The sequence below is a fragment of the Eucalyptus grandis genome, chromosome 4 (genome assembly GCF_016545825.1).
Source record: "Eucalyptus grandis isolate ANBG69807.140 chromosome 4, ASM1654582v1, whole genome shotgun sequence".
NCBI lineage: Eukaryota > Viridiplantae > Streptophyta > Magnoliopsida > Myrtales > Myrtaceae > Eucalyptus > Eucalyptus grandis.
Window position 1 is genome coordinate 13,122,788 of NC_052615.1, and position 118,168 is coordinate 13,240,955.

Below are 118,168 nucleotides of genomic sequence, written 5' to 3' on the forward strand. Positions count from 1 at the left end.
TAGATAAAGACTTTTCTAGTTTGACCAACATGCTCCTACTATGTACTTTGTGTTTTCAGTGCTAGAGGGACATCATAGATTCTAATCTGCAGGCAATGTCATGTAAAATTGCATTTTCACAGTAAAAGAAAGCATAAGTTTCACACATTATAGACGTCCAACTTCATGCCAAATCTTATTTGAATCTGCTACGAGTAATTCAAACAGAAAAAAAGTTGATATTGTTGTCAAATTTGCTAACTATTGAAAATTTTACACAATGTAGGATATCACGACAAATTAAGAATCATCTGGCCAAATGGTTGTTTAGGCTTGAATAATTGCACAAAAGTCCTTTTGCCCAGCGTGCAAATAAAAAAAAAGGACTTTAGAATGAATAAAGATCAACATACAAAACTAAGAAATAATCCAGGTGCTTTTTGTTTATATTCTTGGGTTTTTAGTTTTCGATGATTTTCAATTAATCAAATTTATAAGTTGGGTGATATTTTCCGTTGATTAGATGGCCATGCGTGCACACGAGCATACGCTTTATCCTTGAATATTTGACATAATTTTTTTTCCTTAAAATTTAGTGTAATCAAACATAGAAAGAAATAGCACTTTCTTTTTTCGTCATTTTCCATCGATTTCTTGTCTTCTTTATCTCTCTTACTGCTATAATCTGATTTTTTTTTGTCAGAGCTATAACCTGAGTTAACAAACCAAAATCCAAGCGCAGTTGAATTAGCCAAACAAGCTTTGAAGACCCAACAAGTTATAACGTTAAAGAAACAAATGCTTTGCTATTCACGTCATCACCTCAACTGGGTTTGAATTGCTAATGTCTATTGTCTAATACATTAGAATAAGAAGCTTAGCATTAGACTTTTGGATCCTTTTTCTTAGAACACTCGCAATTTTCAAAAATTCAGATTATTTTACCAGCAGATGTTCACCTAGGAGTCGAACTTCCTCAAAAATTTTGACAAATCTTACTTAATGCAATAACACTAAACACGTCGAATGATCATGTTTTTGAGAATAGGTGCTTGAGCAGCGAAGAAAAGCGTATCTTCAAAAGTAGAAAGGAAGGATCGAGGTAAAGATCTTCTCAAGTAAAGAAAGATGAAAGAATCACCCTACAATGAAGGAACCTGACATAGTTTGTTTAGATGTCAGAATATATTTCACGACATCATACCGAAATTAATCTCTTAGTTAAGATGGTAGACAGTCCATGTGAAAGGTCATACACCGAGAGCGTTACTTTTTGCCATCAGATTTCTCCCAGACTAAACTAAAGTTTTATAATGTAAGAAAGATCCGATTAAGAAACCCCAGACTATCCTAAGTGCACAGTATACAAGCGTTAATTTATGTAAATTCATCAGTCCCTTCAGGCTGTGTACTTGCACGTGAAAGCAGCTGTTCTGTCCCTACCAGATTCTCCTGTCAAAGCAGGAAAATGGATGATCGCTTGTGTTTGTGTTTTGCAACTACAGCAATAAATCTTTGTTCATGAACACATCGTCTGCACTGCGTCTCGGTCTATGGTGAGGCCGCGTAACAGGCTGCATCGGATCACCAATCATTAGATGGATCTGGATTCTTGCTCCCAAGAATTCATTCTCACTAAATAACCAAAAACAGTGAAAAAAACAAAAACAATAGCATGCTCATGTTCGAACAGAAAAAAAGAAAAAATCATCTTATGCACTGAAGATCGGATTGGTTAGTTCAGAATTATTTGGTGTTTGCTAATATGAACGTACAGAGCTGAATGAGAGTTAAAATGAACAAAGTAGTCAGCTCATTAAATGAAAGATATCAAGCCTGTGCAATATCTATTTAAATCTGTCCGCGCTTGAGATATGCAGGGCCAACGTGTGTACTCCCTAAAACATGTCTAGCTAAGCTCTTCTTTTGCTTGCTTAATTCTTGCCTCTTCCTTTGGTCGAACATTTTAGTTTATCCAAAAGGTTGCTAAGGCGGTGTTAGCCTTGATTCACCAAACAGTCAAGATCGATCATTACCCATTTTATATTTACTTCCTCACTTCAGCATTTTACTGATTTTACCCATTTATCATACTTCACCTGCAGTGGCTACAACTCTCTACTCACCCTTCTTCGAAATCAACTCGCTTTCACATTTTCCTCTAAGAAGTCTCTAGTAAATGGATGCATCTCTTAAGCAAGGACTTGGCTTGTTCATTTTTTTCCACCTCACGTAGATGAACCAGCAAACCCTTCGAACCTGCATCTGTCCAGAACGTTGAAGGAAGCTCCCTACAAAGGGTGATCATCCCCAAAAGGTACTCTAAAGCACTGACAAGAACCTAAATTTGAAAAGGTATCAAATAGATTATTGGTCCACAGTGCAAGATGAACATCTAAAATGCATCTGCAAGAATGATCTAAGACGATTGATAACTCTTAAGTGGTCCACTTTCCATGTCAACTATAATCCCTGCAAAATATTAAATTACTCTTGCTCGCACATACGAGAAATGGCTATGTTGATTAATATATAAATATCCTTGGGGTGCTGTGCTATCAACTGATCTCTCTGGTTTGGCTGATCTACTTAGTAAGGAATTATCATAAAAAATGTAAGACAATTAAAAAGTAATGCCTCTAGTGCCTTGAGTCAGAATGGAATTGAATCCAAGAAAAACATCAGCTGAATGCAGCAGTCTGATTGATACAGAGCCGACATCAGAAGAACCATTGAAACTTGAAAAATTAAAGACAAGGAAAAATTCTGCTTCTTCACATTGCGAAGGCACTGTATGCTATCTAGACTCCAGAACTCTTGAAGGATAACTTAATGGAACTTTTATTTACAGAAGTAATGTCACCTATATATGCATGGGACTTAATAATGCTACAATCCTACATCTAGGTGAAAGCCACACAAGATCAGATGGTTTTGACAAAGATGAAGGCAAAGGCAATTTCCACCACAAAGGGGAAAGTGAAGACATACCTGTGCTATCTTAACTGTGGCTATGCAGTCTGCCACTTTGGGTAACATCGAAGAAAACAGCTTAAACTTGTGTAGGAAAAACAGATTAACAGAATCCAGACAAGGAATTTGGAGAACAGAATGACAACTAATTCTAAAGCCGGTAAGTGCAACATGTCCGTCATAATAAAGGAAAGCTATTTTCCTTAACCAAAGTTAAGATATCATCGCTTAGTTACCCTGTTCCTCAGCAATATTGTTAGAAAGTGGATACTAATTATGTCACGAAACAAAGATGCTGCATTTGCATGTTGAGAAGCTTGCTGAGAATCAAGCAAAATGTCATGAATCCTTGAGCAGAGTCCCTTTATTGATAGAAAAGCCGATATTTTGACTGCATGATGAAACGGTTAATAGAAACACTTTCCATGCTGCATTTCCCTAAGAAAAATTTGGTTATGAAGGTACCAGTCCATGACAACTCAGGTGAGAGAGAGGCAATCCAGAGGTGCTCCGAGTTATTTTTCTTTTCAAGAATATCATCAATTTGTGCCACATGGATACATGATGGGATACAGTCCAGTACTTTTTCTAGTGGAACAGAAGAATCTTCTTTTCCATCATAGTCTGCACATATCAACCATGCCATGTAAAATGCACAGTTTAACAACGAGAGAAAGTTATGATATGGAATTCAAACGTTGCAATGATAGGACAACTCAAAATCCTGAAAGCTGGACAGTTACAAGCCCGAAATATGGATGAACCTGATTAAGCAGAATCATTTACTGAATGTGCTTGTCCAGATTTGTCAGAAGTGCCTAAACTGCACGTCAAACAATTTTGGAAGAACCATGTTGAAGAACTCATGATTGCCAAATGCTTTTATAATCTGAAAAACCATAAAAATCCCAATGCGTGGTACATGGCCTGTACCACGCATTGGGATTTTTATTTTGTGCTATTCTTGTGAGCTAAATGCGAAATAAAAATAATTTTATTGACACCATTTGCGTTCTTAAAAACATTCATTTGTAACTTGCATTGTCAGAGGTTACATGCTCTTTTTACTTCTCACATGGCCGGTGAAAAAATCCTATGAACCTTTGTTCCCAAGGTTTATGGACGTTTTCTTTTATTTCATGTTCTTTGACTTGTAAAGTATTCAATCTCGACAATTGTATGACTCATATATTCAATCAAGCATTTATGGATGACAATACCATGATTTTTAGGACGTCGATCCGTTCCAAATGCATTCGCATCATAATAGTCCAAAATTTTTTAGACAAAATGGCTCAATTTAAAAAAGCTATGGGTACTTTTATCTATAAAAAAAATCCAGTTCAACATAAGTATTCAGAGATATTATTTGAGAATTAATACACAATATCAAGTTGCCTTATTGAACTCTCAACGCAAGACAAGTGGTTCTGTAATTCACAATTAAGCTCAACTCGTTGATCACTCGAGTTCAATTACATTTTGTTAAAATTTGAACAAGTTGCATGTTAGATCAATTCGATGATGAATATGAAAACACTTTAACTCGAGAAGCATGTGGCCATAATGGACCAATTGCATTTTCGCGTATCTCCATGGTTATATATAAAATGATAAATAATATTAACTTTAATTTAGCATGATCTTTAAAATTTAGTGTGGACCAACTAAATTGAACCCAGCGCAGTCAAAATGCTGATGTGGAGACGTCAAAGGGAGGGAAATCTCCAAAGGAGGGAAGATCGAACCCGACGGAGGACGTCGCTGTGCGAGTCTTCGTCAAACGTCCCGATTTTAGCAGAACTTCCTTCAGTGCCCTCTCGCAAACGACGAAATCACGGAACGCGACGCCGAATATGGCCGCCAACGGAAGAAGATCCCGGGGCAAATCGGGAAAGATTGTAAAGAATATAAAGCAGAACGGGTCGCGGTTGAGGGCGACGGTGGTTTTGACATGCTTGATTGCTGCAAGTGGGGCGAGAGGTGATCGCTATTCACGTTCATGTAATCAGTTTGGATTGGGAGTTTTGATAGTGATAAGGTGCGAATAGACAGGCTCTAGCGTTGAGTACGTCAGTTTTGAGGTTAGACATTGAGATTTGTATTGTGAATTTGGCAGATTAGGTGTTTCATGGTTGGGGGGAATTGTTGACTCTGTTGTGGAGTTGTAGGACCTGATTGAATGGGGCAAACTATAGCTATGTGATCCCTCTGGTGTACAATTGGCAGCTTTCAATTCATGTGACTGATGAGTGTCGAGTTGTACTTGGTTGCTTCTGTTAATCCCTTAGATTACTGAGTTTGGATCAATGCTACAATTGGAATGTGGTCAGATTGATCGAATTTCCTCATATTTGTTCGGTACAGATCACACTCTGCTGTTTCTACTTTGGGGAAAAAAATTGTTGAGTGTCTTACGGTGATTGAATAACAGCTGTTCAGCTTTTGTTCAGTTGAGTTATGGCTGTAGCCTGTAGGTTTTAGTGGAGTAACTTTGTGGGAAAGTGGAGCCTTACGTTGTTTACTTATTCCTCCTTCATTGCATTGGATTGTGTAAATACTTCTTTCGGTTCACAAAGGACTGCAAAAATATACTGAATGTTGTTTTGAGTTGATGTTGACTTAAAGCGTTCCCCTCACTTGATTTGTCATTATAGCTTGCTAGAGACATAAGAAACTTGATTCATTGCTTGTGATTGAATGAGCTTGAGACTGCATTTCAATCTGAAATTTTATGTACTGGTAAATGCAGAATTAAAAGTGAGGTCCAAGGCTCATAAAGCTGTTTACAATCACACTCTTGCCACGATATTGGTGGGGTATGCATCAGCCATAAGTGTTCTTTAAAAAAAATTCACATTTACATAGAGCTTGTTGTTGTTACGCATCAGGTTTTACCATTTCAATACAATAAAAATGTAATTTAACGCAAAGCTCTTTATTGCAGGTTTACATGTCAGATTTGACAGAACTTTTTAGCTGGACATGCCCTAGATGTGATGGAAAGAACAAGGTAATTTGACTCCTTTTTAATATAGCATTGTTGCTAAGGTTGCGTGAAGAATGGATCTTTAGTGCTAAATACCCAATTTTTAAGATGAGATTTTTTGGGCATATGCAGCCTCATCTTATGAGCTTCCGAACTGGTTATTAATGCCTTTTCGAGATGAAAGCAGGGGTTCGAAGTCATTAAACTGATAGTTGACCTTCAGCACTGCTTACAGGTATATGAATTGTTTTACAGTGGCCTATCAGTTTGCATGCTTGTGATGCCTCTATGTTTGAATTGCATCTTATTATCTGTCTCTATTTTTAAACTATTTAATATATAGGCACATGTTGGGGTGGCCAAGGACCTTAATGCTACGGTTATTGCTTTCAAAGGTTTCCAAGAACATAGGTATGCATGTTACCTTTTGCGATTCCTCCTCTTACAATTGACATGCAAAGGATTTGATGAAAATTAAGATAAGAAGAGCAGCCTCATTGAATGCATACACAAGGCACATGGGACTGCTGTCCATACGAGCAGAAAAGGGGTGAATCATTTCCACCAAGACAAGGAAGTTACTTGTAATTTTAGATGGAGTCATGAGGAGATCACATACTTCACTAATTTTGTTCTGTGAAAAATTCTGTCACTTCTCTTTATCATTTGAGCTTTTCAGTTAGTGATTACTTCTATTTAATGTCTATAGCATACAAAATTGAGTTGAAGATCTCTATTGGAAACAGCTTGACATATTACCCCGGCATGCCTAGTGCCATGGTGAGTTCTAGTGATGATAAGGCTCTCACACCTGTGGATACTTCTGATTCGGATTGAGTTACAGTCCTACTCTATTGATCTTTGCTTAGGTTCATTATGGATTTAATCATGCTTATCACAATAAACAATTCAACCTAGATTTTTGGATGCTGTTATGAGAGCCAAGGATTTATAGAGAGAGACATCAACGTCATGGTGACAGGGCATTCTATTGGAGGGGCTATGACATCCTTTTGGGGACTCGATCTTGTGGTAAGATAAATTGAAAATTTGTTATGCCTGGGACTTCTGAATTTTATTGGTTTCTTTTCTATTGTGTTCTTCCAACTGTTCAATTTTGGGCTGTTAGGACTTATCCGGAATTCTCTGCCAACTCTACATTGAAGAGTCTAGACTCTTTATGTGGATCTTGAACTTTCTACGGCTCTCGTATTCATATTTACAATCATCATGCATAGCATCTTGTTTTCTTACATTTTTGACAAAACACAAGCAGAATGGGGTGCAAACAGCCCTTTATGCGGACCACCAATTATTGAAGTCTCTAGTTGTGTAAATTGAGTCATACATTTTAAGCTTTATAGCTTCGAGTTGGTCGCATACTAAAAGGTAGTGGGTAAAGACATCCAACCATTCATTACAAATTTTTTTCTTTCTTTTTTTGGTCTGTTTTCATTGCAAAATTTGCTTGCTCGAAATTTTATGGGGTTGTTAATAATGGTCCGGACATATATCATTTTTAGGCACTTGAAGCTCAAATTTTATGTCTGATAATCTTAAAGTGCTAATGCATTTTAAGATAGGTTATATATCGATCCTAAATTTGTGTTTTGTACGCTGTTTCTGTCTGTCTGTCTCTAATCAAATGAAGCAGCTCCTCTTCAGTCAGACTACTGGGCTAGATAAACGTATGTATTTGCAAACATTTTTTTGTTCATGTGAAGTCCTCAGAGAGGTACTAACCGAGGTATACTTGTTTCATCATAACTTTTTTCTAGCTTTTCCTGCTTCCATACTGCACTAGTTATCGTTCTTATGACAGAGAACCTCATCTTCAATACTTTCAAATACTTCATGTTCCCGACCAAACCAGGCAGCTTCTCTATGTTCATGTTCAGTAGTGTCTTTATTGACTTGCAGTTTCTGGAAGACTAGTGTTTAAGGCTTACAAGGGATCCAATCGGGCCGGATAGCTTCTTGTGATCCCAGCTCCTTGCAGAGAAAGCTCAATGGGGAAGTCAGGTGACTGATTGAAGGCTTTGCAGTCAGTAGGAACGATGGCAAGCACAGAGAATTTGTGCACTCTTCAATCCTGGACATTCAGGCATATGCTTTGTTGGTGTCCCATCGATCAAGGGTTCTCTCAAACGTTCCATTTTACCAGGCTCCTTTGGGAGGTGGTGGAGATCACTCTTTCTAAATTCATGTGTACCTGGAATCTAGCATCTAACAGCACCATTTCATCATCGAAAGGTCCACCTGACCGAACTGAATTGAGGTCCTACAGCAATCCCTTTGAAGGCAGAAGTCCATGTCAATCTTTCCCTTCCATCTGGGAATTCTCCTTTGAGATAGAGATTGTTGACGTTTGTCCGCTAAAACCAGCATACAAATCGAATGAAGTCAATGTCTAGCAAGTTAGTCGACATGACTTTTTCCCCCAAAAATCATGCATCCCTTGCTAATTGGTGGGGGGTTCACACCGGATAGCTCTTGCAAACATTTTTATGTTCATGTGAAAGTCCTCCGAGAGGTACTAACCGAGGTATACCTGTTTCATCATTTTATTCAGTCAGTTCACCGTTCACGCTACTCAATGGTTTATAGCAGCATCATTATTTGGACTGCCCTCTTTCATTGATCTTACTCATGCTTAGTCTTGTCTGGAAGAAATCTTTGAAAAGAACAGCAGAAACAACAATGATAGCAACTGTCACCACATAGGGCAACCTCAAGTGGTCAATCGTTTTGCACTAGCACAAGTGGTCAACTTAGCGGAAACAACAATCGTTGAGATGCACGAGGATTGGGGATGGTCCGACTCAGCCTTCCCGCCCGAGCCATGATGGATTGCGATTTTTTTCCTCTGATAAATTAAAAAAAAAAAATGCGGGAAGTTGATGTTCAATACAATTATTCATTCTTATCATTATATAAAAATATTGTATCCGTTACAGAATATCTCGTTTGAATCATAACCACTCGTTCTATCCGTAAGTATGCAACCCCATTATTGTAACTAATATAGTAAAAACTTGAAAAAAATTTCCCATAACATCGTGAATGCTTGAAATATTGATTGGTGAAATGTTCGCTTGCGACATAATTTGAACTCGTAAATTAGTGAAAGATGGCGTGATCCCTCAATCAGTGGGTCATTGTGCTTGGATTGCGACTGCAACTTTTTCATGTTCAATTTTATTATGTTCTCCTTTGAAAGTGAATGAGTGGTGCATCAACCTGATAAAAAAAAAAGGAGTGATCTATGAATTTGCTTTGTGCTTGTAAAATGTGACTTGAGTTGAATGAGGGATTGATGTGTTTACGTCACCAATAAGGAAGAGATTTGAAGATTGGTTTCTATAAAATTTGATTTTTCAAAAATCATTCATGCTTTTTGATATCTTTAGAATGACATTTTGTGACTTTTGCTGTGCTCAATTGAAAGACATCAAAGGAAGCGCCATACGAGGGGAGCCAGAGGGAACGGGAATTTGCCCTGGAGCGCGTCTCATTTTAGCGAAACTTCCTTCATTGCCCTCACGGAAACGACAAAATCACCGAACTTACCGAATATGGCCGCCAACAGAGCAAGAGCCCGAGGGCAGATAAGGACAATTTGTAAAATCCATCATCCCCCTCCTTCCTTTCTCCCCAAGTTGCCGGAGGTTTCGATCGCCATCCGTCGCGAAAATCGCTACGGAGTCCACGAACGCTGCGAAGACCAGGATTCGAGGTTTGAATTCGAGCAATACGGACAAAAGACCGCAATCGACCTCTCCATCTCGCCGGGCGATTGCGCCATTTGATCGCGCGCGATCGTTTTGCGTATATGGAAAGGTTGCGGAGATTGGAATTTCTCTTGCAGGATGTGGAGCGGAACAGGTGGCGGTTCATGTAATCAGTTACGGTTGTGATCCTCTGACTTGATTCGGACGGGAGTCTGGATCGTGATAAGGTTGGTATAGACAGGCTCTAGTATCGAGTACGTCGGTTTTGAGCCTGGGGAAGTGAGGTTGGTGTAGTGAATTTGGCGGATTAGGCATTTCAGGGTTGGGGGAAATCGTTTGACTGTGTTGCGGAGCTGTAGTGCCTAATTGAGTCGGGCATACTATAGCTGAATGATTCCTCTGGTGTAGATCTGGATGTTTTCAAAGCGTATGATTGAGAGTGTTGTGTTGTATCTGGTTGGTTTTGTTGAGCTCTTGGATTACCGAGTTTGGATCGATGCTATCACTGGAATAGGGTCAGATCGATCGAGATTCCTTATATTTGTTCGACAAAAAAAATTTCACCCTGCCATCTCTACTTTGGGGATAAAATTTGTCGAGTATCTCAGTGTTTGACTATTTTCTCCAGTCGAGTAATGGACTGTAGCTTGTAGGTTTCAGAGAAGTAGCTTATGGGAAAGGGGAGCCTTATGTTGTTTACTTATTCCCCTTTCATCACATTGCATTGAAGATATAGTTCTTTAAGTTCATGAACAAGGATGGCATAAATATACTGAAATATTTTTTTGAATTGGTGTTTCCTTAAAGTGTTCCGCTCACTTGATTCATTGAAATAGCTTGCTAGAGACATAAGAGACTTGCTTCGCTGCTTGTAATTGAATGAGCTTGTGAGTGCATTTTCAATCTGAACTTTTTTTACTGGTAAATGCAAAACTTAGAGTGAGTCCCAAGGCTCATAAAGCTGTTTAAAATCACACTTGCAATGATGGTGGGGGATTATGCATCTGCTGTTAAGTGTTCCTTATAAAGACTTTCCCATTAACCTAGAGCTTGTTGTTATTATTATTTGGCAGGTTTACATGTCTGATTTGACAGAACTTTCTAGTTGGACATGTCCTAGTTGAGATGGAAAGATAGGTAATTTGACTACATTTTAAAATGCCATCTTTGCTAAAGTTGCATAAAGAATAGGTCCTCAGTACAATATTAAATGGCCAATTCTTGAGATGAGATTTTGTTGGCACATGCTGCCTTCTCTTTTTAGCTTCTGATTGGTTATGAATGCCCTGTTATCTGAAAGCAGGGGTTCAAAATCACGTTGACATCCAGCACTGCTTATAGGTATATAATTCATGTTGTAGTGGCTGACCAATTTGCAATGCTTGTGATGCCTCTATGTTCGAATTGCATCTAATTGTTTGTCTTTATTTCTATCCAAAATATATTACCTGTAGGCATATATTGGAGAGGCCGGGACCTTAATGCTGCAGTTATAGCTCTGAAAGGTTCTCAAGAACAAAGGTATGCATGTTAACTTTGGCAATTCTTCCTCTCACATTTGACATGCGAAGGATTTGCTGAAAATTTAAGCTAAGAAGGTTAGCCTATGGTGAATACGTAGACAAAGCACATGGGTCTGCTGTCAATAAGAAGGGAAAAAGTGAATCATTTCCACCGAGACAAGAAAGTTATGTGCTTGTAATTTTAGATGGAGTCATGAGGAGATCACATACTTCACTAATTTTGTTCTTGAAAAGTTTTTGAGCTTTTCAGTTAGTGATTACTTCTATTTATTTCTACAGGATACAGAATTGGGTTGAAGATCTCTACTGGAAACAGCTCGACATAAACTACCCTGGCATTTCTGTTGCCATGGTGAGTTCTAGAGATGATAAGCCTCTTGCAAGTTGTGGATACTTCTGATTTGGAATGAGTTACAGTCTTTTTCTACTGTCTTTGCTTAGGTTCATCAGTGGATTTATTATGCTTATCACAACACGAAAATGCAACTTGGTACTATGGATGCTGTTAAAAGAGCCAAGGATTTATATGGAGACATCAACATCATGGTGACAGGGCATTCTATTGATGGGCTATGGCATCCTTTTGGGGACTTGATCTTGTGGTAAGTTAGTTAAAAAATTGTTATGGTTCGGATATTGGTTCTTTTCTATTGTGTCCTTCCATTTATTCAGTTTTGGTCTGTTAATAGTTATCTGGCAATTTCTGTCAATTTCATATATTGATGTCTTGAACTTTCTATGGCTTCATATTTATATTTGCAATTGGTCAGCATCTTCTTCTATTCTTTTTTCCCTCTTTTTTTTCTTTTTTGGCAAATCAACCTATAGACAAAACACAAGCAGGATGGGTTGCAAACAACCCTTTACCTGAGTCTCCTATGGTCTATGTATCTAGTTGTTTGAATTGAGTCTTACATGTTGAGCCATGGAGCTTCAAATTGGTCGAATACCTAAATATAGCGGATAAAGACTTCCAACTAATCATTACAAAGTTTACTTGCTGGAAACTTAATGGGATTATTGATATGTTCGACATATAACATTTGCAAGCTCTTGAAGCTCAAATTCTATGTCATGTAATCTTGAAGTGCTAAGGTATTTTAAACTAGAATATATTGATCCTAAATCTGTGTTCTGTGCTGTTTCTGTCTGTCTCTTGCTAACCAAAACCAAAAGAAGCAGCTCTTTTCAGTCGGACTACGGGGCCAAATATGTTATAGGCTGGACCCAATTCTAAAATGTCTAAATTATGCTTTTTGTCTCAGCTTTATTGGACAGAGTGGTCCAGAGTCTTTCAAGCACCTGTTGCAGAACTGGGACCAGAATTGGTACCCACCCCTACGTCATGTCCCGTTAATTCTCTCCTCCATGACAAGTTGTGATTTTTTAGGGTCAAACTTTGTCTTGGACTCAGATTATACAGACATTCACTTGGCCTACAATGGGATCATAGATTGCATGAACTTTAAACTAAACCTTTTCGCGAAGTATTAGTAGCAATTGTAGCATCTTGTCCGAACACTTGGATGATTTAAAATGTCATTTTTGTTTGCTGATATCTTGCTGAAAATTGTTCAGAGCCATCATACCCATGTGTTGTGGCCTTTTTTAAGATTTAGTTTCTCCTTCACTATTAATGACTCTAAGTTTTGGGGTTCAAGGGGCAATTTCACCATGAACCTGGAATGTTTTGTTTACGTCATGGCCCTTTCCATGCATTTTGGCCCTTTTAGGATTTAGTTTCTCCTTCACTATTAATGATGTAAGTTTTGGGGTTCAAGGGGCAATTTCACCATGAACCTGGAATGTTCTGTTTATGTCATTAGCAGGATGTGACTGACCCCACCAGCATCCAAGTGCTTCCTGGAGGAGCATTTAAATGCACCTTGGTTGTAAATTTACTTGGGGGTGAGGGTGGGGTGGTTGGTTTTGTTGTGGCTGTGGGGTTTGGTTTTGGGAAAATTATGGATGGGATCTAGACAGAGTAATGCTAGACCTCCAACCCTCATGGAGATAAGGGCTGTTCTATTCATTCACCTTCGTATGTGAAATGCAATTTATGGTTATTGATGCATAGTAGTTTTCCCCTCGTGAAAGTATTAACGTTCAAGTAATTTGGTTGTCTAATTGTGTGTGCTGAAGCTGTTTTTTCCAGACCAGCACTCGCTTGATTTACTTGACATTTGGACAACCTCATATTGGCAATGCAATGTTTGTGTCTTACTACAGCATGCCAAATACAATAACATATAACTAATGGACACGATATTGTGCCTCATTTGCCTCTGTACTATTCTCGGTTCCACAGAAGACATACCATCACTTCCCTAGGGTGGTATAACTTTGATCTTGACGGAATATCAGGTAAATTATGAGGAATTTTCGATGACTGCATTTGATGTTTGCTTTGCATTTATTTCAACCTATTTAACTGGAGAAGTCTTATTTTTTCCAGCAATGTTTGCACTCACTTTATTCAGCACATTAATTTTAATAGTTTTGTTTGTTTATCTTCTTACAAAGCAGGGCAGTTCATACTCATGACCTCTTTGACAATACATAAGGAACCCTTCTCATTCCTGTAAAGCTATCATAGTTTCCCGTACCAATTCCAAAATTTAATAATATGTATTACTCTCTCTTTCTCTCTCTCCCTCCCTCCTCTCCTCCCTCTGCCTCCCTGTCCCATCTCTCTTTCTCTCTCTCTCTCTCTCTCTCTCTCTCTCTCTCTCTCTCTCTCTATCTCTATGATGGCTGATGACCTAGCTGATGACCTAGTCTTAAGCTCTGTGCAGTTATAAGGTATTACTCATTTAAATTATGTATGTCTACTAGTGCCTATATTATTGGCAACTAGCTCAATGACAGCCACAGATAAACATATTGATGTGAGATAATCTTACTAATTCCTATGTCGGTGTTCACATGTAATTGGAATCCTCTTTTTTTGTAGGTAAGGCTGTATGATATTGGATTTGGTAGTCTGGTTTATGAGGTCAAGAAAGTTTGTGATGGCTCTGGAGAAGATCCAATGTGCAGCAGGTAAGGAGGTAGTTTCAGTCGTAGCTACCTGTCACAAGCAATTATTTTGTGGATTTATCATGGCTAGGTGCAATAAGTCATCATGTGACAGACCAGCCTGTTCAAGAGAATGCCAGTCCTTGATTACCAGAAACACCTACGGACGACTAATCAAAGTGTGTTTCTGCATCTTGGTAACTGGTAACAGCATCACGGACCATTTACTCTACTATGGTGTGGAATTAATGGCGGAGACATGGGGATTGTGCAAAATCATCATGGACCCACGATTGAAGGAATATGGAAGTGAAAACAAAGGAAACCTTATGCTTTTGAGGAATCCTTCTGCTTCTGCATTGAGGCTGTGTTAAGACTCTGATGCCAAGAGTAACTTAACATAAAATGCTCCTAAGTCAGCACCTAATTTCTTGAGGATCATTAGGCAGCTCCGGATGAAGTTTGTTCATGTAATGCATTCCATCAATCTGTTTCCATGTCCCTCACAAGATGAATAGGATTTCTACTGAAATTCACTTGGAATGTTAATAGCATGAAATTGAATGTATATCCTCATAAACACAACTCTGTGATACCTATTGAATGAATGCGCTCACAAGTTTACCTGCCAATTTAATCTTAGGCCTATGGCTTTGTTTACCAGACTCGATAAAACCTTAAAGGGATGTGTGGATGCTGTGCTGAGCTATGAAGAGCTGAATCATGCTGCCTTTTTCCTTCATTTATATTTTTCTATTTTTGCGGGTTGAACCTGTGTTGAACTTCACAAATTTGGTAGACGTGTGTGAATTCTGGAACTGTAAGACTTGCAAGGTCTTGCAATTAACCAGTTTTGTAAGGTGAAACAAAGACTGTCTACCAAAAAAAAAAAAAAAAAAAAACAAAGACTGAGAGAACACTTTTCAATCAGTGACCTTACCTTCTACTACTAGCTCATTGGCACATAAAATATTTCTCGGTGCAACCAAGTACTGCAACTGTTAACCAATTTATATCATCTTGGCTTAGAGATGTAGGAATGATCTGATTGGCCTTTGGAAAGAGAGCTGTAAGTTTTTACCTTCTATTTCTGATATGCCGGACTAAATATTAGTGGAAATCGGAAAAAACAAAAATTCCTTCATCATTTTAAAGCATAAATTGCCAATTGTGACCATTCAAAGCACATTGTGCAAGAAACCAGTTAAGTCCTTGACATTGCATGATATATTGGAGTTTGTACATTACAGTAAAAGTCGAAGTATTGCACCAAAACGTTAGGAAAGATATACGGTCATCGAATATACTAGTAACTATGCTGGGGGTAGTTTGCCTTTACAGAAAGAACCCTTAAGTTTTTCTTACTTATTACCGAGAGGAAGAGCTCAAGCCGTCATATAGGACTCTTTTGTCGTTTAATGATTCTCCTTACCAAAACCTAAAGCTCCATTCCTAGGTAACCAAAAGTGAATGAAAGAGCTTTAGTCACATATTAAAACCTATACATTTGACTATATTCTTCATGGTTTAAGGAATAACAAAGTTGAGTTTTACAAGACAGGGTTACAAGGTTCAAATTTAAAGTACAAACCAGCAAGCTCCATGGCTCTCGCATAAATGACCAATGCATAAATTGATGAAAGTACTGCACTTGAATGTAGTAACACTCTATCGCCGACCAAAAGAAATTTGTAGTAACACTATAATGCATTTGAATGTAGTAACACTAGCATCAATTTGACTCGTCTTTTCCTGGTAACTCAATTAGCCAACCAAAAATGTCAAAAAGTAATATATCTAAACCAAATCAAACTCACAGAAATAGATCAAAAGAAATCATTGTCCCATTTCATAAGCAGGTTACAACGATCCATCTTAAAGGCAGGAAACGGTTGCAAAATCAGCCACGAATAACTATACCTACAAGAACAATATATTTCAAGTCAACTTGCCAAGGTGTGGTTGTAATTTATGTATAACTGATAACGATCCCAAGAAAGACAACAATGAAGTTCTGCTGAGATGACATAGGGCAATAACCAATTAAGTTTCAAATCTTCCTTGACAGCAGACTTAGTTGTGGATGCAGGACCTTCAAGTACCACATGCACTTCTTATTGGAAAATGAACTCCTCTGCTGAAATTTTCTTCTAAATTTTTCAGGAAATGGCTGAATCTTTTAAGGATGGTAGTGCCTTTGATCAACAAAAAGCACCGATATTACAAACAAAAAGCACTGAGAATTTCAAGATCCTTCAGCGCTTGATATTCCCCATTGAAGAATTCAGAATGCTCGAATATCACAAATGTTACCCATGAGTGCATTCAATTGATTCTTCTGGTCAACAACATAAAAAAGGACGAGAACTCTATTACTGAAAAGCCTATATTTAATTGTCTTGATCCCTTCATGAACATTACTTATTTTTGTCAACTTCCTTTTGAGGATATTGGAGATGAGTAATTCCGCAAGAACTGAATGCCCTTGAGCTCTGAAGTTTCACAGATGTTAGAAAAAATGCAGCAGTGCTCACAACCATGTGCAAGATGATTGTAGATGAGCTAGGCAAGAGTCGTCTCTCCAGCATGGCCCATTCCATGACTTCCAACAATCCATGTTTCTTGTGTTGTGAGTGCCTACAACTCATGACTAAGACTACATTGAGCACCATTTTCACATCGAGAGGTCCATGAACTGGATTTGGCATGAGCAACTAAGACTACCTTGAGCACCACTCTAAGAACACAACTTTTCTCCCGGTCCAGACATGGCCTTCAAGTGTTTTCTCATAGAAGAACATCTGGGTACTGATAAGCAAGTTCTATCGCATAACAATGAACAGAACACACATTAGATGAAATGTAATAATCATTTTTGTGGGCCCACAATAAAGGAAAAAACACAATCAGATTTGCCTAAACAGCCCTTTTACCCCCTAAAACAGACGAATACAGGGTTTACCACCCCAAGATTATGAGAGGGACTACGGTCAGCTTCAAGTTTCATCCATCATCTGCCTTTTGCATGGGTCTCCATCTATACAACTGCCCAAAAACGCCACAGCTCCCTGCATAGAAAGATTTTTGTAAGTTTCTTAGACTTCAATATCTCTCAGCAACATTAGAAACCAGCAAAAAGCCAGTCGTTTGAGATGTCTCCCTTAGCACTTCTTGTCGATCCTTAAACCAAAAAGAGTCATCTAGTATAACTTGAGGTGAATAAAAGGGCTTCCATTACTGATAGCCACCTAGGCATAACCATTTTGAGAAAATGGAGGCAGTGATGGAGATCACACAAGGGTCGATTTACATGATTTCAGACCCCAAGTGAGACTTATCATATGCGCTGATAATACCGAAATTTAGCCTAACATTATGACAACTTATTATACCTTGGAGAAGCTAGATAGGTCTGTTCTCTTGTCACAGATGGAACCTTTGCTGCACTAACATTGATGCCGCTACCCAAGTGAAGTTCCTCTTTCTTCATTTTATAACTTCTCCGTAACATTTGCAAATCCTTCCAAGAAGCACACCTTGCTTGGAAAATAAACTGAACATAAGCATATCAATACAGAGTTTGGCTTATTCACAATTGCAACAATGAGTTGATTATGTTGTAAAATTCTAGGATGAGAACCATAGTGCTATGACCTTTGAAGACACATTCCATCTAATTGTTTACAGTATAGCAAAGTTATCTCCAATGCAAAGGTGAGGTATCAACTTCTAAATATGTGAAGCAGCAAATCAACCAGGATCTCTAATGAATTGTCATAAATCAAATAAAAAAGGACACAATCAACATGCATACCTCCAGCTGGGAAACATGAAAGCAAGGAGAAACCATCCAAAGAGAATATAGCTAAAAAAGCCAAACAAAACTAAGAAAATAAAGCATATTTTCACACATAATTAAGAACCCTCTAGTTGTACGGAGGTACATAAATTCAATACCTTTTTCAGATTCCCAGGCATCAACTCCCAAAGTAATTATAAAGTGGACGTAAATTGCACTTTGAATGTCATCTTCATTTTCCTCCATTCCGTCTTCATCTGTATAGCTGCCCAATTAGCCACAGCTCCCTGCACAGAAAGATTTTTGTAAGTTTCTCAAACTCCGAAACCTCTCAGCAACATTAGAAACAAGCAAAAAGCTAGTCATTTGAGATGTCTCCCTTAGCAATTCTTGTCAAACTTAAAACCTAAAAGAGTCCTCTAGTATAGCTTGAGATGAATGGAAGGGCTTCTATTACAGATAGTCACTGAGGCATAACCATTTCTAGAAGATGTAAGCAATAATGGAGACCACACAAGAGTCCATTTACATGATTTTTGACCTGAGTGAGACTTATCAGATGTCCTATGCACCAGGAATACTGAAATATTAGCCTTTGACTATAGGATGATTTATGATACATTGGAGAAGCTAAGTAGGTCCTCCCTCCTGTCACAAATGGAAGTTTGCTGCGCCAACTATTGATGCCACTACCCAAGTGAAATTAGTCTCTCTTCATTTTATAGCTTCTCCATAACATTTGCAAAACCCAGTAAGGACACCTTTCCTAGAAAATAAACTGAACAACATATCGATACAGAGTGTCTTGTCTTCTTCACGATTGCATTGATGAGTTGATTATGCTGTAAATTTCCAGGATGGGAACCACAGTTATATGACCTTCCAACAAACATTCCATCGAATTGTTTACTGCATAACAAAGTTATCTCCAATGCGAAGCTAGGTTAATAACTTTGAAATATGTGAAGCAGCAAATTGACTGGCATCTCTAATAATTTGTTCGTATCAAATGAAAAACGATGTAATCGAGATGCATACCTCCAGCTAGGAAACATAAAAGCAAGTAGAAACCATCCAAAGAGAACATTGCTAAAAAAGCCAAACCAAACCAGGAAAAGAGAACGGATGGTTGCAAATAATTAAGAACACTCTGGTTGTACGAATGAAGGTAACATAATTTCAATATCTTCATCAGATTTTCAAGCATGAACAAAAGGTCATTAAAGAGTGCATGTAAAAGTTCTCCATTCATATCTGTGAAAGAATTTTATTGCCAAAAAAAAAGGAAAACATTGGTTATCAGAGATAATAACTCACCTCAATTCGTTTAAAGTCTGGACCCAAGGGAACAATTTGTGGTCGTGGATCAAGAAGCTTTCAAAAGCAATGTGCACTCATTCATCGTCTTCTCCCTCAGATTCATGTTCATATTTGCTGTCTTCTCCCTCAGATTTAGATTCAGATTCGTTGTCTTCTTGCTGAGATCCAGATTCGTCGCCTTCTTGTCCAAAAAGAAAAAGATTCGTTTTCTCCCTCCAATTCGTCGTCTTCTCCCACAAATTCGACTGACCTCTCCAAGCAAAGACGATAAATTGCCTCCACATTCAACCGCATGCAACCTTTCATTACCACCTTTTGCAGTCCTTCAAGCCGGGAGATGGGCAACCTCTGAAGATCCACAAGAAGAAATCTCCAATTCTTCGAAAGATTGTGGTAGTTCGCCTTGAATCTCAACCAAACTAGGACACTTTTCTACTCGAAGACATCTTAGTTTGTTTAAATTACGAAGATCAGGTAGTGCCTTCACCTGTTCAAAGCCACGAATCTGCAAATATCGTAGGTTCTCCAACAAGTTGGCCTGACTTTTCCGAGCAAAGCCAAGAATTGCCTCCACATTTAATTTTGGACAACGTACAATGACAACAATTTGCGGCCCAAAAAAGCTTGACAGATCATCCAAATTCTCTAAAGATCTGCGGGAAGAAATCTTCATTATTTCCACCTTCAAGCTTGACAGATCAGGCAACTTTTGCAAAGATTTACAGGAAGAAATCTCCAATTGTTCTAAAGATTGTGGTAGTTCGCTTTGAATCTCAAGCAGCTTGCCACAGCTTGATACTGAAGACATCTTAGTTTGTTTAGAGCACTTAGATCAGGTAGTATTTTCACCTGTCGAAGGCCACAAATCCCCAAATATAGTAGGTTCTCCCACAAATTCGCCTGACTTCTCTGAGCAGAGCCGAGAATTGCCTTACCCTTTAATGTCATGCAACGTCTTATGTAAACATGTTCCAGATTCTTCAAACTTGACAAATCAGGCAACTTTTGTAAAGATTCACAATCAGAAATCTTCAATTTTTCCAAAGATAGTGGTAGTTCACCTTGAATCTCAGCTAGATTACGACAAGAGTCTACTTCGAGACTCCTTAGTTTGCTTAAATAACTTAGATCAGGTAGTATCTCCACCTGTTCAAGGTCACCAATACGCAAATATCGTAGGTTCTCCCACAAATCCGCCTGACTTCTCCGTGCAAAGCCCAAAATTGCCTCCACAATTAATTTCGTGCAATTTCGCACTTCAATCGTTTGCAGTTCCTTCAAGCCTGATAGATCAGGCAACTTCTCTAACGAACCACAATAAGAAATACTCAACCTATCCAAATACTTTGGTAGTTCGCCTTGAATCTCAACCAGATTATCACAATTATATACTCTAAGACCACTTAGTTTGTTTAAATTGCTCAGATCGGGTAGTATCTTCACTTGTCGAAGACAATGAAGCTCCAAACTTCTTAGGTTCTCCAAACAACCAAGGCCTTGAATCTCTGTAATTGCAGTGCCCATAATCCAGAGAGATGACAGCTTGTTCAAATTCGATAGATCCTCTATCGAGGAAAGTGAGCGGCAACCGTGCAACTTTAAGGAGGACAAACTTGAGGGAAGCCTCGGGAGGCGACACAGATTAGAGAAGGTGAGGCCAAGTGACTCGAGTTGAGGAGGGAGGCTAGGGTCGTCTATTGTGGAGGCGGTCGGACAATCAAAGCGCAGATCCAGAGACCTCAGTTTGGTTAAATTCCCCAACCACCGCGGCATTAGATTATCTACCTGCACAGGATCTTCCAGAGGCCCATCGGTACAAACGCGGCCAAACCCCAGCTCCAATTCTCGTAGATTAGTGAGGTTTGAGAGATCCGGAAACGCATCCATGTACAACCTATACAAATATAGATAGATAAGACTTTAGGAAGCCTGGGCAGTGCCGGTATAACCACATCCATCAAACGCAATGTCCTTAGCGATTGATTCCTGTGGATGCAATCACCAATTTTCACACGTGCGGAGTCAAAATAGCCTCCTATATCTTCAAGCTTCTCAATAGTCCAAAAGGCATCGGGTATTTTGCTTATTTCACCATTCCACATCCTAACTACTTTCAAATTTTTCAATTTTCCGATAGAATCAGGTAGTTCTTTGATTGTCATATAGCTTAACTTCAACTCAATCAATGATTCCAAATTCCCAATTGTGTATCCGGAAGGCTCTTCAATGATTTGCAACATTCCAGAGATAGGTATTCAAGGCGCGCAAGATCTCCTAGTTTGTCCGGCAGCCTCTGAAGATTTCGACAATTGCCTAACCCTAAGAAAGCTAGACGTTCCAACTTACCAATCGACCTATCTATTTCGGTCAATGATTCACAGTGGTGTAGGATCAAACGTTCTAAATTTGGATGAGTAGAGAAGATGGGAGTTCTCTTCAAGCGTTGGCAATAGGACAAATTCAAAACTTTCAAATTCTTCGCCATCTATAAAAGAAGAATCATGCAAAGATTACTTTTGAATCTAATAAGACGAAATAATAAGTGTTGTCTACTATAAAACGTACCTTCATGTAACTCCACCCCTTCCAAGTCATGCCTAATTCTACTCTTAGATAGATCAAGAATAACCAGATCCTCCATGGAGAAATTTGTTATGTTAAACATTGGGGAAATATTATGCCAAGAAAGCCACCGTAATTGTGGAAGAAGATCTAAATTCTCTTGGAAAACATTTGTTGGAAGAACATTTGATGGCAATTCATGCCAGTGCCAAAGAAGTGTCTCCTCTGCACCAAAATTTCCCTTCGAATCATCAACTTCAAGGAACCTTAGATTTGATAGGCTCTTAAAGTCCTCATAGGTAAAATGATACCGTCGCTCATGGTCAAATTTGAGACAAAGAGCTTCAACTTCCTTTTGTCCCTGCCCAAAGGAAACATTTAAAAACCCATTTATTCAAATCTACTACATTAAATGGTTGGGTTGAGTATTATCATTACTTTAATAAAGTATTGGTTGAGTAAGTTGTAATGGTGCTAGACAACACAAAAAGCAATTGGCTTATCTTCTGAAAAACAAATCCATAAATACTAAGAATTTATATGAGGGGATTTTACCTTATGTCGCCTCAATAAATCCAATCCTTCCTTATAATCCCACACCCTACTTTGCTTTTCTATTTTCATGTTACTTTCTCGACGAACTATCTCTCTTCCAAGATCTCTGAGTTGGTCATGCATCCACACTTCATTATCATCTTTAATCTTTATCAAAGACATGTTCAGTAGAACTTCCATGGCTCTTTCCGGAAAAGAATTAGATTCATCCCAAAAATGAATCACATTGTCTTTTTCATATCCAATGAGAAAACAAGCTATATCGAGGAACATATGCTTTTCTCGAAGATCTAATGCATTATAGCTTATTTCAGCTTTCTTTGAACATTCTTAGGAGGAATATTTTCCAACTCGTTCAATTTGCCATCCCACTTTTTCTTGTCAAGTGCGAGACAAAAGTGAACCTATGACCTCAAGAGCTAGCGGAAGACCTCCAGCAATGCCTATCGCCCTTTTGGATTGGTTGACATGATCATCTAAAGGAGAATCTCTTCTGAAGGCATGTTTGCTAAAAAGTTGAAGAGATTGATCGGGATCCATGATATCAACCTCATAACGAGTCATCCACTTCAGAACATTGAGAACATCTTTGTTTCTAGTAGTAATAATAAGTTTGCTCCCTTTATCAAACCAATCATGCTTACCTACAAGTGCATCAATGTGATCCTTTTCTTCCACATCGTCGAGAAGAAGAAGGACTCTTTTATTAGGCAACCTGTCTTTAATTATCCAAGTCCCTTCATCTATGTATTTTATATTTATTCACTTTCATTTTGAGGATGTCAGAGATGAGTTGATTTTGCAAGCATTCAATGCTCTATTTTTTGATGTTTCTACGAATGTTCACTAAAAAGCAACAATGCTCAAAGTGTTTGAAAGTTGATTGTAGATGATTTTGGCAATAGTCGTCTTTCCAACGCCACCCATCCCATGGATTCCTATAATCCGTGTTTCACTTGTCTGAGCACCTATCATTTCCATGATTGCATTTACATGGTGGTCGACACTAACCAAGGGCTTCGATATGGCCAAATAACGCTTTTTTTCAAAACCTCTGGGTATTGAAAACCTTTCCTAGAGTTTGTAGGATGCAAAAGACAATGAGTTAGAAAATTGCATGAACTTAAACTAAGTTTTGACAAGCCAAAGTGTGAGATGGTCAAAAGGATTTATTCCATTGTAGATGAACCAAAAGGGTTAGAAAATTGTGCTGAACCAAATTATGTTTTGACAAGACCAAATTGAAACTAGAGACATATTCGTAATGCATTCTTCAAGGATTTATTTCATTGTAGATCAATTGGTGTTGTTATAGACCGTAATAATGAAGGACCTAAACCGAAGAAAATTTTGTTTGGAATAAACAAGGACAACATCGGGATTGTCCCATTATTTAACGTGATTTCTGTGTAATCACTTTTATAGCATAAAATTCAATTTGAACAAGACTAACACAAATCTTAAAAAGAAAATGATTAAAATGAAAGTTTTAATGATGCACATAAGATGGAATGCTAAAAGCAATCACCTGTTCTCCTTCTTTCCATGCAAGTCCCATCCTTTTATGTTCCCAATTGCATTGAGAGCAAGCCTCCCATTGACTTATAGTCTCTTTGTCATATCGTTGCTTCTTTTTATGTAAATCAAGGGCCTCTCCATAACCCCCAGTTTGGTGTCGAACCTCTGAAGGTGCCACATCATAAAAAATGGGCATGATCTTTTGTCTTCCAGCTTTTTGGCACGAGACCATTTGGACTAGCTCCTTGAGACACCACACGCTAGAGGCGTAACCTTTCGAAAAGATAGGTATTGAGATCTTCGATTGATTAATTGCTTGGAGAAGTTCTGGGGCAAACTCTTCCCCAACGCGGAGCTCTTCGTCGTCCCTAAATGTACAGATTCCCACATCTTTAAGATTAGTATAAAGGAAGTCAGTAAAACCTGCTCGAGAATCAGGTCCTCTAAAGCTTAAGAATACTTCATAATCATATTCTGATGAAGTAGCCATTTCATGATCTTCTGTTGAAGTGTGAGTAGAAGAAGTGCCTCTTGCTATTCCCTCATTTTCACAGATGCGTATTTTTTTTTTTTTTGGCCCTCCCCTCCATTGATCTCACTTGATCTTCTCTTTGAGAAAAAAATTGAAAAGTATAGCAGCAGAAGCAGTGACAGCTAGAGATGGAAAAGTTTAGAAGCCAGAACATAAATGAAAATCTCTGTAGGTCATTAAACTCAGAAGACAGGATTGGCTAAATATGCAGAGGTCTAGGGCCAGTTTGCTAGAATTGTTCAATAAGAACGGTTCATTACAGCCTGTCAAAGTTGACGAATGCAGGTTTTTTTAAAACCAAAGTGACCCCTCCCCACTCAATTCTTCTCTTTTATCGACCGTCATAACGCAATTGAAAAAGGAAAGACACGACAGCGGGGTTGGATAGATTAGTGGAACTCTAAAAAGATGGGAGCAATCGAGTGCTTTCGGTGGCTAAAATAAAATATTAAAAAGATGGGAGCAATCACTATCAGAGTGCTTTCGGTTATTATTCTTTTGAATTTTAATAATCCTTGTCTTTGTGGAGTTTCTGACCCCAATTGCGTCGCTATGGAGTGAGTGGCCCACGCACTTGCCCGCAGCGCGTCCTTGCTCGTACATAATTGTAGCGTCGCTTTTGGGGTTTGGGTGTCGAGTCGGGGCTATTTTAGGAAAACAGCCTCCCGTCGGGTCGTACGAGTTGTTCCTGTGCCTGATCCGCGCACGAAAATTAATCTCATTCTCGCACCTTAAATGGCCAAAACCGCGTTATTTTCTGGAATCCGTTGATCATCTGGATGCGTATTTTGCTGCACTTCAGCCAAAGTCCTGCCAAAAGGGCAGTGTGTGAAACACAATTTCTTCTGGCATTATATGAAAAATCTCCATAGCCAGATCAGTAGACAACAAAAACGCACGATTACAGACAGATATGGAACCAATGCCCTCGTGGAAACTTAAAATCCAGAAGCGAAGTTTTAATCTTAACCACCCGCTCATGTCGGCTGCAAAGTTCATGTAACAAATCCACTTCCCAATGCTGTGAACATCTTCTTTTTAACGGTAAGTCGGTTGAACATGTAATTTATGGCATAAATTTTGATTGATTTCCATGTTACTTGGTGTAGTTGCTTTTTAACACGTAATGCATAAAATAGGTTTAGTGAAATAATATGGACGGATTCTTCCAAGTTTCTCAACATCATAAAATAAGGTTCATAGCTGATTCCAAGATATTTCCATGATTTCTTTTGCTATTCTAATCGTGGTGATTGAGAGCCCCATGTCATAAATCAAAATATTAGAACAGTCCTTGATCAACATTGTTTGGCATTTTTCTCAAACGTTTGTTCACATTGCATGAAATCCTAGTTATAAAAAGTACAAGATACATTCAAGTAGGCAGTTCACACTCTTGCTACACCAAGCAAACCCATGCACAAAAACACAATAGCTATGTGGCATGCCCCGTTGCAACTGTTTTCTCTACTTTAACTATGATCATTCAGATATATAGATCCGATTATGCTGATTTAATTGCTAGTGTAGTTACTGAAATAAGCTATATTAAATATCCTCCTTTTTATCTTATTTGATGTCAACTATTTATTCAATTGCTTATAGAGAACATTAAATTGAATATATATAGTTTCAAACAAAAGCACAAAATGTAAGTCATTGAAGACGTATGGACCTTTGCTTTCTCTTATTGACATAAATTCTCTAAAAGATTGTCTATTACTAGTTTAAGGACAAATTTCTAATTTTCAAATTAGACTATCGTTTTACTCTATCTTAATAACAGAGATTATTTTAATTTGAGTTTTTCTATAGCATCCAAATTCCACCGATGCGAATTTCAAATTCCAACTTTAATTATTAATCAAACCTGATTTTATAAGTATAGTAAATTTAATATAGGTTTTACGAATGTATTTCCTTAAACATTATATTTTGAAAACGTAACAAAGGCTACCCCGACTTTCTTTATGAGTAATGGAGTTTTCATTTAACTTCCATCTCCCAGTTCTATTTCCGCTGACCAATAAAATTGCCTCTTGGTTGAGATTATAATTTATATTCAAATTTTAATTTAGTTTTCAAGCTTTCAATGGTTTCACTGGAAACGTGCTCTTGTGCAATTCTAACAAATGTTGATGGACGAGACTTTTCGAAATAAGCCTTGGTACTGCATATACATCGAGCAACTTCCATTTGGTACTTCCACTTCCAAATATATGTTCTTCGACCTTCTGCATCATCCAAACAAGCACGGGACTCCGATTTATCCTCACCAATCAAACTCGGATTCCGCTTCAATGACTCGCAAAAGTTCGGTGAAACCTCTTCAATGACTAGGATAATTAACAAAACATTGACATCTCTTGGATCTCAACTAATAAGTGTTTCAGATGATGTTTTTAAAGGTGCAGATCGCTCTTCACACTTTTGTGCAAATCCTTGCCTAACTCTAAACCTTTTCGCCATATAACATTAAAAAAAAAAAAAAAACATGTAGAATTTGACAAAGGGGGTTGCACGAGCGAAATACACTAGAGCATAACTTAACTTTGGTATAATATCAACTCTACTATCATATCAATTCAGAAAACTAAGCCAATAGGTGGATAAAACCAGATGTATTTAAAGAGTACACAAATTCCATAAACAAGAGATGTGGGATACATGAACATGTCATAAAAAACTTAGGTTGTTTCTCGTATTACAAGATAGAATATTAATCAATTTACCATTGAGAGTCCATAATGAAATTTTTCCAAACTTAAGGTGTGTTTGTTTCAAGAAAAATGAGTGATTTGTAAAATATTTTTCAAAAAATGATCACTTATATGATTCAGAAAAATAAATGGATGGAAAAATTTTCATCGCCCACGAAAATAATTAGCCATAAATTGTTATTGACAATAGAAATATTTTTCATTGACTAATTTTTCCAAACGGTATAAACGATCATCTTTCAAAACTTATATTTCAAATCACTTATTTTTCGTGAAATGAACGCATCCTTAACTTGAATTTCAAATTCTAATTGTGGCAATGATGGTAGTTATTTTCTTAGGTACGTGGTTTTCAAAAATTCCGCATATGATGCCCCAAATTGCAAAATGAATCCTTGTATCTAGTTCCAATAATTTCTTTGAGAGAGAAAAAAAAAAAAAAAAAGGCAAACCATTCTACTAAAACTTCACATCGAGTTCCAATAGATTTAACTATTCCATCAAAAGGCAATGACTTCCCTCACTAGTCTTTCAAGTTTCTGGCTCCCAGCAGATGATTACACGGTCAGCCAATAGAAGTTGAAGAGTTTGATTGGGATTAATGCCGTTAAGTTAATACTGCAATCAATTTCGGAAGCATGGAGAACATCTTTGTTTCTAGGAGTAATAATAAGCTCCCCGTACCTCATCACAAATGCATCCTCTCCAGAGATGAGAAGGAGAACTTTATTATTAGCAGCCTGGCTTCGCTACTGCACACGATCTCATCCCTTCCTGCCTTCATTGAGATGTACCACGCCCTGCAGTCGTCGAGAGGCAGGGGAAGGCATCGCGTCCCTCGGGCCCCCGGACCTTGGCCAAATGGTTTCAATCCGGGGCGGTTGGTGAATAAATCTTTCTCGACCCTATTCACCTGGGTCTACCTTGTCTTTCCAAGGTGCCAAAGCCTTTTAAGGACATGCTTAGGTCCATCCTCTCCAGAGATGAGAAGGAGAACTTTATTATTAGCAGCCTGGCTTCGCTACTGCACACGATCTCATCCCTTCCCCTATGTGCAGCTGACAGAACACGCACCATGATCAAGACACGTCCTTTTCCTCTGCTCCCCTCTCTCCCCTATCAGTTGCATTCTGTCTTCTTGCTGCCGCCAAAATACCCAAATGCCCCCCTTGGCGAGGAATTTATTTATCCTTTTCTTTTTCTGGTATTGATTTTAATGATAAACGGGGCTGAGGGGCTCTCTCCGTTTCTAAAAAAATCAAGCGAATTAATTAAGTCAAGCCCCAATGCCGCGACCATGCAGCCAGACATGTGTACCCGTGCGAGGCTGGCGATCTCTGTCGGTCGCGAATTCCTTGGACATGGGATATGAGCTCTACGCGGAAAGAAAAAAGAGACGAAAGCGTAGAGGACAGACTCAAGCGGGTAAGGCGTTAACTTGCCGATGGATTGACACGCAAAGTAGAGGGCTTGTGATAGCAATGGGCGCACGGCAAGTGGGCAGTTCCGTCCCAACCTTTATATTTACCACAATATCAATTATTCCTACTGTATTTATATCATCTCCAAGCCTGATAAAAGAAATTTCAAGATTGAAGTTATTACTCACATAACTTGATGAATTAAAAAGAAGACTCGCAAGAAGTATCAAATTCCTTGAATTGAGACCAATCAAAGATCATATTGGTTCTCTGATAGCTTTAGGTTTGATTATACCCCCTAAAATATTATTTTGTAAAACGAATATCCAAAAGTCTCATTGTAGATGTTTTTTTTTTAATTTTAAAATTAGAGTCCTTCAATTCGAATTGAAATTAGGCTTCCTCCCATTCTAGCTCAAAAGCTTAGGGAAGAAGAGAAAATCGGTGGGATCGATTGCCTAACTCCTGCTCTTTTTAAATGAAAAGAAAGACTTTTCGAATTAGATGCGAGCCTTAACTATCAAAGGCATTTGCTTGTTCACCACGGAAATATTAAGGAACTAAAAGGGAAAGATCTTTTTGAATGAGTCTTGGGTAGGTCATTGAACTTAGAAGCCAAAGGATTGGGTGAATATGCAAAAGAGTCGGTTTTGCTGCAAAATTTGGTCAATAAGGATGATTCCTTGAAGGATTGCTCCAGCCTGCCGAAGTTGACAATTATTTACGTTTCTTAATGGGAAAAATCAATGGACTATATGGTGCAGAAATTTTGAGAATAGTATAGACTTTTGCCTCCCAAATAAATGGTGAATTCATTCAAAGTCAAATTCAACAAAAGCATATATCAAATTTGGCAATTGACGAGTGTATCAGTTTGAGGTTTTACCCTCTATTTGACATATGTATACTAGTTTGTGCTTTTCAATAGTATTAATCCAATTTATGGGAAATTAATGGAGATTAAATTTATTACAAATATGCTAGTTTAAGGTTTTGTAGTCAAAAAATTAATTTTGAGTAAAATTATCATGGGTATATCAGTTTGGGATTTTTGTATCATTAACCCTAAAAACAATAAGCTTAGAGAAAAACGACTTGGTAAGAAGGAATCGTTACACTTATTTTCTTGCTGCCCTTTGAAGTGAGAAGAATATACTTTATTAATGCTCAATTTTTCTACATTCCCAAAGTACGATCATATCTATATTTTACAATATATGGTTTCATAATTTCTATCTTAATTTCTTTATAATCATTGATATTTTGATGGATTATAAAATAAGCAAAGACGATCTCAATTCCAGTTTATTAGTCATCCCACGTTACTTTTAATGATACAAGCCACATTTAGTGGATTCACTTATTACCAATTATGATAAAATCGGTGTTTTTTTTTTTTAAACTTGTTTTCATCGTAACCAAATTCTTTTAATTCCTTTTCTCTGAAATTGAATTTCCTAAAAGCATTTTCCGCGGCAAAAAAATTCTCAGTGAGATAAAGACATCCTAAGAGTTTTTTTTTTTTTTTTTCAATTTTCATATAATGGCATATGATTGATGAAATGGTGCGATGAAATTATGAATGAGTATGAGAATTGGAGATCGATTTGTTACCATGTAAATTTTGCAGGTGAATGGGAGAACGATGAGTCATTGTTGGATTTTATAGAGCGATCTAGCGACATTTTGTTTTTCTTATTTTTGATAAAATCCCTACCTTTATGGAACTATGACTGTGAGGGACAAAGTTACCAAATGAATTAATAATTGGTGTGATTCCTTCTTGGAGCAAAGCTGGTTCATCATGGACTGATGGTAGTCCAATTCGTAGACTTTTGCCTTTGCTCCTCTAATCTTGCGATGTTTGTCTTCTGGCACCAACCATACGCTGTTCCGTCTTATTTTTCTCTCTCTTTCATTCCGCGAAAGGCAGCTAATGTTAATGCCACGTTAAAATGAGGCATAGGGAGCTTAGGTTTTAGATTGTTGGCGTCTGTATCAAGATCACATCAACCAATCTCTCATGTAATTCATAATATAATGATTGTATTTCGATGCAACGCAAAAATCACATGTATGTGGCACTTTATTATTTTCCATTTAATTAAATTAGATGGTATCAACTTTTCTATTGATTGATGATGTGATTTGCTAGACTATTTAAAAATCAAAGTATTTATGAACATATGGTGTTTGTTTGCAAGTATTTCTTTATTTTCTAAAACTATTTTGTGGTAATTAAACATTCCATCTTTCACAGTAGAAAATAAAATCTCGCCAAATCTGGAGGTGTAAAGATGTTCCATTCCGAAATTCATAAGTTCTTAAGTCTTTTCAGGCATAAATATGAGTGTGACCAAAAACAACATTTAAGATTGAGGTTATTAATCATGATGACTTGATGAGTCAAAACACACTCTTGGAAAGTATTGAATTCTCATTTGAGTAGTATCTATTTTCACAAATCTATTTATTCACTTAATGTATCGATTTCAGTATATTTATTTAAATTACTTGTAAATAATCTAGATTTATTGGTTAAACTTCGAATGATGAAGAGCTGGTGCTTATTGAGTAAAAGTGCACATATTTTTAACAATATTAAAAAAAATCCACATATTGCTTGCAGTTGTAATTAAAATGTCATATGTTATGTGAACCGTTGAATGCATATTATTTCACAAAATTCTCATGGTAAGTAACCCACTGGGAACTCAATAGTCATTCACGGCGAAACTGCCTCGAAGAATCCGAGGGAAATTCTTGTTAAAAAGCAAAGTGATAATGAAAAGAAACAATGCAATGAAAGCAAAGGAAAAAGAAGATGGGGTCATCCTAATGTGGAAAAGAAGTCCCGCCCATGCTGTAGCGTGTGCCTATGGTAGTCCAAGTCTTCGTAGACTTTGACTTGGGTCAATTATTAGTTTCAGCCTTCTTGCACCGCCCCCACACACTATTCTGTCTGATTCTTTTCCCTCTTTTTTAGGGTGGTAGCTAATGCTAATACCCCATTAAGACGAGGCACAGGAAGCTTAGGTTTTAGATTGTTGGTGTCCTCATCAAAATTATATCGATCAATCGCATGCAATTCTTAATCTAGTGATTGTATTTTGATGTAACACAAAACTATATGTATGCTGTATATTCCATTTCTATTTGGTTAAATTAGACAGTTCCAACATTTTTATTGATTGATGACATGATTAGCTGGTGTTTGTTTGCAAGTATTTTTCTATTTTCCAAATCGATTTTGTGATAACTAAACATTCCATATTTCACAATAGAAAATAAAATCTCACTAGATCTAGAGGTGTAAAATTGTTCAATTCCAAAATTCATAAGTTGGTAAGTCTTTCCAAGCATATATCTAAGTCTGACCAAAAAAAATTAAGATTAAAGTTATTAATCACAATGACTCGATGAGTTAAAAAAAAAAAAACTCTTGGGAAGTATCAAATTTGTTTTCCAATAACTTTAGCTTTAATTATATGCCACTAAACTTTTGTTTTAGTAAAAACGAAACTCCAAAAGTCTTGTTGCAGATTCTTTTAAAATTAGACTCCTTCCATCCAAATTGAAATTGAGTTTCCTCCGTTAGCTCAAAAGCTTAGGGAAGAAGAGAATATAGGTGGGGATCCATTGCCTAAACTCTTCTTATTCTGAAAGGAAAATAAAGACTTTTCATACAGAGACGGGCCTTATCTATCAAGACCTTTGTTCATTCACCACAAAAATATCAAGGAACTAAAATTGGAAGATTTTTTTGAATGACTTTTCAAGAGGTCATTGAACTCAGAAGCAAAAGGTTTGGGTGAATATGCAGAGAGTGCGATTTGGGTGAATAAGCAGAGAGTCGTTTGGGTCAATTTTGCTACAAAATGGCTAGTAAGGATATTCCATGAAGCATCACTGCGGCCTATCAAAGTTGACAAATTATTTAAGTTTCTTAACGCGGAAAATCACCGGAACATATGGTGCAGAAATTTCGGATTGAGAATCGACTTTTGCCCCCAAATAAATGTGACCACCAACAGCTGACAAACCCGCTTCATATCCATAATCACAACCCCCTTTTCCTTTGTTTCACACTCGAGATCAATTGCATTTGTCTTTTTGCTGCTGCCAAAATACCCAAATGCCCTCATGGCGAGGAATTTATTTATCTCTTTCTTTTTGGGTATTGATTTAAACGATAAACAGAGTTGAGGGCTTCTCTCCGTTGCTTAGAAAATCGAGCGAGCTCACTAAGTCAAGCCCCGACACCCGTGGCCACGCAACCCTAGATCTGTCGTTGTGCGAGGCCGGCGACCTCTATCAGTCACGAATTCCATGGACCTAGGTTATGAGCTTTGCGCAAAAAGAAAAAGAGATGAAGGTGTAGATGACATACTTGAGCAGGCGAGGAGTTAAGTCGCCAATGAATTGATGCGTGAAGTTGAGAGCTCATGATGGCGATGGGTGGGCGGCAATTCGACGACAGTGAGCTATAGTTCCGAAAAAATTTCTAACCTTTATATCCATTGCAATGCCAATTATCCAATCTGTTTTGATATCATCAAATCCAAAACTTGTATGATAACCAAAAAATACGTTCCATCAAAGTTTGGTCCAAGCCAACATCGAAAATCTGACATGGAGGTTTGCTTGATCAATGACAAGCTTAAAACTGCACATTTTTTCCTTGCTCCAAATCCCTCGATATTCCAAAACCCTAACCTAACTCCATGCCCCTCAAAGTTGATGAGCTGACCCCCTCAAAGCTGCGGGCCAGTGCATGAGGGATGTGAATGCGCCAACACCAGCAAAACCTTTAGATCTTGATAGGGTGCGAGCTGTTGATTAAGCGAACCGATTGATATTTTGATAAGGACAACATGGAGGAAGTACATGGTGGTGGAGTCAGGGAAGAAAAATAAAGTCTCGCTAGATCTGAACGCGTAAATATTTCTCATTTCGGAATTCATAAGTTCTCAAATCTTTTTGCACATAGATTCGAGCATGACAAAATAAATTAAGATTGAAGTTATTAATCATGTCATGAGTCAAAGAAAACTCCTGAAAAGTATCAAATTCCTTGAATTGAGATCAATGGAAGATCGAATTTGTTTCCGATAACTTTAGCTTTTGATTATACTTTCTTAGACTTTTGTTTTAGTAAAACAAAACTCCAAAAGTCTCATTGTAGGTTTTTTTGAAATAAGACTTGTTTCGTTCTAATCGAAATTGAGCTTTCTCCATTATAGCTCAAAAGCTCCAAGAAGAAGCGAAATCATGTGGGAACCCACTGCCAAACTCCTACTCTTTTTAAAGAAAAAGAAAGACTTTTGTATAGATGTGGGCCTTAACTATCAAGACCTTTGTTCCTATACCACAGAATCTTAAGATACTAAAAATGAAGTTTTTTTGAATGACTTTTGATAGGTCATTGAACTTAAAAGAAGCCACAAGAATGGCTGAATATGTTGAGAGAGTTGTGAGCCAAATTTGCTGCCAAATCAGTCGGTAGGGATGCTTCCAGGAAGCATCACTCCAGCCCATCAAAGTTGACAATTATTTCCGTTTCGTTGACACGGAAATCACTTATGGTGCAGAAATTTTGGGGATGAGAATCCACTTTTGCCCTCAAATAAATGGGCAGATTCATTCAAAGTCAAAGTCAACAAAGCAGACATGGAACTTCCAAACAAGTTCGTTGCAAATTTTTGAAATCAAACTTGTTCCATTCAAATCGAAATTGAGCTTTCTCCATTATAGCTTAAAAGCTTTAGGAAGAAGAGAAAACAGGTGGGATCCCCTTACCAAACTCCTACTCCATTTAAAGGAAAAGAAAGACTTTTTATATAGATGTGGGCATTAACTATCAAGACCTTTATTCCTACACCACATAATCTTAAGGTACTAAAAATGAATATTTTTTGAATGACTTTTCGATAGGTCATTGCACTTAGAAGAAGCCACAGCATTGACTGAATATGCAAAGAGAGTCGTGGGCCAATTTTGCTTCCAAATCGATCAGTAGGGATGCTTCTTGGAAGCATAACTCCAGCCCATCAAAGTTGACAATTATTTACGTTTCTTTGATGTGGAAATCACTTAATATGGGGTATAAAAATTTTGGGGATGAGAATCCACTTTTGCCCCCAAACATATGGGCAGATTCATTCAAAGTCAAAGCTAACAAAGCAAACGTGGAACTTCCAAACAAGTTCGTCCCCCCTTCAAAGAGAAAACATGTGGGATCCCATTACCAAATTCCTACTCGTTTTAAAGGAAAAGAAAGACTTTTTATATAGATGTGAGCCTTAACTATCAAGACCTTTATTCTTAAACCACATAATCTTAAGGTACTAAAAATGAAGATTTTTTGAATGACTTTTCGATAGGTCCTTGAACCTAGAAGAAGCCCCAGCATAATGAATATGCAGAGAGTCATGGGCCAGTTTTGCTGCCCAAATCGATCCTTCCATCACTCCAGCCCATCAAAGTTGACAATTATTTACGTTTCTTTGATATGGAAATCACTTAATATGTGGTGTAAAAATTTTGGGGATGAGAATCCACTTTTGCCCCCAAATATATGGGCAGATTCATTCAAAGTCAAAGTCAACAAAGCAAACATGGAACTTCCAAACAAGTTCGTCCGCCCCCCGCCCCCTTAAAAGAAAACAGATGGGATCCCATTACCAAACTCCTACTCCATTTAAAGGAAAAGAAAGACTTTTTATATAGATGTGGGCCTTAACTATCAAAACCTTTATTCTTACACCACATAATCTTAAGGTACTAAAAATGAAGATTTTTTGAATGACTTTTCGACAGGTCATTGAACTTAGAAACATCCCTAGCATTGACTGAATATGCAGAAAGTCGTGGGCCAGTTTGCTGCCCAAATTGATCCTTCCATCACTCCAGCCCATCAAAGTTGACAATTATTTACGTTTCTTTGATGTGGAAATCACTTAATATGTGGTGTAAAAATTTTGGGGATGAGAATCCACTTTTGCACCCAAATATATTGGCAGATTCATTCAAAGTCAAAGTCAACAAAGCAAACATGGAACTTCCAAACAAGTTCATCCCCCCCTCCCTTCAAAGAGAAAACAGGTGGGATCCCATTACCAAACTCCTACTCCTTTTAAAGGAAAAGAAAGACTTTTTATATAGATTTGGGCCTTAACTATCAAGACCTTTATTTTTACACCACATAATCTTAAGGTACTAAAAATGAAGATTTTTTGAATGACTTTTCGATAGGTCATTGAACTTAGAAGAAGCTACGGCATTGAGTGAATATGCAGAGAGTTGTGGGCCAATTTTGCTGCCCAAATCGATCCTTCCATCACTCCAGCCCATCAAAGTTGACAATTATTTACGTTTATTTGATGTGGAAATCACTTAATATGTGGTGTAAAAATTTTAGGGATGAGAATCCACTTTTGCCCCCAAATATATGGGCAGATTCATTCAAACTCAAAGTCAACAAAGCAAACATGGAACTTTCAAACAAGTTCGTCCCCCCTTTTCAAAGAGAAAACAGGTGGGATCCCATTACCAAACTCCTACCCCTTTTAAAGGAAAAGAAAGACTTTTTATATAGATGTTGGCCTTAACTATCAAAACCTTTATTCCTACACCACATAATCTTAAGGTACTAAAATGAATATTTTTGAATGACTTTTCGATAGGTTATTGAACTTAGAAGAAGCCACATCATTGACTGAATATGCAGAGAGAGTTGTGGGCCAGTTTTGCTTCCAAATCGCTCAGTAGGGATGCTTCTTGGAAGCATAACTCCAGCCTATCAAAGTTGACAATTATTTACGTTTCTTTGATGTGGAAATCACTTAATATGTGGTGTAAAAATTTTGGAGATGAGAATTCACTTTTGCCCCCAAATATATGGGCAGATTCATTCAAACTCAAAGTCAACAAAGCAAACATGGAACTTCCAAACAAGTTCGTCCGCCCCCCCTTAAAAGAAAACAGACGGGATCCCATTACCAAACTCCTACTCCATTTAAAGGAAAAGAAAGACTTTTTATATAGATGTGGGACTTAACTATCAAGACCTTTATTCCTACACCACATAATCTTAAGGTACTAAAAATGAAGATTTTTTAAATGACTTTTCAATAGTTCATTGAACTTAGAAGAAGCCACATCATTGACTGAATATGCAGAGAGAGTTGTGGGCTAGTTTTGCTTCCAAATCGATCCGTAGGGATGCTTCTTGGAAGCATCACTCGAGCCCATCAAAGTTGACAATTATTTACGTTTTTTGATGTGGAAATCACTTAATATGTGGTGTAAAAATTTTGGGGATGGGAATCCACTTTTGCCCCCAAATATATGGGCAGATTCATTCAAAGTCAAAGTCAACAAAGCAAACATGGAACTTCCAAACAAGTTCGTCCCCCTCCCCACCCCCACCCAAAAAAAAAAAAAAGAGAAAATAGGTGGGATCCCATTACCAAACTCCTACTCCTTTTAAAGGAAAAGAAAGACTTTTTATATAGATGTGGGCCTTAACTATCAAGACCTTTATTCTTATACCACATAATCTTAAGGTACTAAAAATGAAGATTTTTTGAATGACTTTTCGACAGGTCATTGAACTTAGAAACATCCCTAGCATTGACTGAATATGCATAGAGAGTCGTGGGCCAGTTTTGCTGCCAAATCGATCCTTCCATCACTCCATCCCATCAAAGTTGACAATTATTTACGTTTCTTTGATGTGGAAATCACTTAATATGTGGTGTAAATATTTTGGGGATAAGAATTCACTTTTGCCCCCAAATATATGGGCAGATTCATTCAAAGTCAAAGTCAACAAATCAAACATGAAACTTCCAAACAAGTTCAATCCCTCCCCCCCAAAAATCCCGAGTGAACTGCCTAACTCCTACTTTTTAAAGGAAAAGAAAGACTTTTTGCATACATGTTGGTTTTTACTATCAAGATCTTTGTTCTTATACTACATAATCTTAAGGTATTAAAAATGAAGATTTTTTGAATGACTTTTCGGTTGGTCATTGAACTTAGAAGAAGCCATAGGATTGGCTGAATATGCAGAGAGAGTTGTTGGCCAGTTTTGCTATCAAATCAGTCAATAGGGATGCTTCCTGGAAGCATCACTCCAACTTGTTAAAGTTGACATTTATTTAGGCCCTGTTTGGTAACCATCCAAACAGGGGCCAAATTCCCGATTCTTTGTTCCCGAGAATCGTTTCGGCCCGAAATCGCGTTTGGTAACTTTTTTTATTCCGGAACAAATTTGTTCCCAAAATCGATTTTGGACAAGAATTTAGAACCAAAAAAAAGTTGATTCTTGTTTGGGAACGAATTTGAGAATCAAAATTAACAAATTTTCTTCTTCCCTTTGGCCATCTCGCGACCGCCGTCCACCACCGCCCACCACCGTCCGCCATCCGCCACCGCCGCCCACCGCCGCCCCGCCGCTGCCGTCCGCCGCCGGCCGCCGCCGTCCACCGCCGCCGGTCGCCGGTCGCCCGCCGGTCCCGGCGAGCTCGCCGGAGGCAAGCCCGGCCCACCGACGAGGCTCGGCCTCCCAGATCCGGGCGAGGCCGAGCCTCCCAAAGGGCGGGCCTCGCCGGGCCGGGTGAGGCCTCGCCGAGGTCGGCGAGGCCCGCCGCCACCGGTGAGGCTCGGCCTCGCCAGATCGGGCGAGGCCGAGCCTCGCCGGACCGGGCGGCCGGGCGAGCTCGCGACGCCCAACCCCACCGATGGCCGGGCGAGGCTCGCCGGCCACCGGCGAGGCTCGCCCGCCCCCGCCGGTGGCACTGGGCAGCCTCGTCCAACCCCGACGAGGTCGGCCCGGCCACCGGCGGGGCTCGGCCTTGCGCAGATCCGGCTCGGCCGAGCCTCGGCGGGCTAGGCGAGCCTCGCCCGCCGCCGGCGAGGCTCGGCCGACGAGGGTCGGCCTCGGCGAGGGCCGGCGACGCTCGGTGAGGTCGCCGACCCTCGTCGGCTGATCGTCCGGTCCGGCGACCGGCAGAAGAAGAAGAAGAAGAAGATGAGAAAAGAAAAGAAAAAAAGGAAAAAAAAAAAGAAAAAAAAAAAAAAGTAAAATGAAAAGGAAAATGAAAGAAAAAAAATGAAAAGAAAACAAAGGAAAAAAGTAAAAAATTATTTAAAAATTAAAAGAAATTGATTTGGAACAGAATTAATGAACACGGTACAAACGCAATTCTATTCTAGAATCAAAAATTTTGGACGATTACCAAACGGCTTAAAATGCTTAGAATCGTTCAGGAATGTAATCAAAAAGAATCGGTTACGATCGGAATCGGCTCCCGGGAAAGAATTGTTACCAAACGCGCCCTTACATTTCTTTGATGCGAAAATCACTGGTGCAAAATTTTGTGGATGAGAATCCACTTTTGCCTCCAAATAAATGGGCGGATTCATTCAAAGTTAAACAAAGCAGACATGGAACTTCCAAACAAGTTAGTTGCCCGCCAACCCCCCCCAAAAAAATTCTAATCAAGGTGAACTCATGTTGGTCCAGTTTAATGGGCTAAGGGGGCCAGGCCTAAATTGACATCAAACCATAAAGCCAGGTGGAATTATCGGGCTTGATCTTCATCCAAGACACTCCCTTAGTGATGAATCAAATTATAAAAATCACATCTATTTAGAGGTAAACCAACCTTCGCATTTAACCCCTATATATCCATGCTTTGTGCCGATCATTATACAAAATACTACTAAAATAGAGTACACAAAACCAATGTATAAGCACAATTTTGTGTAAATGTAGATGGGAAAATCATTCATGAGTGTTGTATTAGAACTTTGGGCCACTAACAAGTCCGGTAAATAAGCTCACAAACTTGATGTGGCCAATTAGATCCCATTTGGAAACCAACTAAATTAGCCTTTCCAAATTCTCAATCAAACTCAGAAGCCTTTTCAGTGATTGGCCAAAGTTTTGCGACACCTCTCCAATGACTATAATGATTAAAAAAAAATAAAAATTGACTCCTCCTTATCTCAAGTACGAAAGTTCTCTATTTCAAATAGTGTTTTCGAAGGTGTGGCTCTTCATTGTCTTGGTTAATGCTTGTGGATTATCTATTACGAAAGATATAAAAAAGAGGCAAAATGATAAGAACTTGTAGACGGTGCGAGATTATTCCATGTTAAATTTTTAGACTTGGAAAAAGTTTTGCCACACTTCTATTCATTTGAAATTTGACGATTTGGGTCATTATTTCATATTTACTTCAACATTAGATAATGTCGGACCAAGTTGCAACTGGAAACATTTATTTAATTTATTTAAGAATCGTTACCACTTCTCTTCATCTTGTGTGAATCCAATTAAGGAACGTGCTTTACCCAAAAACCAAACTAAACATGGGTTTACCTATGTAGATCGTCCATCTTCTTCATGTCGCAATTTTGTGTTAGTTATTGCTGTAGAGGTAATGCCACAAGTGCTCAGATACTTTCATACACATTGTAACAACTACTTTAAAGTTCTCTTATGTGAAGCATGGGCATCGACCAATTTCAAATTCAGTAAAACGAAGCAGCAATTTATAAGATACCTCAAATAAATCATCACATGGTAAATTGACAAAATAATGCACTTGGAGTTCATATAATTTGACCTGACCTCGTTAGGTAAGTTAGTTAGCAATTCAAAGCCATTAAAATATCTAAACAAAACCAAATCAAAATAGAGTCAACATGCAAAGTGAACTGAAAAAGAAGATTTACATAAACCTCTTTGTTACACATATGTACAACAAAGTACTTGACAGAGCAGGTGTCCATTCAATTTTCTTTTGCAGAAATTTGCCAAATTTGATCAAGCAACTCTATAATGTGTTGAATTTTCAAATCTCCGGGGGGGCGGATGCCTATCATTTTAATTTCTTCCACTTTGAAACATTAGAAACTTCGGGATAAAGTTGCTAGAGAAGATAGAAAAATTGTCCGGTGATTCCGATCAACCAGATCACTGCGATGATGTAAATGAAAAGCCATTAGTTTCTTCAAGCCACTCAGTCAGCCAATTTGTCCAGTCAGTGGTATTCGTTCAACTCCAAAGTTCAAAGATTCTCCAGACTTTCAAGGCTTTGAATCTCTGGAAGTGCGCAATACTCAAAGTTCTCATAATTTCTTCAAGTTTGATAGGTCTATCAATGTACGCATTGATAGGAAATGTCTAATATATATGGACGGTAAACTTGAGGGAAGCCTCGGGAGGCACTGAGACATTCCCAACAAAGTTCAATCTCCTGTGTTGGTGATGGCCTATTGCATACAAAAACGAGCTCTTTACCACTAAATGATGTATTGATAGTCCCTGAAATAAAGAAAAATCTACTTTCTATTTCGAAGTCAACAGATGATTATCCCCATTCTTTTATTTTTGACAAACATGGGGTATATCTGAAGGACAACTACAACAATACAACAGTGAGGCTAGGAAGGAAAGTCAAGGGACTGTATCAAGTCGACCCTAAAGTCACAGAAGTTTTCTTCACTCAAATTCAAAAAGAAGTAGGAGAAGACTTGTGGCATCAGAGGCTGGCACATACCAGTTTAAAAACAGTGAAGTATTTGCAGAGTCAACACCTAATTCAATGTAATTCAAGAACTCAAAGCATATGTAGTAGTTGCCAGATTGCTAAGAGTTCAGCTTTACCCTTTCCTATGCCAGACTATACATCTAATACTCCCCTAGAAAAGATAAATTGTGATGTTTGGGGACCTTCACCAGTTCAATCTTTCCAAAAATTTCGATACTATGTCATTTTTCTAGATAATTTCTCTCGATACAGTTGGTTGTATCCAATGAAACAGAAGTCAGAATTTTATGACATCTTTGTCATGTTTCAAAAGCAAGTCGAGAATCAGTTTGATCATAAGATCAAAATCTTTCAGTGTGATGGAGGAGCTGAGTTCACCAGCAACAAAGTTCAGAATTATCTACAACAATGTGGAATTAAACAGAACATTTCCTGTCCTTATACACCAGAACAGAATGGACTATCTGAAAGAAAACATTGACATGTGGTCGAGTTAGGACTAGCAATGCTATATCATGCCAAAGTACCCTTAAAATACTGGGTAGATGCCTTCATGACAACAAATTACATCATTAATCTACTTCCTACTTCAAAGCTCCATATGAATTCACCCTACAGTAAATTGTAAAAAACAGAAACCAAGCTATACACATTTAAGGGTCTTTGGATGTGCTTGTTATCCTTGCCTCAGACCATATGCACAACATAAGCTTGATCCAAGATCTCTTATATGCATATTTTTGGGATATAGTGAAAGACATAAAGGATATCGATGTCTTCTACCCACTAATGGGCATGTCTATGTAAGTCGTCATGTGGTATTTGATGAATCAGTTTTTCCTTTCACCAATTGACTACCAACTGAATATCATCAAGGTACAAACTTGTACAAACAATGGATAAATGGAGTAACCTTTCTAGACTCTATAACTACAGAACAAGTTCAGCCTAAGTCTAATGAACATATGGGACATCTGCAAGATACTGGGTTGATACAGAATATCCACACTCATGCATCATATTCTACTGAATTACCACAAATGCATACTGAGGAACTAGTATGTTCTATGCCAGCACTGCCAGAGATCAATATTGATCAAGCACAAAGCAGTTCTCCAAACAACACACAAGGTATATTGTCTGTTCATCCTATGCAAACCAGATTAAAATCTGGAATAGTCAAATTTAATCCTAAATATGCATGCTTGGCTGAATATAAAGTTCCTCTCGAACCAAAACAGTCAAATCTGCACTGGCAGACAAAGGATGGTATCAAGCAATGCAAGATGAAATGGATGCCTTATACACAAACCAGACATGGGAATTAGTGCCTCGAACTGATCACATGAATATCATAGGGTGCAAGTGGGAGTTTAAAACTAAACTTACTACAGATGGTTAGCTTGACAAACTCAAAGCAATACTAGTAGCTAAGGGGTTTCATCAAGAAGAAGGTATTGATTTCACAAAGACCTTCAGTCCTGTCATTAAACATGCTACTATTCGAATTGTTCTTTCTGTGGCAATGACAAGGCATTGGCCAATCCATCAGCTTGATGTTAAGAATGCCTTCCTACATGGCACTTTGAATGAAACAATGTATATGCAACAGCCACTAGGTTTTATACATCCTAAGAAGCCTCATCATGTATGTCTACTTAAGAAATCCTTGCATGGTCTTCGTCAAGCACCACAAGCCTGGTTTGATAAATTCAGTAACTTCCTCCTTGAGAATGGGTTCTCTTGCAGCACCACTGATCCCTCATTATTTGTGTTTCATCATGGCTCAGACACCATACTGTTATTGCTCTATGTAGATGATATTGTGCTCACCAAAGAGCTCACTCACTTACTTTCCCACTTGATTCACCTACTGAGCCTTCAATTTCATATGAAGGATCTTGGTCTTCTGCATTACTTTCTGGGAATTGAGGCTAAACAAACTTCACAAGACTTATTTCTTTCTCAAACCAAATATGCTCTTGATCTACTTACTCGAGCTAATATGAAAGACTGCAAACCTATTTCTACTCCTCTCTCATTACGGTCTGCAACCATGACAATTGATGACACATTATTGCAGCATCCTCTTGAGTATCGAAGTCTTGTGGGTGGACTACAGTATCTCACTATAACTTGTCTAGATATTGCTTATGCCACTAATCTTCTCTGTCAAAAGATGCAGCAGCCAACATTAGGTGATTTTCGCAAGTTCAAACGGGTTCTTCGATATGTGAAAGGCACTGTTGCTCTTGGACTAACCATTCATTCCAACAGCTTCATGCATTTGTATGGTTTTGTTGATGCTGATTGGGCAGGGTGTAGTACTACCAGGCGATCTACCACTGGTTTTTGTACATACCTTGGCTCCAACCTTTTTTCTTGGTCAACAAAACGACAATCTACAGTCTCTCGTTCCTCAACAAAGGCTGAATATCGAGCTTTAGCCTCAGCTACAACTGATCTTACATGGGTCAGTTTTGTACTTCGAGACATTGGCATCGGTTTATCTGCTCCAACATCTCTCTTTTGTGACAACAAGTCAGCTATTGCTCTCTCACTTAACCTTGTTTTACATGCTCGCACAAAGCATATTGAAGTAGACTTTCATTTTGTTCGTGAAAAGGTTGCTTAAGGATCCTTAATTGTCTCTTGTACTCCCAGTACTCGCCAAATTGCAGACATCTTTACAAAATCTTTACCTCGCTTCTTGCATTTTACTCTTCGCACCAAATTGGGCTTGGGGTGTTTACCCCCTCCCAATTTGCGGGGGGATGTTAAAGATAGTGCATTGAAGACAGCATCTGTGGCAATGAATAAGGAAAAAGAAGCTGAAAAAGAAGTTCGTGACTGATTGATGCTATGCTCGTGGCTATAAGGAAGAAGCATTGAAGATGGTGAATCCAAGACCGACATGAAGAGAGAGTCTGTTTCTTTTTCATCACACGTGTTTGTAGAGCTTGAAGACTTCAAAAGTAAACACACGTGTTCTAATAATTAGGGCGGTTATTCCGTTAGATATAAAACCAAAGTTGTTAAGCCGGTATTGAGTCGGTTCATTTTTTGATCGTCTTCTTCCTCAAGTCTCTTGTAAGGTACTCTGTTTTTAAGGAGTAAAGATTGAAAACAGAGGAAAGCATAGAAAGAGAGAGAGACAAAGAGAGTAATTGTAGAGCAGAAGTTAAAGCTCTCAGTTGAACGTATGCTTTGCTCTTTGATTCAAGAAATACAGAAATCTTCCGTCTACATCTTGTGTTTTTTTTTTTGTTCTTCGTTTCTTCACATAGACCACTGGACCATAGGCACCTTTCCTCTAAAGAATTCCAGCATTAGGCAATTATTGATATATAGCAAAAGGTCCGCCAAGGATCAAACAAAGCTTTCAGTCCCAAATAAGCAACTATGAAGTATGAAGAAAGTTAGGACCAATGCAGAAATTGCCCAGCAAGTTGTCAAAAGGAACATATGTACGGGAGATTGTATCTGCAATGCACAAAATACAGAGAGAATTGTCATTGGTAATGGTAGCTTCCTTTGATTTTCTGTGAAGCGGACTGGTTCCCTTTGGCAAAATGAGCAAAAATGTCAGTTTGCTGCAGGAGATACTTCAACTGCCCTTTTCCCCTATTATTCTTGAAAAATTATTTCAAAAACGAGAAAATTTTACTGTCATAATCAATATATGAACTCAAAATAATGCAAGAAAGGGTCATTTTTAGAATGGAAAGGCACCATACCAGCATCAATAGCGGCATTTTACTGATCCAATATTTCCTGAATCTTCTGCTTCTTCAACTTTTGCATTTCACGAAGCCTGGCCTTCTCACGCTTGCTAACTTCTGTTTCACCATTATCTTCCTGTGGAATGAATGGGAAAAAGAATGCAAAAATAAATTAGTGGCAACGATTCTGATCCTCACTGAGTCATACTTACAAGTATCTAACAACATTTCAGACGGATGAAAGCACTGGCCCAACTTAAGAAGTCATGTGTATGTAAAGAGAGAAGCAGAGCAAGATTAACGAGCTCTGTTTTCCATTGTTTCCCACTTAGCATATGGTGAGAAGTGATTGATGAAGCTTTCAATCACAAGGAAATGTTGAAATAAAAAAAAAAAAAAAAAACCCGAGTCATCAGTTTCGAATATAAGAAACATGAAAAGTTGCAGCTCTGCTCGAGTGTTCTAGCCATGGAGATGCAAAACCAACCAACCAACCAGGAAAAAAAAAACAGAAAGCCCTCCCAAAGGCATAGTTTTTGGCATGCACTATTGAACAACATGCCTACACTACGAGCGAGAGACACTCTCAACTTCGGCTCTTCTTCATCCAATCGAGAGTACGCCAGAAAATAGTAAACCCCGAACGAAGAGCAAGAAACAAGTTCACCTCGAAAATGCTTTTAACTCTAGTGCTATTTGAACTAAGGGTGCCGATGGGTCGGGCTGGGTCGGATTTTGATGTTACCCAACCCAACCCAAATTGTAATGGTCGCACATTATGACCCACCCGACCCAACCCGAAACACATAAGACCCCAATCGAAATTTCGGGTGTGGTTTCTGGGTTTTCATTATACTCAAACAACCTATCAAATTACGGACCTGTGTTTTGCAATAAATAATAATTATGGATTATTGTATTTAGTGACAATTAGTGTGACAAAGCATACAATCTATCTTTGGGAAGAGAAAAGGCAGATTGCTTTTTCCAAAAATAGAAGGAAAAAATAAAAGAAAGAAAAGGACAGCTAGATGATTATTTTTTGTTCAAAGACAGCTGGATAATTAGTAGTAGACATTCTGTGGACGGTTTGCATTTTCACTCATGTCACGTGTCTGCTAATTCCATGTCGATGTAGAATTTGAGGAAAAAAAATTAAAAATCTTCTCTTCAGCCCTCTCTTCCCCCTCCGTCTACAGCCGCCCGACCTCCGTCCCTCCTCCGCTGTTGCCAATGGCGGGGTCACCAGCGCCGAGCATGGCTGGCTTCTTCTATTTTGTCCGTCTCATCGTTCTACAGATGTTAAAATCTGGCCGTCCATAACAGCGGAATTGCAGATCTGGAAGTCGACCACCGTTGCTCGCAGCCATGGACGAGCCACTTTCGTTAGAGCCATGGTTGCTGATCTAGAAGTCCCGTCACGAGCAACGACGGCCTATGGACTACCATTGTCCCCTCCGTCGTCGCGGGCGGTCGGCTCGTGGTTGGCCCCCACCATGGCCGAGCCACCCCTCCATCGTCACAGCTGCTCGTGGTTGTTGCCCGTCCAGATCTGGACTGGAGTCGTGCCTCCAGATCTGGTATCGTCCATGGATGCAAGCCTAGCTCGTCCATTGCTCGCGAGGAGGCTTCTCCACAGATCTGGCGACCGCAACTCGTCCATGGCCATGAGCCTTGACGGCGAGTTTGAGATGTCAACGGCCATGGACTGGGAGGTCAAACAGCGAAAGAAAAAACAGAGGAATTGATGTCAGGGAAGAGCGGCCGTGGATGAGATGGCCGGAGCTTGAACGCGGCCATGAACGAGCGGCGTCAAGAACGGGCAGACCACAAAGACGACGGAGAGGGTTAGATGCCCGGCAATGATCGCCTTGGACATGGCATCGGCAACTCCGCCGGTGGCGACAACGGAGGAGGCGGCTCTGAAGTTTCACTTTCAATCTCTTTTTTATAAAGGGAAATTGTGTTTTGCTTGTTTGGGCGTTCCTTTAATGTAAGTAAAGTGTTTGGTTTGGGTCGAATAATGTTTGGACCCTAACGCCTGCTGCTTCGAGGGCCTCGCCATGGCGATCGGTGCCGAAGACCTGCTCACAGCGGAGATCGGCGGGATCGGCCGATCGATGAGTTCGTCGCTGCTCTTTCTAGAGAGAGAGAGAGAAGGAGGGAGAAGCCGAATCGAAATCCGAAGCGACGATCGGAATTAAAAAGGGGGCGGAGGCCGATGAGTGGTTCGTTCGATCGGAGTCGGTGTCCGAAAATGGAGGAAGCGAGGAGGGGGAGGAGGGTTTGCGCTTTTTCGTAATTTTGTTTTAAATAGTCCCTTCGCTTTTATTATGATTTTCTAATTATCCATTGGGTTTTTTTTATTCCCCCTTATTCGGTTTCGTTATGTACGACTGGGTGCGAAAATTTCCCGCCAGTTAGGGGGAGAAATGTAATTTCGTTTCCCGCCACGGGAATTAAAGCCAGCGCTGGCCAGAGCGCGAGATGGACCCGCGGCTCGAGGATCAGGGGGTGGTCCGGCCTGGCCTCGCCGCCCACGCCGTGATGGGTTGCGAAATTTTTCTGATAAATAAAGAAGTACGAAAATATGATTACTATGGCTATTCACTCTTGATATCATCATAAGATTCCTTAATCATTATAGTGCATTTAGTTTGAAACACAACTAATATTTTTGTTAATACGTGTATGAGTCCGTCGTTATAAATTCTATCAACATGCTATAAGTTTGGAAGGATATTGTAAATGCTCAAGATTCTAACTAGTTGGAAATTCATTCTTGATATGGCTTGAATTTATGAACCCGCGAAGGACCATGTGGCCTCTTTAACATTGAGCTAACATGTTCGGGTGGGGTTTGCTATTTTTTCATGTCCATGTTTTCTTTTTATAAAGCAAACGAATAGTGTATAGGCCTAGCAACAAAAAATGAGCAGTGTATTAAATTATTAATCAGTTTTGTGCTTGTAAAGTTTGACCTAAGTCACACCAATTCATTTATCTCTACTACATATAAAGGAAAAGATTGAGTGTCTATGAAATTGATTATTTTGCTCTTCATGATAATTTTTCTTGAACATCACCTTTTTCTTAACTCCCACCTATTGTTTTTTTTTTTTGCTATGAAACATTAACACTTTTTGGAAATTTTTGTGTCGTGTTGATACTTCGATACATGTCCAACACTTTTGGTCAACACATGTCGAAAAATCTAACACATAATCAATTTTTTCGACACTCTTTGATACTCGAGTCGAATTTTGGCATATGAGTTTTCGACACGCAATTCCAATATGCGAGGTCAATTTTAAAAATTTTTAATAATTGAATGGTTAAAATATAAATTTAAAAAAATAACAATCAATAATAAAAATTAAAAATTAAGAAAGAAGAAAAACCTAATATTTTCTCATCTTCTCTTTTGACTCTCGCTTTTCATGATACACAATCTACCTTCAACTTTTTTTCTTCTTTCTTTCGACACATCGACATGCGTGTCTATAATGTGAATTACTTGTTTTTTCTTTCAAAGTTTTATGGATTTATTGAAATAGAGTTGAATTTGTCAAATTGAAACAATAAAGGATATTAATAAATTATGAATTAATGTTTTTAGTGTAAATTTATTATATGATTTTATTATTATTTATTTATTTGTGAATTTGAATCGATTAATTGATTGAAATAATCATAAAAATAATAATTTATTAACTATATATAAAATATGAGTATAATATACAATATGTCACAACATATCGGAATTCTTTATTTTTTGAGAGATGACATGTTTGGGTGTTGTTTTGTATCGCATCGCGTGTTGGTGTCAGTGCTACTTAGGTTTTCTATAGTGATTTCACAGTAGTTTTCTATAGTGATTTCACTGTAGCTTTCTTGACAACATATCTGGCTGTAAATGTTTCACCTTTCAAGAACTGCATGCACTTCTTATTGGAATATGTACTCCTTTGTAGAGCATGTCTTCGAAAGTTTTCAAGAAGTGGACGAATCTCCTAAGCAATGCTAGACATTGCATCATTTGAACCTCTTCAAGTTGAAAGTCGGGCAAAGCACACATGTTATCCCTCTCTCGCAAAGCATTTAGACACGATCAACTTAGATCAGGTATGGTAGGGCCTCCAATCAACAATTCTTCCAGAGATTCTGGTAGTTTGCAATGAGCAAAATCCACATTACTCCAATAATCTAGTTCAAGTGACTTCAACTTCTTCAAATGAGTCGGGTTAAAGAAACTCTCCCTTTTCAAGATTGAAGAGTTCCGCAATTCATAGATTTTTCAAACAGTCAATGGCTTGAATCTTTGTTATTGCAGATTTTACCATTCTTAGTTTCGATAGTCTATTCATATTTGAGAGATCCATCGCTGTTCTCCTCCACCAGCAAGATTCAATAGATAAATAAGACAAACTTGAGGGAAGCCTTTGGAGGCGCAGCCAATTAGGACACCAAAGTTCTAGTCTTTTGAGTAGAGAAAGCTGACCAATATCGGTTGATCGGTGGTTACAATGCTGACGACAAGGTCAAAGACTCCACTTTATTTAATCTCACAATGCACCATGGCATAGGATTTTCCACAAGTGGACAATTGTCAACGAGTAAACATCTTGTCAAATTTTCGACCAAAAAAAAAAAACCTCTCATCAAATGGCCAAATACAAATCATTTAAGCTAGTCAGGTTTAAGAAATCCGAAATGTGTCATCATCAATGAATCAATGTGTAAGCAGACGAGAAAGCCTTAGTATCGTCATGTTTAAATCAGTGTCAATTTCAAGATTCTCAAAGAAGAATATCTACAAGTGTCATTTATAGTTTCCAGTTGCAAGCTTTCACCTTTGCTGCATCTATTTCTTCAAGCTTTTAAGCAACCATAAGGCACTAGGTACCTTTTCAATGGAACAATTATACTTCCTCACAACGTTCAAACTTTTCACGTTTCCCATCGAGAAGGTGCCTCTTTAATGCAGGTGTAGGAGATATCGAACTCAAGTAGCCATTGTAGATTGCCACTCGAGTCTGGAAGCCTCTGTTTACATCTACATTCTTTCAAAGACGAGTATTCAAGGCTTGTAAGAGCTCCAATTGACAGGGGAAGTTGTGTAATTGTGGTGGTTCCGAAAGATGGCCTCGATAGAGATGTCAAGTGACCAATGGAAGAGATTATCTTTAGTTATAAATAATGTGAAGCACTAAGAATCTCGAGATCCATCAGCACTCGATACTTAGTGTCAAAGAATTCAGTAATGCCTGAATATCATAGATATTTCCCCCAAGCGCATTCAATTGTTTCTTCTTGTAAACATCATAAAAAAGGAAGAGAACTCTTTCACTAGATAGCCTATCTTTAATTATCTTGATCCTTTCATCAACATTACTTATTTCAGTCAATTTCCACTTATGGACACAAAAGATGAGTTAATTCTTTAAGTACTGAATGCCCTTGAGCTCTGAAGTATCACGATCGTTAGAAAGAAAGCAATAGTACTCAAAACCATGTGAAAACTATTGTAGATAATTTTGGTGAGACTCAATTGACATCACCGCTCATTTCATGAATTCCAACAATTCCTGTTTCTTGTGCTGTGAGTGCCTATCATACTCATGAGGAAAACTACCTTGAGCACCATTGTCACATCAAGAAGTCCATGAACTGATTTTGGCAGGCACTACCGTGAACACTTCTTTAAGCACACACAATTTTTCACCCTGTCCAGACAAGCTCTTCGAGTGTTTCCTCGCAAACTAACATTTGTGTACTGATAAGCAAGTTCTATTGCATGTCAATGAAGAGAACACATATCCAGATGAAGTGCAATATTCATTCTGTGGCCCCACAAAAAAGATTAATAAACAACCAGGTTTGCTTAAATAGCCCTTTTACCCCCAAAAACATTATATATGATGCTACAAATTTCATAATGAATACCCCGCCCTTCTGGAAAAAAAAATGCCAAACATTCAACTGAAACTTAACATCGAGTTCAACAGATTTGACAATTTCATCATTAGGCAACGACTTTCCTCCCTGATCTTCAAGTTTCTGTCTCTCGACAGATGGATGCACAGTTTGCTGCCCCAAGATTGTGAAAGGGAATTGAGGCGACATTAAATGTCATCTTCATTTTCCTTCATTCAGTCTTCATTTGTACGAGATGCCTAATTAGCCACGGCTCCCGCACGTAAAACATTTCCGTAAGTTTCTCAAACTCTAAAACCTCAAAGAACACTAGAAACCGGTAAAAAGCTGGTTGTTTGAGATGTCTCCCTTCACAGTTCTTGTCAAACTTAAAACCTAAGAGTCCTCTAGTACAACTTGAGGTGAATGAATGGGCTTCTATTACAGATAATCACATAGGCATAACCATTTCTAAAAGATGTAGGCGATAATGGAGATCACATAAGAGTCCATTTACATGATTTTTGACCCCAAATGAGACTTATCATATGTCCTTCGCACCAGAATACTTGAAATATTAGCCTTTGACTATAAGATGCTTTATGATGCATCGAGAAGCTAAGGGCTGTTTGGCAACGTGCCAAATGTCAAAGGGATTCTGATTTTTTGTTGGGAGAATCGGTTTGGGACGAGAATCGCGTTTGGTAAAATTTTTGTTCCAGGGAACAAATTTGTTCCTGGGAATGATTTTGGACAAGATTTGAGAATAAAAAAATTTGATTCTACATCCGAGAATCAGAAAAAGAATCAAAACGATAAAACCTTGTTCTTTCTTTCATCATCTCGGTTGCCGCCCGCCATTGCCCGCCGCCGTCCGCCACTCCGCCGTCCGCCACGCCCTTGCCGCCCGCCGGTCCGCCACCGGTTGCCGGTCCGGCGAGGTCGCCGAAGGCTCACCAGGCCAGGGTGAGGTCCGGCGAGCTCGCCGGTGGCCAGCCGCCTCGCCCAGCCTCGCGAGGCCGGCTTGGCCACCGGCGGGCCGGGCGAGCCCGCCGGTGGCCATGCCGGGCCTCGCCGAGGCCGAGCGAGGCCAACCTGGCCATCCGAGGCTCGGCCTCGCTAGATCCGGGCGAGGCCGAGCCTCGGCGAGGCCGGGCGAGCCTCGCTCACCGCCGGCGAGGCTCGGCGACGCCGGTGAGCATTGCCGGCCCTCCTCGGCCGGTCGCCGGTCCGACGACCGGCCAAATGAAGAAGAAGAAGAATAGGAAAAAAAGGAAAAAAAAAAAAAAAGAAAAAAAAGGAAAAAAAGAGAAGAAAAAGTAAAAAAGTAAAGAAATTATTTAAAATTTATTTTAAAATAAAAAAATTAATTTGGAACAGAATCAATTAATACGGTACCAAACGCAATTCTATTCGAATAAAAAATTTTGAACAAGTTACCAAACGCGCTTTTTTACTCGAATCGCCTCCAGGAACAGAATAAAAAAATAATCATTTCTAGTTAGAATCAGCTCCCAGGAACGGGAGTAATCGTTGCCAAACGCGCTCTAAGTAGCTCCTCTCTCTCCCGTCGCGAGATGGAAGTTTCTTTGTGCGAACTGTTGATGCCACTACCCAAGTGAAATCCATCTTTCTTCATTGTATAACTTCTCCATAACATTTGCAAATCCCACTAAGAAGCACACCTTTCTTGGAAGATAAACTTTAACATAAGCATATCAATACAGAGTGTCTATTTCACAATTGCATCGATAAGTTGACTATGCTGTAAAGTTCCAGGATGAAAACCATAGTTATATGACCTTCCAACACACATTCCACCTAATTGTTTACAGCATAACAAAGTTATCTCCAATGCGAGGCAAGGATTAAACTTCGAAATATGTGAAGCAGCAAATCAACAAGGATTTCTAATAATTTGTTACATATCAAATAAAAACGATGCAATCGACATACATACCTCTAGCTGGGAAACATAAAAGCAAGGAGAAACCATCCAAGAAAAAATACAGCTAAAAAGCAAAACCAAACTAGGAAAAGAGAACGAATATTTGTACATAATTAACAACCCTTTGGTTGTACGGAGGTTTCATAACTTCAATGCCTTTATTAGATTTGCAGCCATCAACTCGTGAAAAGGTAATTAAAAAGTGCATGTGAAACTTCACTATTCATATCCGAGAAAGAATTACGTTGCTGAAAAGGGAAAACATTGGCTGTCAGATGAATTAACTTACCTCAATCCGTTTAAAGCTTGAACACGAGGGAACAATTTGTGGACGTGGATCAAGAAGCTTTCAAAAGATCGTGCACTCATTCGTCGTCTTCTTCATCATATTCAGATTCGTTTGTCTTCTTCATCGTACTTGTCGCCTTCTCCCTCGGATTCAGATTCGTTGTTTCTTCCTGGCACTCGTTGCCTTCTCCCTCAATCAAATTCAAATTAGTCGTCTCCTTCCCCAAATTCGTAGTCTTCTTCCCCAAATTCGACTAACTTCTCCCAGCAAAGCGAAGAAATTGCCTCCACGTCTAAATTCCCGCAACACTTTATTTTAACCCTTTTCAGTCCCTTCAAGGGTGACAGATCAGGCAACTCCTTTAAAGATCCACATTTACAAATCTTCAATACTTCAAAAGATTGTGGTAGTTCGCCTTGAATCTCAACCAGATTACCACATTCTTTTACAATAAGAGATTCTAGTTTGTTGAAATTACCTAGAGAAGGTAAAGTCTCCAACTGATGAAGATTCCAAAGATACAATCGATGTAGGTTCTCCAAAGGATCACGGCATCGAATCTCTGAGATTGCACAATCACCGATGTAAAGAGATGATAGTTCCTTCAAATACGATAGATCCCCCAGGGAAGATAATGACTTGCAATAGAACAACCGCAGATCTGATAAACTGGAGGGAAGGCTCGGGAGGCAACGCAGATTAGGGCACTTCCGAAGTGTAAGATCCTCGAGTCGAGGAAGGAGACTACTCATATCCGTGGGTAAAGTGGTCACGGCGGATTCTAATCATAAGGATGATAAACGGGAGGAAAGGCTCGGGGGCAACGCAAATTAGGGCAATCGAGTGCAAGATCCCGGAGTTGGGGAGAAGACTTATAATATCTGGTAAGGTGGTCACGTATTCAGATCCCAAGTAGAACCTTGATAAACTGGAGGGAAGGCTCAGGGGGCAATGCAGATGATCACCCTCGAGTTCAAGTAACTTGAGTCGGGGAAGGATACTACTGAGATCCGTGGGTAAGGTGGTCACGTAATCGGACGTCAGGCGCAGGGATTCCAGTTTGCTTAAATTCTCAATCCACCGTGGCATTGGATATGCTTGCACAGGCCCACCAGATTCCCCACCATCATTGCGTCGGCCAAACCCCAGCTTCAATTCCTTTAAATTAACGAGGTTTGAGAGATCTGAAATGTATCCATACGTATTTCATTCAAGCTTAGAATCTCGAGACTTTCAGAAGTCTCGGTACTGAAAGTCTCGGTACTTTGTTTATTCTAACAAACGTCACCTGCAAGCTCCTCAGGCATCGATTTTCGTAAATGCAATCGCCAATTTCCACATCGATAGAAGACCGAACACCGACTTTTATTTCTTCAAGGCTCTTAATCATCCAGAGGGCATCGGGTACTTTGCGTATGGCCCAACCAATCTTCACTACTTTCATATTTTTCCACTTTCCGATAGATTCGGGTAGTTCTTCGATCTCCGTACAAAATGCATCCAACTCAATCAACGATTCCAAATTTCCGATTGTATCCGAAAGCCTCTCCGATGAATTGCAATGTTGTAGAGTTGCAAGATCTCTAAGCAGCACTTGTGGTAGCCTTCAAGTTTCTTACATCCATCTACTATTAAGGAAACTAAGCGTTTCAATTGACAAATTGACTCGTCAATTTCGACTAAATTCTCACACCAGCTTAGGATCGAGTGTTCTAAATTTAATTGAGCAGAGAAGTTAGGAGTTCTCTCCAATCTATGACAATGGTCTAGATTCAAAACTTTCAAATTCTTCATCACCCGTCAAAAGAAAAATCATGCAAAGATTACTTTCGAATATGATAAGACAAATAATGAGTTTTTGCTACCATAAAAGATACCTTCATGTGACATTTTCTTTTTTAAAATAGAGAAATTTGTAATTTTAAATGTTGGGGGAATACAATGCCAAGAAAGCCATCGTAATTGTGGAAGGAGATTTGAATTCTCCAGAAAACATTAGTTGGAAGAACATTTAATGGCAGCAATTCAACCCAAAAAATCCTCATTTCTGCATCAAAATATTTCGCCAAACTGTCAACTTGAAGAAACCTTAGATTTGAAAGGCTCTTAAAGCCCTCATAGGTAAAACCGAACTGCTCCTTGTGGTCAAACCAGAGACGAAGAGCTTCAACTTCTTTTTTCCCCGCCCAAAGGAAAATTTAAGAATAAAAAGTTGAAGGGAAACACTTCAAGATCACAATTTTAAGGGGTTGTGTATTACCATTCATCTAATATTAAAAGAGAAAAAATATTAATTGAGTGGGTCACAATGGTGCTAGAGAACACAAAAAGTAACTCATTTTAAAAAAAGAAAATGTCCATAAGTTACTTGGAGATTTATTGCATGGGGGATTTTACCTTAGGTCTCCTTAGCAAATCCAACGCTTCTTTGGGATCCCACACCCTACTTTGCTTCTCTATTTTCATTTTACTTTCTTGACGAACTATTTCTCTTCCGAGGTCTCTGAGTTGGTCATGCATCCACACTCTATTTCTTTTGATAAAAGGTAACAAATCATTCCCCACTCTATCATCCTCTTCAATCTTTATCAAAGACATGTTCTGTAGAACTTCCATGGCTTCTTCTGGAAATTTATTTTCATCCCAGAAATGAACCACAATATCTTTGTTATATCCAATGAAAAAACAAGCTATATCGAGGAATATATGCTTCTGCCGATCATCTAATGCATCATAGCTTATTTTCAGCTTTTTTTGAACGTCATGATGAGGAACACTTTCTAGCATCTTCAATGTGGCATCCCACATTTTCTTATCTTTGCGGGATAAAAATGAACCCATGACTTCAAGGGCTAGCGGAAGACCCCCAGCAATGCCTATCGCCCTCTTGGATTGGTCGATATACTCATCTAAAGGGGAATCTCTTCTAAAGGCATGTTTGCTAAAAAGTTTAAGAGATTGATTGGGATCCATGCATTTAAGCTCATCACTGCAATCCACTTTAGAAACACTGAGAATATCTTTCTTTCTTGTAGTAATGATAATTTTGCTCCCTTTACCAAACCAATCATGGTTTCCTATAAGTGCATTCATATGATCCTGTCCTTCCACATCATCGAGAAGGAGGAGGACTCTTTTAGTAGACAACTTGTTTTTTATTGTCTCGATCCCTTCATCTACATTGTTTATATCCATCCGTTTCAATTTAAGGATGCCAGAGATGAGTTGATTCTGCAAGCATTCAATGCCCTTGTGTTCTGACGTTTCACGGATGTTGGATAGAAAGCAACAATCCTTGAAATTGCTTGAAAGTCGATTGTAGATGATTTTGGCAATAGTTGTCTTTCCGATGCCACCCATCCCATAAATTCCAATAATCCGTGTTTCACTTGTCTGAGCACCTATCATTTCCATGAATTTCTCTACCTGGTCGTCAACACTAACCAAGCAATCCGATACCACCAAATAAGCCTTTTTCAATTCTCTAAAACCTTCTCGGTGACTTCTCTTGCAAACTCACCTTCTTGCCTAGTGTTTGTTGAAGGTCAAAAGGCAACGAGTTAGAAAATTGCGTTGAATCTAACAAAAGCAAAATTGAAAACTACAAACCCATCCGGCATGGGTTTTTAGAGGATCTATTTTATTGTGCATGAACTAATGTTGGTACTAAGAGTTAATGAATGGCCTAAAATAAAAATATGTTTTATTAAATGAAAAAATGACAAATTTGGGACTGTGCCATTATGTGATTTTTGCAGCATAAACTTCAACAATTTCAACCAGACTGATAGAAATCTACAAACGAAACCAAATCAAATTCATTGAGTTTTATTGATACAAGGCACTTGAGATGGAATGCTAACAGAAGTCACCTATTGGTCTCCGTTTATTGCCCCAACTGCACTGAGAGCAGCCTTCCACTCACGGATAGTATCTTTGCCATATCGTTGCTTCTCTTCATGTGAAAGAAAGGCCTCGGCATAAATCCCAATTTGGTATCGAACCACTGAAGGGGCCACATCATAAAAAATGGGCATGATCTTTTGTCTTCCATTTTTCTGGCACTCGACCATCTGGACCAGCTCCTTGAGACACCATACGCTGGAGGCATAACCTTTCGAAAATATAGGTATTGAGATCTTCGACTGCTTAATTGCTTGGAGAAGTTTTGGGGCAAACTCTTCCCCAATGCGGAGCTCTTCGTCATCCTTAAATGTGCGGATTCCCGCATCATCGAGCCTAGTGTAAAGATAGTCGGTAAAAGCATCTCGAGTATCTGGTCCTCTGAAGCTCAAAAATACTTCATAGTCATATCCCGATGAAGTAGCCACCTCTTGACCTTCTGTTGACGTGTGAGTAGAAGAAGCACCTCCTGCTGTTCCATCATTTCCACTTGCACTCTCCTCCATTGATCTCGCTTGATCTCCTCCTCGAGAACAAAGTCGAAACAGGATAGCAGCAAAAGCAGCGGCAGCCAGATATGGTAAATCCTTACAAGCCATGAGATCTCTGTACTAAAAATGATTCATTGCGGCCAATCAAAGTTGACAAAATGCCAGGGTTCTTTCTAAACACCAAAAAGTGGGGCCCTTGGAGACTCACCTCAGATCTGGCTCCGATTGCGGCGAGGAGCTATCGAGGTGAAATATCGTCCTTCGCCAGGGGCTCGACGGAGGGAACGATTCGCCGCGCGTGCCGAGACTGCGGTGTTGTTTCGGCGGACGGGTTTGCGATGTCCACGCGCGCAACTTCAGCAGCAGCTCCGGCGGAAGCGAAAGCCCCGGCAGAAAGACTCTTTACCCGAGTAAATGAGAAGGACTCTTTTTTCTGAAAAGAAAGAAAACCAAATGCTTCTCTTATCCCACCACCGAGTCACCGACACAACGCAATAGACGAAAGAACAGTGTAATTGCGGGATAAATAAAATTAGTGGAATTCGATTTCTGAAAAATGAGAAAAAAAATTAGTAAAATTCTAAAGGGATGGGGGAGCAATTGAGTCACTTTCTGTGACTAAAACAAAATATTAAAAGAAACCCTTCTTCTTCTTTTTGGCATTGTTAAATTTTAATTTATGCTCTGTCTGTGGATTAATTCACACTTAATCGATGATAAACTATAAATATATCTTTTATTGAAGTTTTTACAACATGTGTCTCGATAAATGACCGCACGCTTGTCCGCAGATTATGGAAATGGGACCGCGTGTGGCACTTGCGCCTTGGTCCCTTGGGTCTTCGACTCTTTGCCCAACTGGCTCAAACTCGAGCTAGAATCACGACTCATCTGTCCTACTCCTCTACTCCTCTCTCCCTTGTCAATTACATCATGTCTTCTGCCGTTGCCGAAATACCCAAATGCCCCGTGGTATGGAATTTTTTTCTTTTTCTTTTTTGATATTAATTTTAATGATAAAATAGGCGGAGGGCCTCTCTCCGTTGCTCTAACAATCGAGGGAATTAACTTATTCGAGCCCCAACACCGTGGCCATGCAACCACAGATCGTGGCCGCACGAGGCTAGTGACCTCTGTTGGTCGCGACTTCCATGGACATAGATCGTGAGCTTTGCACAAATATAAAAAGAGACGAGGGCGTAAAAGACAACTTGGGTGGGCAAAGAGTTAACTCGCCCATGGATTGACACCATGAAGGTAAGGAATCAAGATGGCAATGGGTGGCCGGCAATACAATGATGGCAATTGGCAGTTCCGTAAAAAATCCTAACCTATATGTCCACTGTAATACCAATTATCAAAAAAAAAAAAATACCAATTATCAAAACCACACACAAAATGGTTTTATGCTTATTATTATGGATTTTTTTTTAGTCGATTTTGTTAAGAAAGATGTGCACTTCTTACTTAGTAAGAACTCACTCTCTATCAATTGAAGTTTGACAAATAAATTCAGGTTTTTTATGAGTAAGGTTAATAAGTATGCTAAAATTGATATAATAATTAATATGACCAAATCCCAATCTAACATTTAGCAAGTGAATATACAGATTTATGAAAATAGATATTATACGAACGTGAAAATCTAGATAGTTTTCATCTTCTTTTTAAAGAAATCACTTTTGGAAAAAGTGAAAGTTCTTCGGATTTCATTAGCCAAATATTCAAGAGAATTTAAAATTTTCACTTGCTTTAAAAAATGTCATAAAAATTCAACTTTATCATAGAGGATATAAAATTTTAGTTCAATATTAAGATGTGATGAAATCTTAATTATTTTTTTATGTGATGAAATCTTAATTATTTTTTTATGATGTCCTAATCTTTCAACTTTATCAAGTTAATTAGGTGTTGAGAAATAAACTAGACAGTAAATTGACAACACATCTTGAGATTCCTTATGATTATGGTAGAAAAAGAATTCAATCCAGTCCTGAACCTTCAATTTAATTGCTCTTCTAATTAATTCACATGCAGAATGAACCACAGCCTCCTGCACATCGACATAGTTCTGTTAACTATATGTGGAGTTGCTTCTACAATTTACAGCCTGTCAAAGTTGACGAATGGAGGTTTTTAAAACCAAAGTGGCCCCTCCCACAACTCAATTCTTCTCTTTTAGCCACCGTCGTAACGCAATTGAAAAGGAGAGACACAACAGCGGGGAAGATAAACTAGTGGAATTCTAAAAAGATGGGAGCAATCAGAGTGCTTTCGGTGGCTAAAATAAAATATTAAAAAGATGGGAGCAATCAATCAGAGTGCTTTCGGTTATTATTCTTTTGAATTTTAATAATCCTTGTCTTTGTGGAGTTTCTGACCCCAGTTGCGTCGCCATGAGTGGCCCACGCTCTTGCCCGCAGCGCGTCCTTGCTCGTGCATAATTGTAGCGTCGCTTTTGCGGGTTTGGGGGTCGAGTCGGGGCTATTTTAGGGAAAACAGCCTCCCGTCGGGTCGTATGAGTTGTTCCTGTGCCTGATCCGCGCACGCGCACGCGCACCTTAAACGGCCAAAACCGCGTTATTTTCTGGAATCCGTTGATCATCTGGATGCGTATTTTGCTGCTGCCAAATTACTCCAATGCCCTCGTGGCCAGAACCTAATTCTTCTATTTAACGGTAAGTCGGTTGAGACTGTAATTTATGGCATAAATTTTGATTGATTTCCATGTTACTTGGTGTAGTTGCCTTTTAACACGTAATGCATAAATAGGTTTAGTGAAATAATATGGAGGGATTCTTCCAAATTTCTCAATAGCGTCAAATAAGGTTTATCAACCGATTCCAAGATGCTTCCCAAATTTCTTTTGCTATCCTAATCGTGGTTGTTGAGAGCCCCCATGTCATCAATCAAAATATTAGAACAGTCCTTGATCAACATTGTTTGGCATTTTCTTAAACGTTTGTTCCCATTGCATGAAATCCTAGTCATAAAAAATGCAAGATACATTCAAGTAGACAGTTCACACTCTCACTACACCAAGCAAACCCATACACAAACACAATAGCTACGTGGCATGCCCCATTGCAACCGTTTTCTCTACTTTAACTATGATCATTCAGATATATAGATCTGATTATGCTGATTTAATTGCCAGTGTAGTTACTGAAATAAGCTATATCAAATATCCTCCTTTTTATCTTATTTAATGTCGACTATTTATCCAATTGCTTATAGAGAACATTGAATTGTATATATATAGTTTCAAACAAAAGCACAAAGCGTGCAAATTATATCATCACATTGCATTTGGTCAATGTAAGTCATTGAAGACGGACAGACCTTTGCTTTCTCTTATTGACATAAATTCTCGAAAAGATTGTCCATTACTAGTTTGAGGACAAATTTCTAATTTTCAAATTAGACTATTGTTTTACTTTATCTTAACTCATTTTATACTTTGCTCGCCATTTCTAACAGAGATTATTTTAATTTGAGTTTTTCTATAGCATCCGAATTCCACCGATGCGAATTTCAAATTTGAACTTTAATTATTGGTTAAATCTGATTTTATATCTATAGCAAATTTAATATAATTTTTACGAAATTATTTCCTTAAACATTATATTTTGAAAACGTATCACAGGCTACCCCCACTTTCTTTATGCGTAATGGAGTTTTCATTTAACTTCCATCTCCCAGTTCTATTTCCGCTGACCAATAAAATTGCCTCTTGGTTGAGATTGTAATTTATATTCAAATTTTAATATAGTTTTCAAGCTTTCAATCGTTTCATTGGAAACGTGCTCTTGCGCAATTCTAACAAATGTTGATGGACGAGACTTTTCGAAATAAGCCTTGGTACTGCATATACATCGAGCAACTTCCATTTGGTACTTCCACTTCCAAATATATGTTCTTCGAGCTTCTTCATCATCCAAAAAAGCACGGGACTCCGATTTTTCCTCACCAATCAAACTCGGATTCCGCTTCAATGACTCGCAAAAGTTCGGCGAAACCTCTTCAATAACTGGGATGATTAATAAAATATTGACATCTCTTGGATCTCAACTAATAAGTGTTTCAGATGATGTTTTTGGAGGCGCAGCTCGCTCTTCACACTTTTGTCCAAATCCTTGCCTACTTTAAACCTTTTCGCCATATAACATTAACATAAAATAAAAAGGATGCATGTAGAATTTGACAAAGGGGGTTGCACAAGCGAAATACACTAGAGCAGAACTTAACTCTGGTATAATATCAACTCTAGTATCATATCAATTAGAAGATTAAGCCAATAAGCGGATAAAAACCAGATGTATATAAAGTGTATATGAATTCCATAAACAATGGATGTGGGGCACATGAACATCATAAGTGATGTCATAAAAATTGGGTTGTTTCTCATATTACAAGACAGAATATTAATCAATTTACAATTGAGAGTCCGTATCAATATCACAGGGATTGTTGGCGTCCATGATATGAGAAATTTTTTCCAAACTTAGGGTCCGTATCAATATCACACTTTATTATGCAATTCGAGGAATGCTAAGGACTAGATCGCCAGCAATTAAGATGAGGCACAGGGAGCTTAGGTTTTAGATTGTTGGCGTTCGTATCAATATCACATCGACTAATCTCATGCAATTCGTAATTTAATGATTGTATTTTGATGCAATGCAAAAACTACATGTAGACAACACTTTCGTACTTTCCATTTAGTTGATTAAACGGTATCAATTTTTCCATTGATTGATGATACGATTGGCTAGACTATTTAAAAATCAAAGTATTTATGCACAGATGGTGTTTGTTTGCAAGTATTTGTTTAATTTCTAAATCAATTTTATGGTAATTAAACATTCCATGTTTCACTATAGAAAACAACATCTCACTAGATTTGGAAGTGTAAAGATGTTCCATTCCGAAATTCATAATTTCTTAAGTCTTTTCAGGCATAAATCCGAGTTTGACTAAAAACAATATTTAAGATTGAAGTTATTAACCACAATGACTCGATGAGTCCAAAAACACTCTTGGGAAGTATCAGATTCCCATTTGAGTAGTATCTAGTTTCACAAATCTATTTATTCACTTGCTAAAAATTAAATCATGATTTGATCATGTCACTTAATATATCGATTTTAGTATACTTATTTAAATTACTTGCAAATAATCTAGATTTATTAGTTAAACTTCAAATGATGAAGAGCTCGTGCTCATTGAGTATAAGTGCACATATTTTTAACAACATTAATAAAAAAAATCCACATATTGCTAGCAGTTGTAATTAAAATGTCATATGTTTTGTGAAAAGTTGAATGCGTGTTATTTTACAAAATTCTCATAGTAATTAACCCACCGGGGACCTCAATAGTCATTCACGGCGAAATTGCCTCGAAGAATCTGAGGGAAATTCTTGTTAAAAAGCAAAGTGAATAATGAAAAGAAATAAAGCAACACAACAAAGAAAAAAGAAGATTGGGCCATCTTGACGTGGAAAAGAAGTCCCGTCAATGCTTTAGTGTGTGCCTTTGGTAGTCCCAAGTCTTCGTAGACTTGGGCCAATCAATGGTGAATCGAAGACTTGGGCCAATCAACGGTGTGATTCCTTTTTGAGCAAGCTGGCTTATCATGGACTGTTGGTAGTCAAAGACTTCGTAGACTTTGACTTGGGTCAATCATTGGTTTTCAGTCTTCTTGCACCGCCCGCACCCTGTTGTCTTTGGCAGCTAATGCTAACACCTTCGGAATTATGGTATCCGGTCGGGCATATTTTGGAGAAAACTGCTCCCCGTCTGGCCATACGAGCTGTTCCCGTGATTTTCTGGAATCTTGTAGATCATCAAGTGCATCACTGCATTTCTCTTTGGCCGCTGCGAAAATACCCAAATGCATATCTCGAGGCGAAGAAGCCTATTTGTTTTTTGTATTGATCGTAATGATAAGTAGGGCCGAGGGTTTCTCTCTCAATTGCCCCAAGAATCAAGCAAATCGACCGAGATGAGGTCCGACACCTCGGTCATGGAGGTGGCTTGCCTCACCTAACCTCGAATCTGTGGTCGTATGAGGCTAGCGACCTCCATTGGAGTGAATCGACGGTGGTTGCGACTTCCATCGACATAAGTGGTGAGCCCACGAGGAGATGTAAAGAGATGGAGGTGTAGTGGACGACTACGGGCGAGGAATTAACGTCGCTATGGTGGATTGACGCACGAAGGTGAGGCCTCCTGATGGCGATGGGTTGCGTTATCAAAATCCCTATTTGTATCAGTACCTCCATTAAAATTCATTGCTCATTAAAATTTGGATGTGTCCGTTTATGTGGACATCGATTGGCAAATGAAGCTAACCTAGCTTGAGAAAATTCTATCCAAAAGCGTAAATTTTATCCAGTGTGACACCAATACCTCAATTTTTCGTGTTATCAATTTCTCTAAACTTGTATCAGTGACCCAAAAATACCTACTTGTCCCTACGCAGCAGCTTCCATATACGACGATAGGTGAATGAAGCTGAAGTGAATCTGATGTGACTTTAGGATTGCTATCATTGAAAACTCCAAAATTAAGATATTTATGCCATATTTTTACAAAAACTCTCAAATTAATATATTTGTACCATATTTATTCCAAACTGGTACACATGTGGTACATTTACCTCAAATTGTGGTAAAATTTGGGCAAAGAGCTATGGTCTTTTGTACATAGGAACGTCTTGGTTTGTAGAGACTTTGCATTGACTTGACATGAATTATGAAATGTGTTCATTCATTGACGATCACCTAGGCATGGTGCATTTCTTTGGAGAAACAGGAATTGATGAAGACTATAGCATAAGCAATCCCTATTACAATGGTCTTGAGCCCTTGCCATTTCTATTCGGCCTCGCAAACATTTTCGCAAACACAATTACCTCTTCAGGATCAGCAATGCTATTGGCTCCCGCCGCTTCCACCATCGATCGGAGAAGCCTCTTTTTACTTTTCGTGCAATTTCTCGTCCTTCACGGCAACCGTCCTCGCCTGCATATTTAGAAACTTTAGATTAAGGACCGCATTTTTAATAAAACCGGACATGTCTTTTTATCCAGAGCGGCTAATGGTTCTATACTCTGAAGGCACAACTACTTTGGTTCAATGGAGCTCTCCTCTTCCACTGCTTATTAAGCCGAATTGAGAAAAAGTAGGCATATATAACCGAAAACAGTTGCCTTTTAAAGTCGAACATGCCTTTGCGGTGCTTCCAGAAGTGATTACATTTTCATATACCTTGAAAAAAATATAAATAAACAAATAAAGGATATTAAAACTAATTGAACTAAAGCTGAACCGAAGTGCTAATGTCGAGACATCAAGGGGAGAGAAGCTCCAAAAGAGAGAAGACAGAACCCCAAATTTGAATTTCTAGCTGATCTTCCTTCAGTGGCCTCACGCAAACGACGGAATCACTGAAAGTGACCGCCAACAGAATAAGATCCGGAGGGCAAATCAGGAAAAAAATCTGTAAATTCATCATCCTTTCCTTCCTTTGCCCCAGGTTGCCGTAGCTTTCAGTCGCCATCCGTCGCGAAAATTGCCATAGAATTCACGAACCTGCGAGACCGGAATCGAGGTTTGCATTTGAACAGCAACAGAAAAAGATCGCAATCGATCTCTCTATCTCGCTGCACGATCGGCCCATTCTATTGCACATAATTATTTGCGTTATGTGAAACGTATTGAGATTAAACTTTTTCTTGTGGTGCGTATTCGTTTTCTCGAGGACGCTGTTCGATACGTTTTTCTTGTAGAATATAGAGTAGGAACGGGTCGTGGTTGGGAGTGATGGTTCTGATATGCTTGATCGCCGCAAGTGGGGAGAGAGGTAATTGCAATTTGTGTTCATGCAATTTACTTCTTTTATTGAAATGTTGGTAAAATACTGACACTGTTGGTAATTTACTATGGATTTACTCGACAAGCTATTTATCGCTTGTCTTTATTACCAACAAAATTGAAAAAATCCAAATTTTCAGCCGACGGACAGCAGAATATCGCCCTGCACAAAGCATGGGTATAGGCTTCGGGTTATAGAAAGGAAGCAACAATTCACAAGTATATTGGATAAAGCACCATTTAGTAAAATTGAAAAAACGATAGTGCCCTTGAAATTTATTTGACTAGTCTTTACGGGGTAAATTGGCGAACGCAAAACTAAGGATGCAAATTTGACAAAACAAAACGGCTGATAGAACAAAAGATAACACACATTCCGTCTCATGAGCATTCATGTGGCCCTTAAAAATTTTACAATTCAAAACAGTGTATAAGACTAGCACTGTCTAAGGCTATGCAAATAAAACTCATAAGTAGAATTATTAAGACCTTTGCAAGTCTATCAGTACTGTAAATTAACGGTGCAATTCATATCACATTTTGAGAGAGTATTGGTTTATATTTTAATAAACAAATCTACTCGTATCATTTAAGGTGAATAACTAAAGGTGGGGAAACCACCGTTCCAATTAGAAAATTTACGGCACCGTCATCTCATCATTTGCCAATTGTTAACTTACGCAATTGATCGTAGGTTCAATCATGGACATCCCCTAAAAATAGGATATTCTCTTTACTTTTTTTACTAGTATGAATAATGTCAGCTCAAAAAAACTGATAGTAGCTATATGTTGACTAAACAATTGACAATGTGAAATTCAAAAGCATTCTGACAGCACGCTGCCACCAATTTATCTAGATTCCCAAAATGGGGCCAATTTGATCATCCTCAATTTTTCTAGTTCTTTTCCTAATTAAAATAATTCAAATGACTTTCATTTCTATCAAAATGTATTTTTGTTACATGTGTGTGCCTTTATTTTGCTAGTAAATGAATAAAATGCATGGATCTAGTAGATTGATTCCTCAAATATCTATCAAAACCTGGACAAGAAACGTTAGATCATACTTTTACATGCCTTGCGTCCATTGTTTAATTTATATTTCTTTCACTCTGAGGGAGATACTAACGTAGACTAAGAAGCAATGAGCACATGCTGAAACATTGATTCTTTTTTTATAAATCCATGACAGATCCTTCCTTGACCTTTTGCCCATTTCTTCCTTGCTCTAGATCCCTGGTCTTCCCTCGTTGTCACTGCTCTGCTCACGCGTCTCCAAAAGCCAACCCCATGCCCATGGTCATTCCTGGTGATTGATGAGCCGATTTCCTCAAAGTTGCCGGCGAGTGTATGAGTGATGAATGCGCCAACAAACGGGACCTTCAAATTTTAATCGGTAAAGATGTTGATTAATCTGAACCTCTTGATACTTGATAAGGAAGGACTACATGGAAGAAGCACATGGACCTAGGGAGGAAAAATAAAATTTCCCTAGATCTGGAGGTGCAAAAATATTTCATTATGAAACTCATAAATCCATAGATCTTTACATACACTAATCTGAGTGTGACGGAAAAAATTTACAATTGAAATTATTATTCAAGACGACTGAGTGGATGAATAGAACAAATTCCTTAAATTGAGATCGATGAAAGGTCAAATTTATTTTTTGATAGCTTTAGCTTGATTTTACTGCACTAGACGTTTGTTTTAGTAATTTATATTCCAACAGTCTCATTGCAGATTTTTGAAATTAGAATTCTTCCATTTTAATTGAAATTGAGTTTCCTCCAATAGCTCAAGACCTAAGAGAAGAAGAGAAATAGGTAGTCACTGAGGATTGCCTCAGTGAAGACTCAAATGTGGGGAATTCAATTTCAAACCTTCTCAAAGGGTTTGGGGTAGAGACGTTTAATTTTATGTATGAGATTTGACCCCAACGTTCTATAAGAAGGCAAAGAATTAGAGTAAGATAGGAAAAAAGAAAAGAAAAAGAAAGAGAAATATGTGGGATTCACTGCCTAACTCTCACCTTATCAAAGGAAAAGAAAGTCTTCTTGTCCAGCTGCGGATCCGCTGTCAAGACCTTTCATTCCTTTCCCACTGTAAATTAAGGAACTAGAATGCCTCTTATTCAGACCAAGAAAAAAAAAGAATAGGCATGTTATTAAGGAATCTGCTTTTGCTTTTGCAGCTAATGGGTGGCTAGTTGCAAGCTCTGATTCACAAATCCACTTCCCCGTTTAGAGGTGTTGTCAGTAGTTTCTTCCATTCCTCATTCAATGATATTGGTGCATTGACCTGGAAAAAACAATGCTTTCCATCTCTACCCATTAGACAACAATTTTACCTCATCTTACTCATTAGTTATTAAAGAGAATAATATCTGTCAAAGTTACAATGAATATTTTGAGGGGAAGACACCAAATTCAGGTTTTCGGCTTTACATTAGAATAAATAAATAATGTTTGGAACTTGAATAAGACTTCTTTCAACCATAGAAATTTAGGAATTCTACTTCCACAACATTTGCAAAAGCAACTTCCTTATCTATATAGTACCGATAAAAACCTAATTAATCTTTTAGATTAATATGATTCTAGAAACTACTCTTACACCCAATATATTGTGCTTATCTTTATAATTTAGGTTCAGAATTTTAATATTTATTTTTACTATATTCTATAGGATGAGGAGCAATAGTAAGGGTTCTGGTACGAGGGGAAGTCTCGCCTCTTCAACGAAAATCTTGTCGTGGGAACAATTTTGGCTGCAAAAATAGCAGTTTCCCAGGTATTCAGCAAAGTGGCTTTTGTTCCTATGGGCCACAAAAGAGAAAAAAAGGTCTTGCTAGTGTTGATTAGAAGACCTCGTTATCTAAGTCTTTCTTTAATGGTTTGATTTATAAAATTGAAGTAGTTGGTAACTGTACTCACACCAATAATTCAAACTCAGCAAGCTAAATATAAATTGGTAATTCATTGACTAGGAACAGTATCCACGTCGCAGAAGTAATGAAAAAAAACCCAAAAAAACAAAGACAAGTGTTGTTATACGTCAATAGGGGGCCAAGATAGAAACTCTAGTTGGTCTTTTGAACTTATTTATCAAATCTACGATATGGACATCCTCCTATAATGACTAAATTAACTTGATAAAGTTGAAAGGTCAGGACATTTCATATTAAATTGAAAGCTCACATTATCGTGATAAAGTCGAATGTTCAAGACATTTTTTTTTTATAGCAAGTGGAAAGTTCATGATTCTCTAGAATATCAAGCTAATGAGAACCAGAAAACTTTCACTTTTTCAAAAAGTGATTTTCTTGAAAAGAAAATGAGAATTATCCAGATTTTCATGCTTGTAAGTATCATTTTTATAAATCTATATATTCACTTACTAAATATTAAATAAAATTTGATCTATCAATTAATATATCAATTTTAGCAAACCTCTGGACTTATTTGTCGAACTTCAATTGATGGAGGACGAATGCTTCCCGAGTAAAAGTGCAGATCTTTTTTTTTTTTTTTAAATCCATAATTGTTAGCATAAAGCCATTCCCTAGAGACGTAAACCGTCATTCACGGCGAAACTGCTGGCAAGATTATACTCAAAAGAAGCGCGCAAGGGGGAAAGGTATAAAGCAAAGTGATAATGGAGAGGTTGAACCAAACCCACCCTAAAGCAATAAAGCAAAAAAGAAGAAGATGGGGCATTGCTAATGTGGAAAAGAAAAGCTGCCAATGCTTTTAGAGTGCCTTTTGGGCTGTTGGCAAGATTTTAGTCAAAAGAAGCATGCTAGGATTATTAAAAAAAAAAAAAATGAGGATGCATTTCGGTGGCAAAAAAAGTTCGTAATTGTTGCATCCTGTCTTGCCCCTTCTTTTCCCATGCTACGAAGAATTTCTTATTTTATGAAATTCATGAAAGATGATTACTATCGCTATCTTCACTTTTTGTTCTGAGTACAATCACCCTTGAAAGAAAAAAAGGTTTTGGGCCGGTGCCCGGGCATTGGCACTGCCCCTTGTTGCTAACAGGCCTTGCCTAGTAGGGCCCCTCACGGGCTCAGGCCCAAGAGGGCCAGTCTGTGTTGGGTCTGGGCCCGCATGGCCCAGTTACCATTCCGAGGGTAGGGATTTGTTGAAGTCTATTGCAAACTTTGCTCAAAGCTAGAGAAGGGTAATGGGAAAAAAAATCCTAAACCTACCAGCATCAAAACCATCCCTAAACTTTTTAATCAACCAATTCAATCCTAAACCTTTTATTATTGGTACCAATTCATCCATTTGGCCAATTTTGGGGTCGGCCGACGCCGATGTGGACGTCATTTGGATGCTAACGTGGCAATTTTTATGATTTTTTAATTATTTTTTTGAAATTTTTATTAATTTTTAATTAATTTCTTTCTTTTTTCTTTTCTTTTTCCTTTTTTTTTTCCCCTTCTTCCTTGCGTTGGCCGACGAGCCTCCGATGAGGCTCGCCCGGCCCTCCTAGGCCGCGGCAAGGCCGGCCTCACCAGATCGGCCGTCGGCGAGGCGGCTTCGCCCGGATCTCGGGCGGCCAACCTCGCCCACGCGGCCCCGGGCGAGGCCGAGCAGCCCTCGCCAACCGCCGGCGAGGGTTGCGGCCCTCGCCTAGCTCGCCCTGGGCCACGGGTGAGGCGGCTTAGCCAGATCTCGGGCGAGGCCAACCTCGGCCACGGCCCTAGGTGAGGCCGACCAAGGGCCGCTACCCTCGCCGGCGGCTGGCGAGGGCTGCTCGGCCTCGCCTGGGGCTGCGGCCGAGGCTAGCCTCGCCTAGATTCGAGCGAAGCCTCCGCATCGGCGGCCTTGGAAGAGGCCGAGCGAGGGCCGCGACCCTCGCCGGCGGAAGCGAGGGCTTCGTGGCCCTCGCCGGCCACCGCTAGGAAGAAGACAGAAAAAAATAATTAAAAAACGGAAAAAATAATTAAAAAATCATAAAAATTTCCACGTCAGCATCCGACCACCGGCCGACGTCCACATCGGCGTCGGCCGGCCAAAATTGATCGGATGGACTGAATTGGTACTAATAGTAAAATGTTTAGAACTGAATTGGTTCAATTGAAAAGTTTATGACTGAATTGGTACCAATGCAATAGGTTTAGGACTTTTTTGGTACTTTTCCCAAGTGTAATGTGCGAGTATAATTGACTCAAATTCACATTTTGAGGAGAAAGAAACTTTCAATGTGCAATTGCTGTAGTATATATACCGATAAGTCATGGTCTTGGTAATGAACCAAGAATATGTCATGTGGCGTAAATAAATAAATAAAGAAAAGAAAAAGATGTCTTAGAATTTGGAGTAGAATTAAGGATGTTAATTTTTCTTTTTTGGCAAGAGAATATCAAAAATAGAGTGAGTGATCAAAAGTATTATTCCTCGAAGCTCATAAAAGTATCAAAAACTCGCTCAGCAACAACACAACCTTCGTAAGACCAAAAAAAAGAAAAACAACATGACTTTTAGGCTCGAGAACTCGTCAACTCATGATTCAATGGCTTCGAAGCCATGCACGCTGTCTCGAGAGCTCGCAAACTCTACTGCATTTCAAGCCTCCGATTCATCTCAGCTCAACTGGATTCATCTCTTCTTATGATAACCAAGTCGTGGAATGTGCGCAAATTTGAGTCCAGGCATATCAAAATCGTAGCTCCTCCTCCTCTACTGCTTAGTTCCTTGGTTTCGCAGGTAGTGTGCTTGTTGTCCATTAGGCTTTTCCTTTTGGCTACTGAGGAATTTCGAGTGTATTATGGATGCCAAGTTAATGGTTCTTTGTTAATAGGGGCCTTTTTTCAGATTGAGTTAAATGTCTAGATATGGGGGCCAAAAGGAATTTGATGATCGATGAAGAAGTCTGAGTTACTCATTCGAGGAATGTGTAGGGAAAATTGTTCAAAATAGTCCTAAATCTATTGCACTTTTGCCAATTTAGTCATAAACTTTTTAACTTTGCCAATTCAGTCCTAAACCTTTTCACTTCTTGCCGATTCAGTCCATCGGCCAAGTTTGGCCGGGAAATGCTAATGTGGACACCGGGGTGCCATGTGGGACCGCCAGCTCTAACGTTGATAATTTTTAATAATATTTTGATATTTTTTGAATTTTTTTTTAATTTTTTTCCTTTTTTTTTTTCTTTCTTTTCTTTTTGGCTATTTTCTTTCCTTTTCCAATGGCCCCATCTGGCCTCGCCCGCCATAGGTGAGGCCCTAGGGCAAGGAAGAGCCCCGGTGAGGGGAGACCTCGCCAGCGCAGCCGGCAAGGGGCGACGGCGAGGCCGCCTAGCCGGGCGAGGGTCGACCTCGCCCGGGCGACCCTTGTCGAGGCTCCTCCTCGCTCGGCCGGGCCTCGCGCGTGGCGGGCGAGGCCAATCAGCCGGCCGTCGCCCGTGGCCGGGTCGTCGCCTGTGGCCGATGGCTGGCCACCAAAAAGGAAAGAAAATAGCCAAAAAGAAAAGAAAGAAAAAAAAACAAAAAAAAAAAGGGAAAAAACAAAAAAATCAAAAAAATCAAAATATTATTAAAATATTATTAAAAATTGTCACGTCGATGCGAGGCGGTCCTATGTGGCACCACCGGCGTCCATGTCAGCATTTTCCAACCAAAATTACCCGGATGGACTGAATCAGCAAGAAGTAAAAATATTTAGGACTGAATTGGCAAAGTTAAAAGATTTATGACTAAATTGGCATAAGTGTAATATTTTTAGGACTTTTTGGACAATTCTCCCGGAATGTGTACCTAGTGTAGTCAAGTTGAAGCGGAGAGTCTATATAGATCAGGAATGATTGTGCTTTTTAGGTATTGTACCTGTGAATATAGAGATGTCATCTTTTTATTGTTTTCATTGCGTTTGCTTCGTACAACTCTGATGTTGGAGACATGATTCTGTAATAGAATGAATCATGTCGAATTGTTTCTTCTAGTCTAGCGCTTCATATTCTTTAATATCAGTTCTGGGTTGAATTATTTCGTCTCCTTGTTGAGACAAAACGGAGACGCATTTTTCATTGGCAGTAAGAGGTTTTTGATGTGATGACGTCGAAATTCACGGGGCCAGTTCATGGCAATAGATTGGCTGCAGCCCCTTATTAAATAATGTCAAGTTTACCATATTGTTCTGGAGCAAGTGTTGGAAAGAAGGAACCCGCCGATTTTTTCTTCTTTCAGTTAATAGTGTGGTGAGCTCTCTTGACGATTTGTGTCATTCTCTGATATTTAATTCTTATTATATAATGCAGAGATTATGAAGGAGATGTATTGCGAAATTCTTGAATCAATTAATACGAAAAAAATAATGGCTCCAAATGCATGGATGCGGTGCGTGATTGAAATATTGCAAGAAGAGAGGATATTAAGCTTCTCTTTGTTGTCTTGCAGAGCCTATGCAGATCTTTCAGTTGACTTCTTGCTCCATTTGAAAAGTAAAGTTATGATCTTTAAACAGTTGATAACCACAATCTTCTTTTTTTTTTCACTGCACAAATTGTCAAATCTTTGAATTCATGGGAGTTTTTAATTGCAACATGGATATAGTAGTAACGCGACACATATAACATGCTCAGGAAAGAGTTTTTCATATATAATTTTATGAAATCACATTTTATTTAAAGTACATACAACACTGTTACATGTGTATAAGCGTGTCCTATGGGAGAAACACGTTAACTTGCTCGACGTGCTTCAATGTGTTTAAATTGGTTAAAAGTGTCTTCATTTTTCATGTGCAAACTTGTTATATCGTTTATGATTGAGACACTACTATTAAGCTTGATCCAACTTAACATATGTCACACACTTGTTATGTAAATTGATCTTTTGACAAATTGTTAGCTCTACAAGCTTCTAATTTCTTGAATAACACCTCCACTTCAAGTTATTTAATTTCATTACACTAGAGCTCACCAAAGAGCATCCACTTAGGACAAAAAAAATGTGTTTTTACGAGCTGATAGTTTCAGTGGTTATCTGTTCGAGCTGATTCTAGTAATTAAGCTCTTCATTAATTCCAAGCAAAATAAATCAAATCAAACTACATTTCCATTGCGCATCTCATGTCAAGAGATTACAGCAAATAATTGTCACTTGGAGTACATAATCTAATCCTCATTTATATCTCTTTATCCTTATTTGCCTAAGAAGTTAAATCACCATGGCGCACCTAGCCCTTGACGATAGAAACTCAGGGCTGACAAAATTGTAGGTAAGAAAGCCTTGCGGAAGCATAATATCCATGGATAGAACCTTACAATTGGCTCTACAAACCATATATCTATAATGATGATATGTACTTATATCAAGTGATTTTCTTTCGTTTCATTTCGTTTTTTTTTTTCTTACACATTTCTTCTGTTAACTTGGGGTATCGAATTGTGGCATTATGTTAAAATGCACAAAGATGCTACACTCGTCAAGAAAGTTATGAAGGTCTTGAAAGAGAATAACTTGCCATTGCAACCCGGCTCGGCCGACAAAGTCTTTAGGTTCACCTTCACGCCAATTGTCCTGCTTCCAAGCTGTTTATCCTTTAAAAGGATGTTATTATCATCATGGAGTACACCATTAAAGCACTTAACTGTTAACCATGTGAAAAATACTCTTATATGAATAAAATCAACTTGTTCTTTATCATTATCATTTTGTCTGCGTTGCTACTCTGAATTTATCGGTTTACTCTTTCTATTTGACATCCCTTTTCCTATGGAAAAGTTTTGAAGCCATTTGTTATGATCCAGAAGACATTTGGGGTTTCCTCGCAGAGCATTCCAAGAGACTTGTCAAGGATGGAGTGCAACTGCAGTATTCAACTAATCCAGCAAGAACGGCGCAGGCGAACATCGAACCTCATCGCCGTCCTCCTCGGCCACTACATTCTCGTCGGCGCCTGCGGCCGCGGCGGCGTCATCCTCTTCAGGCAGAGCAGTCTGACAGGCCTCGAGCTCCTCCTCCTCGACCGGGCTCGTTGAGCTGCTGCCGCTGCTCCTCCGAGCTTTCGGACGACGCTTGCTGCTTCGAGGGTTTTGCCACGGCGGTGCTGAAAGCCTGTTACGGCGGCGATTGGTCGATCGATCGGTCGAACGAGGTCGTCGGCGCTGGTTCTAGAGAGAGCGAGCGAGAGTGAGGTCGCATTTTGCGTATTTCTGTTTCGAATTGTTTTTCGCTTTTCATTTTCGATTTTGCTTTGGTTTCAATTTCTTTTTCTTTTTATTGGATTTTGGTTTTATGCCAGCGGTGCCAAAATTTCCTGCCAGGCAGTGCGCGGGAAATGTATTTTTCATTTCCCTCCGTGGGAATTGAAGCCACCGCCCGGTTCACGGCGAGATGGACACCTAGCTCAAGGTGGGGGTGGATCCGACTTGGCCTCGCCGCCGGAGTCACGATGGGTTATGAATTTTTGTTTCGATAGATAAAAGGAATAAGAGAGGATGATTATCCATCATAAAAAATATTCTATTTGAGTTATTGTTAATTAGTTCGATCTTAAGTGTATGGATTTGTTATCGTGACCCCATCGATGTGCTAAAAGTCTAAAAAATCTTTCTACATGAGGCAATAGACACCTAAAATGAGTAGCATATGAGCTTGGTAAGAAAAGTTAAACCGTGTATAAATTTGTTCCGTGCTTATAAAATTTGACTTTATCCAGATGAGGGATTGATTTATCTATATCGCCTATAAAGGAACAAATCTAAAGATTGGATAATTTCTCTTGGATTTCAATTTTTTTTTTTTTTTTGGTGTATTAACATCTTTTTACTTTTTAAAATATCCCACTACAAATATAAATTAAACAGATAAAATGATATTGGCCTTAATGTACGTGCATTTCTCAGAATCCTGGTTTTTTTTTCCCCGAATTTCAGAATCCTAGTTGGAACTCAACTAATTGAACTAAGCTCGATAGACAGACCACCAAAAAAAAAAAGCTCGAGTCAAAGTGCTAATGTTGAGACATCGAAGGGAAGCTCGGAGAGAGAGAAAGAGAGAACTCCAAATTTAAAATGTTACCCGAACTTACTTCTGTGCCCTCACGCAAACGATGCAATCACCGAATGTGGCCGCCAACAGAAGAAGATGCCGAGGGCAAAACAAGAAACTTCGTAAATTCCATCTCCCTCTCTCCTTTGCCCCAAGTCGCCAAAGCTTTCAATTGCCATGAAATCCACGAACTTGCGAGACCGGAAGTCGAGCAATGCGGACAAAGATCCCGACCGACCCCTCTGTCTCGCTGCGCGATCGCACCGTAGTTTTATCGACGACACGGTTCGATCAGTTTCTCTTGTAGAATATGGAGCGGAACGGGTCGTGGTTGGGAGTGACGGTTCGGACGTGCTTGAAGGGACTTGATCTTGTGGTAAGATTGTTAAAAGATTGTTATGGTTCAGATATTGGTTCTTCTCTATTGTGTTCTTCCATTTATTTCAGTTTTGGTCTGTTTAGAGTTACCTGGCAATTTATGCCAACTTTGCCTTGAAGAGTCCAGACTCTGGATATCTTGAACATTCTATGGCTTCATATTTATATTTACAATTGGTCAGCATCTTGTTTTTTTTCTCTTTTTCTTCTTTTTTGGCAAATCAACCATTAGACAAAACACAAGCAGAATTGGTTGCAAACCTTTACCTGAATCACCTAAGGTCGATGTATTTAGTTGTGTGAATTGAGTCTTACGTGTTAAGCTGTGGAGCTTCAAGTTGGAGGAATACCTAAATATAGTGGATAAAGACTTCCAACTAATCATTACAAAGTTTACTTGATGGAAACTTAACGGGATTATTGATATGTTTGACATATAACTTTTGCAAGCACTTGAAGCTCAAATTCTATGTCATGTAATCTTGAAGTACTAATGCATTTTAAATTAGAACATGTTGATCCTAAGTCTGTGTTCTGTGCGCTTTTTCTATCTGTCTCTCTCTAACCAAAAGAAGCAGCTCCTTTTCAGTCGGACTACGGGACTAGATATGTTATAGGCTGGAGCCAATTCTATCTAAATTTTGCTTTTTGTCTCAGCTTTATTGGACAGAGTGGTCCAGAGTTTTCTAGGCACCTGTTGCGGAACTGGTACCAGAAATGGTATCCGCCCCAAAGTCATGTCCCATTAATTCTCTTCTCCATGACAAATTGTGATTTTTGAGGGTCAAACTTCATCTTCAGATTATACAGACGTTCACATGGCCTACGATATGATCATAGGTTGTGTGAACTTTAGACTAAACATTTTCTCGAATTATTAGTAGCAATGGTAACATCTTGTCCAAATACTTGGATGATTTAAAATGTCATTTTTATTTGCCAATTTCTGGTGGAAAATTGTTCTAAGCCATCATGCCCATTCATCGTGGCCCTTTTTAAGATCTAGTTTCTCCTTTGCTATTAATGACTGTAAGTTTTGGGGTTCAAGGGGCAATTTCACCATGAACCTGGAATGTTTTGTTTACGTCGTGGCCCTTTCCGTGCATTGTGGCCCTTTTTAAGATTTAGTTCTCCTTCGCTATTAATGACTGTAAGTTTTGGGGTTCAAGGAATAATTTCACCATGAACCTGGAATGTTTTGTTTATGTCATTAGCAAGATGTGACTGACCCCACCAGCATCCAAGTGCTTCTCGTAGGAGCATTTAAATGCGCCTTGGTTGTAAATTTACCCCCAACCCACTATTCCATATTATGGACACCTTTTCTTGGGGGTTAAAAGGGGGAGAGAAGGGGGTTGGTTTTGTTGGGGTGGGGTTTGGTTTTGGGAAAATTATGGATGGGGTCTAGACAGAGTAACGCAAGACCTCCAACCATCATGGAGATAAGGGCTGTTCTATTGTTCACCTTCATATGTGAAATGCAATATATGGTTATTGATGCACAGTAGTTTTTCCCCTCGCGAAAGTGTTAACATTCAAGTTATTTGGCTGTCTAATTGTGTGTGCTGAAGCTGTTTTTTTCCAGACCAGCACTCACTTGATTTACTTGACATTTGGACGACCTTTTATTGGCAATGCAATGTTTGTGTCTTACTACAGCATGCCAAATAAAATAACATATAGCTAATGGACATGATTTTGTGCCTCGTCTGCCTTTGTACTATTCTCAGTTCCCATTGAATATCAGATAATTTTGGAGAATTGTCGTTGACTGCATTTGATGTTTGCTTTGCATTTATTTTAACCTATCTAACTGGAGAAGTCTTATTTTTTTTCCAACAATGTTCGTACTCACTTTATTTAGCGTATAAATTTTAATAGTTTTGTCTGTTTTATCTTCTTAACAAAGCAGGGCAGTTCATAGTACTTATGACCTTTTTGACAATATATAAGGAGCCCTTCTCATTCCCGTAAAGCTATCATGAGTTTCCCATACCAATTCCAAAATTTAAGATGCATAATAATATATCTCTCTCTCTCTCTCTCTCTCTCTATGACAGCTGATGACCTAGTCTTAAGCTCTGTGCAATTTTAAGGTATTACTCATTTAAATAATGTATGTCTACTAATGCCTATATTATTGGCAACTAGCTCAATGACAGCCACAGATAAGCATATTGATGTGAGATAATCTTACTCTTTTCTATGTCAGTGTTCACATGTAATTGGAATCCTACTTTTTTTGTAGGTATGGCTGTGTGATATTGGATTTGAAAGTCTGGTTTATCTGGTCGAGAAAGTTTGTGATGGCTCTGGAGAAGATCCAATGTGCAGCAGGTAAGGAGGTAGTCTCAGTTGTAGTTACATGTTACAAGCAATTATTTTGTGGATTTGTCATGCTAGGTGCAATAAGTCATGTGACAGAACAGCTTGTTCCAGAGAATGCCAGTCCTTTATTACTGGAAATATTTACGGACGACGTATCAAAGTGTGTACTAATAACAGCCTTGTGGACCATTTAGTCTACTATGGTGTGGAATTAATGGCGGAGACATTGGGATCGTGCAAAATCGTCATGGACCCATGATTGAAGGAATATGCAAAATCCTCATGTACCCACGATTGAAGGAATATGGGAGCGAAGACAAAGGAAACCTTATGCTTTCCAGGATTACTTCTGCTTCCGCATTGAGGTTGCGTTAAGACTCCGATGCCATGAGTCAATTAAAGTAAAAATGCTCCTAAGTCAGCACCTAATTTCTCGAAGATCACTAGGTAGCTCTAGATGAAGTTTGTTCATGTAATGCATTCCATCAATCTGTTTCCATGTCCATCACAAGATGCACAGGATCTCTACTGAAATTTACTTGGAATGTAAATAGCATGTAACTGAATGTATCATCCTTGTAAATACAACTCTGTGATGCCTATTGAATGAATGTGCTCGCAAGTTTACTTGTTAATCTAATTTACCTGACTCGATAAAACCTAATGAGGATATGTGGATGCTGAGCTGAGCTATCCATAGTTGAATCACCCTGCTCTTTTCCATCTTTTTTTTTTTTTTTTTAATTTCCTTTTTTGGGGTTTGAACTCATGTTGAACTTCACAAAATAGTCAGGATGTGACTTTTGGATTTGTAAGACTTGCACGGTTTGGCAATCAATCGGGTTTAATAAGGTGAAACAAAGATTGTTTAGGGAGAACACTTTTCAATCAATGACCTTACCTTCTACCACTGGCTCATTGGCACATAAAAGATTTCTTGGCGTAACCAAGTACTTCAACTGTTCCATGGCAATAAATTATGCAGATTAACAGTTAAATCAAGCCATCTTGGAAACAAATGATGATCTCGTCTGAAGTTTGCGTCATTTTAATTGGCAACCCCTACTGAATTTCAAATTTTAGGAGGTAAACAATTTATATCATCTTGGCTTAGACATGTAAGAATGATCTGATCAGCCTTTGGAACGAGAGATATAAGCTTTTACCTTCTATTTTTGATATGCCGGAATTAACATTAGCAGAAACTAGCAAAACTGAAATTCCTTCTTCATTTCAAAGCATAAATTGTCAATTGTGACCATTCAAAGCGCATTTGCAAAAGAGACCAGTCAAGTCCTTGACACTCCATGATAAGTTGGAGTTTGTACATTACAGTAGAAGCGAAGTATAGCACCAAAATGTTAGGAAAGATACACAGTGGTCAAATCTACTAGTTATTGTACTAGGGGTAGCTTACCTTTACAGAAAGACCCCGTTAAGTTTTTCTTTCTTATTACCGAGAGGAAGAGCTCAGGCCGTCATATAGGACTCTTTTGTCGTTTATTCCATTCTAGGTAACCAAAAAGTGAATGAAAGAGCTTTTGTCACGGATTAAAACCATTTGTGTCACACGTTTGACTAGATTCTTCATTGTTTAAGGAATAACAAAGTTAAGTTTTACAAGGCAGGGTTATAAGGTTCAAATTTAAAGTACAAACCAGCAAGCTCCAAGGATCTCACATAAAAGACTAACGTGTAAATTGACAAAAGTAATGCACTTGAATGTAGTAACATTATAATGCACTCCAATGGAGTAACACTAGCATCAATTTCACTTGTCTTTTACTGGTAACTCAATTAGCCAACCAAAACCATCACAAAGTAATATATCTAAACCAAATCAAACTCATGAAATAGATCAAAAGAAACCATGGTCCCTTTTCATGAGCAGTTTACAGCAATCCATCTTAAAGATAGGAAACGGTTGCAAAAACAGCTAGTGATAACTCTAGGTACAAGAACAATAGATTTCAAGTCAACTTGCCAAAGTGTGATTGTAATTTATGTATAACAGATAACGATCCCAAGAAAGACAACAATCAATATCTGTGAGATGACATAGGGCAATGAGAAATTTGTTTAAGTTTCAAATCTTCCTTGACAATAGACTTGGTTGTGGATGCAGGACCTTTCAAGTACTACATGCACTTCTTATTGGAAAATGAACTCCTATGCTGAGCATGTCTTCTAAATTTTTCAAGAACTGGTTGAATCTTCTAAGCAATGCCAGACATTGCATCATTTGGACCAGATAAGAGGGCTCACACATGTCCCTTTTTGTGAACTATTTCAACCCGATCAACTCACATTAAGGATGGCAGTGCCTTCTATCAACAAAAAGCACTAATATTCAATGACAAACAAAAAGCACTGAGAATTTCGAGATCCTTCAGCGCTTGATATTCAGCATTGAAGAATTCAGTAATGCTTGAATATCACTGATGTTACCCATGAGTGCATTCAATTAATTCTTCTGGTCAACATCATCAAAAGGATGAGAACTCCTTTACTAAAAAGCCTACCTTTAATTGTCTCGATCCCTTCATCAACATTACTTATTTATGTCAATTTCCTTTTGAGGACATTGGAGATGAATTATTCTGCAAGAATTGAATACCCTTTAGCTCTGAAGTTTCATGGATGTTAGAAAAAAAGCAACAGTGCTCAAAGCCATGTGAAAGCTCATTTTAGATAAGTTTGGCTGAGAGTTGTCTCTCCAACACAGCCCATTCCATGAATACTAGCAATTCGTGGTTCTTGTGTTGTGAGTGCCTATCATACACATGACAAATACTACTTTGAACACCATTTTCACATCAAGAGGTCCATGAACTGGTTTTGGCAGGAGCAACTAAGACTACCTGAGCACCACTCTAAGCACACACAATGTTTCTCTCGGTCCAGACAAGCCCTTCAAGTGTTTCCTTGTAAAAGAAGATTTGGGTTCTGATGAGCAAGTTCTATTACATAACAATGAAGAGAACACACATTCAGATGAAATGTAATAAGCATTTTTGTGGGCCTACAATAAAGAAAAAAAACACAATCAGGTTTGCCTAAATAGCCCTTTTACCACCCCCCGGTCAACATCAAATTTCATCCATCAAGAGGGTCTCCATCCATTAGCCATAAGCATAGAAAGATTTTTGCAAGTTTCTCAAACATTTAAGTCCCTCAGCAACTTAGAAACCAGCAAAAAGTTGGTTGTTCGAGATGTCTCCCTTAGCACTTCTTGTCAATCTTTAAACCTAAAAGAGTCATCTAGTATAGCTTGAGGTGAATGGAAGGGTTTCTATTACAGATAACCACCTAGGCATAACCATTTCAAGTAAATGGAGGCAATTATGAAGACACAAGGGTCGATTTACATGATTTCAGACCCCAAGTGAGACTTATCACATGTCCTATGCACCAATAGTACCGAAATTTAGCCTCAACTATAAGATGATTTATAATACCTTGGAGAAGCTGGATAGTTCTCTCCTATCACAGATGGAAGCTTTGCTGCCCAAGTGCAAATTCCTCACTCTTCATTTTATAGCATCTCCATAACATTTGCAAATCCCACTAAGAAGCACACCCTTTCCAGGAAAATAAACTGAACATAAGCATATCAATACAAAAGTTCTTCTTCACAATTGCAACAATGAGTTGATTATGCTGCAAAATTCTAGGATGAGAACCATAATGCTATGACCTTCCAACACACATTCCATCTAATTGTCTACAGTATAGCAAAGCTATCTCCAATGCAAAGTAGAAGGTATCAACTTCGAAATATGTGAAGCAGCAAATCGATGAGGATCTCCAATGAATTGTCATAAATCAAATAATAATGACGCAATTGACATGCATACCTCCAGCTGGGAAACATAAAAGCAAGGAGAAACCATCCAAAGAGAATTTCGCTAAAAAAGCCAAACCAAATTAGGAAAAGAAAACATACATTTGTACATAATTAAGAACCCTCTAGCCGTACGGAGGTACCCTAATTTCAATACCTTCTTCAGATTTCCAAGCATCAACTCCCAAAGTAACTGTAAAGTGGATGAAAAACTTCACTTTGAATGTCATCCATTTTCCTCTATCTAGTATTCATTTGCATAGCTACCCAATTAGCCACAGCTCCCTGCACAAAAAGATTTTTGTAAGTTTTTCTAACTTTAATTCCTCTCAACAACATTAGAAACCGGCAATAAGGCAGTCATTTGAGATGTCTCCCTTAGCACTTCTTGTCAATCTTAAAACCTAAAAGAATCCTCTAGTATAACTTGAGGTGAATGGAAGGGCTTCTATTACAAATAATCACCTAAGCATAACCATTTCTAGAAAATATAGGCAATAATGGAGATCACACAAAAGTCCATTTACATGATTTCTAACCCTAGCGAGACTTATCATTTGTCCTAGGCAGTAGGCATTGATATTACTGAAATTTAGCCTTAACTACAAGATGATCTATGATACCTTGGAGAAGCTAAATAGTTCTCTCCTCGTCCAGATGGAAGTTGTGCTGCACCAACTATTAACGCCGCTACCCAAGTGAAATTTGTCTTTCTTCATTTTATAACTTCTCCCTAGCATTTGCAAATCCCAGTAAGAAGCATACCTTTCCAGGAAAATATATTGAACATAAGCATATCAACACAGAGGGTCTGTCTACTTCACAGTTGCAACAAGTTGGTTATACTGTAAATTTACAGGATGAGAATCATACTTATATGACATTCCACCACACATTCGATCTAATTGTTTACAACATAACGAAGTCATCTCAAATGTGAAGCGAGGTTATCAACTTCGATATATGTGAAACAAGCAAATCGACAAGGATCTCTAATAATTTGTTAGATATCCAATAAAAACAATGCAATCGAGATGCATACGTCCAGCTGGGAAACATAAAACCAAGGAGAAACCATCCCTCGAGAATATAGCTGAAAAAAATCAAACCAAAATGGAGGTACCATAATTTCAATGCCTCCATCAGATTTATAGACGTCAGCTCACGAAAAGGTCATTAAAAAGTGCATGTGAGGCTTCTCTGTTCATATCCGTGAAAGAGATTGATTGTAGAAAAGGGAAATATAGTCGTCAGATGAAATGACTTACCTCAATTTGTTTGAAGTTTGCACACAAGAGACGATCTGCGGTCGAGGATCAAGAAGCTTTCAAGAGCGACGTGCACTTACCCATCGTCTTCCCTTAGATCCATATTCAAATTCGCATCTAGATTCGTCATCTTCTCCCTCCGATTCGTCATCAAATTCGCATCCAGCTTCGTCATCTTCTCCCTGTGATTCGTTGTCTAATTTGCATCCAGGTTCGCTGTCATCTCCCTTAAATTCGACCCCCTTCTTCGAGCAAAGCAAAGGAATTTCCTTCACATTTAATTTCCCGCAATCCTCTATTTCAACCTGCAGTCCCTTCAACCTTGACAGATCAGGCAACTTCTGTAGAGATCCACATCTCAAAATCCTCAATTGTCGCAAAGATGATGGGAGTTCACCTTGAATCTCAACCAGATTTTCAAAACCGGATACTGTAAGACTCTCTAGTTTGTTGAGATTACTTAGATCAGGTAATATCTCCACTTGTCGAATATTCCAAAGCGCCAGTTGTTGTATGTTCTCCAAACGATCAAGGCCTCGAATTTCCGAGATTGCACAGCCATTTATGTAAAGATATGATAGTGTCTTCAAATTTGATAGATCCTCACCCTCCATGGAACCACCCGACTTGCATTCTCCAACCAAATAAAGCGGAGGGAATAAATTGGAGGGAAGGTTGAGGAAGAAGGCAATGGGTAAGGGGCACATTTGAGTGAAAGTAACTCGAGTCGAGGAAGGAGACTACTGTAGTCCGTGGGTAAGGCAGCCACACATTTAGAATGCAAATCCAATTCTGATAAACTGGAGGGAAGGCTCGGGAGGCAACGCAAATTAGGGCACCAGAGCCTAAGTGACTTGAGCTGGGGAAGGAGTCTTATATCTGTTGGTAAGGCGGTCACGTATGGAGACCACAGGAATAGAGACTCTAGTTTGCTTAAATTCCCAATCCACCATGGCAGATCTTTTTTCACAGGCCCATCGGATTCACCATTAGATTCTCCATGCAAACTCCCAATCCGTAGTGGCATCCGATCTTCCTCCACAAGCCCATCAGATTCTCCCTTGGATTCTCCATCAGAATCACGTAGCTCAAACCGCAGCTTTAATTTTTTAAATTAGTTAGGTTTGAGAGATCTGGAAACATATCCATGTACAATTTAGACAAATCTAGAATGATAAGACTTTCAGGAAGCCTCGGTATATTCCAGCAATCCCCAATATCAAGATCCTCAAGGATCGATTTCTATAAACGCCATTGCCAATTTTCACATCAAATTGATCCGAAGCTTGGGCTTCTATTACTTCGAGCTTCTCAATCGTCCAGAGGGCATTGGGAATTTTGCTTATGGGACAATAATTCATCTTCACTACTTTCAAATTTTTCAACTGTCCAATAGAATGAGGTAGTTCTTTGATCTTTGTTTCAGATATATCCAACTTAATTAGCGATTCTAAATTTCCGATGGAATCAGGTAGTTCTTTGATCACCGTACTTTAATCTCACTTAGATATATCCAACTTAATCAGGATTCCAAACCTCCGATGGAATCGTGGAGTTCTTTGATCTCACTTCCAGATATATTCAATTTATTTAGCGATTTCAAATTTCCAATGGAATCAGGTAGTTTTTCAATCTTACTTTTAGATATATCCAACTCAATCAGCGATTCTAAATTTCCGATGGAATCAGGTAGTTCTTTGATCCCTATTTTAGATATATTCAACTTATTTAGCAATTTCAAATTTTCAATGGAATGAGGTATTTCTTTGATCCCCGTTTGGGATATTCAACTTATTTAGCAATTCCGATGGAATCAGGTAGTTCTTTGATCCCTTTTATTAAATATATCCAATTTATCCGATCCAAATTTTCGATTGTATTACAATTTCCAATGAATTCCAATTGATCATATATAGGTATTTGAGACTTTTAAGAGCTACCCATCTCGTCAAGCAACCTCGAAGATTCATACAATGGCTTACATCTAAGAAAACTAAGCTTTTCAATTGACAAATTGACTTGTCAATTTCAACTAATCCCCAACAAACCTTTAGGATCAAACGTTCTAATTTTGAATGTGCAAGAAAGTCGGGGGTTCTATCCAATAAATTGCAATTGGTCAGATCCATAACCTTCAAATTTTCATCACCTATGAAAAGAAAAATCATGCAAAGATTACTTTTGAATATGATAAGACGGAATAATGAGTGTTTTCTACCATAAAATATACCTTCATGTGGCTCCACCCCTTCCAATCGTGTGTAATTCTACTCCCAGACAAATCAAGAATAACCACATCCTCCATAGAGAAATTTGTAATCTTAAATGTTGGGGGAATGTCATGCCAAGCAAACCATCGTAATTGTTGAAGCAGATCTGGATTCTCCTGGAAAACATTAGTTGGAAGAACACTTGATGACGATTCGTGCCAAAAAAGCCTCTCTTCTGCACGAAAATTTTCCTCTGAATTGCAAACTTCAAGGAACCTTAGATTTGGTAGTCTTTTAAAGTCTTCATAGGTAAAACGGTGCTGATGGTCCAAGTCGAGACAAAGAGCTTCAAGTTTTTTCTTTTTCTGCCCAAAGGAAAAATTTTAAAAAACAAAGGAGTTCAAGGGAAACACTTTATCCAAATTCACTATTTCAAGGGATTGAGTTGAGTACCAATGTTCCTTTAATCTTAAAAGAGCAAAAATATTGGTTAAGTAGGTCACAATAGAGAACACAAAAAGTAACTATCTTTTTTTTAAAAGAAAATGTCCATAAGTAACTTGGAGATTTATTGTACAAGGAATTTTACCTCTTGTCTCTTGAGCAAATTCCAATGCTTCCTGGGATTCCACACCCTAGTTTTCTCCTTTTCATTTATTTGTTGAACTATTTGTCTTCCGAGGTCTCCGAGTTGGTCATGCATCCAAACTTTATTATCCTCTTTAATCTTTATCAAAGACATGCTCTCCAAAACATCCATGGCATATTCCGGATCCAATTTAGATTTCCAGAAATGAACAATAATGTCTTTATCATATCCAATCAAAAGACAAGCTATATCGAGGAATATATGCTTTTCCTCATCTTCTAAAACATCGTAACTTATTTTCAACTTACTCCGAACATCCTTATGAGGAACACTTTCCCACTTAGCCAATTTGGAATTCCACTTTTTCCTTTCAGTGCAAAAGAAAAAAGAACCCATGACTTCGAGAGCCAACGGAAGACCTCCAGCAATTTTTATCGCCCTCATGGATTGGTTGATATCATCATCTAAAGGATAATCTCTTCCAAAGGCATGTTTGCTAAAGAGTTGAAGAGATTGATCAGTATCCATGATATTAACCTCATAAATTTTGTCCACTTTTTTAACAAGAACCTCTTTATTTCTAGTTGTGATAATAAGTTTGCTTCCTTTACCAAACCAATCACGGCTTCCTACAAGTGCATCCATATGTTTTTTTTCATCCACATCATCGAGAAAACCAAGACTTTTTATTAGACAACTCTTTTCTAATTGTTTGAAGTCCCTTCATCTAATCTCTTATGTTGGTCCATTTCTTTTGAGGACCTCAAAATGAGTTGATTTTGCAAGCATTCAATGCCCTTTTCCGACATTTCACGGATGTTGGAAAGAAAGCAATAATTGTTGAATTTTTCTAAAAGCTTATTGTAGATGATTTTGGCAATAGTCGTCTTTCCGATGCCACCCATCCCAGTGATTCCTATAATCTGTGTTTCACTCGTCCAAGCACCTATCATTTCCATGATTTCATCCACATGGTGGTCGATACCAACCAAGTAGTTTGATACTTTCAAAGAAGCCTTTTTCAACTCATTGACAACCTTCCATGTGATTGTTCGCACGGACTCACCTTCACGCCTAGTGTTTGTTAGAGGTCAAAAGGCAAAGAGTTAGAAAACTGAGTTGAACCGAACTATATTATGACAAGACCAAATTGAAAACTACAGACCTATTCTATATGTGTTCTTCAACTATATATATTCCATTTAGATGAATTAGCGGTGGAACTTAGGGTCAATGAATGACTTAAATTGACAAAAAATGTTGCTAGGAATGAAATTGGGACAAAATTGGTATTGTGCCATCATTTAGCGTGATTTTGCTAAAACAAATAAAAAAAATTGCAATCGGGTTTAATGATACAAGGCACATGAGATAGAATGTTAAAAGCGATTACCTGGTAGGATCCCTTGGCAGTTCCCATCCGTTTATATCCGCAACTGCACGAAGAGCTTTTTTCCACTCTCCGATAGTCTTTTGGTCATACCTCCCCGTGCTTTCATGTAAAAGAAAGGACTCTCCATAATTCTTTTTTTGGTATCGAACCTCTGAAGGGGCCACATCATAAAAAATGGGCATGATCTTTTTCCCCCCATTTTTCTTGCACTCGACCATCTGAACTACTTCCTTGAGACACCAAACACTAGAGGCATAATCTTTCGAAAAGATAGGTATTAAGATCTTTGACTGCTCAATTGCTTGGAGAAGTTCTGGGGCAAACTCTACACCTTTGCGAAGATCTTCATCGTCCTTAAATGTGCGGATACCCGCACCTTTAAGACTAGTGTAAAGAAAGTCAGTAAAACCTGCTCGAGTATCTGGTCCTCTGAAACTCAAGAATACTTCATAGTCATATCCCAATGAAGTAGCCACCTTGATCGTGTGATTTTCCATCATTTCCACCCGTGCGCCGTCTCTCTCCTCTCCGCTCTCCTTGATCTAGCTTGATCTCCTCCTCGAGAAAAAAGTCGAAATAGGATAGCAGCAAAAGCAGCGGCAGCCAGATGTGGTAAAAACTTCCAAGCCATGAGATCTCTGTACCAAAAATGATTCATTGCGGCCAATCAAAGTTGCCAAAATGCCAGGGTTCTTTTTAAACACCAAAAAGTGGGGCCCTTGGAGACTCACCTCAGATCTGGCTTCGATTGCGGCAAGGAACTATCGAGGTGAAATATCGACGGGTCCTTCGGCGGGGGCTCGACGGAGGGAGCGATTTGCCGCCCGTGCCGAGACTGCGGTGGTTTTTCGGGGGACGGGTTTGCGATGTCCACGCGCGCAACTTCAGCAGCAGCTCCGGCGGAAGCGAAGGCTCTAGTAGAAAACCCTGGATTTTATTAAAGAGATGGGGGAGCAATTGAGTTGCTTCCGGTGACTAAAACGAAGTATTGAAAGAAACTCTTTCTCTCGTTCTGGTTCTTTTTGTATTATTGAATTTTAAGTCATCCTGCCTGTGCGGGTTACTTCACACTCGCGTCTTTGCCCGGACATTTATATAGCGCGCGAAAAAAATACCAAAAACTCCAAACTCCAAAGTAATAAATTTCTAAACTTTTTTTCTCTCTCTCCTCTCTATTCATCGAGTGGGTATTGTCTAAATAATAGGGATATTTTGATGCATCGATGCATGTAAACCGGGCAAACTTGTGCACCGATAGATCGGTGAATTCTCCATAGGGCCCACCTTATCCATCGGTATCAGCAGAGGAAGAGAGAAGGAAGAAAAAAACAGAAAGAATAAAACGAAAATGCCTAATTGGGTAAATGTGTGCATTTCAAAATTTGGGGTTTTCGTATCAAAAAAAAAAAAAGTTTTGAATAAATTTGTCACTTTAGGCAAAGTTTAGGATTTTTGTGACATTTTCAATTCTTTTTTTGGTAGAAAGAATTTTTTTTTTTTACTTGTCGTAATCAAATATGGGAAGAAGATAGAAAACTTCCAAGCAAACAAATCCCAAAACAACTGCAAAACAAGACAAACCTATAAATTAAAATATTACAATTTGTAATTGTAAGTATATTCTTATATCAAAAGACTAGATCTATCACTGCTTTACTCACACCTGTCCAAAACAGTAAAAACCTCCTCAAAGTTCCTCACAATTGCATGAGTGATCTATATGCACTAGCACTGACAAGACTTTTGGATTTCAATCGGTACAAATGTTGATTGATTTGAGGCTATTGATACTTGATAAGGACAAATGATGTAGAGCCACGGAGGAAATATAAAATCTCACTAGATTTGGTGGTGTAAAATTATTCTATTCCGAACCTAACAAAAACAAATTTCAAGATTGAAGTTATTAATCAAAACAAGTTAAAAAAAAGACTCAAAAGGTATCAAATTCCTCAAATGAGACTAACGAAAGAGTAAATTTTTTCTCCAATAGTTTTAGCTTTGATTATATGCTCTAAAAGTTTGTTTTAGTTAAACAAAAGTCCAAATATCTCATTGCACGTTTTCTTAAATCAGACTCATTCCGTTTGAATCGAAATTGTGCTTCCTCCATCACCTCGAAAGCTCAGGGAAGAAGAGAGAATGGGTGGGATCCATTGCCTAACTTATACTCTCTCTTTTTTTTTCAAAAGAGACTTCTCATATTAGATGCGGGCCTTAACTATTAAAGGCCTTTGTTCCTTCACCACATAAATATTAAGGAACTAAAAAGGAAAGATATTTTTGAATGACTTTTGGGTGGGTCATTGAACCTAGAAGCCACGAGATTGGATGAATATGTAAAGAGAGTCATGGGCCAATTCTTTTGCAAAATTTGGTCAATAAGGTTGATTCCTTGAAGCGTCGCTCAACCTTCCAAAGTCGACAATTATTCACGTTTCTTAATGCGGAAAATCATTGGACTATGTGATGCAGAAATTTTGGGATTACAATCTACTTTTGCCCCTCGAATAAATGGCAAATCCATTCAAAGTAAAAGTGAACAAAAGTAGACATCAAATTTTGGCAATTGATGGGTGTGTTAGTTTAGGGTTTTACCTTCTATTTATCACATGTGTATTAATTTGTGTTTTTCATAGTATCAATCTAATTTAACAAAAATGAATGGAAATTAAATTTGTGACAAACATGCCAGTTTAGGTTTTTTGTGGTCAAAAAATTAATTTAGAATAAATTTAGCATAAGTGTATCGGTTTGAAATTTTTTGCGATATTAACTCTAAAACCAATAAGCTTAGACAAAAACAACTTGGCCAGAAAGAATTGGTACACTTATTTTCTCACTACCCTTCAAAGTTAATATACTTTATTAATGCTCAATTTTTCTACATTCCCAAAAGCACAATCATATCTATAATTTACAAATATGGTTTCATAATTTCTATCTTAATTTCTTTGTAATTTTTGTTATTTTGATGGATTATAGAATAAACGAAGACAATATCAATTCAAATTTATTCATCATTCCATGTCACTTTTAACGATACAAGCTGTATTTAGTGGATGTGCTTATTACCAATTACGATAAAATCAGTTTTTTTTTTTTTTAACTTGCTTTAACTGTAATTAAATTCTTCCAATTCTCTTTATCTGAAATTGAATTTCCTAAATTTTCCCTTGACAGAAAAATTCCCAGTGAGATAAAGACACCCTAAAAGTTTTTTTTTTTTCCAATTTTGTTGTGACGGTATATGACCAGAGGAAATGGTGTGATGAATATGAGAATTCGAGATCGATTTGTTATCATGTAAATTTTGTGGGTGCATGGGAGAACGATGAGTCGTTGTTGGATTCTACATAATATCCTTCTTTTTAATAAAATCCATGCGTTTTTTGAAGTATGACTGTGAGGGACAAAGTTACCAAATGAATGAATCATTGGTGTGATTCATTCTTAGAGCAAAGCTAGTTCGTCATGGATTGTTGGTAGTCCAAGTCTTAGTAGACTTTTGACTTTGCCCCTTTGATTTCGTGATGTTTCAGTCTTCTTGCACCAACCGTACATTGTTCTGTCTTTTTCTTTTTTTCTAAGAAAGATAGCTAATGTTAATGCTACGTTAAAATGAGGCACGGAGCTTAGGTTTTACATTTTTGTGTTAAGATCACATTGACCAATCTCATGCAATTCATAATCTAATGATCGTATTCCGCTGCAACACAAAAATCACATGTATGTAGCACTTTCATACTTTTCATTTAATTAAATTAGACGGTATCAACTTTTATATTGATTGATGATACGGTTGGTTAGACTATTTAAAGATGAAAGTATTTTTGAACAAATGGTGTTTGTTTGCAATTTTTTTTTTTTTTTAATTTTCTAAATCAATTTTGTGGTAATTAAACATTTCATATTTCACAATAGAAAATTAAATCTTGCTAGATCCGGAGGTGTAAAGATGTTCCTTTCGAAATTCGTAAATTCTTAAGTTTTTCAAGCATAAATCGAGTGTGACCAAAAACAACATTTAAAATTGAAGTTATTAATCACGATAACTCGATGAGTCAAAAAACACTCTTAAAAGATCGAATTCCAAATTGAGTAGTATCTATTTTTTTCTTTTTTTGGTAAAGAGTAGTATCTTTTTCCACAAATCTCTTTATTCACTTAATGTATCGACTTTAGTTTATTTATTTAAATTACTTGTAAATAACCTAGATTTATTGGTTAAACTTCAAATGATGAAGAGCTTGTGCTTATTGAGTAAAAGTGCACATATTTTTGACAAAAAAAAATACACATATTGCTACCAGTGTAGTTAAAATGCCATCTATTATGTGAAACGTTGAATAAAATTCTCATAGTAAAAGGGATGTCAATAATCATTTACAGCGAAACTACCTCGAAGAATCCGAGGGAAATTATCGTTAAAAAGCAAAGTGAATGATGAATAGAAATAAAGCAATACAACAAAGAAAAAAGAAGGTGGGTCATCCTAACGTGGAAAAGGAGTCCCGCCAATGCTTTGGCATGTGCTTTGGTAGTCCAATTCTTCGTAGACTTGAGTCAATCATTGGTGTGATTCCTTCTTGAGCAAGCTAGTCCATCATGGACTGTTGGTAGTCCATGTCTTCGTGGACTTTGACTTGGGTCAATCGTTGATGTTGGTCTTCTTGCACCGCCCTGCACGCTGATCTATCTTATTCTTTTCTCTCTTTCCCAAAGTGGTAGCTAATGCTAATACCCCGTTAAGATGAGGCACAGGGAGCTTAGGCTTTAGGTTGTTGGCCTCCCCATCAAAATCATATCAACCAGTCTCATGCAATTTTTAATTTAGTGATTGTATTTTGATGCGACGCAAAATTATACGTATGGGGGCATATTCCATTTTCATTTCCATTTAGTTAAATTAGACAATTCTAACTTTTTATTTATTGATTTTCATGACATGATTGGCTGGTGTTTATTTACAAATATTTTTTTATTTTCTAAATTGATTTTGTGGTGCTAAACATTCCATATTTCACGATGAAAAACAAAATTTCGCTAGATTTAGAGGTGTACAATTATTCCATTCCAAAGTTCATAAGTTCTTAAGTCTTTTCAAGCATAAATCCTAACGTGACAACAAAAAAATAAAGATTAAAGTCATTTATAACAATGACTCAATGAGTTAAAAAAGACTCTTGGAAGTATCAAGTTAGTTTTCAATAACTTTAGCTTTGATTATACTCCACTAAACTTTTGTTTTAGCAAAAACAAAATTCCAAAATTCAGACTCTTTTCATTTAAATTAAAATTGAGTTTCCTCGCCGGCTCAAAAGCTCAGGGAAGAAGAGAACATAGGTGAGATCTATTCCCTAAACTCCTCTCCTTTTGAAAGAAAAAGAAAGATTTTTCGTAAAGAGATGGGTCTTAATTATCAAGACCTTTGGTCCTTTGCTATAGAAATATTAAAAGGCTAGATTTTTTTGAATGAATTTCGGGAGGTCGCTGAACTCGGAAGCCAAAAGTTTGGATGAATATGCATCTGTAAAATTGGTCAGTAAAGGTACTTCCTTGAAGCACTGTTGCAGCTGGCTAAAAGTAAATTATTTACATTTTTTAAACGTGGAAAATCACTGAATCATATGGTATAGAAATTTCGGATAGAGAATCGATTTTGCCCCCTAATAATTCACTCAAAGTCAACTCAACAAAAGCTGAAAGCACCCCATGTGACCACCGACAACTGACAGCACTTGCTCCATCCATCCATAATCACAACCCTCTTTTTCCACTGTTTCACTGCACACACACACACGATATCAGGTGCATTTGTCTTTTTGTGTGCTGCCAAAATACCCAAATGCCCTCATAATGAAAAATTTATTTATCTTTTCTTTATGGGTATTGATTTTAATGACAATGAGGCTGAGGGCTGAGGGGCTCTCTTCATTGCTTAGAAAATCGAGTAAACTCACTAAGTAGAGCCCCAACACTCGCGGCCATGTAGCCCCAAATCCGTGGCCGTGCGAGACTAGCGAACTTTGTCAGTTGCGAATTCTATGGATATAGGTTATGAGCTCTGCATGGAAAAAAAAAAGAGATGATGACATAGAAGATAGACTTGAGCGAGCGACATGTTAGCTCGCCAACAGATTGAACCATGTTGAACAAAAAAAAAAAAAAAAAAACAGATTGAACCATGAAGTTGAGGGCTTATGATGCCAAAGTGGGGCGGCAACTTCGATGGTAAAAGCAGTGAATGATGGCGAGCGGTGATTCCCTAAAAATTCATAACCTTTATATTCATTGCAATGCCAATTATCCAAACCGTTTCTCATATCATGAAAATCCGAAACTTCTATGGTAACCAAAAAAATACGTTCCATCAAAGTTTGCTCCAAGATGGATGTTGAAAATCCGACATGACGGTTTGCTTGATCGATAATGAGCTTAAAACTGCAAATTTCTTCCTCATCTCCAAATCCCTTACCTTCAAAAACCTTAACCCAACTCCATGCCCTCAAAATTGATGAGCTACCCTCCTCAAAGTTGCAGGCCAATGCATGAGCAATGTGAATGCGCCAACACTAGCAAGATCTTCGGATCTCGATAGGATACAAATGTTGACTAAACGAACTAATTGAAATGTATAATATCATAAGCTTTTCATGGTCTTGATAATGATCAATCCAATGGTGAATAAATCAAGCATTGTCTCATCTCCATTGATCTTTCTCGATTGAACTGCATAACAGCAAAATTAGTACAACGCATTGCGAAATTTAAATCACTGGGAGATATCTGTGGGTCATTTATATTTTAATTATATTGTCTTCGTAGAGTTTACTTTCACCCTAAAATGGACCGCTCGGTGTCAAATGCATCTTTCTTCTTCAATTGAATTCTCTAACAACAACACTATGTCGTGATAAATGCCCGGGCACTTGCCCGCAAATTTACAGGAATGACAGGGCACGGGACACACTCGCGGCTTTGCTCGTACCTAATTGTAGCGTCACTTCCGGGACAGGGTGTCCCACTCGGGGAAAAAGTTTAGTGTGGCTGCCAACACTTTGACAAAAAAAAAAAGCCTGGAAAACACAGTAGAATTTTGGGAAAGATATGATAAATTTCAATCGGGACGCGTGGGCTGAAAAACCATTCTTTTGGGGTTACTGCATTTACAGCTCTCTTCACTTCCGAGAAAATATCCTTCGAGCAGGTCTTTGTCGCCCGTACACCGGCACATGTGAACCCAATTGATGCAGGGATGAATCATTTATTGGTACGCGTGACCCCACACTGATTTAGCTTCCTTTTCTTTATTAATTGGCTCCTGCTTCACTGCACACGATATCATCACTCCCCCCCCCCATATTGGGTACGTCTTATGTATCAACGTGGCAAACAAGAAGGCGCTCGCAGCGCGACACGTGTCGCGCAGGACCCACGATTTCAGGCGCCATTTTGAAAATGTTTCTGCACTGTAACTAGGGTTTTCAGTTCTTTCCTTTCGTCTCTCTCTACACTCACTCTCTCTCCCCGAACGAACTCCCGACGAACTCTCTCTCTGTGCCCTAGCTTTTTCCGACCGGCGAACCACCGCGAGCAACCGACAAACCAGGAGTATCCGGCGAGACGACCACAAGCGGCCGACCGGCGTGCGACCTTCCTCTCTCGCCCTCCCTCTTTCCGGCCGGCGAACCACTGCGAGCAACCGACGAACGAGGAGGATACCGGCGAGACGACCGCGAGCAACCGGCCGGCGTGCAACCTCCTCTCTCTGCCCTCCCTCGCTTTTTCCGACCGGCGAACCACGCGCCACCCCTCCGGCTCCGGATCGGCCCCGACTCGTCCGTCCCCCTGCTCTTCACTGTCGCCCTCCTTCTCTTCGCGGCGGACCACCGCGTGACCAGCGAACCACCGCGCCCCCAGCTCCGGATCCGACACCGGCTTGTCTTGTACGCTGGAACTTGGTGCCCGATCGCCTCACACCCGCCGGCCTGTTGATCTCCAGTTCCGCTCGCATCACGATCCTGCTCTTCTCTGTCTGCCCTCCCTCTCTTCGCGATGAACCACCACGTGACCGGCGAACTACCGCGCCCCCCTCCAGCTCCAGATCCGACACCGGCTTGTCTTGTACGCTGGAACGTTGGTGCCCGACCACCTCACACCCGCCGGCCTGTTGATCTCCAGTTCTGCTCGCATCACGATCCCGCCAGTGCTTTGGTTCAGGTAAAAGTCACAGGGGAAGGAATCAGTGACATATCAGATTGCGAGCTGAAGGGAGAGAGGGAGCTCGAAGGGCAGCTTTGCCGTCGCCAGTCGTCCGCCCGAGAGCCGCCGTTCGCTGAAGCGCTCCCGTCCGAACCAGGTAGGTCATTCCCGAGTACGTCTACCCTTTTTTTTGTGGGGCGTCTGGCCAGAGCTCGTGGTTGACCAGTTCGCACGATCTTCGGTCTCGGTCCTCACCCAAAATTCCGTCGTGCTCGTGTTCATTCCTCGCACAGTGTATGTGTGCTTATTGTACTGCTTTTTGCAAATATTTGTTTGTGTTACAAACGCAGTTTGATATGCTCCTTCTCGGTCTCATTGGCCATGTATTGATGCAAAATGCTTAGACGCCTGGTATAATTGCTTTCTTCTCGGTGCATGTGAAACCTATCAACTAATGAACTAGTGGACCCAAATCGAGGTGTCCCAAGACCACTTGACACTTGTTCTGTTCCGTAAGAATGGCCTTCAAGTTAATATTTCCCATTTGATCAAAAGCGATTACCATTCAAAGAGTCACTAGTATGTCAATCACTTGTTTTTAGTTTTCACTTAAAAACAGTTAAAGTGAAATATGCTCCCTATAGATGGGCGAATGACGTGAAATATGTATAAACTTGATGAATAAGGGATGGCATTATTCTATTTATTATATGTAGATGCGACCACCATATGTTATGCCATCAGGGATTATGAATAGTTTTTCCCCATTTAGTAATCAGGTACTAATTCTGAAATCATGTTATATCCTAAGGTTATTTCATCTTATTATTACTACTGTAATATTCATTATTTATGGTTTATCTTGGATAGATGTATAATCATGGAACTCATGGAACCATTTTGAGTCAGGTACAACTTTTGTTATCTCTTGTGGGATTATTTGAGACATTTTTGTCTTGGCATTTATTTAGTTTAATGTAAATAAATTGATTTTTCCTTTATACAGGGATCATCAAATTCTTTTCAGTATCCTAGGGTAAATGAATTGAACAATTCTGATGGAACACAAACAAATGCTCCAAAGTAACGGCACATAACTCTTATCTATTGCATTGCGATGCTTCTTGTGGTAAGATCAGCGTCATTGATGTTGGGAGCGGCACTGGGCTTGCTGGTTTGCCTTTACATTGTGTGATTTTTCTCCATTGCAGTTGTTGATTCATTTGTCCTTGTAAGCTCTTTCCTTCCCAATGGTGGTCCAACTTTTTCCATGGCTGTTTACCCATCTGAGTTCGGGATCCAGCGCATGAAAGATGAGGATGATAGGAATGAAGATTATTTGGACGAGAAACAGGACACTCTTGGTGAGATATTGAATGGAGATCGCCTAGTAACTGCTCCATATGAAGTAAAATTTCTACAGGGGAAGGATCAAGAGGTTGCGTGTGCAAAGAAGTTGACAAGTGAAGAAGTCTCTCAAATCCAAGCTACAATCAAGCAGTTTTATATATTTCAGATGTACTATGATGACTTGCCAATCTGGGGATATATAGGAAAGGTGGAAGAATCACCTACAAATATTTGAGCACAAATATCTCCTTTACCAGCATTTCGAAATTGAAATCTTTTTCAATAAGGATCAAATAATAGAGGCTCATTTGTTGATGCACCCTAATGAGGTAGTGGAGTTGGCTGAAGGCAGGAATATGGACATAGAGCTACAGTTCAGCGTGCATTGGATGGTCCTGGCAGGTTTCTTGTGAGACCTCAAAGTGCCCTAGAGAGGTCTCGTCACTCCAATGGTACAGGGGCACATTTCAACCGATGGTCCTGGCTGGTTTCTTGCCTTTTTTGTACAATCTACATGCAGCTGCATTACATGTTAATGAGCATGCGGGGTAATAGGGTCTAAAAGTTTCACTTTTGTTGTTGAAAACAGAAAACTAAAAGTTTTATTCGATAAACTAAAGGGTTTATTTGCTAGCATTCTTATTCTAAATTTCGTCTTGCTGCATGTGTCATATGCGGGTGAAGGAAAAGATCTAAAATTGGTGGACGCCCCCTGTTTGGTCATGTTAAAAGAGCTGCTGAGGGAAGTCGATGACTTCTTATATGGATGTGGACAGGCTTTAAAGAGTTACGGACTTATTAATGTGCAAGAAGAAGAATCTTATTGTCATTAAGGTTTTCCCTACCTGATGTTCATGTGCTACGAAGCGTGCAAGAGGATTATGGTTGAGGATGATGAAGAGGCGTAACCACATATTTGACAAGAAGAAATGTGAGGTCTTTTGCTATGGGTCATCTATAGAAAGAGTGGATAAAGATCACTATTTTGCATACTACGATTTTTTGTTTTGGTCAGATGTATCTTTGTGATTGAATGGTTTAGTTTATGTTTTTTCTTTTGCTCATACGATTTCTTCAAAAGAATTCTTCAAGGAAGTTCTTGTTACCAAGGTTGGTTCTACATGCACTCGCAAAGATATTCGAGGGGTCTACTTTTCTTTGGGGTTCAATGTGTTTCTGAAGAAGGTACTGGCATGTTTTGATAATGTGAGTATTGCCTTTCATGAGAAGATGAGTTGGCAACAGTCGAACCAAGAAAGATGGCCAATTTGTCCAATAACATGCTGATTGAGATGCAATGTTTTTCACAGGGGCTACTTTGTGTGCATAAATCTCTTGGAGTACCTAACATAGGGAAAGCTTTTTTGCTTACTGGATTGTCGATTTGAATGAATAACAGTTTTATGTTTGGAGTTTGCTATTTCAATTTTACGTTTGAGTAGCTTCAGCTTTCTTTGACAGAACAAAGCTTTGTATTAAATGATCTTGTCAGATGTTGATTTTATTTTTGATCCAAACTGTGGCTAGTTACCTTGCAAGGCAAAGCTCTCGTTGCCCTACTAATCTTGGAAAACCTGCGAGTCCAAGGGATTGCTACTTAGTATGAAATCGAAAAGTGGCAATAATTCAACCGTCGAGTTTGAATTTGACAATATACAAAGAACACAACAACATCATGTTTCAATTATTAGTAGTGAGAGAGAATTATTTGACGTGCGGGAAATGCTTTCCGTAGAGCCTTGCATTGATAAGAGACCTGTTGACAATTTACAAGAGAATTGTGGGAACATTAATAAAGCCATAATTTACAAGATAATTGTGGGAACATTAATTGATAAGAGACCTGTTGACAATTTACAAGAGAATTGTGGGAACATTAATAAAGCCATAATTTACAAGAGAATTGTGGGAACATTAATAAAGGCATCGACTTAAGCTTGACCAATGAACTTGTTCTGTATTCGCCCTTTTAAGTGTTGAATTAAGTTCGAAAGTGTTACATTCTTGTGATCAAACAATAAAATACTGCACAATAAATAACAACAGACGAATCAATGGTTCGGGCCAACCAGTGGACCCCATGACTGATACCCACTGTTAATCGCATATGACACCTGCTACAATGCCAATGATGTTCACGATAAAAACTGTGGTCGGAGGAATGAGAAGCGATGTCCATTTGAACACAAAGCTCAGCAAAGTCTCCTTCCTCATCGGCTACTTTCGAAGTGACTGAAGTTGGTATCAATGCCAGCAAGCACTTTAAGAAGCCCTTGGAACACAGCAAAAAGGTGAGCAGATGTACCACCGATGACCCGTAATTGCTCATTCCTCCACGAATCCTCAATGCTGAAACCACTCCAACGGAGCTCAAGAATACCGATTGCGAAAATTGAGATGAAAAGGAGAATGAACCACATGCTAGCAAAGTTGCTTATCTGCAATTTTTTTTTTTTAACATCAGATCAGTCATCAAATGAAAGAAAAGAGGAAACAATCTCTAATTACGCTGAAATTACTAACATGTAGCTCTAGATAGTCTAGCGTAGAGACAACTATATTTAGTTTATGAAATTAGTAGTATAGCATGATAAGGAGAAGCACCAACAGCTAAAGCCGGTTGCTGCCCTAGAATTGAAGGTTGAGGATTCATCATCAGGGTGTTGGGGATTGTGTAGTCTCTGCTCCGATCATTGTTAACCTGGAAAAATAGTTAGCATATCAGTCAATTAACAATCTCCCACCTACTTTCTTCGAAAGTAAAAATGTAAGAGAACAATATCAGCAAATTAATGTTCGCATATATTCAAAGGCAAGACAAAATTATTATGACACGCCGTATATATCTAACATAGAAACTGAAATGCAGCACAAAATACTAAGACAATTATTTCCAGCCAGTCATAACAATTCACCAAGCTAATAAATCATAACCTCCCCCACAGAATAATCAATGAATAACAGATGAATAAACAGCAGATTCTAGAACTGTCTAAACGAAAATGACCAGGCTTCCGTACTATTTTATCTTAAAATAACATTAGTACATTCTCACAAAAGGAAGCGCTCACAACACTTGCTTCGGTTTTCAAATTCCCACCAATTCATGATATAAGAACAAATTACACAAAATGCCTCATGTTAAAGGGACCAAGTTTAAATCATGCTAGCACCTAAGTTTATCTTTCAAAGCAAGGGAAACAAGAGAGTTCAGATTCCCTGAATGATGACCTGAAAACACAACTGCAAATGGGTGTGACTTATATACGGTCACGTTGAAAATGGTAACACCAGATCCAAGGAGATGAGCGGAACCTTGAACGTGTGGCATATTTGAAGTCAACAGCCAATGAAAGTTCTTGTTGCAGAGACATCAATGAATGTTTCACCACTTTTCTCAAAGTGAAACAGCTTATACTGGCGAAATAGAATAATGCCATCCCTTATTCATCAGGTTTATACATATTTCACGTCATTCGCCCTTCTACGAGGAACAGATTTCACTTTAACTGTTTTTAAGTGAAAACTAAAAACAAGTGATTGACATACTAGTGACTCTTTGAATGGTAATCGCTCTTGATCAAATGGTCAATTGGAAGTGGCATCTTTCAAAATTCAACTGGAAAACTTGATATAGGAGAGGGAGTTTTTCCTTTTGTATCAAAAGCAAGGAAGTGTACATCCACGGTGTAGGATAGTCACAACTTGCTGAGATAAACGTAATACCAGGAGGCAGCAGATGTAATTACCTTTATGCTAAGATCTGTATGGCGCAAATACGAGATATGGGTTTGCAAAACCCCGTCATATATGCAATGCCCTTCCAAAGCTTCCTTTGCAACTCCAGCTGTCTAAACATCTGCATGGACAGCAATGCGACAACCAACATGCACTTCATTAAATGCATGCATATTTTTCACCCTAATACAAGAAAGATATTCTTCATCCAGAAAAATTCACTGCTCTTACTAACCAGGGTACTGAATCAATGCTTGGACCCCTCCATTCTTGTCAAACATGGCAATCTTCTGTACGGGTCCAAAAGCTGAAAAGACCTGAACCAGGAAAAATTGGTGACAAACTTTTAAAACACATGCTTACCCAAGAATGCAGATGAGAGAATTAAAAATAAAATAAAATAAAATAAATACCATGTGAAGAACATCCAATGTTACTGCATACTGCATATTCTCTATTGATGCGAGAAGGACATTGCTCTCGGGTTCTAATTTTTCCCATCCAAGCCAACACTCAAGCGCAGCATACAATGCAATGTTTGATCAAATCAATCAAATCATAAGGCAGGCAAAATAATAAGCCCACCTCATTCTAACGGCGGATGTGATTACAACAAAGCAAATGTTGATTTTTGATTCCTTACGACCACTGCCATCTATAGCGAGATGGAGCAACAGGGAAGGTATGGATTAGTGTAGTCCACGATAAACAAAAAAATGTCCATGGTCAAATACACAGTCGATCAATCAAGAAACGGACATCAAACGAAGGCTTGGTATAAAAACCCAATTAGAAAGTCACCTGCTCCGATGGCTCTGGAATTTCACACAGATATGTGTGGGCTGAATATGTGATCCTGAGGGTGCATGGCCCCATGTGCTCGAAGCAAATAGCTGTGAACCAAGACAAAGTCAGTTAGTAACCTTCATGTGAGTGCACTAGAAGAGAATATGCTATCGCAACCCAAAAGAAATTCTCAAAGCACATGAACATGCCACTCTATGTTAAGAACTGCTTCTTTGTAACTAGAGAAATTTGATTTTTAGCTTAACTAGGAATTATTCTTTAAACACAATATATAGGTGATAAACTCATGCCAAAATATGCATTACTTTGGGCAACATGTACCGGTTCAGTTGGACAAAATACCATGTCAAAAAATTAATACAACCGTCACCTAGGAATGCATCTTCCATCAAGGGCATTTTTTGCGAAGAAGCAGTTTCGGCATTTGAAAATTGCACAGGGCCTACAAACAAGAGTTTAGTCAAGAATTTTTGCTTAAATTATAAACTCTGTACAAAACCAAAAAAAAAAGTCATCTCAGTTTTGTCACACGGAATCCAGCGGTTTTACGAAAGGTAGTAATCTTGTGAACAAACCCAAAAGGAGAAGACTGCATTACCAATTAACCAAAAAAATTGTTCAGTATAAGAAGATTTTCTATCACAATTGGCTGCGATATTTTAATTAGTTTTTCTTTTTTGGGTAAAAGTGATATTTTAGTTAGTTGTATTCTTGAGAAAGCTTAAATTAATTCAGCAAGTTCAACTGAAAATTTAAGGTGTTCAATATTAAAAACTTGCCAAATGAAATGAAAATTCCATCCAAACAGCCAAAGCTAAAGCTAAAGTCAAAAGCTAGAGCCAAGGCTAAAAATTGATCAAAAACAGGTTCAAAGCCACCCCAAACACAACAATGAGCTTTCCAAGACATCAGCATGGTAACACAGACAGTTGCTTTTATCGAAAAAGAAATTCCAACCCCTATCCCCTCTCAATATCAGTGTTATAAGAGATATCATCAGAATGTATTCAAATGTTACTTTCTGAGAGAAACAAATATGAAAATTTACACAAATACGTACCAAAGTCAGAAGCATCACATGCAGCATTTAATTTGTTTTAGATCAAGAGATTGGTTAATGATTTCAAAGTACATCTAAATCAGCAAAATGTTGCTAGAAATCTCAGGTTTGGCACTCCAAACATAACAAGGATCACTGCCCAAGCATTTGCAAGCAATAAACACCCTATGATGAGCTGTCAGAATTTTTCACATTGAGAAAAAAGAAAATCTTTCATGCAAAATGAGATTTATCCAATTTGATACGGAGGCGCCAAAATCTTCCTAACAACTCTTTGACGTAGAGATCAGGCGTCAACCTCACATTATTGAGCATAGGCTTGTGGGTTTATGAGTTTTTGTTCGTCGAAATTGTACATGATTTTCATACCGTCCAAAATTCCCGGCATGTACTACATGGAAGGGCAAAAATGCAGGGCTGAACATTTGCAACCAAAATCAGCGAGTACAAACAATCTCCCAGAAAGCAAGTCATGTATCCCCAAAAGAAGCACGACTCATACAGCTTTTTGATCCTACTTGGACAACCTCAGAAAAATCACAAATCCCATTTTTCGTGCCACCAATTCTTTATCGAAGCAAGGAACGAATTTCAGCAACAGCATCACCTTTATGCTCGCGTAAGGTCCTTTCAGCCACCTTCCGATCCAGCCGTTCTCAGATTTTACCATACACTACTAGAAAGCTCAGGCCAGTGAGAATAAATGCGTTCAAGCACATGGCATAAGTGACCTCCCTCAAGTTCATTAGCGATTATGTCAACGTCGGCTGCATTGATCTTCACGGTTCCTGGTTTAAGATTAGTTCCACAACTAGCTAATGAGGTTTCATAAAATTCTACATGAACGTACTTTATGAGAAGTGAGAAAAATTGTGGCAACATCAAAAGAGGTTCTCAGAATCTGCATGGTACTACGCATGCTGAGGGGGAGAGCATGGACGTACAACAATCGCAAAGTCCTATCAGAAAGTTCCTCATTTTGAGTAAAACGAGAAGGTATAATCCTTTAGTAGACCCACATGCTATTACATCTATCCAACACAACACAACACAATTAATCATAATGCAATGGATCAAGGCATGGAAAATATAAAGAAAAATATCCATAATCCTTTGGCAAAAAAAAAAAAAAGATCAAACCTGCTATCACCACATGTCCTGGAAAAGTTGCGTTCTTTGTATTAGTGGAACAACACTTGAATTAAAATTGCCAATGCCATCACTAATAGAGCTGATGCCAATAAACTATATCCGTGCTTTGGGAAAAAATCCCGGTTAACTCTGGAATAAGCACCAAAAATTCTGGTCATTAAAAGGCTTCAGAATTTTATAAAATAATAAAATACGGGCTAGTCATACAAGTGTAGAGAGAGAGAGAGATAAATGCATGCAGTTCGAACATGTTGGTCAATCTTACTTCATCTCTTTATCACACTGGTTTTCAGAATGTTCTTCCTAAACCATCTTGACTATGTAGTTCTTATCAGGAAAAGGAAAAAGAAAAAAAAGAACAATCAGTAGATGTAGGGGCAAGTGACACAATAGATGGAGTCATTTGGCAGCTCGATGTTGACTCGTCACATCCTGGGATAATATAGATCACTTTTGGGCTCATTATCAACTAAAAGGTCAACCCATTATCCCTCACTGCCTCAGTCTGAATCTAGACCATCAACTGCAATTACAACCTGTCAAGGAAGGCCCTTATCAAAATTAAACCAGCCACCTCGCATCCAGCAATCACTAAACGCTATCATAACGATGTTTTCATGATTTCAATTAACAAGTCAATGACAGGCCAACAGGCTTAGAGCAAGACATAGCTGCATATCATGTCCCTACGAGAGATGCCTTATTCAAATTAAAAAGTCTAAGCGACCCTCAGCATGTCCTGGCTGAGTAATATTAGAAACAAAAAGAGAACTCATGAGACATAGTAAAACAAAAAAGAAAACAAACCTCTTGTCTAAAGGAATTTATCAATTCTTCTGAATATTCTTGCATCGAGAATACCTTCACTGCCACATCCTGCAAGTGGATTAAATACCGAGAAAGTTAAAATCCGACCAAAAAAAAAATCATCATCAGGAGATCACATAGGTCTATACCATAAGCATCGCAAACACACGGAAACAAATATGACCAAATGATCTCAGAGGCAATAAAAATCTACACTGCATGACAATAATCAATTGAGACTGGATGCATTTGCCGTGCATCTCAGCAAAGTTATTGGGGAATATACATATAAACATCAATATGGAAGAACAACAGATCTGGCTTTTCAAGGACTATCCATGATTTGCAACAATAGCACTCATTTTAGAGCCTTTTCGGAGTATGTCCTACTGGCATGATGAATAGCCAAACCCAAGATTAAAGAAAAACTACAGGCGAAAAGCATACTACTAATGACATTTCAAGCATCGCTGAACTCCTATAAAATCCCTTCCGTCACCCCGTCGTACAGAGAGAAAAGAGAAAGCGAGGAATTACCTGGACAAGCCGGTGCCGGATCTGGAGCTAGAGGGGGGCGCAGTGGTTCGCCGGTCCCGCGGTGGTTCGCTGTCGAAGAGAGGGAGGGCAGACAGAGACGCGAGTAGAGAGAAAGAGTAAGGACGGACGAGTTGGGGCGGAACCGGAGCTAGAGGTGCGGCGCGGTGGTTCGCCGGTCGGAAAGAGGAGGGCAGAGAGAGAGGAAGGTCGCACGCCGGTCGGTCGAAAAGAGGGTGGTCGCACGCCGGAAGCGCAGAGAGAGAGGGAGGTCGCACGCCGGTCGGTTGCTCACGGTCGTCTCGCCGGTATCCTCCTGGTTCGCCGGTTGCTCGTGGTGCTTCGGCGGTCGGAAACAGCGAGGGCAGAGAGAGAGGGAGTTCGTCAGGGAGAGAGAGCGAGGGTAGAGAGAGGCGCAAAGAAAGAACCCGCAACTATAAACCCTCTCTCCGGAAGCTACAGTACCGGAAATTTTCAAAATGAACGCCTGAAATTGTGGGTCCCACGAGGACACGTGTCGCGCTGCGAGTGCCTTCTTATTTGCCACGTTGATACATAAGGCGTACCCAATATTTTCTCCCCCATATGACCACCGACAGCTGACAGCACGCGCATCGTGATCACGACCCCTGTCCTTTTCCTCTGCTCCTCTCTCTCCCCTATCAATTGCTTTCCGCCTTTTTGGTGCTGCCAAAATACGCAAATTTCTTTATCTTTTTATCTTTTTTGGTGTTGATTTTAATGATAAACAGAGCTGAAGACCTCTCTCCGTTCCTTAAAAATCGAGCGAATAACTAAGCCAAGCCCCGACGCCGCGGCCATACAATCGCATATTCGTGGCCGTGCGAGGCTAGCGAACTCTGTCGGTCGCGAATTCCACGGACATAGGTTCTGAGCTTTGTGTGGAAATAGAAGACAAGACAAACTCGCCGACAGATTGATGCACGAAATTTAGGGCTCATGATGGCAGTGGGTGGGCGGCAAATTCGATGGCAGTGGGTGGGCGGTTCCATAAAAAATTCTACCCTTTATATTTACCGTAATATCAATTATTCAAACTATTTTTACATCATCGCATCCAAAACTTCTACGATAGTAAAAAAAATTTGTTTCACCAAAGTTTAGTCCATAACAGATATTGAAAATCCGACGTGGTGTCTTTCTTGGACAGTAGCAAACTTAAAAATCTGAATTTTACTTTCTTAGGGTGTTTTTTCTTTTGCATCAACACCCCTCCTCTCATCCTGACTTATCGTTTCTTTGAGTGGTTGTTTGGCGCCAATTTTTTGTACATTTGGATTAAGCTTTTCTTGTTATACTTACCTTTACAAAAAAAAAAAAAGAGTCTGAATTTTACAATTTCTAGAGTCAAAATTTAAAAGAAATTTAGCAATTTGAGGGTCCAAGAGGTGAGATAATTCACTTCGCTGTCTTTCTTGCAAAACAATCGAGCTTTTATCCTGTTCCGCTTCGCACTTGAGATTTTCGCATTCGTCCACCTTGATTTTAGCATTTCACTTTTGTTTTCACTCCTTCTCAGGAGAGCTAAGCATGTGATGGATTTCTCTTTATTTGGATGAAGCGACCAAAATATTCAACATGCCCAGATTTAGAATTTTTTTCTTTTCCTTTTATTTAGTTTATCTTCTAGGTAAACTTCGTTTAAACTCCACGACAACTCCTTCCGCATCCTTCCTTGACCTTTGCACGTTTCTTCCTTTGCTCCAAATCCTTAATCTTCCCTCGTTGTCACTGCTCTTTGCCCGCATGCCTCCAAAACCCTAACCCCATGCCCATGGCCATGGTCATTCTCAGTGATTGACGAGCTGACCCCCTCAAAGTTGGCGGGGAGTGCATGATTGATGTGAATGCTACAACACCAACAGGACCTTCAGATTTCGATGGGTACTGATGTGGTTTAAACGATTGGTATTTGATAAGGACGACATGGAGGAAGCACATGGTGGGGCAGCCAAGGAGGAAAAATGAAATCCCGCAAGATGTGAAACTGTCCCACTCCGGAATTGATAAGCTCTAAAGTCTTTTCAGATGTACATCCAAATCTGACAAAATAAAAATTATGATTGAAGTTATTAATCATTTTATGAATCAAAAAAATACTCTTGAGCAATATCAAATTCATTGATTTGAAACTAACAGAAGATCAAATATGTTCTCCGATAACTTTAGCTTTAATTATTACTCTACTGAACTTTTGTTTTAGTAAAACAAAAGTCCGAAAGTTTCTTCAAAGAGTTTTTTAAAATCACACTCCTTTCATTCGAATTGAAATTGAGCTTTCTCCAATATAAAGCTTAAGGATGAAAAGAAAGCAGGTGGGATCCTACTGCCTAACTCCTACTCTTTTTAAAGGAAAAAAGAGATTTTTCATGTTAGATGTGGGCCTTAACTATCGGAGACCTTTATTCTTTTACCGTAGAAATATCAAGGAAATAAAAAAGGAAAGATCCTTTTGAATGATTTTTGGATAGGTCATTGAACTTAGAAGCCACAGGATTGGGTTAAATATGTAGAGAGAGTCACGGGCTAATTTTGCTGTGAAATTTGATCAATAAGGATGATTCCTTGAAGCATCACTCTAGCTTGCTGAAGTTGACAATTGCTTACGTTAAACACGGAAAATCACTGTATTCTGTGGTGCAAGAATTTTGGGATTAGAATCGACTTTTGCCTCCCAAATAAATGGCAAATTCATTCAAAGTCAAGTCAACAAAAGCATACATCAAATTTTGGCAATTGATGGATGTATGAATTTGAGGTTTTACTCTCTATTTGTTATATGTGCATTAGTTTGTGCTTTTTTCATAGTATTAATCCAATTTAATGAAAATTAACATAAACTAAATTTGTTACAAATATGTTAGTTTGAGATTCTTTGTGTTATTACGGGTATACTAATTTGAGATTTTTCGTGATATTGACTCTAAAAACAATAAGTTAGAGAAAAACGACTTGGCAAGAAGGAATTATTAAACTTATTTTCTTGCTACCTTTTGAAGTGAGATGAACATACTTTATTAATTCTCAAATTTTTTGCATTCCCTTAACTTCTTTCTAATCATTGTTATTTTGAAGGATTATAGAATAAACGAAGACAATATCAATTCCAGTTTATTAGTCATTCCATGTTACTTTTAACGATACAAGCCGCATTTAGTGGATTCACTTATTACCAATTATGATAAAATCAGTTTTTTTTTAAACTTATTTTCACCGTAATCAAATTCTTCTAATTCTCTTTATCTAAAATTGAATTTCCGAAAAGCATTTTCCCAAAACAAAAAAATTCTCCATGAGATAAAGACACCCTAAGAGTTTTTTTTTTTTCTATTTTAATATGACAATATATGATCGAAGGAAATGGTGCGATGAAATTATTGATGAATATGAGAATTGAAGATTGATTTGTTGCGGGCCAGTGCATGAGCGATGTGAATGTACCAGCACCAACAAGGCCTTTAGATCTCGATCGGGTACTGCTGTTGATTAAACGAACCTGATTGATATTTTGATAAGGACAACATGGAGGAAGCAGGTGGTGGAGCTAGGGAGGAAAAATAAAATCTCACCAAATTTAGAGGTGTAAAATGGTTCCCATTTTGAAATCCATAAGTTCTCAAATCTTTTAAGACATAAAAAAAAATTAAGATTGAAGTTATTAATCATATCAAATCGATGAGTTAAAAAAGATTAATGGAAGTATCAAATTCTTTGAATTAAGATCAACATAAGATCAAATTTGTTTTCCAATAGCTTTAACTTTGATTGCACTCGACTAAACTCTTGTTTTAGTAAAAACGAAAGTCCAAAAGTTTTGTCGCAAATTTTTGAAAATCATGCTCCTTTCATTTTAATTGAAATTGAGCTTCCTCCATTATAGCTCAAAAGCTCTAGGAAGAAGAGGAAATAGGTGGGATCTCACTGCCTAAACACCTACTCTTTTGAAAGGAAAAGAAAGACTATTCGTAAATGGGCGGATCCATTTAAAGTCAGAGTAAATGAAAATCCACATCTGTTACATGCAACGGTGAGTGCATGTTATTTTACAAATTCTCATTTTAAATCCCCAGAAAAATATTGAATGTGTTATGGAATCAGTTACCAAATGCAGCTGACAAAAACAATCATTGATCAAATGGTGGCCGCCAATCAATCAACTGTCGAAGTAATTAACCCACGGGGACCTCAATCGTCGTTCACGACGAAACTGGCCCCGAGAATCCAAGGAAAATCTCGTCAAAAAAGCAAAGTGATGATGAAAAGAAATAAAGCACCAAAGCAAGGGAAAAAAGAAAGATGTGGGCCACGCTAACGTGGAAAAGAAAACCTGCAAACGCTTTAGCTTATCTTTGTGTCGTCGGCAAGATTTTAGGCAAAAGAAGCCCGCGAGAGAAAAAGAAAAAGAAAAAAGAGGAGGATGCATTTCCGTGGTAAGAAATTATCAATTATTGCTCCTTCCTGTTTTGCCCTCTTCTTTTCCCAGGCCGTGAGGAATTTCTTTTCATAGTTATGTTCATAAAAAATCATCATTGAGATCTTGTTTTTCCATATTCCCTTTTGTTCTGACTGCAGTCACTGGTCTTGGATATAAGGATGAAAGCAACAATTTCCACAATCGTGTGAAAGCTGATTATGCATGATTTTGGCAATAGTCATCTTTTCGATGCTAGCCAACTCATAAATTCCAATAATCTGTGTATCACTTGTTTGAGCACTTATCATGTTCATGATTTTATCTACTTGGTGATCGATACTGACCAAGCAGTTCTATACTTCTAGATAAGTGTTTTCCAACTCATTTTAAGTAAAGTGGAATGGATTGGATTATAATCTTGCTTTGCTTTTGTCCTTTTCGCTACGTGCTTGTGGCCTTACACCTATCCACCTTCTTTCTAGCATTTCACTTTGGTTCTTCTCCTTTTGGGATAAGAAAGAATATGAAGGGATATGATTGTTCACCTTGGATCTCTTTATTTGCATCAATCATATGGTCTACCATCACACAAATCTGACATATATCAACGACGTTAGCTTGCAAACACTTGTACAATTTTGTTCCGAAGGGTAATGCTTTCCAAAGAACCAAAAAAGAAGAAGAAGATGGAATTGTCCCTCACGTTCTTCCTTTTTTAGTTAACTTAAAGGTTAGTTTGTTTGATAAAAAATCATTTTTGAGAAAAAAAATTTCCGTACTTTCCAATATTTGACTAAATTAAAACTATTCGATTGATGGAAAACATCTACCATGAGCTAAAAATAATAAGCTTAGAGAAAATAACTTGACAAGAAGGAATCGTTTTTTCTTATTTCTATCCTAATTTCTTTGCATTTGTTGTTATTTTGACGGAGTACAAAATAAATGAAGAGGATATCAATTCCAGTTTATTGGTCATTACACGTTACTTTTAATGATACAAGCTGCATTTAGTGGATTCACTTATTACCAATCATGATAAAATCAATTTTTTCAACTTGTCTTTACCTTTCGACCAAAAAAAAAAAAAAACTTGTCTTTACCTTAATCAAAATTTTCTGATTTACTTTCTTTGAAATTGAAATTCTAAAAACATTTTCTTGAAAAAAAATTCTTAGCAAGATAATCACAAAAAATTCTTAGTGAGATAATCACACCTTAAGAGTTTGGTTTTTACATGATTTTTAATCTTTATCTGATGATATTTGATTGGAGGAAATCATAAGATGAAATTATTGATGAATGTGAGAAGTTGACATGACATCGATTTGTTGTAATGTGAATTTTGGGGGTAAATGAGCAAGGATGAGTCAATGTTTGTTTTTATGGAGTGATCTAGCGACAATTTTTTTTTTTCTCTTTTCGATATAAGGTGATGAGGCACAAAGTACAAATAAATGAATCATTGGTGTGATTCCTTCTTGAGCAAGCTGGATCATCAATGGACTTTGACTTGGCCCTTCCATTCCCGTGACATTTCATTCTTCTTGCACCACCCGTACGCTGTTCTTTGATTTAATGTTCTTTCTTTGGAGAGCGGTAGCTAATGTTAATACCACGTTGAAATGAGGCATAATTCACTTGGGTTTAGACTGTCCATGGACATTGACCAATCTCATGCAATATTGTATTTCGAAGTAAGGCAAATCTATGTTCGTACGGTTTTTTTATACTTTTCTTTTAGTTCAATTAGACGGTATCAACTTTTCTATTGATTGATGACATGATTAGCTAGACTATCTAAAGATCAAGGTTGTTTGAATAGATGGTGTTTGTTTGCAAGTATTTCTAAGTTTCTAAATCAATATTTTGATAACTAATTCCATGTGGCCACTTTGTAATTAAAGTTTCCCAATATTAACTTGACGGCAACCAACATAGGCTGCAGCTACCCAAATCAGCTTCTATCAATTGTTCTTTAGCCAACCGAAGTCATATATAAAGCGTGAGCACGTAGGACATCATAAGCTTTTCATGATATGGATTATGATCGATCTAATGATGAATAAACCAAGCATTGCCATCCCTCCATTGATCTCACTTGATCTTTCCTTCGAGAAACGATTCGGACATGAAAAGAGTTCAAAAGCCCTACTTATCAAATGCTGCTGGCCAAGGAAAAAAAAATCATTTATCATATGGTGGCCGCCAATCAGTCAACTATCAACGCAATTAACCCAATGGGGACCTATGTAGCATGGACACTCTCCGGAAGCCTTCGTGTCGTGTCCGACACTCCGACACGTGTCCGACACGCTCCGACACGCGGTCAACGAGTGTCGAAAAATCCGACACGGGGTCAATTTTAAAAATTTATAATACTTGAGGGGTCAAAATATAAATATACACAAAAGAAGTAATAAAAGAAGTAATAAAATTGCTATAAATATACACACACGGGGTCAATTTTTTTTTTTTTCAGTTTTATTTTTTAGAATTGTTTTATTTTTTTAAAAAGTCTTTTACTCGACGAAGTAATAAAAAATGCTATATATGATAAATAAATAAATTTAAAAATATCATTTCAGCATTTTCTTTAAACAATGTTTTTTCCTCTAAGTTTTACGTATTATTGTAACAAATTAAAATAATGAATGATATTATTTAATATTTTTGTGTAAATTAATTCTAGGCTATTATTATTATTATTATTTATTTATGTATTTATATATAAAAATATATCTAATATATAACGTGTCGGAACGTGTCGAAATTCTCTATTTTTAAGAAATGACGTGTCAACGTGTCGTGTCGTGTCGTGTCACGTGTCACGTGTCCGTGTCGGTGCTACATAGATGGGGACCTCAGTCGCTATTCACGGCGAAAATGGCCTGCAAGGATCCAAGGAAAATCTTGTCAAAAAAGCAAATTGATAATTAAAAGCAATAAAGCAAAGAAAGAGAACTTGGGTCAATCCTGATGTGGAAAAGAAGACCCGCCAATGCTTTAGCATGCCTTTGTGCCGTCGGTGAGATTTTAGTCAAAAGTAGCCAGTGAGGAAAGTGAAAAAGAAACATAAGGCGGAAGCATTTCGGTGGCAAGAAATTATTCACCATTTCCCCTTCCTGTTTTGCCCTCTTCTTTTCCCGTGCCACGAGGAATTTCCTTTCATAGTTATATTCATGAAAAATCACTATTAAGATCTTGTTTTACCATCTTCACTTTTATTGCTAACAGCCTGGCCTTGCACGACCCCTTATTGCGAGGGGCCGTGCTGGGGTCGGGCCCAAGAGGGGGTGAGTCCGTGCTGTGTCGGGGTGGGGCAGCATGGCCCAATTGCCAATCTTAGGATAGGGGTTGTTTTAATGTACATTTTAGGAAAAGTAAATTACAGAAGTTAACTTTGTTCGAAGCCAAAGACTTTATGAGTATGATGAGCCAAATTCAGATTTTAAGGGAGAAAGAGAATTATAATGTGCAATTGCTGGTGCAGTATAAACATTGATAAGTTATGGTCTTGGTAATGAACAGAGAATATGCAATGTGAAGTATTATAGCAAAAAAATAAAAGAAGAAAACAAAAAGATATCCTAAAAGTTAGAGTAGAATTGAGAATGCCATTCCTCTTCTTCTTCTTTTTGTGGAGAAAAAAGGGTTGTGATTCTTAAAAAATATAGATAACTACTTTTAGTGTGCTGAAGAGTTTCAAATATTACTATTTTGCTTCAGTATGAAGGTGCTGGGCCTACTCGTCAGAGATTTGTCGAAAAAATGAATTCGAAAAGGAATATTAATATGTTCATCAAATTAGTCTATAAAAAAGGTGGTGCTATTTTTACACACCTTTTCGATTGAAAACACCCTTTTTACACCTTCTTTCATCAGCACTTGCATATATCTTCTTCCCAGTTTGTCTAATGAAACAAGGACAATACGTAGCTTCACAATGTTGACGTTCCACTCCGAGCATTACGGCGTCACAAATACCCTCGCTTGCGAACTTCCTCGATGCTAGATCCCTCTGCCAAATCTAAGCACGCAGACCACATGACCCGATTCAACGGTAGCTCAGGTTTAGTAGAGTCATCTCTAATTTTGAGATGCTACGTAACAATTGAAGGAAAAAGAAAAAAGGAGAAGAAAAAAAAAAAAGAGGGCTTGGTAAGCATTCCTCCCGCTTGCGAAGGTTCTCTTGAATCGTTAAGGAGTGCATTTTGATCTTGGAGTCAATTTGCCAGTGGAAAATCAAGCATGGCGACCTCCAATTTGAGTAGTTTTCCTTTTCTTTTTCCCTTCTTCAAATTATTTTTAGGTTCTCTCAGTTTAACAACACAATTTTGGATATTGGTAATCAAACACAAGGCACCTCCGATGCCCAACATTTCTGAAGACTAGGAAATGTCGATGTTCACAAAATGGAGTTAAATAAAATCCGTTCTTGAAATCTTTGCCAGATACGTGAACCAAGAGGAATTATTAAAAATGGAATGAAAAGAGCGAAAAATTCACCTTAGTTGGTCTATATCCAAAACAGCCGAAAAGCTCTAACTGTTTAAGTGCTGCTTTTAATGTACTCCTACACTTTTATTCAATTGAAACCAATGATTTGGGTCATTTTTTCTTATTTTGCTCGACATTAGCTGACGTCTGAATAAGCACATCGGGTAACTAGGCAGGTACAAGGGGTTTCTCTTTTCCAAGTTTTTTGTTTATTGGTCGGTCTTCTCCATGTACTTTAGTGACATGGTTTTGGACTATATCTAAGAATTGGTCTTTAGTGTGTGACCGATTAAGTACGTAGCGAGGAGTGGACTAAAATGCAAGATAAATTCAAGCAGATATTTTAAACATGAGATTGTTTACATGTAAGAGTGCGGGAAAGTAGAATATGTTGTGGGGCTAACCTGCACTCACATTTCTATCAATTGATAGACTAGTCTAACCTAGCCCAATCCATGGGTTGCTTAGAACCTCATTTAACTCTTGTGTATACACAAGTTTTTGCTCATTTGGTCATTGAATGAGAACACACATTTTACCAGACTCTTTGTTATGATTCAATCACATTGTAGAGATGACCGGATTCATTTCATGGTAACCAAATAGTGAAAATTGGAGCTTTATTTCTAGATCGGAATTTTCTGTACGATTCGATTCCCATAAGCTACAACTCAGTCAAAATATCAAATACATAATTCCACTCAGCAAGTTAGGCACAAAAAACAGAACTAGAATCCTTATGACTATGGAAGAAAAGATCTAATTCGTCCTGATTCTTCAATCTAATCGCTCTTCTAATTACTTCAGCTGCAGAGTGAGCCACAGCCTCCCGCACATAGATATTGTTCTACAACTTCTCTACTTCACCAGAAAATCACCAAGGAACCGCCTCAGTAATTTGTTACTGCCCCTCCCAACCCAATTCTTCTCTTTTCTCTACACCGTCATTACGAATTTAGTAAAAAGAAGTACAAAATTGACGGGGCAAATGATTTATTGCAATTCTGAAGAGATGGGAAGCAATCGAGTGCTTCGGTCACTAAAATAAAATATTAAAAAGTATTTCCCGCTCGTTTCGTTTAAACTCCACGAGAACTCCTTCCACATCCTTCCTTGACCTTTGCACGTTTCTTCCTTTGCTCCAAATCCTTAATCTTCCCTCGTTGTCACTGCTCTTTGCCCGCACGCCTCCAAAACCCTAACCCCATGACCATGGCCATTCTCAGTGATTGACGAGCTGACCTCCTCAAAGTTGGCGGGGAGTGCATGGTTGATGTGAATGCTACAACACCAACAGGACCTTCAGATTTCGATGGGTACTGACGTGGTTTAAACGATTGGTATTTGATAAGGACGACATGGAGGAAGCACATGGTGGGACAGCCAAGGAGGAAAAATGAAATCCCGCTAGATGTGAAACTGTACCATTTCGAAATTGATAAGCTCTAAAGTCTTTTCAGATGTACATTCAAATGTGACCAAAAAAAATTATGATTGAAGTTATTAATCACTTTATGAGTAAAAAAAAAAAATACTCTTGAGCAATATCAAATTCATTGAACTAACGGAAGATCAAATTTGTTCTCCGATAGCTTTAGCTTTGATTATTACTCTACTTAAACTTTTGTTTTAGTAAAACGAAAGTCCGAAAGTTTTTTCATAGAGTTTTTTAAAATTATACTCCTTTCCATTCGAATTGAAATTGAGCTTCCTCCAATATAGCTTAAAAGCTTAAGGAAGAAGAGAAAGCAAGTGGGATCCCATTGCCTAACTCCTACTCTTTTTGAAGGAAAAGAGAGATTTTTCATGTTAGATGCGGGTCTTAACTATTAAAGACCCTTATTCCTTTACTGTAGAAATATTAAGGAAATAAAAAGGAAAGATCTTTTTGAATGACTTTTGGGTAGGTTATTGAACTTAGAAGCCACAGGATTGGGTTAAATATGTAGAGAGAGTCACGGGCTAGTTATGCTGCGAAATTTGGTCAATAAGGATGATTCCTTGAGGCATCGCTCTAGCCAGCCAAAGTTGACAATTGCTTACGTTTCTTAACGCGGAAAATCATTGAACTCTGTTGTGCAGAAATTTTGGGATTAAAATCAGCTTTTGCCCCCCAAATAAATGTCAGATTTGTTCGAAGTCAAGTCAACAAAAGCATACATCAAATTTTGGCAATTGATGGATGTATTAATTTGAGGTTTTACTCTCTATTTGTTATATGTGCACTAGTTTGTGCTTTTTTTCATAGTATTAATTTAATATAATGGAAAGTAACAGAAATTAAATTTGTCATAAATATGTCTTCGAGATTCTTTGTGTTATTACGGGTATAATTTGAGATTTTCGCGATATTGACTCTAAAAACAATAAGTTAGAGAAAAACGAATTAGCAAGAAGGAATCATTAAACTTATTTTCTTGCTACCTTTTGAAGTGAGATGAACATACTTTATTAATTCTCAATTTTTTTGCATTCCCAAAGCACGATCCTATCTATATTTTTCAATACGGCTTTCATAATTCCTATCTTAATTTCTTTGTAATCATTGTTATTTTGATGGATTATAGAATAAATGAAGACGATATCAATTCCAGTTTATTAATCATTCCATGTTACTTTTAACGATACAAGCCGCATTTAGTGGATTCACTTATTACCAAATATGATAAAATCACTTCTTTTTTTTAACTTCTTTTCACCGTAATCAAATTCTTCTAATTCTCTTTATCTAAAATTGAAATTCCGAAAAGCATTTTCCCGAGACAAAAAAATTCTCGGTGAGATAAAGACACCCTAAGAGTTTTTTTTTCATATGACAATATATGATTGGAGGAAATGGTGTGATGAAATTATCGATGAATATGAGAATTGAAGATTGATTTGTTACCATGTAAATTTTGCTGGTGAATGGAAGAACGATGGGTCATGGTTGGATTTTACGGAGTGATCTAGTGACATTTTTTCCTTCTTTTGATAAAATCCCTATGTTTACGGAAGTATGACTTTGAGGGACAAAGTTACCAAATGAATGAATCATGGGTATGATTCCTTCTTGGAGCAAAGCTGGTTCATCATGGACTATTGGGAGTCCAAGTCTTCGTAGACTTTGACTTGGGTCAATCATTGGTGTTAGTCCTCTTGCACCACCCTGCACGCTGTTCTATCTTATTCTTTTCTCTCTTTCTGAAAGTGGTAGCTAATGCTAATACCCCCCCGTTAAGATGAGGCACGGGGAGCTTAGGCTTTAGATTGTTGGCCTCCCGATCAAAAATCATATCGATTGGTCTCCTGCAATTTTAATTTAGTGATTGTATTTTGATGCAATGCAAACTATATGTATGGGGCACATTCCATTTTCATTTTCATTTAATTAAATTAGACGGTTCTAACCTTTTATTGATTGATTTTCATGACATGATTGGCTAGTGTTTGTTTGCAAGTATTTTCTATTTTCTAAATCGATTTTGTGGTGACGAAACATTCCATGTTTCACGATAAAAAATAAAATCTCGCTAGATTTAGAGGTGTAAAATTATTTCATTCCAAAGTTCATAAGTTCTTAAGTCTTTCAAGCATAAATCCGAATCTGACAAAAAAAATAAAAATTAAAGTTATTAATCACAATGACTCAATGAGTTAAAAAAGACTCTTGGAAGTATCAAATTAGTTTTCCAATAACTTTAGCTTTGATTATACTCCACTAAACTTTTGTTTTAGTAAAAACGAAACTCCAAAAGTCGTTGTAGATTCTTTTTAAAATCAAACTCCTTCCATCCAAATTGAAATTGAATTTCCTCCGTTGGCTCAAAAGCTCAGGAAGAAGAAAACATAGGTGGGATCCATTGCCTAAACACCTCTCCTTTTGAAAGGAAAAAAAAGATTTTTCGTAGAGAGACGGGTCTTCATTATCAATACCTTTGTTCCTTCGCTAAAGAAATATTAAAAGGGAAGATTTTTTTTGAATGACTTTTCAGGAGGTCGCTAAACTCAGAAACCAAAGGTTTGGATGAATACGGAGAGAGTTGTGGGCCAGTTTTGCTGTAGAATAGGTCAGTAAGGGTACTTCCGCGAAGCATCACTGCAGCTGGCCAAAGTAAATTATTTACATTTCTTAACCCGGAAAATTACTGAATCATATGGTTTAGAAATTTCATTGAGAATCGATTTTTGCCCCCAAATAATTCATTTGAGTCAAGTCAACAAAAAGCTGA

The 118,168-nt window shown here is 38.4% G+C and overlaps 5 protein-coding genes, 4 long non-coding RNA genes, 1 other non-coding gene and 2 pseudogenes across 11 annotated transcripts; 4 read left to right on the forward strand and 8 right to left on the reverse strand.

The window, feature by feature from the left end:
* Positions 1-4,845: 4,845 nt before the first annotated feature.
* Positions 4,846-7,846, forward strand: LOC104417495. The gene is made up of 7 exons (XR_005550599.1): positions 4,846-5,771; positions 5,900-5,965; positions 6,074-6,176; positions 6,285-6,352; positions 6,651-6,721; positions 6,924-6,973; positions 7,596-7,846. It is a non-coding gene; the product is annotated as an uncharacterized LOC104417495 (long non-coding RNA).
* A 2,811-nt stretch (positions 7,847-10,657) lies between these two features.
* Positions 10,658-14,850, forward strand: LOC104415068. The gene is made up of 8 exons (XM_039310709.1): positions 10,658-10,681; positions 10,976-11,013; positions 11,116-11,193; positions 11,475-11,547; positions 11,637-11,797; positions 14,154-14,237; positions 14,329-14,580; positions 14,633-14,850. The coding sequence occupies exons 1-8, from the start codon at positions 10,658-10,660 to the stop codon at positions 14,646-14,648; spliced, it is 726 nt and encodes a 241-aa protein (XP_039166643.1). The 3' UTR covers positions 14,649-14,850.
* Positions 14,851-16,039: 1,189 nt separating this feature from the next.
* Positions 16,040-19,675, reverse strand: LOC104417494. Its single transcript, XR_005550600.1, has 4 exons — positions 19,330-19,675; positions 18,171-18,299; positions 17,606-17,766; positions 16,040-17,281 (listed from the first exon to the last, which is right to left on the reverse strand). It is a non-coding gene; the product is annotated as an uncharacterized LOC104417494 (transcript).
* Positions 19,676-21,505: 1,830 nt separating this feature from the next.
* Positions 21,506-24,520, reverse strand: LOC120292974. Its single transcript, XM_039311630.1, has 2 exons — positions 23,978-24,520; positions 21,506-22,255 (listed from the first exon to the last, which is right to left on the reverse strand). The coding sequence occupies exons 1-2, from the start codon at positions 24,455-24,457 to the stop codon at positions 21,818-21,820; spliced, it is 918 nt and encodes a 305-aa protein (XP_039167564.1). The 5' UTR covers positions 24,458-24,520; the 3' UTR covers positions 21,506-21,817.
* Positions 24,521-55,457: 30,937 nt separating this feature from the next.
* On the reverse strand, positions 55,458-56,489 carry LOC104415084 (disease resistance protein RPV1-like). Its single transcript, XM_039310711.1, has one exon. The coding sequence runs from the start codon at positions 56,487-56,489 to the stop codon at positions 55,458-55,460; it is 1,032 nt and encodes a 343-aa protein (XP_039166645.1).
* A 388-nt stretch (positions 56,490-56,877) lies between these two features.
* LOC120292820 (TMV resistance protein N-like) lies at positions 56,878-57,929 on the reverse strand. 2 transcript variants are annotated; one of them, XM_039311260.1, is made up of 2 exons: positions 57,684-57,929; positions 56,878-57,590 (listed from the first exon to the last, which is right to left on the reverse strand). In XM_039311260.1, exon 2 carries the CDS (start codon positions 57,581-57,583, stop codon positions 56,954-56,956), a length of 630 nt encoding a protein of 209 aa, XP_039167194.1. In that variant the 5' UTR covers positions 57,584-57,590; positions 57,684-57,929; the 3' UTR covers positions 56,878-56,953. The 2 variants fall into 2 exon arrangements, with proteins under 2 accessions (XP_039167194.1, XP_039167195.1); XM_039311261.1 differs by having other exon boundaries at positions 56,878-57,595.
* Positions 57,930-80,045: 22,116 nt separating this feature from the next.
* On the reverse strand, positions 80,046-82,158 carry LOC120292779. Its single transcript, XR_005550383.1, has 3 exons — positions 82,012-82,158; positions 81,524-81,646; positions 80,046-80,665 (listed from the first exon to the last, which is right to left on the reverse strand). It is a non-coding gene; the product is annotated as an uncharacterized LOC120292779 (long non-coding RNA).
* A 3,797-nt stretch (positions 82,159-85,955) lies between these two features.
* LOC120292497 (TMV resistance protein N-like) lies at positions 85,956-87,869 on the reverse strand. The gene is made up of 3 exons (XM_039310712.1): positions 87,370-87,869; positions 86,739-87,050; positions 85,956-86,472 (listed from the first exon to the last, which is right to left on the reverse strand). Exons 1-3 carry the CDS (start codon positions 87,867-87,869, stop codon positions 85,956-85,958), a joined length of 1,329 nt encoding a protein of 442 aa, XP_039166646.1.
* Positions 87,870-96,188: 8,319 nt separating this feature from the next.
* LOC120293000 lies at positions 96,189-96,886 on the forward strand. Its single transcript, XR_005550668.1, has 4 exons — positions 96,189-96,353; positions 96,445-96,483; positions 96,581-96,703; positions 96,786-96,886. It is a non-coding gene; the product is annotated as an uncharacterized LOC120293000 (long non-coding RNA).
* A 2,248-nt stretch (positions 96,887-99,134) lies between these two features.
* LOC104451820 lies at positions 99,135-101,538 on the reverse strand (annotated as a pseudogene).
* Positions 101,539-104,136: 2,598 nt separating this feature from the next.
* On the reverse strand, positions 104,137-105,182 carry LOC108953996. The gene is made up of 3 exons (XR_005550310.1): positions 105,026-105,182; positions 104,489-104,557; positions 104,137-104,217 (listed from the first exon to the last, which is right to left on the reverse strand). It is a non-coding gene; the product is annotated as an uncharacterized LOC108953996 (long non-coding RNA).
* An 11,799-nt stretch (positions 105,183-116,981) lies between these two features.
* LOC120292498 overlaps positions 116,982-118,168 on the forward strand; it is a 4,641-nt pseudogene continuing 3,454 nt past the window's right edge.

What these genes read in the sequence shown, in the direction of transcription:
- LOC104415068 (XM_039310709.1), top strand. Translation starts at nt 10,658, where the DNA reads ATGGTGGGGGATTATGCATCTGCT. An exon ending in TGGGGGATTATGCATCTGCT is followed by an intron (nt 10,682 to 10,975) that starts GTTAAGTGTTCC and finishes ATCTGAAAGCAG; the next exon opens with GGGTTCAAAATCACGTTGAC. An exon ending in GAAGATCCAATGTGCAGCAG is followed by an intron (nt 14,238 to 14,328) that starts GTAAGGAGGTAG and finishes ATCATGTGACAG; the next exon opens with ACCAGCCTGTTCAAGAGAAT.
- LOC120292974 (XM_039311630.1), bottom strand. Translation starts at nt 24,457, where the DNA reads ATGGCTACTTCATCAGAATATGATTATGAAGTATTCTTAAGCTTTAGA. An exon ending in CATGGAAAGAAGGAGAACAG is followed by an intron (nt 22,256 to 23,977) that starts GTGATTGCTTTT and finishes TCCTTTGGGCAG; the next exon opens with GGACAAAAGGAAGTTGAAGC.
- LOC104415084 (XM_039310711.1), bottom strand. Translation starts at nt 56,489, where the DNA reads ATGATAGGTGCTCAGACAAGTGAAACACGGATTATTGGAATTTATGGG.
- LOC120292820 (XM_039311260.1), bottom strand. Translation starts at nt 57,583, where the DNA reads ATGGCTTGTAAGGATTTACCATATCTGGCTGCCGCTGCTTTTGCTGCT.
- LOC120292497 (XM_039310712.1), bottom strand. Translation starts at nt 87,869, where the DNA reads ATGATGGAAAATCACACGATCAAGGTGGCTACTTCATTGGGATATGAC. An exon ending in CTGCCAAGGGATCCTACCAG is followed by an intron (nt 87,051 to 87,369) that starts GTAATCGCTTTT and finishes AACAAACACTAG; the next exon opens with GCGTGAAGGTGAGTCCGTGC. An exon ending in CAAAATCAACTCATTTTGAG is followed by an intron (nt 86,473 to 86,738) that starts GTCCTCAAAAGA and finishes TCAACTCTTTAG; the next exon opens with CAAACATGCCTTTGGAAGAG.